Raw genomic sequence first — 126,615 nt, 5'->3', positions numbered from 1 at the left:
ATCATCTTTTGTGTCATTATGAGACACTGAGGCAAACAGGATTAAGTGACTCACCCAGGATCACACATAAGTGTCTGAGGCTAAAGTTATTTGTACTAAGGTCTTTCAGATTCCAGAGCAAGTGTTCCATATAAATAATAGCATTTACCTTAAAAGGTTGTGTGGAGATCAAATGAGACAACATTTAAAAAGTACTTTCTAAAGTTTAAAGCTTTATATAAATGTTAATTATTATTAATGTTGTTAATAATTAATTTTAATTGTTAATAATTAAAACAACTAAATTAATAAATAATTAACATTTAAAATGATTAATAAGTGAGAATAATGTCTTCATTTTTTTATAGCAAAGTTTAAAAATTTTAAAGAACTGCTTTTAGGGAAAGCACAGTTTTAAAGTTCTTCCATCAGATGACTAAATTTAATTCTTTAACTTTAACTAAATTGTTGGATAGTGTACTATATGGCTATCTTAACCTGTTTTTGTTTCTGTTGTAACTTGGCCTCGGATCAGAAACACGAGATTTCATTTCCCACCTGATGGTGCACCCGGGTCAACTGGCCACATACATTTTTGCCGTTTCCACTCATATTTCACCTCCTTATTCATATCTGAGCACCCATTCTGTTTTTTTCCTTTCTGGTACCACAAAAAGTACCATTATCAATATTTTATAAATATTTAAGCATTTGTGAGAACTTTCTTTAACCTACCTTGGGAAATGCTTAATGGTGGTATCATTGGGCCAAAAAGATATAATCAGTTCAAGACACTTTCCTAGCACAAAAACAAATTGTTTTCTAGAACAGTTGAAATAATTCACATTTCCACCAAAGAATATGAGTGTTCTTGTCTTCTATGGCCCTTCCAATTAACTAGATCTATCTTTTATTATCTACCTCAATCATCTATGCTACAATCTCAGAATTGTTTTCATTTATATTTCTTTTTTAATGGAAAGACTTCCTCATCAGATCTTAGTACTTCAAGCATATGTATATTCACCCTTAGTCATAGGTTATTCAGAGAATGTACAATATTCTGTGCTTTAGTGAGCTTTCTTTGGGCTACAAATGACTGATGGACTGAAACTGTAACGAAGGGATGTTTTATTGTCTTCAGAACCAAAAGGACCAATGAGAAGAGCTGAGTTCAAACACAAAAAGATCCACAAGCCCCTCCCTTGATCCTTTTTGTGCTTTTCTCTTCCTCAGCAACTTTCAAATGAATATAATTGGTGGGGAGGGAAGACCCTACTTAGCTGGGGAGAGGAACAGCAACCATAACTGCCTTATTTCCCCATCAGGACTCCATGTGTTCCTAAGGCATGATGCTTATTTCTTTATGTTTATTCTTTCTTTATCTTGGATGATTGAGGACTTAAAGATAGAATGAATCAAATTATGAGCTTTGAAAGGCTGGAAAAGCCATCAAAAATACCATCAGCTACTAAAGTCTGTAGCAAAGAAGACTGGAGCTAGTAGCAACTAAAGATGTGTCCAATGAGTCCTGTGGAATTAGCTGCTTGACTCAGCCCAGCAATGATTGAGCTATAAGCTGAAAATTCCAAGTCCTATAAGAAGCTGGCCCAGCTGAGGAAGAAAATGCCATAATCAATGCCACTTCCTGAAAAGAATTTGGAAAAGTCCTTTAAGAAAGAGCAGGATTAGCCAGGCAGAGCCAAGATGGCAGAGAGTAGACAGGACTTTACCTAAGGTCTTCCTGGCTTCTCTCAGAATCAACACTAGATCAAGGCTTTGAATGTATTTTGGAATGACAGAATCCACAAATATTTGAAGTATAACAAATTTCTTATATAAATCCATATAATATCTTGGAAGTAGAAAATATCTTGGAAGGGCTAGAGGAAAACTCTGTCTCAGTTGGGGTAAATGGCCCAGCACAGGTGCAGCACAGGGAGGCTGGGGCAGAGAGGTCCATTGGGAGGAATGGGAGGCTCTTAGCCAAAATATAACAGCACTGGCTACTCTGTCTTTGTTCAGAAGGTCAGTGGATCAGCAGATTAGGTGTGAGACTTTCAATGCAACTATAGGAGGCAAATAGAGAGTTCCCGAATCCCAGCACAACAGGTAGAATGTGGTCAGACCCATCCAGTGCAGTGAAAAAGTCTGCAGCACCTGCTCCAGTGCAGTGTGAAGTTCCTGTTGCCTTGTAAAGGAAGCTTGGGACAATCTCCTCTCTGTCCTAGAAGCATACTTCAATCCTTAAAAATGAGCAATAAGCCAAAAAGAGCTCTGACCATAAAGAGCTATTATGGAGACAGGGGAGAACAGAATTCAAACTCTGAGGACACTAAAGGCAAAATACCTCCAGATGAAGTTTCAAAGGGAAACATGAACTAGTCTCCAACTCAACTTTAAAGCAAAAAGGATCTTAAAAGATAGAAGAAAAATCAGGAGAGGAAATGGGAGCTTTGCAGAAAAGTTTGGAAAAAGAAACAGAAGTTAACTGAAGAAAACAACTTCTTGAAAAATAGAACTGGTGAAATGGAAAACAAACAAACAAACAATGAACAAAACAACTCCCTTAAAAGCACAATTGGCCAAATGCAAAAGGAGGTAAAAAAGCTAACTGAAGAAAATAATACATTAAAAAGGAGAATTGGACAAATGGAAATGAATGATTCAATGAAATATCAAGAATCAGTCAAACAAAACCAATAAAAACCCTAAATCTCAAAGAAAGGACAGGACTTCCAAAGCAATGAATCCCAAAGTATCTCTTGTCCATACATTATCCTTACGTGGTTTGCCTCAATGTACCTTTGTGCTTCATGCTTATCTTCTCAGTAAATATCCCTTTGTAAAAGCTAATTAATGTCAAGTAATTGATCATCTCAGGAAACATACCAGATTAAGGGTCATGAATATGGTATTATAGATTTACCAAATATTAGTAGCAGTAGTAGACTATTGTCTACTGGCAGCAGTAGACTGTTGTTCCCTGGGACCCAACTGGTCATTTTCAGCAGAATATATCATCCCAGTTGATAATCTTCCCAAGTAGATTTTTCAGGATTGAAGGCAATTCACAGCTTTGACCACAGCCCACTAGGAAAGTGTCCATCTGCCCTCTGAGGTATTCTGACCCTCGTTAGAGGAAGAAATTAAAGAAAACTTTATTAGTTAAGCTTCTATTGTATCCTTCCTCATGTACTATCTTCCACAAATAGTACTCACGGTGTAAAAATTGATACTTTGACAATTTACATTTGACACAGAGAGATACTGTTTCATTCTACACCTGCCGACTTTGTGTGTGAATTACACAGCTTTAGTTTCTCCCTGAGCCTGCATCTTTCTTAGGGAACAATTGTATCCACGTTCAGCCCAGAACCTTATGAGTCGTAGATGCTAGATAATTATCCACTGAATGAACGAATCCATGTAATTTGGTGGTAAGTTTAAAAGCTCCTTGTCACCCAAATTGGTGTAATGTAATCCCAAAGGCAGTGGTTGGCCACTTTCATTCCAGCTAATGAACCACTTGCTTTGTCCTGGTTTTCACAGCTACAATTATCCAAGAAACACACAATGTACTTGGCCTGAATTAGCCCTTGACTGGTTCAGCAAAAGCTGGGCTAATTATGGGTGAAGTAATTCGACCTTTTGGATATATAAAGAATGGGAAATACTGTCCTAAAGACCCCAAAAGGAACCGCATCTCTTCGAATATAGATCTGTATTTCATTTGGCTTTCTTTTCATCATTTTCACAAAAATAAGACGCAATGACTTGCATAAATTCACAAGAAACCTCATTTCTGTAACCCAATCCATCTATGTAGATTCAAAAATAAAATGTTTTCTTCTTATCTCATCATTTGTCAACTTATAACATTTATAATGCAAATGATATAAATATGGAATATTAGATGTCTGATAAATTAAAATCCAACAATAAAAAAAACTCTAGCACTGATGTTTGCAGCATTTCCACCTGAACAAATTGGGTCAGAAACCAAGAATGGGAAATAAATTGAGGACTTTAGTGTGTCCAAAACTCAATACTTACACCAATGGGTGCACAATGAATATAGCCTTGACAATGAGGAGTAATGCAACAATGTGATTGTTGCTAGATTCATAGCAGACTTTATGACCAGAACCTGGATACCAGAATACCTGGAGCTGGTCAAAGCAATACAAAAATTATGTAATTTTGCCAGAGGGTGAGAGCATCCCAAGGGTGAACACAAAGGATTGTTGTTACACAAAGTTCAGGGCACAGCTTGCTCACTGGGCCTTAGCTCAGAAAAACAGGATGTTTCCTGATGTCTTGACAAGTTTCAGACACTTACTAACTGTGTGACCTTGGGCAAGTCACTTACCCTCAGACTTCCTCTCTTCCCCAAAAAGAGGCCTTTTGAGATACAGCAAAGAGAGTTCATGGTCAGCATCCCTACCTTTGCCCCAGCTTCCCCTGCTCCCATCTGAGATGCCCAGAATATACTTTTTCTTCATTTCCTCCTGCTTATCTCTCTTCAGACCCCCAGATCAGAGGGTCACTTCTACATAATACCTGCCCCATGTTCCCCTTTTCTCCCCTTCCCAAACTACTAATGCCTTCTGTACCAAACCACCAAAAAAAATTTAATGTGTGTCTCTTTTGTGTATATTTTGTCTATTCATGTATAAGTTCTTTCTTTTCCTCTCATCCCAAGAAATGTAATTTCCTTCAGGGAAGGGATTAGTTTCATCTCTGTTTTCATAGACCCAGATCCTGGCAGAGGGCCTGGCACATAGTAGACTATTAATAAATGATTGTTGATTAATTAAAGAATACATAGTTCAGTGACTAAAGGGCTATAAAACTGTTATTATGTTTTGGTCCAGCTGTATCTCCACTGAGTCTATACCCCAAAGAGATCATAAAAGAAGGAAAAGTATACCACATGTACAAAAAATGTTGGTGAAATGGGAAAAAAAATGTACCGAAGAAAACCACTTCTTAAAAAATAAATTTGATGAAATGGAAAAGAAAACAACTTCTTGAAAAACAAAATTGGTGAAAAGGAAAAAGAACACTTTAAAAAATAGAATTGGTGAAATGGGGAAAAAAACAGTGAAGAAAACAACTCCTTTAAAAGTACAATTGGCCAAATGCAAAGGGAGGTTAAAAAGTTAATTAATATTTTTATGGTGGCAAGGAACTGGATACCCATCAACTGGGAAATGGCTGAATAAATTGTGGTATATGAATGTAAAGAGATATTATAAGAAATGATGAGCAGGCTGATTTCAGAAAGTCCTGGAAAGACTTACATGCATTGATGCTGAGTGAAATGAGCAGAACCAAGAGAATATCATATACAGAAACAACAAGATTATACGATGATTAACTGTATTGGACACAGCTGTTCTCAATAATGAGGCGACTCAAGACAATTCCAATGCATTTGTAATGGAAAAAGTCATCTGCATCCAGGGAACTGGAGACTGAATATGGATTCATGCATAGTATTTTCACCTTTTTTGTTTATTTGCTTCTCACAGTTTTTTCCATTTTTGTCTGAGATATATATGTTGTACAATATGACAAACATGGAAATATGTTTAAAAGAATTGTATATATTTAACCTATATCAGATTGCTTGCTCTCTAGGGGAAGGGAGAAGGAAGGGAAGGAGGGAAAACATTTGGAATATAAAGTCATAAAAACCTGAATGTTGAAAACTATATTTATATGTATTTGGAAAATAAAAGACTATTGAAAATAAAAATAATACATAGTTGAGGCATTTACACATCCCTCGTATTAGAACTGTGACTCAGCCATGTCTTCTTATCTCTACCTGTAATCTCTCTAGTATCATAACAGGTTGCTCTGCACATAATCGACATTTAAAATAAATATTTGTTGGTCTGAAGTATAATCTTCCTAGAGTGTTGATTATTTTAAAGAAGTGAACAGTATTTTTGAAATATACTAAAAGAATTAACTGTGGGTTAAATGTTGGTTCTTGAAAAGTTATAGTGACAAAACCTTCTTTGGTGAGAATGAATGAAGGTAGAGTTTGCCTTTGAAAAGATCACGTTGAAAATCAGCTTTTGATTTGGCAGTTGAGAAAACCAAATAAGATTTATTGGAATCAGTTTGTATTGTGTTTATTTTTGAGATATGTTGCCAGTTTAGCTACTACAGTTTACATGAGTGTTATTCCTCTTCTGGTAATAGTAGTTTATTATGCATTTTGCACTTTTAGGTACTACCTAATTTTAATTAGATGATTACTTATCTGTTATTATTGATTTGTTTTAGTCATATCCAACTCTTTGTGACGCCATTTAGAGTTTTCTTGACAAAAATACTAGAGTGGTTTGCTATTTCATTTTCCAGCTCATTTTACCAATGAGGAAAGAGGCAAACAGGATTAAGCCCAGAGTCATACAACTAAGAATTGTCTGATTTAAATTCAAGTATTCCTGATTCCAGGCCCTATGCTCTATACACTGTACCATCGAACTGTGGTAGAGTAAATAATAAAATATATTATTTTATATTCAGAGCAATTAATTGGCTAATTAATCAGATGCCTTTTGGGGCACATACTCTGTACTTAGGCTTGTGGTGGGCCATGCTACTGGGGAGGGAAAATGGAGTAAAATCCATTTGTCCCTGTTCTCAGTCCAATAAAACATAATTGGTATTTTCTCCAGGAGAAAGAATGAAAGTTGAACCACGGCATTCATTTTTAAAACCGACGCAGAGGGTACATTAGTTCTCTCTCCTCTGCACACCAGCTGACCCTTTGTATACTGTCCAGGTCCAGGATGGGGTGCATGGGTGTTCAGGGAAGCTGGTGGAAGGGCTCCCCTCTTAGGGCTGCTGTCCACTTTGGTATCCACCTGTCACCCACCTCTCACCTCGTGGTTCCAAGAAGCTGCAGTGTGAGCAGTGGCCACACTTTTGGCAAAGGGGCTAAATCAGGTTGAAGGTGAGCAACAGGTCTCAAACCCGCTGGTGAGTTAGAGGGGTGTCTACCCCAAACATGTGATGACTTCCTGTGGCAGAATGGGTAGATATGAACAATTTGTTCCAAAGGGCCATGAAGGCAATGGAAGCAGGTATTAGGGGATGAGCGTGGTTAGACATAAAAGGTACCAAAGTCATCCCCTTCATCTCAAGTCATTGCCAGTTGTCAACTTTTGTCTTGCCAGTGGACTCCCAAGAGAGAGTAAGGTCGATACCTTCATGCAACTCCAACTTCCTTAAATATAATATATGCATGAGTCAAAAGACATCACCAGTACCATTTTGCCATTTTGAAGGTTTCAAGGTCAGCTGTTGTGCTGACTTCATTGTTGTGTCTCTGATACCTAGACAATATACCAGCACCATGCTAGGAAACTGGAAAAGGGGGTTGACTTTCTAGGGACCCAGCCTGAGTGTTTTCCCCTTCCAGATGTAGCTTCAGTCTCTCACTAGTAATAGCATAAGTCTGGAGAATTTTATAAGTCCCTAGCAGAAATGTGGTTTATTATAGATATGAACCCAGTAATGCTCTAGGGATTTTCCACTTCTGAGAAGGGAATCTCAATCCTATGGCAAAACTGTAAGCATGAAGGAATGAAAAGTCCCAGGAGCAGGGAACAAAGAGAAGAGTATCTTGATTGTTTATAAGGCTAAAGGTAGGTCCTGTTTTTCTGTTGGGTTAAATAAAACATGTCCTATATTTAGTAGTTTGCTAACTTACATAGAAACTGACAGACCTTTGTTTTGTTCGTGAAGATGAAGAAGAATCAACATTGGATATTCTCATAGGTTATGAGTGAACAAAAGAAGCCACATGCTGGGAACATGAGCCAAAAAGCTGGATTTTGGGAGAAGTTCCCTAAATGAAATCCAGTCCCAGTACACACACAGAAAAGCACAAGTGCCTTGCTCCAGCATTAATACCACAGAAATCTCCATTTTAGGAATGTTTTAGTTGCTACTCTTGGAGTTGGTCTAGCCCCAGACAGAAACTCCAAACTGTTGCCTCACTAATGATGAAAACTCTCTAAATATGGCCAACTCCATTTCCCGGCCCCATTTGGAAGTTTTAACAACTTGACAGGAGCTGTCGGAATTTGGGTCTCACAAATGCAGCCTTCAAAAGCCCATGGTCATGTTAATGAAGCATCAGAAGGGGAGTGTTGGTGAAGCTTCTATAAGAGGATCTACCAAGTAAGAATGTAATGAAATACCAAGCCACAGTCTCAAAGTCCTGGGAAAAATACCACCTTTTGTTACCCACCCAATAAAAAATTAAATCTCAGGTATATACCTTCTGCTCACAATTGCAGCCCTGGTGCCAATTTCATTGTTTCAGAGAAAGTTGATATTTAGGAGTTTAGGCCTACATCACTAACCAGGAAATGCTGTCTCTCACCTCTCCACCCCCCACTCTTCTCAGTGTTGATTGATTTCTCAGCAGCTTTAGTCTTCACCCAGGAGACTATTCATTTATGTAAGCCTTTGTTGTTAGATCTTGGCTGCTGTTGAATTTCATCTAGGGCAAAGGATCCAAGGATTAGAGAAGGGCTTTTTTACTGTGTTTCACCATTTAAAAAACAAAAAACCAAAACAACTTATTATTAATTTTTAATATTCGTTTAAAAATTTTTTGAATTCTGAATTTTCTCTTTCTTCCCTCACCCATGGAGAAGGCAATTATCAATTATATATGTGAAATCAGGTGAAAATATTTCCATATTAACCATGTTATTTAAAAAAAAAAAAGTTTCACCATATTTCGAAGGAATAAGACTCACCCTGATGTTTGCCTTTCTGCAGATCAGAAAGGCTATGTCCCATTCCGGGAATGTTAAATGTTTCCTTCCTCCACTTCCTTGTTAAGAGGGAAAGAAAACACAATGTTGATTATCATGGCTTAGTTCTTTAAAAAACAACAAACAGAAGAAAAAACTACTGCTTGGCCTTTTGGGATTCTTCCCCTTTGCTGGATACCCTGAGTCTGATTTTGACAGTTTTGGGTTAATGTGAGTCAGTCGCTAAAATCTTATTCTTCTGGAGACAAGAGGATCTGCAGATTGGCCCCTCTGATGTCTGTTTTATGAGAGAAGATCTACATGAAACAAGGTCATAGCTAGAGTGTTATCTTCTGTCCTGGACGCGGCTTTTGTGAAAGATGATGACAAACATAAGGGCAAACAGGAAGGATAAAGAGTGGACTGGCTATCATGTCGTATCAGCCTGGTAATGAGCAGGGGAGGGCTAAGACCCCATCTTTGCACTTGGAAAGGTCATTTCTTCTCCCTTGTGGTTTCCAGAACTACCCCATTTCTTCATGCCTTGAACAACCAGATGCAAGGAAATGGGAAGGACAGGGTCAACCATCAGATTAGCCAGCTTTAGTTTTTAACAGCATTAAAGGACAGGCAGAGAAAAGAATGTCAAGCAAGATAGGGGTTAGGGATAAGGATGACTAGTTTTCCCTTATCTGTTTTTTTCTCAGGGCTACAACAATCTGAGTAAGTAGATATAATAAAAACCAGAGTTTTCTGAATTGTTTCTTGCCCTTTTATCCTTCATCTCTTCTGTCTCCCTAGAGGCAAAAGTCTGAGGAGAAAAGCTGCTAATGTTACATGTCATCACTATTGTCACTAAGGCTGAACTGTTACTCTCTGTGATGGAAGTCTTCCCCACTTCCCTTTTACACGTGTTTTCTCCTTTTTTCCCTCTCTCTTCAGATTAAAATAAAAAACTATAAAAGGCAACTTTGCCCTTCCATTCTGATGACAAATCAGTTTCTTTTGTCCTCAAGCAGGGAAGAAATACAGCTCCCAAGGTTTTTAGGCACTGAGGACCTCTCCCAAAGCAGCCAGTCGGAGCCTTCCCAAGATTGTTAAATCAGGATTGGTTGAAAGAACTATGGATATTTGTCCTAGAGGAGAAAATTAGTAGAGTAGTTATAGCTGGCTTCAAATACATCCCATGAAAGCTGGATTAGACATGTTCTCCTGGATTCCAGAGGGCACAGCTCAGTCACTTTTCAGTCACATCTGACTCTTCATGATCCCATTAGGAATTTTCTTGGCAGAGATATTGGAGTGGTCTGCCATTTCTTTTTCTTTTTCTTTTTTTTTTTTTATTTTTTATTTATTTAATAGCCTTTAATTTACATGATATATACATGGGTAACTTTACAGCATTAACAATTGCCAAACCTCTTGTTCCAATTTTTCACCTCTTACCCCCCCCCACCCCCTCCCCTAAATGCCATTTCTTTTTCATTATTATTATTAAAGCTTTTTATTTTCAAAACATATGCATGGATAATTTTTCAACACTGACTCTTGCAAAACCTTGTGTTCCAATTTCCCTCCCTTCCCTCTTACCCCCTACCTTAGATGTGGTTTGCCATTTCTTTTTCCAACTCATTTTACAGAGGAGGAAACTGAGCTAAACAGGGTAAGGTGACTTGCTTGGGGTCACACAGCTAGGAACTATCTGAGGTTAGATTTGGATTTGGGAAGATGAGATTTCTGACTCCAGGTCCTATATTCTATCCACTGCACCACTTAGCTGCCGGCAGAAGATAAAGGAAATCCAATTTATGATTCAATATAAAGCAAAACTTCCTAATAATTAGAGCAATTCAAATTCAACAAATATTTATTCAATATCTACTATGCACAAATTTGGAATAAAAAAGATAGAAGAAAGAAAAAATTGTCTTCAAATAGTTTTTTTTTCCTTTTAGGTAAACACAAACTAATTTGAGCAGGAAGAGAATGCTATTGTACATTTCTTCCAAGTTTAATATATATTAGATTACTTGCCATCTGAGGGAGGAAGTGGGGGAAGGGGAAGGGGAGGGAAAACTGGAACACAAGGTTTTATAATGTTGAAAAATTATCCATGCATATGTTTTGAAAACATATGGCTTTAATTGAAAACAAAAGGCTTTAATTTAAAAAGAAAGAGAGAGAGAATGCTAATGCAGTTGGAGGTAGATCAGAAAAAAGGCCTCCTATAGCAAGTAGCCCCTAAAAGGTAACAGGATTTAGGAATTCAAAGGGGGCTAGGGGTATGAGGAGAGAATACATTCCTGGAAGTCGGCCTCTTCAGAGACACAAAGAGATGGGACTTCAGAAAATATTTGGAAGGACGGGTTTGTGCTGGTGCTGTAGAGAATTTGTGTTAGTATAAGTTGGACTAAATTCCCTTTGAGGTTTCTTATAGTTCTTTGAGGTTCTGAGTGGTACCAGACTAGATACTACAGAAGGGCAAAAAAAGAAAAGAACAATGTGAACTGAATTAGTCAGGGTGGTCTTCTTTGGGAGGAAATGGGACTTTTAGGCCTTGAAAATAGAATTTGTATGGACAGAGAACACAATTAAAAACTTTAGAGAAAGGGCTGAACCTGTTATGGGTAAGGAAGAGTAGCTATGTATTCTCAGAATTCATCAAAAGTCTTAGTGTCCAGAATGAGGAAGATTTTGAGGAGAGTTTTAACTATTCTGAGAAGAGAAATTAAGTTTGTTCTATTTGGTTCCAGAGTATAGAACTTGAGGTAATGGAGGGAAACTGCATAAAGGCTGATGGGGGGCGGGGGAATATACATGCAAATATATATATATATATATATATATATATATATATATATATGTAAAAGAGGTATAAAAGAGTATCCAGATACTATTAAGAAATACCCTGTTTTCCAGAGCTAAGGTCCAACAAGCAAACTGTGCCTTGAACTTGCTGTAACAACAATCCTTTGCTTTCACTTTCTGGAACTGATGGTCCCTGAGCTTGGGCATCCTGGAATTGTGCTCTGAGTAGTCTTTTTTTCACGGAGCAACTTTGCACTCATGCCTTACTACTATTGTTACTCTATAGTTTGACTATTTGTCTAGTCACAAGTATATAAATCAAGGTTTGACCACACTCTATCGGGCCCCCCAACTAGAGGTGAGGCCCTGGGACATGTGTCCTTCCTTGCAAGCTCTTTCCTTTACTTTGAAACGAAACTTCTGTTTGATTCCTGACTTTCCTGTCTCTAGCCTACTCTGTTCAGCTCTAGCCATCCACGAGTTAGAAGCTAGTTTCATCCAATTAACTTCAGAACAAGGTGTTAAAAATTCTTTATGAAGTTGAGAGAATTATAGGAACGTGATCCTTGGATGAAGGCAACTGACACAAATCCATTCCTGAGAATATAAGGCAAGGTTGAAGATGCAGACACATACGCTCAAGACCGAAAGAGATACAGAGGGGCTTTTTACCTTCCCCTCAAGGTTGGAAGTGTGTCAGGGAGGGTGACCATGGCCACAGAAAAGAGAGCTGACAATGGACTCGAGAGAAAGCTGGCTCTGTCTTTGAGAGCTGAGTTTTGAGGAACTCCACTAGTAGAAAAATAACTTCAAGGTCCTATCCTGGGACTATATATACTCCCTCTATGTGTCCTAGGTTACCATTTACTCTAAGTCTGAGGATATTCTTTCTACAGTCAAGTCAACAAGCACTGAGTAAGTACCCATAGTGTATTATGTACTTCCAATACAGTTGCTATATAAACATATAGGTGCAGTCACACATACACACAGATAGATGTCAAGTCAACAAGTCATTATTAAGTCATTACTAGATTCTAAATACTGGCTAAGTGCTGGGGATACAAAGAAAGGCAAAAACAATCCCTGCTTGCAAGTAGCTTCCATTCTCATGGGAAGACAACATTATCTATATCTATGACTGTGTCTGGGTCTGTGACTTTCTTCCTCTCTTTTCTCCTTCTTTCTCTATCTCTGTCTGTCTGTGTCTGTCTCTATCTCTCCCTCTTTCTCTCCCTGTATCTCTCTGTTTCTGTTTTTCTCTGTGTGTCTATTTCCCTCTATCTCTTATCTGTCTCTCTCTGTGTCTCTTTGTCTCTCTGTGTCTCTGTCTCTGTTTCTGTGAGTGTGTGTGTGTGTTTCTCTCTCTCTCTCTCTCTCTCTCACACACACACACACACACACACACACACACACAGAGCTAGGTATCACAGTAGACAGAATGCTGGGTTTGGAATCAAGAGGACTCATCTTCCCGAGTTCAAATCTGGCCTCAGACACTTCCAAGCTATGTGATCCTAGACAAGTCACTTAATCTTGTTTGCCTCAGTTTCCTCATCTGTAAAATGAGCTGGAGAAAGAAAATGGCAAGTCACTGAAGTATCTTTGCCAAGAAAATCCCAAATAGGTTCTTGAAGAGTAGACATAACTGCGAAAACAAAATGTCACATTTCTATAAACATGATTTTAACTTGATTCAACAAGAATTCCCTGTACAGAGGCAGGGCACGTATTTGAGTTGGAGCTTGGATGCCACGTAAAGAAGTGGCAGGACCTTGGCATCTCCCTGACTTCTCTCTTTCTGCGTCAGAGACACTGGGCCAATTCAGTCAAGGACATAAATGTCAGTACCTTTTGTCAAGGGCATTGACTAATGGGATCTCTGGATAAAGCCATGAGTTAGAAGAGATACAAATTCTGCCTGCAAGAGGCTCTGATGCTGAGGTCGCAATGAACGCAAACTAATTTCAGAAATCATAACTCAGGATCCCAGAATTCCCCCTTGACTCAAATCAGACATATTCCCTCAGGAAGGGAGGGTAAGCTTCTAAACAGAAGCTGCCAGTGATTCTTTTTTTTTTGCCAAATTAGAAATTTCCTGAGTTTCTTATTATGTGGCTCCTGCTCTTGGCTGAAGTTAACAGATGCAGTTTAAATCATAATTACCTTCTTGCCTGTATGGGTTTTTGCTTTTCCATATTCTTGATGTTCTGTTGATATGTGAAACATGGGGAAAGAAAGAATGTAATATAGCTAATTCCTGTGTATTTTTTCTTTTTCTTTCTTTTTATTTATTTATTTATTTTTTGCTGAGGCAATTGGGGTTAAGTGACTTGCCCAAGTTCACACAGCTAGGAAGTATTTAAGTGTCGGAGGCCAGATTTGCATTAAGATCCTCCTGACTTCAAGGATGGTGCTCTATCCACTGCACTACCTAGCTGCCCCATATTTTTTCTTTTTAAAATTAAACAATTTTTTTTCAGTGAACAAAAATCTATTTTCCATCCCTTTCAACACCCCTGGAAAATAAAATAAAAAACAAAATTCTTGTAAAAAAAAATAGACAGAGTCAAGGAAAAGAAATCCTCATACTGGCCATCTCTAAAAATATATTCTATGTATTTAGCCCATTCCTCTCCATCAGGATATAGGTAGTATTCTCTGTCTTCAGGTCCCAGAACTCATTGATTGATCAGAAGGGAGAAGAGAGGAGGAGGGGATAAAAAGGGAGACAAAGGAGATTTTGTAATGTATAGGAATTTGTAATAAACAAATGATCTTTCAGGAGGGCAAATTGGTGAAAAATCTAGTACATGGGAATGACAAATTAAATGTTTCTTTTAAAAGATACAATACTAGACTTGAAAGAAAGACCTGAGTACAAATTCTACTTTGGGCATTTATTAGCTTCTGTACTCTAATACTTAATCTCTTTTATTTCTGGTTTCTTCCTTTATAAAACAAATATCTACTGATTTCAGAGAGGCCTGGAGAGACTTACATGAACTGATGCTAAGTGAAATGAGCTTCAGAACCAGGAGATCATTATAAACGGCAACAACAAGATAATACAAGAATCAATTCTGATGGACGTGGCTCTTTTCAACAATGAGATGATTCAGGCCAGTTCCAATGGAGCTGTGATGGAAAGAGCCATATACACCCACAGATAGGACTGAGGGAACTGAGTTAGGATCACAACATAACATTTTCACTCTTTTTGTTGTGGTTTGCTTGAATTTTATTTTCTTTCTCATTTAAAAAAATTTTTTTTGATCTGATTTTTCTTGTGTAACAAGATAATTATAAACATGTATACATATATTAGATTTAACATATATTTTTAACATGTTTAACATATATTGGATTATTTGCCGTCTAGAGGAGAGGGAGTAAGGATGAAGGGGATGAAAATGGGAACACAAGGTTTTTCCAGGGTCAATGTTGAAAATTTTTCCTTGCATATGTTTTGAAAATAAAAAAACTTCAATAAAAGTGGATATCTATAATAATAATAAATAAATCAGGGAAGAAGGAGGAGAAAGAGGCAAAGATATAAAATTCAAAACTTTTAAAACTTTTAAAATTGTTTTAACATGAATTAGTGAAAATTAAAATAACAATAATAAATAATAATAACATTTATATAGCATCTACTATATGTCAGGAACCATACTAAGCACTTTACAGCTATTGTTTCATTTGATTCTTACAACAACCCTAGGAGGGAGGTATTATTATTATTATTATTATTCCTATTTTTAAATTGAGGAAATTGAGGCAAACATAAGGTAAGTGATTTATCCAGGTTGACGTTCCTAGTCAATGCTGAATTTGAATTTGGGCTATGATCCAGGTGTTGCTGACTTTACAGGGTTGTTGAAATGATCAACTGAGCTGAAATGATCAACTTTCAATGAGATATTTGAATATGCTATATAAATATTAGTGCTTATTCTTCTTCATCTCTGCCCTTGAGATTGGTGCTCTTCCTCTGTTGCAGGGATGGGAACCATTTGAATATTTATAAAATCATTAATTAATTGCAAAATTATCAACTTACATAATTCAAGCAGTGGGATACATTGTTGGTGGAATTGTGAATATATCCAGCCATCCTGGAGAGCGATTTGGAACTGTGCTCAAAAAGTTATCAAACTGGGCATACTCTTTGACCCAACAGTGTTACCACTGGGCTTATATCCCAAAGAGATCTTAAAGAAGGTTAAGGGACCTGTATGTGCAAGAATGTTTGTGGCAGCCCTCTTTGTAGTGGCCAGAAACTGGAAACTGAGTGGATGCCCATCAGTTGGAGAACAGCTGAATAAACTGTGGTATATGAATGTGATGGAATATTATTGTTCTGTAAGAAATGACTAGCAGGAGGATTTCAGAAAGGCCTGGAGAGACTTTCACGAACTGATGCTGAGCGAAATGAGCAGGATCAGGAGATCATTATATACTTTAACAACAATACTATATGATGACCAATTCTGATGGACCTGATTATCCCCAGCAATGAGATGAGCCAAATCAGTTCCAATGGAGCAGTAATGAACTGAGCCGCACCCAGAGAAAGAACTCTGGGAGATGACTAAGAACCATTACATTGAATTCCCAATCCCTCTAGTTTTGCCCACCTGCGTTTTTGATTTCCTTCACAGGCTAATTTACACTATTTCAGAGTCCGATTCTTTTTGTACAGCAAAATAACTGCATGGACATGTATACATATATTGTATTTAACTTATACTTTAACATATTTAACATGTATTGGTCTACCTGCCATCTGGGGGAGGGGGTGGGGGGGAAGAAGGGGAAAATTTGGAACAGAAGGTTTTGCAAGGGTCATTGTTGTAAAATTACCCATGCATATATCTTGTAAATAAAAAGCAAAAATTAAAAAATTTAAAAAAAAAGAATTCAAGTTTCTGTACTTAGTTTTCAGTTTATCATCCCCTGTAGTTGCCTTGGCAAATGATTTCACAGGCCTTATAGGACCCTTGAGCCAGACACATGCCATCTCTGCTCTATTGGATGGGTCATTGAGATCAGGGAGAGCCTGAGAAAGCCAGGAAACAGCTCTTCTGGCTGAATGCTACATGCTTATTCCATATTTTATCTCCTTTGATGAGCACTAGGGACTGGGGGAGTTGAAACCAGGAATCTAAGTGATGCTATGGAGGTCACTTAGTCATAAGCATTTACTAATTACCTTCTCTACACCACGCACTGTCCTAAACACTGGTAGACAAAGAAAGACAAAATTGCCCTGGAGAAGCTTGTAATCTAAAGAGATAAAGACAGGGCTGAATGCCCCTGTGAAAGCTCAGCATTGATAAGAAGGCCTTTCTGAGACCTTTCTGCTCTTCTCCCCTCCCCACTTTCTTATTTACAAAGACATCCCTAGATGGGATAACACATACAAGTTCTTCCCTTGATCTTCTCCATGACTTTGGAGAGGATGGGAAAAATAATTCAAATATGTTTTTCTGATACTGCAAAAAAAAAGGGAAGCTGGGAGGAAGTTTGGGAGATAGTGGTCCTGATTATTCCATCAGTTAATTTCATTAACAATTGCCTCATAATTTTGCTATGCTTATAATCTGTTTGGTTTCAAAAAAGTGGATTAACTAAAACACAATAGTCAATGACTATAGTAATCTAGTGTTTAATAAACTCAAAGACTTCAGCTTCAGGGATAATAACTATTTGACAAAAATTGCTGGGGAAATTGGAAAATAGTATGGCAGAAACTAGGCATTAAACAGCATTAACACCCTATACCAAGATAAGGTCGAAATAGGTTCATGATTTAAACATAAAGGGTAATAATATAAGCAAATTAGAAGAACAAGGGATAGTCTACCTGTCAGATCTATAGAGAAAGAAGGAATTTATGATCAAAGAAGAACTAGAGAACATTATGAAATGCAAAATGGATAATTTTGATTATATTCAATTAATTTTTTTTGTACAAACAAAACCAACGCAACCAAGATTAGAAGGAAAGTAGAAAATTGGGAAAATATTTTACAAAGGTTCTGATAAAGGCCTCATTTCTAAAATATATAGAGAATTGACTTAAGTTTTTAAGAATACAAACCTTTCTTCATTTGTTAAATGGTCAAAGGATATGAACAGGCAATTTTTAGATGAAGAAATTAAAACTATTTCTAATCATATGAAAAAATGCTCTAAATCACTACTGATTAGAGAAATGCAAATTAAAACAGTTCTGAGGTACATTTCACACCTCTCAGATTGGCTAAGATGACAGGAAAAGATAATGATAAATGTTGGAGGGGATGTAGGAAAACAGGGATATTAATGCAATGTTTGTGGAATTGTGAACTAATCCAACCTTTCTGGAAAATAGTTTGGAACTTTTCCTAAAGAGCTATCAAACTGTGCATACCCTCTGATCCAGCAGTGTTATTACTGGGCTTATATCCCAAAGAGATCTTAAAGGAGAGAAAGGGACCCATCTGTGCAAAAATGTTTGCAGCAGCCCTTTTTGTAGTGGCCAGAAACTGGAAACTGAGTAGATGCCCATCAATTGGAGAATGGCTGAATAAGTTATAGTATATGAATGTTATGGAATATTATTGTTCTGTAAGAAATGACCAGCAGGATGATTTCAAAGATTCCTGGAGAGACTTACATGAACTGATGCTAAGTGAAATGAATAGAACCGGAGGTCATACATGGCAACAAGATTATACAATGATCAATTCTGATAGACATGACTTTCTCTCTTCAACAATGAGATGATTCAAACCAGTTCCAATTGTTCAGTAATGAAGAGAATCAGTTACACCCAGAGAGGGAACTATGGGAAATGACTGTGGACCACAACATAGCATTTTCACTCTTTGTGTTGCTGTTTGCTTGCATTTTGTTTTCCTTCTCAGTTTTTTTTCTTTCTAGATCTGATTTTTCTTGTGCAGCAAGATAACAGTATAAATATGTATGCATATATTGAATTTAACATATTTAACATGTATTGGACTACCTGCCATATAGGGGAGGAGGTGGAAGGGGGGGAGGAGGAAGGAGGGGAAAAGTTGGAACAGAAAGTTTTACAAGGGTCAGTGTTGAAAAATTACCCACGCATATGTTTTGTAAATAAAAAGCTATAATAATAATAAAGAATTGCACATGTTTAACTTATATTGGATTACTTGCTGTCTAGGAGAGGGGGGTAGGGGAGAAGGGAAGGAGAAAAATTTGGAACATAAGGTTTTGCAATGTTGAATGTTGAAAACTATCTTTGAATGTATTTAAAAAATAAAAAGTTATTATTCATTTTTTTAAGTGGATTGACTGTAACAATTCTAAAGGGTTGTGATTGAGGAATCCGGGGGAACAGCTAGTAGGAGGCATAGAAATTGTTTCTCATATTACACACCTAGAATTTAGAATTTAGGATCTTCTTTCTAGTCTAGTCTCATTTTGGGGTGAAGCTTAGTTGATTTGGATGGTTTATATACTGACATAGAGAATATCTCCCTCAATAAGTGGCAACCAATTTCCTACAAAACTTTCCTAGAAACACCATTTTCCCTGAGCAGCTCTGTTTGGTTTTGACTCCATGGTCATACGCTGCCCCCAAGATAAGTTATATCTAAAAATCTCATCCTGCTGCATATTATTCAAGGTTTTCATACTCAACACTTTCTCATTTCCCTCAGCTGTCTCTTCCCTCTGATTGCAAAGCTAAAAGGTAAAGCAATAAATTCTCGAAGGTTTTCTTTGTGAAGGGCTCAGAATACTCATAACTTTTCAAGTAACTTCATTTTCAAGCAGTTCTACTTGGTTTCAATTCCACAGAACATCATACCCCTGCCCAGAGAATCCTTTTCAACTTTCTTTTATTTGTTGTCTTCTCCCATTAAATTATCTGCTCCCAAGGAGATCAAAGAAAAAGGAAAAGGATATATATGTAGAAAAATGTTTATAGCATCCTTTTTGTGGCAGCAAAGAATAGGAAATTAAAGGGATTCCCATCAATTGGGGAATGGCTAAAAAAGTTGTGGCACATGATTACAATGGAACACTATTGTGCTGTGAGAAATGATGAACAGGATGGTTCCAGAAAAACCTGGAAAGAAAACTTAAATAAGCTGATACAGAATAAAATGAAGCAGGAGATAGGTTGTATATATTAATAATTCATGATGAATATCTGTGAATGGCTTAACTATTCTGATCAATACAATGATCTGAGACAATTCCAAAGGACTCATGATGAAAAATTTATTCACCTCCAGAGAGAACTGATGAACTCTGAGTAAAATAGAAACATATTATTTTTCACTTTTTAAAAAATGTAACCTGGTTAATATAGAAATAAGTTTTGTGACAAGAGTTGAACAGAAAATTTGATCTTCAAATATAAAACATAAAAAAGTAAACAGAAAAAAAAAAGATGCTATTTAAAGGTTAAACTGTTTACATCCCCACATGGGAAGATGCTACTTGTAACTCTTGGGACTTGTAAGCCTAATTCATTGATTTTCCTTCTTATTTTATGCAAGTAAGCATCTAGAGATATAAAATTTCCCCTAATAACTGCTTTGGCTATAGCCCACAAATTTTGGTATGTTGTCTTATTGTTGTCATTCTCTTGGGTGAAGTTATTGATTGTGTCTATGATTTGTTGTTTCATCCATTTATTCTTTAGGATTAAATTATATAATTTCCAATTAATTTTTGGTCTATTTTCCCCTAGCCTTTTATTGCATGTGACTTTTATTACATTGTGATGTGAAAAAATGCATTTACTATTTCTGTCTTTTTGCATTTGATTTTGAGGTTTTTATGCCCTAATATAAGGTCAGTTTTTGTATAGGTTCCATGAACTGCTGAGAAAAAAGTAAACTCCTTTCTGTCTCTATTCAATTTTCTCCAAATATCTATCATATCTAACTTTTCTAAAATTCTATTTACCTCCTTAACTTCTTTCTTACTTATTATTATTTCTTATTTATTTATTTATTTTGTGATTTAATTTACCTGGTTCTAAGAGCGCAAGATTGAGATCTCTCAGTATTACAGTTTTGCTGTCTATTTTTTCTTGCAGCTCTCTTAATTTCTCCTTTAGGAATTTAGATGCTACACCACTTGGTGCATATATGTTTAATCTTGATATTGCTTCATTGTCTATGCTACCCTTTAGCAAAATATAGTTTCCTTCCTTATCTTTTTTAATTAGATCAATTTTTGCTTTTGCTTGATCTGAGATCAGCATGGTTACCTTGCTTTTTTTACTTCACCTGAAGCATAATAGATTCTGTTCAAAGGAGCAGAATACCTTCACTCCGTATGTATCTCTCTGCTTTAAATGCATTTCTTGTAAACAACATATTGTAGGATTCTGGCTTTTAATCCAGTCTACGATCCGCTTCCATTTTATGGGAAAGTTCATCCCATTCACATTTGCAGTTAAAATAACTAATTCTGTATTTCCTGCCATCTCATTTACTCCAAGTTATGCTTTTCTTTTTCCTTTTCCCCTTCCCTCCTCCCTGGTATTTTGCTTCTGTCCACCACCTCTCTCAAACCATCCTCCTGAAAGAAAGTGATTTCATAAACAGTGTCTTCTGAATTTGGGGGGACATATGCAAACAATTCTTGATAAGTATTCAAATATTAGGGTAGAAGAGTATAAAGGACTTTCTCTTCCTACATCTTATCAGAAATCACTCCAGGTTAAAAAGTAGAAATCAGAAACTCAGTTTTGGAATATTGATCTTTATTGTCACGGGCCAGACCCCTGTTGTGGTAGGAGAAGACTCATATATCATGGAGAAGTCTATCTGCCCATGGTTAGCTCTAAAAACCTGACAACTCCAGTTGATGTTGACATGTCCAAAACAAAACAGAGGATTGTCTGAGCATCAGATGCCTTGCATGAGGCACAAAGACTCACTAATCCAGACCAGTACTTTACCCATCTTTGTTCTTTAAAATGGAAGAGAAAAAACACAAGAGACCCTGTTTTTTCAGTGCTAAGATCCAGCAAACAAGTTGTACCTGAGCTTGACACTACAATTCTTTGCATTCCCCCTCTGGATGATCTCAGCTACAGCAAAATCATTAGTTTTTCATATATTATTGTATCGCTTTGACCAGCACCAGTTTTATGAACTTTTATGAACTTGGATAAGCTCTTACTGTATCCACGGTCTGATCATGAAGCCCTGCTATGAATCAAATGTCATACTGCATCCCACATAGCCCAGGCTACAGCTCACTGTGCAGCAAATATAAGTATTGAAATTTGGCCACACTCATAGGTCCACCGGTAGGAGTGGGGTCCAGCACCATTTCCTTATTTGCAAGCCATTTCCCTCACTTTGAAATTAAACTCTGATTCCTGACTCTCCTATCTCTAGCTTGCTCTGTTCTGCCCAGCCATTCCCAGATCAAAGACCAGTTTGGTGCATTGAACCAAAGACAGTTGCAACATTATCATTCACATATAAGAGAAAAGAGCAATTGTTCTTGAGAATCATTAGACCAGAAAAAGTGAAAAACTTTCCTGTTTTGCTAAAACTTGCTCAGACTTACTCTTGACCTTTTCTTCACATCTTCCCTTTTAACAATCTTGATACTTTTTGGATCAGGAATTCTTAACCTTCTTTGTGCCCTGTGATCTGCTTTGGAAATTGAGTGAAACTAATGAACTCCTTGTCAGAATTTTAATTAATTGATTTACCAACAAATTAACTAACTTGCAAGTGTTTAAGTGAGAGAAAATGCTTTTGGTTAAGAGTTAATGAAAATAAAAGCATAATTTTTTCCATCAAAGTCTACAGGTCCCTTGAAAATCTGTTCAAAGACTCCCGATTAAGAACCCTTGCATTGGAGCAATTGAGAAACACGTTTCTTGGTTAGATTAAGCTGCCAAGCACAAGGATTCTGAAAATTTTTTCCCCTTTTCTTTTTATACACTCGGGTATAGGGACAAACCTTCCTAGGGGACCTGAGTTTCTAGGCAACGCTAATTTGCTAACTCCTTGTAACTTCCTTATTGTGGACCCTGAGCTGGGCTGGACCGAATGAGTGTGAGTGAGGGAGGAAACTTGGGAAATGCTTAGAAACAATCTTACAGGAACTTGCCCCAGGAATTAGTCTGGATATTTACTAGATCTTATTACTGAATTGCTATAATCCAGATTTGCTTTAAATCACCCATATAATAACTAAGTGGAGATAATGGGAGAGAGGCAGGATCTATACAAAGCTTAGAGGGGATTTGAAGTCTTTAGTCCTTATCTACAGTGAGCGGTCAAATTCCCAGAGGTTACTAAGACATCATTGACATTCCTATCTTGAGGGAAAATTTCAGTTGGGACCCTGTTCCCTGCTTGAGTTCAGTGGGTTTTTGTTTTTGCTTTATCAGTGATTTAGCTGAAAGCAGGGATGACATGGTTATAAATTTGTTGGTGACTCAAAGCTAGAAGGAAGGCACAGTTAATATTTTGGACACTGGGATTAGAATGAGACTAAAACCAATAAGATGGTTGTACTTTAATGGTTCAATCAGGATATATAAGGATCAGTCAAAGGAATGGCGAGTGTTTAACATGGAGGAGACAACAAGGCTGTCTTCAGAGATTTAAAAGTTTGTTGTGTGAAAGAGGGAATGAATTTACTGTATGGTCTCTGGGGGCACAATTAAGATCAGCAAAAGAAAGCTGCAATTAGGACTAATAGGATGCAAGGGAAAAATCCCCTAATACTTGGAACAACCTTAAAGTTTAAAAAGCAGCCTTTTTAACCTCATGGTTACAACCCTCATGTCTACTTGGAGTGTTCAGACACAGTGATGAGAAGTGTTTTATTGAAATCTAGACTCAGTTGTCCACTTGGGGTAGTGAATCCATTGCAAATAGGAATTTTCAAGTGAAGGCTAAAAAGGTGATGTTTTTAGAGTTGATCCCTAGACAAGATGACCTCTGAGATTCTGTAATTCTATAGAAAGCAAGGTTACTTTTTTAGTCACTATCCTTATTTAAGTAGCTAGGTGGTATAGTGAATGGATAGAACATTTGGTCTGAAGTTTAGAATACTCATCTTTGTGAGTTGAAATTCAAGCACAGAAACCTCTGGGACTCTGGGCAAGTCATTTACATACTTATTCTCAGTTTCTTCATCTGTAAAATGAGAAGGAAATGGCAAACCAAATGGTGTGTCTTTGCCAAGAAAACCCCAACTGGGACAAAACTGGAAAAAAATCCTTCTTTGGATATTTTTTAGCACATTACTATTCATGAAGCTTCTCAAAGACATTTTCAAAGGTTTTTAGGTAGTATTAAAAGCATTTGATGCAAGATGTCTTGAGGATGTGCTAGATCCTTTTCTTTGTACCTTTATCCAGAATGCTACAAAGGAATTTCTTCCCTTGTTTTCCTACCAAAGATGGGCTACTTATTGCAGAAGCACATGATAGGTGGAGCCATGTGCTTACACACATTCATAGAAAAGATTCAAGGACACCTCTTGAATGCTCAAATCTCCTTCGAGAGTAGTATAGGGGAGTTTTAATTCCCAAAGCAGCAAGATGCCAGAATCTGACTTCCCACCAGCTTTGAAAGTCATCTTTCAGTTATTTACAAAATCAACCCCATCCCTATGGATGATGGAGCTGAGAAGTTAATTCATATCTAGCCATGTTAACTCATCTGGTGTTCCTAGTCAGCTCTCTCTGTTCTTCTCAGTTGCCTTGCAGAAGCCTTGTTTAACTTAACCACCACCCTTTGTAGTAGACTTATGTCTTCTGCCTTGGATACTTTGTGCCCATCAAAAGAAGATGAACTTCTGGAGGGCAGAAATGGGTTCATTTTTGCATTATACCCCTAGGGCCTAACATACCACATAGTACATAGTAAGGCAATCATAAATGCCTGTTGATGAATTAAATTGAATAAAAAAGTTTGATTATTGTTTATTTTCTTTAAAAAACCTTTTTTTTTTAAATTAAAAAAAAAAAAAAAAAAAAAAAGGGCCAGTTGATGTTAAATTCACCAGAGATTTTTTTTGGCAAAGGCTGCAAAGTGAATGGGCTTTTTGAGGTCTGTTTCCCCTTCTCCCTTTCCCCCTTCCTTACTGGACTTTGATCTAAATTAAATAAACATACTTGATTGTGTCAGCTCTCACGAGTCTCTTTGAAAGAACTTTTGTTGAATTGTTGTTTGTTACTGATTGGTTATAATCAAGGCAGATTGACCTACCTGGTGTGATGTGATGTGGTTTGAGGCTTCCTCCCAGAACACTCTTGTTTCATATGTCTCTATTCATATCAACCCCCGTGCTGGAAATTCCCATTATTAGAGATTCTCTTTAGAGTATTGCCTATGTATTCCCTGTGGTTCTCTTTTAAAAGCATTTGATGCAAGATGTCTTGAGGATGTGCTAGATCCTTTTCTTTGTACCTTTATCCAGAATGCTACAAAGGAATTTCTTCCCTTGTTTTCCTACCAAAGATGGGCTACTTATTGCAGAAGCACACGATAGGTGGAGCCATGTGCTTACACACATTCATAGAAAAGATTCAAGGACTCCGGAGAGATGTCACAAATTAAGATATTAACAAGGTCTCCAATGGGGAGCTTTAGTCACCTTCTGAGAAAAAATGGCCCAGGAGCAGTATGGGGGTGGGGGAATGGAAAGAGACATGGATGAAAGAATGGGAAAAGGGAGAAGAAAAAAGGGGAGAAGAGAACGTGAGGGAAAAAAAGTGTAAAAAGACATAGTTGTCTTCAATTATCTGAAGAGCTCTAATCTCAAAAAGGAAAGTTTGTTCTTGAAGGCAAGTTACTAGGAGCAGCAGGTAGAAAATGTCAGAAAGGCAGGTATCCTGTTTTGGAGGAATGAACTCTCTCCATCACAATTGGAGGCCAACAGGTAGAGGCTAGGTACATCCTTGTCAGGGATGTTGAGGGGATTTTTGCCATCTCTGGATTGGACTGGATGCCCCTGGATGATCCTTTCTAGTTGGAAACTGGCCATCTGAGTCCAGAGGAGGAGAGAGAGAGGAAGATGTGTGAGAAGGGGAGAGAAGGGAGGGCCCAAGGGTCAAGGAGAAGAGTGAGAAGAATTATTGGTGGTCTAACTTACGAGGTCCTTCTAAGGCAATAACTCAGGTAGAGAAAAGGGCTCAGAAATTCAAAACAGGACTACTAAAGAAGACCCAGAGGGCTCATAGTTCAGCCAAGTATCTGTCCCAGGATCTGCTTTGCTCCATTATTAACAGCACCAGGGAATTAAAATCCCACCAGGACTGTTTAGCAGGCTCTTTCAGTACCACAGGACTCCCTGACCCTAACAATACCTGTGGCCAGGGGGCACATTTGGGAGCTTGCTAGCATGTGTCATCTATTTGTGTCCAGAGTACACCTTGTGTGTTTACCCTAAAAGGATAGACATAGGTGCCCAGCACCCCTGAACAGTAGCTGTTGACATTTAAAGTTCAACAATCTTCCACCTCTTCCAAAAGTGAGGCTCTGAAGTGACCACCTCTCACATCTGGTCTTTCAGACATCTGGAAGGAGGGGACCTTTCTGTATGATTGCCTGTTGTTTTTTAGTATGAGTAGTACCTACCTAGGTTACTATTTAAGGCCTTTTTTTTGGTTATTGTAATGACCTTTTAAATGAAAACTTTTTATTTTCAAAATATATACATGGATAATTTTCAACTTTCACTCTTAAAATTTCCCTCCCTTCCTATCCCCTCCCCTAGACAGCAAGTAAACCAATATATGTTAAACATGTGCAATTCTTCTATACATATTTCCACAAATATCATGCTGTACAAGAAAAATCAGATCAAAAAGGGAAAAATGAGAAAGAAAAAAAAAAATGAGCAAGAAAACAACAAGTGAAAACACTTTGTTGTGATCCACACTCAGTTCCCACAGTCCTCTCTCTGGGTGCAGATGGCTCTCTTCATCACAAGACCATTGGAACTGGGTTAAGGCCATTTTTAACCTGATAGCCACTCACTTTCAACTACACCATTACTGCGTTATTATATGGCCTTGAGTAAGATACTTTTCTTCCCTGTGATTTGGTTTCCTTTTCTGCAAAATAAGCTTTCAAGTGTCTTTCAATCCCCAAACTGAACCTTTCGATGTTTATTAGCATTAAAGAAGCAGATTGTCCCAAATGAATAATGGACAGTCTTAGTATGCTCTACCCTTGGCAGGACCCATCTGGAGGAATATTCGAGGAAGGACACTGACCAGGATGTTCAGAGGGCCCCAGGATGAGGGCATTTGGAGACGACTTATGGAGGGATATAAATCTTCAAGTATTTGAAAGACTGATAGGAGAAAACAAGTGGAGGCTGCCTTCCATAGAATTATTATAAGGAGGCAAGATTATGAAAAATGTGGAAGAGACTGAGGCAAGTCCAACTCCCTTATTATTTCCCATGGTGACTGAACCAGGAAAAGCTACCCACTCTTTGGGTTATTGAGAGTGGGGGGAGTGGTTTCTAATGCTTTGGTGGAGCACAATCAAAGTCAACTCTTCTCTGGGAGCAGCTAGATTGACTCCAGGCACATGGAAGCAAGCAACATGCAATCGTTTAGATAACCTGGAGGGAGGACTTTAAGCTCCTGACTGTTTTTTGCTTTTGTTTCTTTTCCTGAAGACAGGTGACCAAAGGTAATTCCCAAATGGGTATTTTTAGCCTTGTTGGCTTCCTTCTGAGTTTGAGGGCACCATACTGCTTCTCCATACCAAGAAAAGTCATCAAAGTTGAACTCCAGAGGTGTTTCTAAGTTGAAATAAGGTCTAATAATAAAGCATCTTTGAAAAAGGACCCATATGTTGCAAGTTTGTAGCAGTCCTTTTTGTAACGGCAAGAAACTGAGTGGATGTCCATCAGTTGGGGAATGGCTGAATAAAGTTATGGTACGTGAATGTGATGGAATATTACTGTTCCATAAAAAATAATGAGGGTTGATTTCATAAAAGTCTAGAAAGGCTTACATGAATTGATGCTGAATGAAGCGAGCAGAACCAAGAGAACATTGTACGCAGCAACAAAAAGATTATGTGATGATCAGCTGTGATGGACGTGGCTTTCTACAATGAGGTGATTCAAAGCAATTCCAATAGATGTGGGATCTCCCTGCATCCAGGGAGGGAACTATGGAGACTGAATGTGGATCAAAGCATAGTACTTTCACATCTTTTCTTATAGTTAGTTTTTTCCTCTTGATCTGATTTTTCTTGAACAACATAATGAATATGGAAATATTTAAAAGAATCACATAATAATCCAAACTGCTTGCTGTCTTGGGGAGAAGTAAGGTGGAGAGGGAGAAAAATTTGCAAAGGTGATGTGCTTTGAATTTACATGTATTTGGAAAAATTAAAAAAAAAAAAAAAAAAAAAAAGGTTCCCTAGTTTTTGAGACTAGGATACCTAAAATTTTTTTAACATTAATTTTTATACTTACCAATTACTCATGTATTGTTGCATTGGATGATGGATAGGATTCCTCTCTTAGATTGACAGTCTAAGAAGAAGACAAATATATTGTCAGGAACCTCTATATACTTAGCTGCTTCAGCAGAATTTTGGGAAGCTCCTGTTCTTGTCCAAAAACATCTCAGCATTTCAGCAAGGTTCCTTAGAAGACCTGGGAACCTCTAATAACTTCGGTTCTTATGGGGTGTTCTTAAGTAGTTCTCCAGGGGAAAATTAAACAATAAGTTTTTATTAAGTACCTCCTCTTCTGTTCTGGGTATTGTCTTAAGCCCTGAGCAATAGAAGTATTCAAACTGTACTGGCCCCAGGGAGTCAAGTCATCCCTAACTGGGGGCCCTACACACAGGATGGATGTGTCTATTCAAGCTCACAGGTTCTGACATCAGCATCCATTAAGTTAACCTGTCTGCTGGACCTGTGCCCATGTTTACATATCTCCATTATCTCTCTTGCAGAAACCTTTTCCCCAAATCACACACCAAGTTGGTTAATTCGCCAGCAAAGCTCTTAATAGAAATGACTCTTTTCCCTCATTCTTTTGTCCTTAAGTCCTTATCAAAAACCTGGGCAGCTTTCTCTGGAAGAAGTCATGCCTCCTGGCCATCCCCCAATCCTCCAGTCACTCATATCACACTAATATAACACCCAGAGCTCTGAGGAAGAACCCTCTTTACTTTTCACTTCCACTGCTAGTTCTGACTCAGAAACCCCTCCATCTCTGCAACAGTTCACTTCATGATCTCAGAAGGGTCAATCCAGTGGTTTGTCTCAAAGATCTGGTCCCTGGCCATCCTCCCTTCTTTCTCAGAGTTCAGTACCTTGACCCACAGCCTCTGGGGTTATGGTAAAGCTCAGGTTACCCATTTGAACCTTAGGCAACAGCTTTCTTGCTAAATTCTGACCTTTGTCCCTATACCCCTACAGGAAAGGTAAAATAAAAAAAAAATTAAAAAAAAAAATCCAGCAGACAGGTGGGGGGTTAAAGGCAGAGGAAAATGGGGGAAAAGGAGGAAGAGAAAAATAGAAGGGATGGAAAGAGTAATTAATGGGTAGGATAGGATACAAGACAAGAGACACAGAGAGACAGGTATATCTCAGGGAAACCAAGAGGAAAAAAAGTACAGAAGTGGGGAGAGAGTGGACAACAGTGCAGGATGGAGAATATGGGAAAAGCAATATAGGAGTGAATGGTGGCCCTTGAGACATCAGTAGTAGGACCAATCAATGTTCAGAAGACTTTGAAAGATATTCACGGGGCAGCTAGATGGGGCAGTGAAAGATATTCAGGATTGGGTAAATAAGCAGTAAGCAAGTGGAGGCAGCTGGTGTAGTACTTTTAGGAGTTTAGCAAAGGAGAGAAGAGCTACAGGATAATAGTTTGAGGATATAAAGGTTAATCAATCTTTTGTTAACAATTAAAAATGGGAAGCCTGAGCATGGTTATAAGCAACTGGGAAAGCATCCTTTGGGAAAGATTGAAGATGAGACCCAGGAGACAAACTCCTGGAAGAGACAGGCATTGGAGTAAGTAGAGAAATTGAAATGACCTTGACAATGACTCTCTAAACAAAGAAGGAAGATGAAGATGTGACAAGGTGTTAGGTCATACACAAGAGGAAATAAAGGTCCATCATGAGTTTTCATCTTGATCCACTTTCCTTGTCCTTCATAAGTCCTTCAAGATCCAACTGTACTAGAAATTTCCAAATAAGTGGGGAAGCTAGGTGGTGGAGTGGTTAGAGCACCAGCCCTGAAGTCAGGAGAACCCGAGATCAAATCTGGCCTCTTAACACTTCCTAGCTGTGTGACCCTGCGACAGTCACTTAACCCCAATTGCCAAATAAGTACCTTAAATATATCTAAAAATTGACTCGTCTAAAATCAAACTCATAATCTTTCCCTAAAATCTTCACCCCTTCATAACATTCTTTGGATTTTCAAATTCATGAATATCCTTCCACTCACATAATTTAGCTATCTTGAACTTATCTTTGACACCAATTTAGAATGTCATAATGTATCATCTGGAATATTGCAATGATCTCCTAATCAGTCTCCATGACTCAAATCTTTTTCCTTTTTAAACTGTCATTCACAATCTGCTAAAGCAAAGTTTCTTAAACTGTGGGTCATGATCCAATATGGAGTTGTGTGACTGAATTTGAAGTTCGCAAAAATCTTGAGTACAGTAAAAGATTTCTAATGCAATTACCAAAAATCAACTCCAAATCAAACATAATGATTCTGAAGTATTTCTGGTATCACGATTTGCATTTCATTGCATGTCTTTACTACAGTTTTGACTTTGAACATACAACATGTGAACTTTGTGCTTAACATTCATGAATACTGTCATGGAAACATCAGATCACAGAAATTCATTGTTGGGATCCTGGAGATTCAGCACCTTTACCTGAAGTCTTGCCTACTTAGCAATTGTCCAATCACTGCTTAAGACTCTTAAGGGGTCTCCCTATCTTTCCCCCATTTCTCTAACCCCAGCTAACCCATTCCCATTGTTATTAGGAAATTCATTGGATAGAGATGAAATTTTCCTTATAGCCTTCAGCTATGAATCCAAGCCTTTTCTATGTATTTGAGCAGTTACAAAATGAATGAATGAAATCCAAAGACACTTGGTCCTGGGCAAATGTATACATACAATATGTGGAGACATTCATATCACATGGCAATCTCAGCCCATCCTTGTACAGGCTGCCAAGCAATCTGTTTTAGACTGGGGATGCCAATTTGGATATGGACTGCCAGCTGCTTATGCCTCATACACGGGTTTTCTCTTCCACTAAGATAAGGAAGATTCTAGGCTTTGATTGGTCTGGAGGGAAGAGAGGAATGAATTGGTCCATTAACTATGCAGACTGCAGTATCTTAGGTGAAGATGTGCCTAACAGATTCAGACTCGTAATGAAAGCTGTGAATTTGCTGGACAGAGTTTAGGAGAAACAAACAGCGCTGGTGGATGGCAGATTATCTTCCCAGCCTCCTCACATCATGACAGTGATAAGGAGCTGAGAAAATGGGCAGGAATGAATTTCTCTGCAAAGTTAATTTGCCAAAGTATTTGCTGCTCTCAGTTCTGCCCCATTTCCTGCTGCCTGAGGGAGCAGTTAGCTTTCATGGATTTTTGGATGGAAAAATGCATTTCTATAACTTCACAGAAACTTGATAGATGGGATTGGGGCAGATTTTTAAAAGGAAATGCAAGACACCAGCTACCTATAAAATACCACTAAGGACTGTGGATGCTGCTAAGAGTGCGAGCAACCAGGTCAGTCATTCATACAAATAAAAAAACCTTTGAAATTAAATGTAATGCTTGCTAGCCTCTGCTCTGGCACCTAACATCCCTCACATTTAATGTCTGAAGACAGGATTGCTAACTTTCGGATCAGGAAAGCCCGAGTTCAAATCCTGCTTTAGACCCAGGTTGCTTAAGTTCTCTCAGCCTCTTCTCAGCTGTAAAAGTCCCCAACTTGGTGTGGTTGGGAAGACTGAGGTGACATGTAAAGAGCTACCACAAATCCTAAACCTATATATGCGGCATGCTAATAGCATTAGCTATTAAATTTATTTTCTTTTCCACTGCAATAACTTTTAGCTTTTTAAAATATATAATAGCATTTACATAGTACTTTAAATGTGCCATTTTATTTGATCCTTGAAAAGAACTTAAGAGGTGGCTGCTATTATCGGCCCCATTTTATATAAGGAAACAGGCAAACAAAAGTGACTTGCCCAACATCACGCAGCTTAGTTGTCAGAAATTTGATTTTGGGTCTTCCTGTCCTTCATCAGCATTGACCCAACTGGGCAATGCCATGATAAAATATGTCCACCTGCTCTCCTTCCCAGAGGACAAGAACCACCGAACAAAGACCAGTTGTGATTCAGCACTGCAATGGTGGGAGACATGATAAAAGAATGTTGGTCTAGAACTGGTTCTCAGCTATGGTAATGGGAAACGGGAAGTGGATTCATTGGGATCTAGATCTAGCTCCTTTGACTGGGGTGAGGGGATCAGATTCAGAAAAAGCAAACACATGTGAGATCTTAGAGAGAAGAGCCCTAACAACTTCTGGTGCTTGAGAACTGAGGATACTTTAATACAAGTTAGGCCTCCCCATGTGTCCAAATCCAAACTTCTCCAGCCTGACACACACAGCCTGTCTAACCATAATGTCTAGGACCTAGCACTGTTCTCATTCTCAGCCTAGCAACTCTTCAGACCCCATGAGATGGGAATTACAAAAGTGAGTGATGAAAGGAACCAGTCAAATACAGCCCCATTTTTGTGCTCTGAGTCAATCTATTTGGGTGCGGGCTGCAAATCTTAAAGGATATCAAATATATAGCAAAGAAAATGCATGCTGAGGTGACTTCAGAGGTCCAAATCTTTGATCTTAAGACTCTCCTAAGACCTAAAAAGTTGGTAAGTAAATATCTGGAAGGTGGGGAGACACCCTAAGAATGTGTATCTACCTTGGGAAAAGTCTAAGTGACCAATGCTGAAAGGCTCCGTCTTTGGAAACAGAACAATTAACTGTGAGATCAAATGTAGACTGCCTGCTTATATGTAGTAGAGAGGATTCTCATTCAGCCAGAGGTGAGACTGCCCTCTTACACCAAGCATCACCAGGTTTTAGAACATGAACCTCAAAATTGAGGGAATGGCTGAATAATTTATGGTATGTATTCATATAAAGAAATAATATCTTATTAAGAATTGATGAGCAGGCCGATTTCATAAAAGCTTGGACTTCCATGAAGTGATACTGAGTGAAGTGAGCAAAACATTAAATATACAGTAACAGCAAAATTATGTGATGATCGGTTCTGATAGGCTTAGCTATTTTAAGTAATACAGCAAAGAAAACTAAGTATTACAGCAAGAAAAATAGGCTTGGGATGGAAAATGCCATCCACATCCAGAGAGCTATATAGAGACTGACTGCAGATTGAAGCATATTACTTTTTTTAATTGCATTTTATTTTTCCAAATATATGCAAAGCTAGTTTTCAACATTCACCTTTGCAAATTTTCCTCCCCCTTCTCCCACCTCCCCAAGATAGCAAGCAATCTGATATAGGTTAAACATACAATTCTTCTAAACATATTTCTATATTCATCATGCTGCGCGAGAAAAATTGGATCAAGAGGGAAAAACCATAAAAACCCAACCAAGAAAACAGCAACAAAAAAGTTGGAAATAACTATGCTTTGATCCCTATTCAATCTCCATAGTTCTGGATGCAGATGGCACTTCATCACAAGTCTATTAGAGATGCCTTGAATCACCTCATTGTTGAAAAGAACCAAGTCCATCACAGTTGATTATCACATAATCTTGTCCTTGCCGTGTACAATGATCTCCTGGTTCTGCTCACTTCACTTAGCATCAGTTCATGCAAGTCTCTCCAGGCCTCTCTGAAATCATCCGGCTGAGCGTTACTTACAAAAAGTAATATTCCATAACATTCATATACCACAATTTATTCAGTCTTTCTCCAGCTGATGGGCATCACTAAGTTCAGTTTCTTAGGACTACAAAAAGAGCTGCCATAAACATGCACATTTGGGTCTTCCTGCTTTGATGATGACTTTGGGATACAAATCCAGTAGAAACAGTATTGGATCAAAGAGCATACTATTTTCACTTTTTTTGTGCTTTCTCATGATTTTCCCTTTTGTTGTGATTTTTCTTTTATCACATGACTAATATGGAAATATGTTTAAAATGACATATACTCTATATCAGATTGCTTGCTCTCTTGGGGAGGGAGGAAAGAAGAGAGGAAGAAAAAAACCTGAAACTCAAAATCTTACAAAAATGAATGTTGAAAACTATCTTTACATATAATTAGAAAAACAAAATACTATTGAGGGGAAAGAAAAGAACATGAGCCTCAGAAAATCATTGCTCTTGAAGGCAGAACCAGGAGTCTTATCCTCCTACTCAGGCAGTGAATCTCCCTTCAAAATCAGGGTGTCTTCAGCTTGTGTGTCCTCAACTTAATTTTGGGGTTAAGTGACTTGCCCTGGATCACGTAGCTGGGAAGTGTCAAGTATCCAAGGCCGAATTTGAACCCAGATCCTCCTGACTCCAGAGTTGGTGCTCTATGCACTGTGCCATTTAGTTGCCCCTTTGTTTTCTGCTTTCTGTGTTGGCAGCATGGTAGGAATTGGGGAGGAGGGCGGAAGAGTTATAGAAATGACTGTAACACATGAATATTGTAAAGATAATAAGTCCACCAGAGAGTCTTTCTGTTTAATTTATTACTGTCTGAAATCCAGTGACGCTGACACACACACACTCACCAGGGTCAGTGTCCCCTGTGGACAGGTGGACCTGGTGACTTTGACCTGTTGAATAAAATACAGTACTAGTAGTGGACGGCTACACACATGCATCCACAGTTTAAACTACAGTGATTCAATACTGCAACTGAAACAGTACTGCCAGAAAAAGAAAAAATAGATATCAAGTGTTCCCCAATTCATAATTCTTTTTTTTTTCCTTTTTAAACAGTTAATGCTGTTATAAACGCTACTGATGTCAGGACAAGGCAAGACACAAACAGTCCTACATCTTCTCTGCAGTATAAATATGGAAGATTTTTATACAATTTACTGAAGTCTGATACTACATTTGTTGCTACCCGTTACAGCTAAAGGAAGAGGGACTCTCTCGGGGGTCTACAGCGTGGAATGTCCGATTTAGTCTTCTTCACTGCCACTTCCTGAGCGATCCTAAAAAGTAGGGCACAAAGAAAGGCTGTTGAGCACACAGGCAGGCAGGCAGGGCCCTCAGGGGAACTGCCCAGAATCCGGGAAGCTCAGAGTACCACATCACTCTTGGGGTTGGAAGGGACTTGAAGATAATCTAATCCCACATCCTCATTTTACTGATACAAAGATGATGTTCAAAGGTCACTTAGCTGGAAAGCAGCTAGGATTGAGACCAAGGTTCTGGGACTGCACAGCAGTACTCTTGCACAAGATGCCACCATTCTAACCTATCCTTCCAGAGAAATGCACCAATCAGTGTCAGGAAACATTTAGTTAATTCTGATGAAGGGTAGGCTTCTATCTTTACTGGGAAATAGAATACTTATTTGATGTGTCCTAAGATGACTGCCTCGGATATTAGGCAGGATCTCACAAATGAGGGTATCTTGCAAACCTGTGGCATTGCTGGACTATCATATGCAGCATTTATATTCAGGACAGGCAGAAATACTGGTTAAACTGAAAATGTCTGTGTTACTATTAACAAATAGTAATAAATTAAACAGATTAGAATTTGTTTTGCTAATCCTAATTCCCTTAAGATTAGTTGAAATGCAACTGTGACATACATATGCTAAGATATTGAGATTTTCTTAATCTAAAACTTTCCTCACTGTTAAAAGTGGTTACTTTTTTTCATTAGAGGTTGTTAGCTCTTCCTAGTGGGCCCAAGTCTCAGTTTAATATAGCAATGAGCCCCAAAGGTTAATATTTTATTTATATTTTAAAGACCCTTTTTATCTAATGACACCTTCAGAATAGACAATGAAAGCCTAGGGGACATTACAAGAAATCCTAGCTTGAAAGTTACAGTGGAAAGTTATAGAAGCTTAGCCTGCAGGAACTGAAAAGAGGGACAAAAAAGGCTTAAATAAAAATAAATCAAGAAAAACTGTTGGTCAATATCAACCAGGTTGATCAAAGCTGCCTCTGCCTTTTTTTGCCAGAAACAGTACTGGGATGGGTTAGGATCAGCTATCCCAACATGGCAACTTTAGACAATTCACTACCTTGGAAGTGGGGGCTACTGAATTCTTTTTATTTGTATGTACACTGTCTAACAAGGAAGGAGGAGGTAGGGGAAGATGATAATGCTATGTTGGAAGACCATCATCCCCTCTCCTGAAACCCTCTGGGGTCAGTCATGGTGGCCCTGGTTTCTTTCCCCAGGTCTAGAAGTTGCTGCAGCTGTGCTGCTGCCCCACATCTGAGGATGAGTTGGGCAGTGAGGGCTGGGGTCCCATGAGGTCATCCAAGGTTGTTTCCAGTTATAAGACCCTACTCTATGGAATGTTAAAGTGATTACTGTTCTTGGTAACCAAAGTCTATACTAGAAAGGACCCAGGCTCTCAAACATAAATGTTTGCTGAAGTGGGGAGGGAATCTCTTTATAGGATAACTTCAGATTTAAGTACTTGACTTTTGCCCATGTTAAGTGTTACCTAGACAGGCATTTACTGTAACTCTCTGCCCCTTACTGCCTGTGAGTAACTTTAGGAAAAGCCATTTTAGCTTGCCATTCCTCAGTTTCCTTGGTTGTCAAGTGAGGGGAAGGACTAGGTAACCTGATGAGCTTCCTCTGGCTTTGGCCCCGAGCTAATGATGAGTTTGAAAAGCACGTGGCAGAGCATAGGGAAAGTGCACTATGGCTGATGCTCCTGCCAGACTGAACATGCACCCTAGGTTTCCCTATTACAAACAAGCTCCTCTGGTCTTTACCTCCTCCTGTTCTTCTTCGCTGTCATCGTCACTTACTACTGGTTTGGCTCGGGACCCCCGGCTGGTGCGTCTCCGACCCTTTAATCTGTCCTGTGCTTTCTCTTTTCGGCCAAGTTTGATCTTCACTTTGACAGAGCGAGCTGAAAAGGAATAACATGGAATAAGACTGGGGGGGGGGGATGGGGGGTGGGGTACTTGTTGGGCTCTGAGGACCAAGAGAAGAAAACTGGTTATAGGCTTAGAGCTTCCCCAAAAGCCTTTCACCTTACTCTCTTTTCCCAGCTTTCCGGCCTCCCTGAATCCCAGAAGTCAGGGTAAAAATCCACAAACCCACTCTTCTTCCAGGATAATAAAATAGGTGGTACTAAAAGGGCCTATGAGAATCATGAGACTTTCCAGGACCCCAAACTTGGGGGTTATCTACATTATGAAACCCATCTTCCCCCAGGTAGTGACACAAGAACTGGGATCTCCCCAATCCTCCCTACACAAGCCCTTCCAGTCTCCAGGCTTGTCACTCTCATGCTCCCATTTCCCCAGAGAGACTAAAGATATCTGGTCAGGATGCTCGTTACTACCAAGTCTGAAGCATCAAGGCAAACTCACATTCAGATTCAGATCCTTCCTCTTCCCCTTCTTCCTCCTCTTCACTTTCTTCTCCTTCGCTATCATCTTCTTTCTCAATTTTCTGTCTCACACTAGTGAAAACAGATTGTAGGACGATCGAGTCTTCATAAATCTAAGGGAAAGGGGAGTTGGGAGAGTGGGAAGGATGGAGAGTTGGAACCAAGCCAATCTGGCAGAATTTACAACACCTTTAACATGGGAATGTAGGGGAAAAAGAAATTGCATTATAACATTCACGAGAAAAGGGACAGAACTGGGAACATGAATCTGCAGAGTTCTACTGTATGTGGACATTTATGATCAACAGCTTTGAAAGAGCACATGCACCATTTTGGTAGGGTGAAATTTATTTTCTCAGGTCAGGGGGCAAATGGCCTAGATTTCACAAGTGTGGCCCTCTATCTTGGTGTAGATCACACCAGGAGACCAACAAGAAAAGTTAAAAATGCAGCCATGGTTGGTCTCAATTGTTGGACAAACGAAGGGTGGCTGGCTGCATCTAAAATTGGGGGATGGGCTCTTCCAACTGTCCCCTCCCAGATAGTAGTGCTGGATCTTTACCAGTGAGCCTTCCAGATTGAAGGTCTGGGCATTCTGACACAACAGCATCACATCCTTCTCTAGGTCATTGAGACTTCGGTACTTGTGGTTGCGGATCCGTTCCTGGGAAACGAGGGAGAGAGAAAAATGAGGGTCAAGACTTGGTATATAATGAAGCGCTCAAATGACAGAAAACCACCTCTTCCCCCAAAATCACCCTATATACCTCTAATCATTTAAAAGAGAACTGTCCAGGGAAAGTGGATAGAATAGTGGTCCTAGAGTTAGAAGGACCCAAGTTCAAATCTAGCCTCAGTCACTTGACACTTACTAGCTGTGTGATCTTGGACAATTCACTTAACCCTGACTGCCTCCTCCATGGGGGGGAAAAAAGGTAAACTGTCTTGTTGGAAAACTCAAATCAGTCTATTTCATAGGCCTTAAATCAGATCTTAACCCAGCACTTTCCATATTAGTATCCATATAAGTGCTAGCCACAGAAAAAACCCTATCTTCAGTCTCACCAGACCCATCTGAAGTCTTTGCCCATCAAGTTGGGGCTCCTCTGAAATGACCTTGCATGACCCAAGAAATAACAGGTCATGGCTAAGTCAAACAAGTAACAGGAGCAAAATTAAGGGACAGGAATAGGGGTGTTATTCAGGTTTTTTTTAGAATGTTTTATTAACAAGGCAGGACTGTGACTTCTAGCTTATAGATAAGAAATGTCTTTTCCTTAGCTGAATCTGGAAGGCAATGGTACCTTTATTTTCTTGAAGTCCACAGGTTTTCGGATGAGTTCGTAGTACTCTGGCAGTTCTTTTCGGGAAGGAAGCTGAATAAACACCTCGCTCAGCTGGCGTCCACTACTACTACAAAACAAGGGGACACACACCCACCAGGCATGAACTACCAGCTCAGGCAGGTACCCACCCCAAAGCAGGCCATTCCCCTCTCTTTCCCTGCCCAGGGCCCTCCTGGGGAGCACAAGCTGAACAAAACAAGCATAAGATGACCACAACGCCAGGGTTTCATACTTTCATTTCCAGGGTATGACCAATAGAAATTGGGAAGGGAGGGAGACGCCGAGACCTGGGCTAACTAAATAGCACAAAAGGAGGGAAGAGAATATGACAGAAACTGATACTGCTGGAGGAGAAATACAGTAGGTTTATGGTGGGAAAGGTGAGAGAATATGCACACTCAGATATATCATCCAACTCAAGAGATTTATGATTTTAATACAGGCACAGGTCATTTTGCTTGAAATATTAAGTAAAAAGTACAGTTTATTCAGACAAAAACCACAAACATAATAATCCACTGAACTTTTGAATGTTTTTATTTTTTGTTACAAATGGAGACACCAGTGGCTAGACTTCCACAGAACTGAGTATCTTATAGCTTCTTCCAGTTTAAGACAAGTAGGCAAACAACAAAGAACACAAGAAACCATCAGAATAAAGCAAGGAAGTTTTGTGTTCTAAGGGTGTTACAGGGTTCTGTCCACCATTGGGAAGGTAACAGCAAGTGCTTAGTTCCACAAAAGACACGGGGTGTCAATCATACTAATTCTTTAAGCTCACTGATCACACCCAGGCTTCTCAGAATCACTTTGAGTTGTCGGTATCAGCTACTTCTGAAGCTTCATGTGTATGACTGCCCTAGACTTCTGGTAAACTGAAAGTCTGCTCAAATTGAAATAAATTCCTCTACTCTTTGGTGTTTTTATTTCTCTTGACCTAAAGAGGAACTTACTTCTCCCAAACAAACTGTTTCATATGCTTCAGCAGCAGGTGAGAAATGAATCAGAAGTTACAAGTAGGACAAAGGCCCTGCCCACACTGTCAGGCAGTAAGTAATCCTTGGCCAACTATCTGAAAGAGGTATGGCTTTTTGCCAAATCTGTTAGCTTATTTGTAAAACAGTCCTTTTCAAATAATAGCAGCCATGCTTTAAGGTTTCTAAGGTGGCTTATAATTATCTCATTTCATCATCACAACCACCACATTGGACAAATACCATTTCATTTTGCAGATGGGAAAATTGAGGTTGGGAGCAGGTAAGTGACTTGTCCAGTGTCACACAACTGAACATAGAGTTCCCTGACTCAATCTAGCTCTCAGGTCATGATGCTAAGGATTCCTTTCTAAGACCACATGACCCAAGTGAGATTCCCACAACAGAATATAAAGAACACAGGAGAGCAACTGATTTTACTGCTACTTTGACCCCAATTTTTATCACTTCTCTGAGCCTCAGTTTCTTCCTCTGTGAAATGAGGAAGGGGAAATAAATAGTTGCTAAAGTCTTTTTTGCAGAGATGATTTAGTTTAAATCTGTTGCCCTTCTTTACTGCTTCAAATTTTGGAAATGAGATATACAGCAGCTTTTGACAACAAAAAAATCTTTCTTCAAAAAATCTTAAAAAAAGTTTTGGGATGTAATGTTCTTATACAACAATCATTCCCCAACAATAATCCTACCCCTATGTAGAACCATCTCTTACAAAGAGATCAAAAAAACCAGTCAAATCAAACTGTCCAATCTAGTGCCTATGAGGGGCCAAATGTGCTCGTCTGTGCAGAGGTGTGCCATTTCTTAGCAGAGAGCAAGGGAGCGTTTTGAGTTTCAGTCAGAGGGAATTGATGGGAGTCCCTGCAAGTATTCTGGATCTGGACACCTCTCAGAGTAGTCTTTCTGTTCACATGACTGTGGTCACCATGTCCACTGCTCTCCTGGGTTCACTCTCTTTACTTTGATTCAGTTCAAACAAATATTTCTGGGTTTCTCTGAATTATTCACATCCTTCGTTACTTAAAATGCAACAATATTGTCCATTAAATTTATTTACCATTTACAGCAGCATGTTAACAAAATTCTTTCCATTTCATAATAAATTCTTTCATGTGATTGTCTTTTGTACATAAATTGAAATAACTTACATTTATCTAATGTTTTAAGGTTCACATAACTACATTTTCTTGCATTTGGTCTTCAGTCCAAGGAAGTTAAGGACTATTATTGTGAGTGAGTCCCAGCCCATGCAGTTTGGGACTGAAGGTCCTCATTTGTACTAAGCAGGCTAACAAAGAGATCTCTTCATGTTCCCTTCTAGTTCTCAAGGTCTAGGAGCCTCTTCTTTTGATTACGTAAACCATAAAACCAGAGATTCTGAATAAGCTCAATGGTAATCCCAGTTATATCACCATTAAGTTAAAAAACAGGATGTTAACCCAAGTCTTCTGAGCCCAAAGCCTCTCTTTTCCACTCTGCTCACCCTGGAGCTTTTGGGTAGTTTCTCTGGCAAGACGGCGTCATCCAATTCAAGGCAGTCCCTGCTTGGGGTACCACAGGGAGCTCTGTGGCTGACCATCCTAAGGCATACCATTCCTTATGCTTTAAGATAGTTTACTATCCCAAACTATTAACTGTTTGTTAAAGATATTGGTAACCTTCCTCAACACCTCTCAGCCCTACTGGACTGTCCTGCCATTTGGGGGTAAGCTTGTTGCCTTTCTTGCTTGCTTCTGAGGTAGCAGCCACAGAAGGAACGAGGGTTCCATGCTTCCCTACTCCTTTGTTCATAGGGCCACATGCACTGTGGCCACAACAGGCTTCGCTCTCTCTTCGGGACCCTGACCTGCCCCTTCAGTTATCAAGGCTTCATCAGGCCTTGAGTCTAGTAGAAGACACCATGTTTTTCAGCCAGGATGTTCAGTACTCAAAGCCTCTATGAGGAAAAAGACTAGGGTGTTCCTATATGTGCTGGCTTCCTTCTGCCAGGGTTTGCGGGTACTTCCTATTGTTTTAGTGTTCATGCTTCTAGTCTAAAAGATATTTGGTTAGAGAGCGCCACCTTCTGGTCTCAGTCATTAAAAAAATTTATCTGCTTAAGCTGGATTCCCAGCTGCTACCATTGATTTGCTAGCAGACAATATGCCTCTTGCAAAAGCTCAGACCAAGGGCTGCTGGATTCCTGGGGAAGGGGGAGATTCTGCCTTCAAAGGGGGCAGCTGCTACGACTCCTCATGACTTGTTTGTAGCTGTTTGGCTGCAGATGATGCTGATGTCACAGAAGATGGAAGAATCAGACCAGACTGGACTTCATTAAGGTCGTTTTCACTTTTGACCAAGGAGATTTTAAAAAAATATTTGCAGAACATTTCTTAAAGATGAGAACAAGTCTGGCCATTTTAACAATATGGTGCAATTGGAAATGGCTCTTCCATAGTTCAACAGTTATAAGTCATGTTGTTTTGGGCTAGTGTGGAGAAGCTTCTACACATTACACACTGCTCGTCACTCTGCTGCAGAGAGAAATAAGAAACAAAAACAAAGAGCAGTTTAGTGGGCTGCTACCAACACTACACTACCTCAGAGACAATTGCTCAGAGTGACCGCTGGACTGCCCAGCAGCTCCAGGTCCTAGCCTAGCCACAAAGGAGGCTGGCAGGTGGGCTGCAGAGAGAGGCAGCTTTGCTACCAGATCAGTAAGAACAGGTTGTGGAAATGGGTTAAGGTAGAATTTGATGATTCTGAATTCAGATAAATATAAAGTCTTACCTTCCAAGAGCGAGGGCACTTTCAGGATCTATGTGGATTTCCAGGTCACAGGCTCAGGAAGTAGTTGTTTTCAACTTCTTTTCAACTCTACCCCCTTAAGACTTGCTCTGATGTTTCTCTGTCCTGCATACTTTGGGCAGGGCAGTAAGCTCCTGGCTTCTATCTCTACAGGAAATGCATGGAGGAATGGATGCTGATGCCAGCGTTCCCCACATTCCAAGCTGTTGCTCCAACCCTTTCTAAAGGCAAGTCACTTCCTCTTCCTGAGCCACAAGAACCCACCTCATGGTCAGTCCCTAACTCAAGGGCAGGCTGAGGAGGTTCATGGGCCAACAAGGTGAATGCTGGTGTCCCTGGAGGTCTGTGGGGCTTGTGCATGTCTATGAGACGGGACTATGTACTGTTAGAGAATGTTGCACTGAAATCTGCCTGCTGCACACGTTTAGGCCTGGCTTTTCCACATTCAAAAGCGATACCCCACAGTATTTATTCATCACAAACATTATATTTACTTCTTCCCCTTCTTCCTCTCTACTACCAAAGCGTGACTAGAAGCTTAGATCCTCCAAGGCCAGTGATAGGCCATATGCTGTCTGAGAACCAGACTAGCTAAGTGGACAGAGGTTAGAAATCAGAGTTGACCATCACATTGGACTTTTTTGGCCATGGTTAAGTTATTTATCTTTTACCAAAGTGTAGAAAAGGATATGACATGACCTAGGAGCATGACTATGCACAAAGAAGGAATCAGAGATCCTTCAAGTTGTTTCTTTCCCCCTGTAATCCTTGGTACTCCACATCTATATTATGCATGTAGAGAAACAGCAGGACAAAGAATCAAAATATAAACCTGCCCAGAAACTAATCAAGACTAGAACAAAAATAACAAGGAGACTGCTAGAATTGTTAACTCAGGTTTCTTGCTCAGATGCTTCCTTGTGGTTACCCTCCACTCACCCAGCTGAAAAAGTCTTCAAGTAGAGGCCTAGGGACACACTACTACTTGAGGACTACATTTACTAACTGCAGAGCAGCTCGTTGCTAGGAGTTAGGCCTTAGTGATCCTTCCAACAAAAATACAAACCCTTTGGGATTAGTTCCCTTCTGATTCTGCTATGTCAGCAATAGGAAAGGGGGCAGATCATAAGGATGATCAAAGGAGGTCCTCAGGAGAGTTGATAAACTAACAGAGAAACTGAGCTGGACCCACACTGACATTTTTCTAGACTTGTATTGGAAGATGTGCAATGATTATTTAGCAAGGATGAACACATGGACGGCCCAAGTGTCACACAGGTATCTAGGAAACACGAGAAGAACCAGAGGAACTAGATCTTCAGTGGAGTAATTACAAAAAAGCCTGGATAAATATCACACATGATGAAGAGACATGGGAGGGTGGAAACTTATGCCCTGGGAGTAAGTGTTCACAATGATAGGCTCATGGAGTCATCAACATGAAGTAATCTCATAGAAAATGCCATCCACATCCAAAGTTCTATAAAGACTGAATATAGATTGAAATATACTATTTTTCTTTTTTTGTTTGTTTTCTTTCTCATGGTTTTTCCCTTTTGGTCTGATTTTTCTTGCATGACACGACGAATATGGAAATTGTACATATTTAACCTATCTCAGATTGTTTGCTGTCTTGGGCATACAAAGTCTTACAAAAATGAATGTTGAAAGATATCTTTGCATATATTTGGAAAAATAAAATACTAGTGAAAGTTAAAAAAAAAAAAATTTCAAAACAATAATACAAACAATAATAAAAATAATAAAACAATAAATACATATGACCAAAAATAGTGATTTCCATATATTAGGAACTATATATATTACTAATCTTCCTAAGAGCCCCCATCTGGGTTCCTCCTCTATCAAACACCTTTGATAGCTTCCCTGTCCCTATAATATAAAATACAAATTCCTTAACTTGGCTTCAAAGGACTCCCAAAATCTGATCCCAAGTAAATCATGGGCAGAATCAGAGCCAAAGGAATGAGGTGTGATTCATCCTCACTGTCTTTTCTGCTACTGGTGCTATACTAAGAATGCTTTTATTAAGTCCACAGAGAATGAGTTTATTATATACTACAAAAAGTATATTGGGAACAAAAATTTAAAAGGATAACTGTGGGATCATTTTTATTTAAATGCCATCAAAAAAAGGTGAGACAATAATAACTGAATGATTTAGTGCTGTGTTTTACACAAATTATTCAATTGCACAACTCTAGGTTACTTTCCAAAAACATGAAGCCAAGTTCAGAGTTCAAATAACTGGCCTCTTGTCATAGGGGCAGAGCATTGGTTTGAACTTTGTCTCCCTGACTCCCTAAATCCAGTTCTCTAATAATCATACCACGCAGGGAGCGGACACTTCCCCAGCATCCAGTGCATGACCTGCACACAGTAGGCCTTTAGAGATTTGCTGAACTGAATTTTTGATACCAAATTCTAACCATATTTTTGGAGACAACTGCAATCCCTTTTCCTTTGTGAAAGCATTTTAGCCCCAAACATTATCTGCCACTCACTCCCTGGTGATGATATGACACTGTTTACCATCCCCAGCACCAAGTGCTCCCTGCCTTTGTATCTCCTGCTCCATACATCAAGTCCTACCAGTGCATGGCTACCTAGCACTGCAAAGCAACGTACTCAGGCAATGAAACAAAACTGTGGTTAGCATTACAGCCTGTCTGCACACCTTCCAAACTCCTCTCAAAACTGAACAATGTTCTAAATACAGTATTCCTGTGAGGGCTTAAATAATAGTAAAGGATCAAAAGAAAGTTGTCAGCTTCTCTAAGAACAGATGTACAGCTGCGAGGCCCTAAAAAGCTGATAAGGGGGTTAATTCCCTCATTTTACAGATAAAAAAAAAGTCTAGAAAGGGCAAGGGTCTAAGGTTCCACAGAAAGTAAATGGAAGATCTGGGACTGAAACCAAGCCCAGATTCCCAGTCCAGGGCACTTTACTGTTTGCACTTTCAAGTCCAAGAATTACCACAATTGGAGATCAAGAGTGCAAGGCCATGGGTAAGTAACCTACTCTCTCCATGCAGATGCTTCCCATATCTATAGATTAGTCATCCCATACCACTTACTGCATTGGCCCAAGGGCCATTTCTCAAATTCAATGTGTCCAAAATGAAGCATATTCTCTTTCCGTCCATATCCATTCTCAACTTCCTAAAAAGGAAGTTCCTTCAAGTCACCCTGATTTACCACCATAAAAATGACTCCTCCCCCCCCCCCAATACAATCAGGTGACAACCCCGGTCCATCCCACCACTACAATATTTCTTGTATCAATCTCCATTTCTATCCTCATGTTGATCATGACCAGAATTTAGGCACTTACATTTCTTGGCTTGACTAATACAAATGGCCAGAATTCTAACTAGTTTTCCTGCATGCTTTCTCCCTAACTTATCCTTAATAGCTGCCAAACTCAGTTTTAGATGAAGATATAATCATGTCATTGTATCGTGCACTCGACTTCAGAGGGCCCTTTCTGCTTGGAAGATCTGACTCCAGTCTGTATTCCCTTTATGTTCTAACCAGGCTACTTCATTTGTGTTGTAATTCCCAATTCTAGATATTTACATATGCTCCCTTCTTCCATCAGTCATCCCATACCACTTACTGCATGGCCCTCCCTTCCATCCCTCTAACATACTCCCTTATCTCTCATTCACATATCATATCATCAGTTCAAAGGCCACTTCTCACAAGAAACAGAATCCCCACTAATTTAATGACGGTCCTACTATACTTGTATGTATAAAGTCACACCCATACAATATGTGGCTTTATCCATCCACATTTTTCACTCTACCCAATGTGCTCCTTGAAGGAAAAAGCTTGCTTTTCTTTTCCTATTTCCTAGTCAGCCCTAACATATACTTAATAAATGATGTTGAACGAACAAATAAATATATATTTGAAAGAGAAAAAGTTGATCCTTCCTTTGGCCAAGTACAGATTATACTCCTGTGCCTTTTCCTCCCTTGGGTTATATTTCCCTAGAAGAGGTACTGAATAGTTCGGATAATATCCTTATGGCCTCACTGAATGTTGTACTCACCAGCACAGCACCAAAACTGTGTTTGTTTGTTTTTTGCTATGAGGAACCCTCACTTTCCTTCTCTCCTAATTATTATTTTCAATTTCTAACAGCGGATTTTAAATTTTATGCCATTCTTGATCCTTGGTTATGATCCTACTTACGCTTAGCCTATCTCTGCACTCACAAGGAAATAGATTCACAAAATCCTCCAACTCCTCCAAATACACTTGCTCCTACCACTCCAAGGACAACCTCCTTTAGAACACACTGCCTGGAATTATTGCTGATTATTTCTAATGTGAACCTCTCACACAAGGACAGGCACTATGCGGCACACCCATCAGCATCCCAGGTTCTCAGAGCACATCTGGGTACACAGCAAGAGTACTATCAATGTTTCTCAATTTGGATGAGGGAAAATGACAAGAACCCTCCAATACACCCAAGAATAATCTTGAAACATAAAGATGAAAGAGATTTACAATTCCTGCAAGGTCAATGAACCCAAGGAGGCATCATGGAGGAAAACTACTACAAGGGGCTGCATTCAATCAGGAAATATTGTTTCTGTTCCAAAAGTGCAGCTGCTTTGAGACTGTTGAGAGTTCTTGAGAGCTGAACTCTCAAGGTCCAGCCCAACCTATCCTGGAGCAGAAGTCTTCTCTATTACTTTGCCAAGCATGAAAATGTGATTCCACTTGTGGCCAGCATTTATCATTGGGAATTTTTCCAAACACTTGAGCCAAAATTTCCTTCACTGTAATATCTCCTTAGATGTTCTTAGATCTGTTCAGCTTGTCATTCTCATTTTGAGAAACACCTGAGATAATCAGTGAAGATTAGTATGAGTATGGGAAAAGGTCATTCAAGATCTCCCAGTCTAACTATCCACTCCCCTCTTCTAAAGAAAGATATTGCTTGGTCACTAGTTCTGAAGAAACCTGCTGTATATTCTGGGATTGGCAATTGTGTTTTAAAGAGTTTTGAGTTTGAATAAAAAACATGTTCTAATACCATCTCTCTTTAGTGTCCTCTGGTGGAGAAGGCAAGGTTCTGTTCCCAACTACTAACTGTAACCCTTAATACCTGGGTTATTTTTTGGATTTGCTGAAAAAAGACATAAAAGGAGGCCACAATTCTTCCATCTAGTTACATGGATATTTGAAAAAAGCTTACAAAGGCACAGTATCAAGCCTGAGACTTTGCACATTCCCAGGAAGAATTGAAACAATGGACATGACTTGGGAATATGAGAAGCAGTGAGGTTCCCCATTTTTAAGGGTGGTATGACCCTAAATAAGTCACTTCATCTCTATAAACCATAATTTAGCCCTAAAGTGGTGAAGTACTTCAAGACCTCAGAAAAAGGCACTTCTTTCTAAAGCTGTTATGCCTGGTGAAGCAAACAAACAGGGCACTAAAGCAAGTTTAGAATTTTTCCCTACTGTGCTTTCTAGTCTTACACAAAATCCTAAATCCCACCAAACACAGGTAGCTGTAATACCTCCTCTAATGCAAAGATATGCTTCAATTGTATTATATATTGCATATATGCCATACCACCCTGAAAACAACTCAATGCAGTGGACCTTAAATGATGAGAGCTTATAACCACCTAGGGAGAACATGAAATTGAAAGGCAGAGGATAGGTGGGGAATCAAAGCCTCCACAAAGTCTGCAAGGAGATACAAAAAGCTATAGACAAAAACTTGCCTCCACTATTGGTAAAATGGGTCTGTTGGAAGTTACACCATTGAGAATCTGTGAACCTGGCTCCAGATGGGTTGAAATGTAGACTCTGAAGAGCCCTCTGAACACAGACACTTCCCATTCTACTCTAATTTTTGGTATTACCAAGGAGGCACAAGAAAATGTCATTTAGCCAAAATCTCCTTCAGCACAACTAAAGACAACCAATCTGGTAGTGACACCCATTGGACTCTGGCTGCACCCCATCTTCTGCTCACAGCCAAGGAAGGAACCAGCCACGAAGTGAAGGGGCTACTCTGTCCCTTTCTTCACTTACCTGTCTTTGTATTTGATCACAGCATCCACAATCTTTTTCATTTTCTTGGTGAGGTTTGGTGGGTTCGGGGAGAGCTTTTCAGCAGGAGGTCTGCCACGTTTCTTTTGCTTTTTGCTCTCATCATCCTTGTCACGACTGCGAGTGCTGGTTGTCGGTGTTGAAGAGCCGGCATCGCTGTCTCGTTTGCGTTTCCGAGATGACTTCTTCTGTCGAACTTCTTCCTCGATTTCCTCCAGTGTACCTTCTTCTATGGCCTTCAAGGTCAGTGGTAGTAAAACAGAACAACCACCATCCAGATTATTTAGGGAGAGGAATACAACAGAAACAACTCATTCATACACAAAACTAAGGGAAGGGCTGCTAACAGTAAGGGAAAGAAGGGCAAGCTCCATGCCATACACCCCAAATCTGGTTCAATTCACTTGTTGTGCTATCTAAACTTTGTAATGAGTGCTACAAATGAAAACACCCCATGGGCAATTTCATCCTTGAAGGAAGAGGGCAATGGACTAAAGCTATCTGGGTCCGAGTTTTCTTATAGGTAAAATGAAGAGTTGGAACATGTTAATTTTAAGGTTCCCTTCCAGCTCTAAGCCTCTATATTTTGTCTTAGTTTTTTTTTTCATGCCCAAGAAGATAAGAGACCTCTTGGCCCTCCAGCAGAGGCCTCTCTGAAGGTGGTGTTCCATTTCCTAAGATTTCCTTGTAAGACAGTATTCCTTTTAGGAGCTGAACTTATGTCTTAAGACTTTGCCATTCCATCCCATAAACCATGCAGAACTCTACCTCCAGCACTGTCCGCAGGAAATTGGGGTTTTTTTGGCAGTGATTTTCATCACAGCTCTAGGCCTTCTGAACTCAGAAGCCACAGAAGCATAAACTGCTTCACCCTCACACCTAGCACACACAGCCCTGACGTAACAGACTTGTTTATTCCTTTTCTGCATTTAAAATCTTTTACAAATGTGGCACTTTTGGACAGCGTGTGAGATTTAAAGTAAGCAGACCGGCTATATAGGATGATAGAGAAAAGCAAATCAGCATGGAGTTTTATCTGAAAATGACACTGAGCAAGAGTGTGTCCTGGTGGGACACGTAAAGATGGTTCTGTCACTACATGAGCACCATCATTTGCCATTTCCTGTTCCCTAGAAACCAAATCAAATCTACTTCAAAACTATATATTTATTTCCTCTGGTTTTTTGGGGGGAATAATATCAACATCTATAATTTAGTACTCTGTCAGCCCTTGGTTTTTAACAACATTGAAATGGAACTTATTAGCTGAAAGAAATGAGAGTGGATCATGCTCTGAACAAGGAGTTCCTGATAGCTGACTTTATTACCAAATAAGAGGCCAGGCTCTGATGGTGGGTTTCTTAAAAAAAAATTTTAATTTATATTTTTACTTTTGCATCATCTCCAATGTCTAATATTCCTTGCTAGTAAGCTATCCCATTTAACAAAATAAAAGGAAAAGCAGGTCAGGAAAACTGAATCTAAGGGTATATTAATTGTGTGTCCACAGTATTGCACCTCTGTAAAGAAAGGAAGAGAAACATTTTTTAAAAATCTTTGGATCATAGAGCTGGAAGGCACCATGGAGACTCCCCAAATCCAATTTTCTCTCTACCAGATAAGGAAACCTCGGGGTAAGAGAGGTTGAATTGTCTTGCCCAGGACTACACAGCTAGAATGCATCTCAGGCAGAATTTGAAATCAAGGCTTTCTGACTTGAGCCTACTGCAAAGGGCTGACATTAGAACCCAGTCTTCTGCTCTTAGTCTTTAGTCCGTTAGTTTTTTTTTTTAAGCAGATAAACTCTAAGCTATGGTCTCATGTAAGGCACTTTAATAATAGAAAGGTGGTATTTTGAATGAAATATGCTAGGAAAAAAACAACATAGCAAGAAAATAAATCTGTCAGTTGTTTATTAATGTCCAGCTGAAAGGACACTTATTTCTAATAATTGTCACCAGTTTCCTGGACAGACATAAACTTAGAAAGACTCATTAGTTTTCACATCCTCAGAGGATATCTGTTAGGCAACACAAATCAAGAGAACTTAATTTTCTTGCAGAGGAATTACAACTTTATTAACATCTATGTTGCTTAAGCTTCACTGACGCTGAAATAAAAATAAATTTGAGTAAGGACTGTTGAAAGTCAGTGAGATTTCAAATAAAATCCTCAATAAAGATTGTAACCCAGTAAGCAGGAGACTGGTTTCTCAGCATAAACTAAGGTCCCCAGGACTCTAACAAGGGTAGTCTGAAAAAAAATCATTGCAGAATGAAGCCATCACCTACAGTATATACCTTGAGCCACTGCTTCTCGGTCAGCGAGTCACTGTAGTCGACTTCTTTACGGTGGCGAGAGCCGCGCCCAAACATCTTTTCTTCTTCTTCCTCACAAGTCAGTCTCTCAACTTCAGCATCATCTTTAATGATCCAAGATGGAAGCTCATCTTCTTCCATGAGGCGTGGCTTTCTTTTCGGGTTTCGAGCTTCCTCTCGCCTACGATCCAAATCCATGCGCTAAAACACAGTGAAAGGAACTTAGAGGGCTGTGGGAAAATCATGAGCAATTAAAGTCCTGGGGTAACAGTGAGAGAAAGTTCTAGTAGGCATTATAATTAGATACCCAAGTTGTATTTAGATAGAGAGGCTCTCCATAAACACAAAAAGAGAAACTACAGCTCATAAAGTGACTTTATTTCTATTCCAGCATGGAACACAGTCAAATTGAGACATAAAGCATAGTTCTGATTTTTCAGGTGCAGATGCTCTTGGAGAACTTTCCCTCAATGAACCATTGTATTCTGTTTTAGAATAGACCTCTACCTTATTCCATGGATGCAAGGATACCAAGGCTTAAACCTTCTTGGAAGGAACACATCACTTTACCGTCCCATGGGCCAGGTTGACAAGGTAGCACAGGTATACTTTAAGGGATACAATGGGCTCCTAACTTAAGATTAGTCACTACTTTCATTCTGAGAGAAATGGTATTTAGAAATGCATAACTAGTGAAAAAGCAAACAAGAGAAATTTTACAATTCCCTTTACAAAGACATTATTAATCCTTGATGGACCAAACTATCCTTGTAAGAAAATCATTCAAGCTCAGCAAATTAATACATCATAGTGAAGACCACAATTACTGCTCTGCCTAACAAAAGATATGCCAATGGGAGAGATGAGAGTTTAATTCTGGTCCTACCCCTCAGACTGAGAGTTTTTTAGGAATGACGGAGGTCGCTCACTCTCCCAACAAATCCTGGGTTAGTATTATTAATATTTTATCAGTAAAATCCTGCTTAGTATTATTAGTATTTTACTAAAAATAATCTGTTCTGAAACGATTTTGTAGCTGCACACAAACTGTTAAAAGGATCCCTTCAATGTTCATATTCTGTTTTCTCCTAATGAAGTTCCTTTCAGTGGGAAATACCATATTTCTTGTGGCTCTCTCTATAGACTATAACTACCCCAGTCTTTGAAGCTCACCATGAAAAGATCAAACTCCTCTTCGTGTCGGGCAATCATCTGATTAACAGTCTCGTCATCCGGAACTTCATCTTCTTCCTACAAGATTTTAAATATTTAATTCCACTGTGGGGACTCTAAAAGGAGCTGAAGTGAGTGGATTTTAACACCGACAGTCTTTACCACCTGACAGCTATTCGGTGGTCCATGGGAAATGAGGTGGAAGTCTCAGTCCAGTTTCCAGTGGACAAGTATCCACATGGCAACAGAAAGCACACACATACATACACACACACACACATCGTCAGATCTGGCCCTTTGCTGGCCACCTCAGCACAGAAGCCAAGGATTGAATGGGCATGGAGACTGAACTACCCCTCTCACCTTTAGAGGTGGTTCCTCCAAGTCAGGGTTGAGGCACATTGGCGGAGGGGCAGTGTGGGCGAAGCTTGCACTGCCGCTGCCCGTGCTGTGTCTGCTCTGTGGATAAATAGAGGACTTCAGTCTCCAGGGCTGTCAATCCGGCATCTTTCACCAGCACTAAAAGTCACTTTAAAGAAAAGCAAGTACTCATCCTCTTTCCTTTCAGCCCACACTCCCTTTATTCCAGGGATGTAAAAAAATAAGAGCAAAAAAAAAAAAAAAAAAAAGAAAAAAAAGAAAAGAAGAAAAAAAGAAAAAAATAAAAAAAAGAAAAAAAAAAAAATGAAAAAAAGGAAAGGCACTCATGCATTCACCATTCACACTGGAAAGAGAGAAAACAGGGTCCGTCAGGCCTCCTACCTCATCCTGTTCCTCATGCTCTAGGATTGCCTGGAGGAAAGCTCTTCTCTCATGGCTGGAGGATTTCTGGTCAAACATACCAGCTTGGATAACCTTCTGGTCAACATTTAGTTTGTATTTGGCTGCAGCCAAGATTTTCTCTTCCACACTATTAACTGTGCAGAGACGGAGGACCCGGACCTCATTTTGCTGCCCAATACGATGGGCACGGTCCTGTGCTTGTAAGTCCTGAAGGAGAAAATGTTATTTCAATTATTTGCTTGTTATTTCAATTCAAATTTCTCTAGAAATAATAATAAAAAAAAGCTTCTTCAAATGTCACTCAGAATGCTGGGTCTTTGTGAAAAGACATGCCTGGTATATCTGAAACACCCCAGTACAACATGGAGTTGTCTAAAAAGCTTCTACTATTAGAGGGAGTTGCGCCTCTAGAGGGAGAAGTGAAATCAAAAGGCTGGTTTTGCTGGTTAGGAGAGCATCTGAGAAAAGCAGCTTATCTTTCCACAAATCATGAAAGGAGCTGCTGACGCCAGAGCCATTACTACCTCTGGAGGGGGCCTAAAAGGAAGATATACTACCTTAGTTTTCCTTCAGAAGCTTGCTTTCACCTTCTTTGGAAACCAAGGCTATGGGAAGAAAGCTCAGCTTTTACTACTTCATTCTTGAAAAAACCTGTTTTTTCACCCCACACACTCTTTCATGAATAAAACAAAAGCAACAAATATTTCCTGAGCGCTTCCCCTGATCACGATAGAATGCTAGCACCCCTTAGCATAAATGAGAGCATAGCAAATGACCCAGGCAAATTTAATTCTTGCTTAGAGTAAAATAGATTTTCTCTGGGTCATATCTTGACACACAAATAAGGAACAAAGTGAGCCGAAATAGGTGAGGCAACCAGCGACTAGAATAGACAAGGAAAGCAGTACTTAAGTCTCCACAAGGAGGTTTTGCATTCATGTGCCTTTAAGCAAAAAATACAAAGGGCAAATCCCTCCATGTGAGTTTTTTCTCTTTAGCTGCAGGAATTCTCTTACTTTGCACAGAATGAGAGTCTGAGAAAAGCCACCTGTTTTCAGGTATAAAAAGGGAGGCATCATGACTTCTATTTCAGACTCTGCATATCACTGCACTTTAAATGAGCTATTCTTTTGATTTACTTGTAAATATTGATGTCTGTGCTTTTATAGACAGTATAACAATGGCTCTCAAGAGGTCATCTAAGGTCAGTTACTTGTCTCCTAGTGAATTCACACTAATACCATCCAAGGTAAATGGAATTTAGTCATTTTTAAAGAAAGAAATTCTATAGGTTCTCTTTGCACTTCATGTTGTAAACTACTCAGAATAACTGAAACTGGAAAAGTTGGTATTTAAACTTAAGATGGAACGTTACTGTATCCCCCCTTAAAGGGGTGGAAAACTTTTCTTTGCTTTTGGAATCTCCATCAAGAGTCCCTTCCCTTAGATCATTTTTCTTTTACCTGGTGAGGATTCCAGTCACTGTCAAAAATTATCACAGTATCTGCAGACTGGAGGTTCAGCCCAAGACCCCCGGCCCGAGTACTGAGGAGAAAAATGAAATACTCAGAGCCCGGTTCATTGAAGGTTTTCAGCAACATACCACGGTCTTCAGCTTTCGTGGTTCCTGATGGGCATCAAAGAAGCAAAGTGTTAGAATTTTTGACATCATCTAAGAGTGAGAAGTCTAAATAAAATGACCAACCCAAGAAGGAATAAGCACCTTACCCATCTTCACACTTAAATTTTGTAATATTCTTTATATATTTATATATTCAAGCCCCCCAACATGGCCATGGGGTCATTTGAATGTATGTAAATAGTTACTTAAGGAGATGTGCACAATATGTGAAGAATAAACACTTTTAAATTTACTTTATACCATGAATTAACTTTATTTTTCAATATATTTCCCACAAAAACCCCAAAATAAATGCCTTGAGTGATTGGCAAGAGCATGACTACAAACACTTCCCACAATATGTTGTGGTGGTGGAGGCTATGGAAAATGGTCCTTTGTATGAGGCATATTAACTATGGGCAAGACTGACTCCCACCCTCATCCCCCTACCCCCCCAAAAAAAAGGAGTCAGAAAGGCACCCTATGAAAGAAGATATCAGTGACCAACCAGGCCACTTCAGTGTCAGGTGTGAATGGAGTACTAAATTACTGTTTTCACTAACCTGAGAAATAAAGGCAGGTAGCTTGGGCTGTGGAGTCCTATATTATTACTGAGGCAACTTCTTGCTTTGCAAAGAGAAACATTTCTAAGGGTAAGAATACAAAAATCATGTTTCTCTAGCTCCAATGAATAGTAAACCATCTGCTTTCTAGAAATCCTTTTGGGCAGAAAGGAAAGGCTCTCCAGACTGGGAAATGCAGGCACTCTCACCAAGTAATGAACATAGTCATTTCATTTCTTATACTTATAGGGAACTAATTTGACTGCATTGTGGGAATAGCAGAGAGCTTTCCAGGCCTCTTTGGTCATTATCAACTGTGATCAAAGGAGCTCTAAGCAAAATTGAGAGGTTATTTCAAGTTGTCAAATGCAAATTAAACACTTCCTGCCAACTTTCTAGATATAACAAAATAGTCAGAATCCTTAACTAAAAACTAAGATTGGGCTTAGTCACTAAACAATAGCAAAACTGAACTGGACCCAGCAGGAATTTCATCTTCATCCTGACAGGAAGAATACTGGGACCAGAGCTGGGTCTAAAATATGTTTCTAATAACAGACTGGGTTTACAATCAAACTCTTATGGACCAGTTTCATCATCTGTAAGAAATCACCTTGAAGTCTTTACCTCCTAACACAGGATTTCTGTGAGGAAATTAGGAAGCTGAGATGCTTTTAATAATGCAGGGAAAGGAATCTATAACACAGTTTTCAAATAAAATAAAAGGTTCTCTGTGAAACTCACCATCAAGCCTGAGGTATTTAAAGCCACGATAAGCAAAATAATCTTCCATAATTGTCATGAGAGAGGTCATCTGGCAGAAAAGGAGCACCTTATGGTTGGTTGCTCGAAGTTTGGGAAGAATTCGATCCAGGAGTTCAAACTTTCCAGAGGCTCGATATAAATCCAGGCTGGTGTGCAAAAGACCAAAAAACATATGAGATATGGGGAAAAAAAGGATGCCGAGATAGAAAAAGGAGGGAGATTTTTATGATTCTATGCTTACTTTTTAACACTGAAGAAAATAATGACTAAAGGGCAAGTTAAGAATGAAGAAAAATGATTTGTATGTACATTTAAAGGAGCACTTTATATGGTACCAAAGAAGTGGAAATAAATGTGTAGCCATCATTTGGGGAATATCTACACACGTTATGTAATGGAATGAAATACGACTGCCTCAAAAGGAAGGAAGAATATTGTGAATTCAAACATGTGTGTGCTCTTTTATACTTATGTGAAATGATGAAAAGTCAAATAAACAAAATCAAACAAACACTTTACGGGATGATTATCAGAAAGAGGGTGAAACAACTGTGACCTCAAGCAATCGATGATGAAAAATTCTTCCCTCTCCTTGGTATAAAGTTGATGGACTAAAGGTACAGAATCAGATAGGCCTTCTCAGATATGGCCAATATATTAATTTGTTTTGCTTGAGTACATATCTGTTACAGAAAAACTTCAACTTAGGGAACGCTGGTAGACACAAGAAAGGAATTAAAAAAAAAAATTTAAAACAATGAATAAAAAGAAAATGTAAGAGGGTGAATACAAACAAAGCAATTTTGTTACTATCTTCTTAAAGTCAATACATACATATATTTAAAATCTCTAACAGAGGTAGCTAGGTGATACAGTGGAGAGAGTACCAGCCCTGAAGTTAGGAAGACCCGAGTTCAAATATGCTCTCAGAATCTTAACACTTCCTGGCTGTGTGACCCTGTGCAAGTCACTTAATCCCAAATGTCTCAGCCAAAAAACAAACAAAAAAAAGAGAAATCTCTGTAACAGTTCAGTTTATTCTTCCTTGTATCACAAAATGTTTGTTTGAAGATTGTTAAGTTCATCATGCAATGTATTAAGAAAACTCAAATCCCAAACCCAATCAAGAGAGGAAAGCAATGGGTTTCCAAAGATTCCTAAGAGCATTTTTTGTGATAGCAAAGTACTGGAAACAAAGTAAAGGCCTATTGATTAGGAAACAATTTGTTTAAATGTGATTCCTTAATGTAACTGGACTATTACTCAGCTTCAAGAAATAGGAACTGATTTAACCCAAAGTAAGAAAGAACCAGAAAAATAATATATCAATGACAATGTAAATGGGAGGGTTTAAAAAAAGAAATGCAGTGATTTATGAGCCAGCTTGGGCTCCAGAGATAAGAAAATGCATCTCTATCCCTTCTTTGCAAAGTAGGCAACTATGGATGTGGAGTACTCTATATTCCATCAGACCTAGCTGATGTAGTGGTTGGTTTTGTTGAGCAATTTTTTTCTTTCTTTTTAAATCTGTTACAAAGGTGGCTTACTTAAATAGAGAAAGAGGGGGAAGAGTCTATTCATAAATAAAAGTGAGGTAAAAACAAAATACATTAATTAAATTAAAATGTAGACATAGTGGTAGATTATAATGAAACTGTTAAAACCCAAATTAAGTAAAATCCTGTGTGTTTTGTTCTAATACTTAGTTAAGGCTGGAGCTTTATAATCAAAGGCACGTTATAAAAAGTCCAACTGATTCACTCGAAATGGGAAAAGTACATGTTGCTCTTACCCTTGGACAATGCCTCCAGTAAATCCCAAGTGCTCAGAAAAAGATTCCTGCAAACAAAATGGAACAATTATTTATGCCCAATAGAAATTTAGAAGCTCTAAATTAGTTGTGTCAGAGTAAGAAATGCATCCTTATGGGCTGAGAATTGACTTAGAAAACCACAACTTAACATTATATTTTATTGTATTTTTATTTGTTTTGTTAAACATTTCCCAATTCCCAATTCCATTTTAATATGGTTGGTGTCTTGCTCTGAATTCTGGAGTATTCAACTCGAAGACTATAATTTCTGCTTCACTTTATGATCCATAACTGCTATTGGGATGTGTGAAAGCCGAGAGATTGGTTATTTAATGAACTTCAAAAAGCAACCTCACATGACAACTATGTTAAACAGCATAAAAACTTAACAAGACTTGGTCCTTTTGTCTTTTTAACAGCATTTGTGCATCTCCATGAAAAAAATAACAAGGGCAACAAAGAATAGTTTTTTGTTTGTTTACACTAAAGAACATCCAGGGGTGCAATATTTTGACCAGTTAAGATCATGAAGATCCACTTTTCTAAACTGGAAATAGCAATTCTGTTGTAACCCAATATGTATTATTATATGTATTGTGAGAGGGACTTCTTTGGTCCTGCCTTACCTCTATATGCTGGAACATGTAAGGATGGTTGCAGATCTTCCTTAGCTGCATGATGGTGTTCATCAGTGTTTTGGTGCCACCTTTACCCTAGTAAAACAGATTTCCTAGTCAGAACATCCTTCCTATTAGAGGACCAGCTCAGAGAGAATCCTGGTAAGAGTGACCTACAGACTTTCCTCATTAGCCCACAGATGACTGACTCTGAATACTTACGCATTACAAAGGGTTATTTTTTACTTTGCCCCATGGGAAAAAATTTTCTATTTCTAAGAATTTAAGAATTTGTTAAAATATCTTGCCATCATTTTCTGATAAAATAAGTGAGAAGACTTGATATTCCAAGTCTCAAAAACAGACTGGCAAGGCAAGGTCCACACAGCTTATTAAAAGGCAGACACATACGAGTGAAGAAATATCCAAAAATCTTGAAGACAAATGCTTCCAAGGAGACTAGAAGGAGAACTATGTTCAAACAGGATAGGCACTAGGGAGGAATGAATAAGTACAAAACGCCACAAGTAGTTTAATGCTCTGAGCCACCCCAACCCAAACAATAGTTAAAATGGCCAGGAAATCTTTCAGTTATTATATTCCAATTAAAATAAAAAGCAATCAAAAGGAAGAAATACTCATGAACTTTTAGGTTCTCTGAAGCCCTGGGAGTGAAGGAGAGAGGAAAGATGAATGAGGATCTGTACTAGACCTTTTTGTCCTTCTCTGAGCCATCTGTCAGGAGTACTCCCTTGGCCTGCATGTGCCGGTAGAGGACGCGCTGCAGTGCAGACATATCACATTTGATCACATATTCCACCTGGAAAGTCACAAAAGACACCTTTTATATAGAGCAGTTCTTTCAAAAAGCCAGTAAGACTTAAATATTCTATATGAGATGTCTGCCCTTCTCATAGCAGGGCAGTGAGATTAAAAAGGTACAGTGAAATTAAGGATCTGGCTGGGAAGAGAAGCTGATGGGTTTGAAACCTCTAGCATACTTGACTTATCACCAATAAACCCTGTTTTCTAGAAGGGTTAGCATGAAAGAAAAAGAAAATCAGGTATTAATAAATACCTAGTGTGTAGTAGATACTGTATTAGATGCTTGAGAGATAATGCTGAAAAATGATAGTTTGTGACATTAAGTTATATTTTAGTGGGGTTGTGGAAGGTAAGGTGAGGAACAGATACTATGAAAAACACTATTCACAAATAAACATAAAATAAAATATGACCAGGATGAACATCCAGGCCAACTGCTTTAGAAAATGTGGAGGGGATAATCGCTTTTAGGTAGTGAGGGATTGAAGGGAAGGGAAGGAAGGGAGAAGAACATTAGAAAACAGAGCAAGAGAAAAGTAGCACATGAACTAGGCCTTGAAAGGATTAATCAAAAATCCCAGGTCGTTATTAAATGATGTGCCAGACCATTGTGACATGTGTGGGGTATATTAAAGACAAGGCTCTTATTTATGGTTCTATTGGTGCAAACAATGTATACATTGTTACATACATTATATATAACATTTTTATATACATATATAAGTAAATACAATATAATGAAGATAGGGAGGTGATTTTTCATCAGAAGCTGAGGGCTATCAGGAAAACTCTTGTGTAGGAGGCAGCCTTTGAGCTGAGCTTTGGGGGAGGCTAAGGATTCTAAAAGTGGAGGTGAGGATGCAGGCAGGAGAGCCCTGGAGGAGACTGGAGAACAGTAGTCAATTGGCAAGGATTACAAGTATGTGAAATTAAATCTACAAAGCTGTGTCTAAAATCACTCCTAGAGACCAAGGATCAGTGTTTCATTACAGTAGCTGTAAGGAAGCCCAGACAGTTTGCAACCAAGGAGTAACATAGTCAGCCCTGCATCATGTATTTTCACAGCGATGGTAGGATGAATTAACAAAGAGAGAACCAAGAAACGGAGTGACCAGTGAGAAGGCTTTTTCAATTGTCCAGGAAAGAAGTGATAAGCAAGGGAGGTTGCTGTGTGTGGAAATGGGAGCGATGTAAGAGATGCAAAGTTATAACTTGGACTTGGTGACTTATGACCTGGTGTTGAAAATGATTTTGAAAGGTTGAGTGGGAGGTAAGCTCAAGAAGAGAACATTCAAAATTCCATTCTGGACACAGTGAAGCGGAGATGCGAGTAGGAACACGTAGCGTGGAGTCAAGGGAAACAGTGATAGGGCTGGTTCAAAAAACCTAAAGATACCTATACACACCTTTTCAGGTAATTGGGCTTCAACTTCTTTCTTTAACCGTCTGAGCAGGAACGGTCGTAGCACTTTGTGCAAACGTCGGATAATCAGAATAGTTTCTTCTTCATTCAGGTCTACCTATTTTTTGCCAATTAACACAAGAAAAACAAAACCATTATCTGAGAAAACAGGGAATGTTTGCAAAAGTGCAAATATAGAAATCAATCAATCAATCACCATGTCAGGCAGTATATTAGATGTTGGACAAATTAAAAATTAAAGATACAAGTTTTGCTTTTGATCTCAACTTTACATTCTACAGGAACAGATGACACCCAGACAAATGGGTATATATATAAAATGCCATCTAGCTTGGCAAAGAAGCACCAGAAGCTCATGAGGGTAGGAGATTTGGGGAACTAACTGAAGGAAATGATTCTAAGCAATGGAGGCGAGTATAATCCATTCCAAGTACGGGCAGATGCAACTCAAACAAGGGCATGTAGATGGCCAGTGGACTGTTGTGTGGTGGAACAACAAGAAAGCTGGTTTGGCTGTCTGGATTATCGTATATAACATATGCAGAAAGGAGGGTTGGTTGTGAAAAGGCTTAAAAGCCCAACAGAAGATTAATTTGTTAATCAAAAAGCCCTAGAGATCCTAAAGATCACCAGGCCCTTGGAATTTACTGACATTGTGACAACTGAGTGCAGATGGACTGGAAGAGGGAAAACCTAGAAGCAGGAAGACCAATGAGCAGGCTACTGCAATAATTGTCCAGTCAAGAAGTAATGTCAATATGCCGAACAGACAGGGGTTTTATAAGTATAAAAGGGAATGGAGTTGAGGAATGTGCTAAAAGTGTATTCAATAGAACTTGGCAAGTGATTGGAGATGTGGAATTAGTAGGGAACTGATGACTCCAAGATTCCTGTGGTGCTCTTGAAAAAAGTTAGTTTATGTTGGAAAGAGGGCCAAGTTTTATAAGTGTCTGCTTTAGACACATTGAGTTTAAGACAGCGTGAGACTAAAACTCAGAAGAGAGACTAACATGGGAAGGAGAAACCTGGGAGTCAGCTGCATGATACTTGAAACCATAGGAACTGATAAAGTCACTAAGAGTGTAGGGTGAGTAGAGTAAGAATAGAAGGTACAGAGGAAATAGTCCTAAGAAAAAGGTTAATATTTGATGGTTGTATAAGATCATAACTGTTGATTCTTTAAAAACAAACAAACAACTTATCACTGGAAATAAGATTAACAAACAAATCAAGGGAGATCTGGGTTTGAACTCTGTCGACATTACTAATTAGTTGTATGACAAGTCATTTAAGCTCTCTATACCTAATTCACAGGAATGTGAGGATCAAATGAAATATTTATGATTCATTTGGCAAAATGCAAAGTAATATACAAATGTCAGCCATTGTTACTATTATTATTATTATTATTGTATAATTCATCTTTTATTGGCACTTGTAATACAGCATCTCATCTCTCCTCACATTTTGAGAAGGAGCTGGCCCAAAAAGCCATTCCCCAAGTCACGAAATAGTGGTTGTATGACCTTTGGCAAGCTCTTTACCATCTTGGCAGTAACTGAATTCTTCCCTTCCCAAAGAGTTTTTGTTTAGACATTAATTGATACTTGCTATATAAAGAGTCAAATCTCAGCAATATTATAAAAAGGTTTTCCCCTGTTGAGCCCGCTGACCAAATCTGATCCCTAGCTCACCTCTTGAGAACTTTACTCTACACTTGGCTCACTATGCTGTCAAGCTCTACTCTGCACATTCAGGGATTTTATCTACTTATTAACCCAATAAATAACCCTTCACTTCTCTAGATAAATTGATAAGATTATGCTTTGAAATGGCAATTTTTGTCCTCTTCCCTCACTTCACAGTGACGGATCTCCATATATAATCAATCCTGGCTTGGGCACACTTACTTTTTCTCCTGTCATGGCAAAGGGAGCATTGAACCACTGCTCAAAGGTGCTGCAGCTCTTGAAGATGGTTGGGAGGAGGAAATTGAGCAGTGCCCACAGCTCAGGTAGCTTGTTCTGCAGAGGCGTCCCTGTCAGCAGCAGGCGCCGTGGAGCTACGTAGTGTGTGTTCAGGACCTGTGTGAGTTTACAGTGATGATTCTTCATCCTGTGACCTTCATCTACAATCATGTACTTCCAGCGAATCTGTAGATTAAACAGCACACCAGTTTAAGAAAAAGAAATTGCCTGTGAGAATTTGAGAAACGTCCTTTGGAGAAACAGTTTTATCCTGCAGATACAAATGAACTTTTTTTATGCTACATCTCATTCAACTGTAACCAGTTAGTTCCCACAGAGGAATGCATTTTCCCTTACTTTTGACTATGGCAAGACAACAAATCTAAGACATCAGAACACCCACCCTGTCCAAGTCTGTCCTGGACGCCCTAACCCTGCATCCTCTAGACAATCTGATTTACAAGCATGGCATCAATGTTCCCTTCTGAGTAGGTGGCTTCCAATCTCCATCTCTAAGCTTGACCTTTGTATCTGGCTGGTAGCTAGATCTCAACATTCCCTTTCTTCCCTCAAACCTGTCTCTCCTGTTAACTTCAGAGATGTGTCTATCTGTGGCACTCTGTCTCATAATCTTGGAGTGTTTTGTCTTGTGTCTGTATCCTCATGCAGCTAGAAGAGCACTATACCCAAAATAGGTGCTTAATGAATGCTTACTATATTGGACTGCAAATCCCTCCCCTTTACTCTTTGCCATGTATCATCTCTAGCTATAGGGCTTTATAAGTCTTTTCACCTCTACTCTCTCAACTGATAACTGCCACCACAATTTCTGATTCATCATTTTACAAGGGATCCTAGACAACCTTTCTTCACTTCCACCTATTCTCCTCCTAGCCTCCTCTAACGGCTTTGTTTATTATGGACTGTTTTCCCCAAATAGTAAGAGAGCTCCTTGAAATTCAAGACAATCAGAAACTGGAAACTGAGAGGATGCCCATCAATTGGAGAATGGCTGAATAAATTGTGGTATATAAAAATTATGGAATATTATTGTTCTGTAAGAAATGACCAACAGGATGATTTCAGAAAGGCCCGGAGAGACTTACACGAACTGATGCTGAGTGAAAGAGCAGGACCAGGAGATCATTATGTACTTATACTTATTATATACTACACTGTATGAAGATGTAATCTGATGGAAGTGGATTTCTTTGACAAAGAGACCTAATTCAGTTTCAATTGATCAATGATGGACAGAAGCAGCTACACCCAGGAAAAAAAACACTGGGAAATGAATGTAAACTGTTTGCATTTTTGTTTTTCTTCCCGGGTTATCTTTACCTTCTGAATCCAATTCTCCCTGTGCAACAAGAAAACTGTTTGGATCTGTACACATACATTGTATCTAGGACATACTACGACATATTCAACATATATAGGACTGCTTGCCATCTAGGGGAGGAGGTAGAGGGTGGGAGGGAAAAAACAGAACAGAAGTGAGTGCAAGGGATAATGTTGTAAAAAAATTACCCTGGCATGGGTTCTGTCAATAAAAAGTTACTATTAAAAAAAAAAAAGAAAGAAAGAAATGAGCAGGTCCAAGAGATCATTATATACTTCAACAACAATTCTGATGGACCTGGCCATCCTCAGCAACCCAATCAGTTCCAATGGAGCAGTAACCAGCTACACCCAGCGAAAGAACTCTGGGAGATGACTAAAAACCATTACATTGAATTCCCAATCCCTATATTTTTGCCCACCTGCATTTTTTATTTCCTTCACAGGCTAAAATTTAAAGAGATTATATATATATGGACAATCTTATTAGTACTTGTATCCCCAGTGTTTAGAAGAGGGCCTAGAACATAAGCATTTAATGTGCCTGCACTCAGGTCCCTGCTTTCTTTCTCTTTCTGAACTAGTGCAAACTTCTTTTTGGGCCTTGATGCCCCCCATCTTTACCTTTTTTTTTTTTTTTTTTTGTTTAGTTTTACCTTATATAACTCCCTGTCATATAAAATATACTTATATATACTCATATGAATGAGTGTGCGTGTGTATAAAAAATTTACATTATCTATACTTAAGATTCAATTCCGTGGCATGAAGGAGTCCTTGTTTACAAACCAGGCTGCATTCTGCCCCCTGAAGAGGAGTCCTCTCATATTTGTTTACCTTTACCTGTATTAGACCAAGAACACCCTAGTTCATGCTCTTTACTAACTAAAGTTCTAATTACCCCCTGAAAACCCAACTCAAATACTATTCTTCCTGTTCATTGTGGGCTCTATCTACATCTTAACTAAATCTGATCTCTCTCCCAGAATGCTGTATGGTGCACTGTACACAGCTTGTGTTTAATAAACAATTGATATGTTGTCTCAGGCCTAATCATCTATGCAGTGATTTGAAGGAACCAACAGTACACTGTGGCCTCTCAAGACATCATCTCTTCTAGAGCAACAGGAGATAAATAATCTCATTATCATAGTTTCATTCTTTGGTTGAAGTCACTGATATTCAAAGCATGATGTCAGTGTGACATTTACAACTATCATCAGTCAGAAGGGACACATATATGACTTTTCTATGGCCCACAATGTTCAATATGCTGACATGCACACCTTTCAACAACGTAATAGGTCTGACAATTTTTTGTGGGAGAGACAGACTATGTAAAATTGGAGAGAAGAAGTTTGTGCACAGCCAACATCCTGACTTGATTTTTGTCACTCAAATATTTAGCTTCCTTGCACACTCAGGATCACAAGAATTAGATACAGTGGCAGAAGGAATCTTAGATATCATCTATTCCAATTCCCTACTCAATAGTAGCATTCATGAGAATAAATTGCAATACTTTAAAATAATAAATAATAAAACAAACAATAAATTGTAATATTTTAAAGTACTGTAATAGTTAAAATACTGAAAAAGCAAGCGACTCCTTCCCTGTCAAAGTTATATCAATCTATCTCACATGAAGGATAAATGCCCTCTTCCATCACACTAATAGCCTGGAGAGAAGTAATCATTAATATCTCCTTGTGTATTAATCAGATTTTTTCTTTCTTTCTTGGTGAGAGATAGGAGGGATTGGGAGAGAAAACTAAAAAGCTCAAATTATAAACATGTCTCACATTTCTCTAATGATTTAAAGTTAATAGGACCCTTTTGCTTTAGCATTCTGTTGAGGACAAGCATCCTCCTTTTACATATGAGCAGTCTAGGACTCTTAGAACAATGTCATGCTGCCTTTTTTGATATAGTCACAATCTTCTGAGGATCTGTTTAAGATTCCATAAGAGCTTCAAAGTAAAAGTCTACAACTAGACTAAACTCAGAAATCATCTTGTCTAACCCCTTTTAATTAAAAAGGCAGTGGGCTTTCCAATGCACCATCCTGGGAACTTTAGGAAAAAACACAGAGAGTGAAGAGTTTCTTTAAGCTAAAAGACTGGGCTGAGTCAGTCCAACTCCTTTGGTTTCTCTGTTTTTGCCTCAATATATCATCACAAATAGACTAAAAATTGAAGAAATACAGTGACAAAGCTCTCTCCTAGTTTTTCTCATTTGACTAGGGATTAAAATCTTACCTTGGCAAGAATGTGCTTATCTTTTATAATATATTCATATGTAGTTAGCAAGACATTGAATTTTCCACTCCGAAGTTGAGGTACAAAAGCTCGTCTTGCTGCTGGAGAGCCCTGGGGAAAGAAAAGCAGCAGCTGCTTATTGGGGACATAAAAGTACTTCTGCCAACAAGTGGAGTAAGAACTTGGATGCAACAGATGTCAGTTATACTGTCTTGATAAAGATTAAAACACATGCTTGCTAGAGCACCTGACTTTGAAAGGAGAAACTCTTTAAAAAGCACCATAATTCACTGAATAACTTTTCTCTAGCTGGTCCAGGGCCAAAGCTCTGTGCCTTGACCATTACAGGAGGCCTTCAAGCATATGAAGAATTAGTCTGAAAGGGTGGTGAATTTCAGGCCAGTGATCTTGGGTGTATGAATAATCAACCTGAAATGCTGAAGAACTCAAAAGGGAATGCAATGACTTTGAAACTTTCTCTTTTGATCCTTCCTATTCAGCATCATAACATTTAGGCTCAGCAGAAAGAAACCAATCGCCTTATTTTGGAGAGGAGGAAAGTATGATGCACAGGGTGAGAAGTTTCTTTAAGGTCACAACAGGTTGTGGAACCAAGATCTAAACCCAAGCTACCAGATGCCAAATCTAGGGTTCCTGTTACCAGCCCCTGCTGACAATTCTTGATTCTAGCACATAACATTGGCTTCTCTTTCCTTTATCTTAAGATATTTTATCAGCAAGGAGAACTTTTGAAGGGGAAAGCTATAACTTACCTTATAGGAGACCTTCACCACAGAAGGAGCCCACTTATCAAATTCATATGCCCAATTTGACAGAGTTCTAGGAGAAAAAAAGACAAAACTGTGAAATGATATTTTTAAATATAAATTATAAATATATATAAATAAATAAATAAATATAATATATAATATAATAATAAATAAATAAATATAAATATAAATTATAAAAATCTACAAAATATTCCCAGGCAGGGTGCCCAGACTTGTGCTAGGTGCTATAGAGGCAAAGTGCTATAAAGACAAACTATTATAATTTCCAGGACTTCAGAATCCAGTTGAAGAGGCACAACTAGGAGATTCATCAAACAAGAAAAACAAACAAATCAATAAAAATTCTTGCCAGTTAAGTACTAGACTATAATAGAGACAGTGAAAAAAGAATTCCTAAGAAGAGATAGGACTTGAACAGCATTTTACTAGAGATAAGGCATTTGGACAGGCAAGAACAAAGTTAGTCATGAACATACGTGGTACACATTTACTGTCTATGAGAAGACTGGCCTGGATTTCCTGACAGAAGAGGTCATCTGAGGGAGTAGTGAGAAACAAGGCTAGATAGGGCAAAGGGACAGAAAAAGTGACAATTCAACTCTACCTGGCAGCAGTTCTCAGGACAACTTGGAATGATTAAAGTCTCAAGTAAGGGAAGACAAGAGGTTTGAATAGTAACCCAAGTATGAAATAATATATACTTTTAAACTGTATGCCTGGATTACGATGGTGAGGGCAGGAAAAACCATAGATAAGACAATTCTTTTGAAAAAATTGACAGGCTTAGTGACTGATGAATACTGATAAAGAGAGAAAGGAACAAAGCAAAACCAACAAGTTAGGTGACTGTTGGGAGAGAAAGCAAGTTTTGGAAAAGACAAGTTTATTACTAAGACTTCTCTTGATTTTTCCTTCTAGCTTACCTTCCAAGTATACTGGACACATTACCTGTCCTATTTCCCTGAGTAATCTCAACAATATTTGTTCATAATATTTATTGATAACTTAATTTCCTTCACAGGCTAATTGTACAATATTTCAGAGTCTGATTCTTTAGTACAGCAAAATAACGATTTGGTCATGTATCCTTATTGTGTATCTAATTTATATTTTAATATATTTAACATCTACTGGTCATCCTACCATCTGGGTGAGGGTGTGGGGAGGAGAGGAAAAATTGGAACAAGAGGTTTGGCAATTAATTGTCAATGCTGTAAAGTTACCCATACATATAACCTGTAAATAAAAGGCTATTAAAAAAAAAAATTTATTAAGAACAATGGTATTTGCTTGGCTGCTGCACCTTAAAGACCAGTGACTTTCCATCTGATTTGCAACTGAATCCTCCTACATGTTTCCTTCTCTTTGAGAATAGGGACTATCTTGGTGTTCCTATTTGTAACATAGGACTTTGTGCACAGTAAACACTTAACAAATACTTTTTATTTTTCATTCATTCATTCACCCCTAATCAGCTACTAGTCCCTAGTGTCCTATTTATTTAATTCTTGCTTCCTTCTACCGTGTCCAATTCTCTTAAAACTAGAGGTCATATTTGTATAATACTGTTTAAGGTTTCCAGAGTAGGCAGTAATGAGAATTACTTCCATGTTGCTATTAGAAAAAGGAGGACTAAAAATTTAAGCTACTTGCATAAGGTCACATAGCTGGTAAATATCAAGAATCTGAATTTGAACTCTGGTTTCCAGGTCTTAAATTCAGTCGTCTTTCCATTTTACTTTTTGTCTCATTCTGATCCCCTACTTCTTGCTCCCTTCTCCCCATTTGGGAATCCAGCTTCTGAGCCTACCATTCCATTGTGACTAATGAACTCTTAGCTACTAACTACAATGGTTCTCTCAGTTCTATATCTTGAGTTCTTTGTAGTATTCTAAACACCTCTCCTCCTGGATATTCTTTGTTCTTTATGTTCACACCGTTTCTCACATATGTCTGTTTCTAATTTAAATCTTCACCAGATGCCTGTATTATCAGCTAACAAAAAGCTTTAACATTTGCAAAGTTCTCCACTACACACCTGTCAGATTGGCTAAGATGACAGGAAAAAATAATGACGAGTGTTGGAGGGGATGTGGGAAAACTGGGACACTGATACATTGTTGGTGGAGCTGTGAACGAATCCAACCATTCTGGAGAGCAATATGGAATTATGCCCAAAAAGTTATCAAACTGTGCATACCCTTTGACCCAGCAGTGTTTCTACTGGGCTTATACCGCAAGGAGATACTAAAGAAGGGAAAGGGACCTGTATGTGCCAAAATGTTTGTGGCAGCCATGTTTGTAGTGGCTAGAAGCTGGAAACTGAGTGGATGCCCATCAATTGGAGAATGGTTAGGTAAATTGTGGTATATGAATGTTATGGAATATTATTGTTCTGTAAGAAATGACCAGCAAGATGAATACAGAGAAGCTTGGAGAGAAGTACATGAACTGATGCTAAGTGAAATGAGCAGAACCAAGAGATCATATATACGTCAACAACGATACTGTACGAAGATGCAATTTGATGGAAGCGGATTTCTTTGACAAAGAGACCTAATTCAATGATGGACAGAAGCAGCTACACCCAAAAAAAAAAAAAAAAACTGGGAAATGAATGTAAACTGTTTGCATTTTTGTTTTTCTTCCCAGGTTACATCTACCTGAATCCAATTCTCCCTGTGCAACAAGAAAACTGTTTGGATCTGCACACATACATTGTATTTAGGATATACTAGGACATATTCAACATATATAGGACTGCTTGCCATCTAGGGGAGGGAGTGGAGGGTGGGAGGGAAAAATCGGAACAGAAGTGAGTGCAAGGGATAATGTTGTAAAAAAAAAAATTACCCAGGCATGGATTCTGTCAATAAAAAGTTACTATAAAAAAAAAAAAAAAAAACACATTTGCAAAGTTCTTTACACATCTCATCCATCTTCACAATAACTCTGTGAAGTAGAGTACTGTGAAGTAGGTACTATTACTACCACATTTTATATATAAGGAACTGAGACAGAAATGGATGAAGTTACACAAATTACACATCATTCTTTGTCACACATTCTTTAATTTTGTGACAGTGGCTTTACTGATGTTCCATGAACAAGAAACTGTAGCTATCTGACATGCTGGAATGCTGTCCCTCCTCATCCTTCACATCCTGTTCCTCCCTGGCTTCCTCTAAGGGCCAATAAAAATCCCATTTTCTACAGGAAGCCTTTTTCCCAATCACACTTACTACTAATTTGTCTTTTAGGATCCTCCACATAGACAATGAGATTGATGCCTGCACTGCTAGAGTCAGTTCAGCTTTTGTGAAGCTCAAAAAGAAGAATGGGAGAGAGTAGAGACATTGGGCTGCCTACCAAACTGAAGACCTACAATACAGCCATACCGATGATACTGTTATATGCCAGTGAAATCTGGTCATACCAGAAAACTGAACTGTTTCCACTTGGATTGTCTTGGGAAGATCTCAAGTATAATGTGGCATGGTAAGTTACTGGACACTACACACTGGCTACATGGGCAAACTTTCAAACTCTAGTAAAGAGAGTACAACTTTGGATGGGTTGACCACATAGTTTTAAAGCTAAATGCACACTTACCCAAAAAACTATCTCACAAAAAACTAATACAATTAGGTGTTCACAAGATGATCAGAAGTAGTAATATATGGATACTTTCAATGTTATCACAGAAAAACTTTAGTACTGACTGTGAGACATAGGAAATGTTGGCACAAGACTGCCCAGCATAGCATGTCTGTATCAAAAAAGATGCTGACTCGATGAACAAAGCACAATTGTAGAAACACAAAGGAAACATTAGCTGAGCAAATCCACAGCCATTTCCACTTTAAAAGTTCTAACAGACCACTTGTGGCTGATCTGTGATAGTACCTTCGAAACACATATTCATCTAATCAGCAACAACACCATACAACACCATACCCCGAATTCAACATTGTAATGTCATTGGTCTTTTTTGAAAACAAAGGACAAGTAACAGCTTGACTAAAGTCTCCCATGTTAGATTAAGAGTTTCTTAGGGAAAGGAGTGTCTTTTGTCACTTTTCCTATCCCTGGTGTTTGGCACCTAGTAGACACTTATAAATGGTCAAATACAAATGCTTTGCTTTTGCACTCTGCCTCCAACCTTGTGAACCTGGGCAAGTCTGTCAATCATTAAATGTTTATTATATGCCTACTAAGTGGCAAACACCAGAAATACAAAAAGAGGCAAAAGACAGCCCCTGACCTAAGCTCAATCCAAGAGGGGAAACCAGAAATGAGCTGTTGTTGTTCTTCCCTTATACATGTACATTCACTTTTAAAATACATATTTCTTTATGAATCATATTGGAAAAGAAAAATCAGAACACAAGGGAAAAGCCATGGGAAAAGGAAAAAAAAAGCGAACACATAGCCATGTGTTGATTTACATTCAATCTCCATAATTCTCTCTCTGGATGCATATGGCATTTTCTATCCAAAGTTTATTGGGATTCCTTTGAATCACTGAGTGCTGAGAAGAACCATGTCTTCCAGAGGTGACCACTGTACAATCTTGCTCTTACGGTATACAATATATTCCTGGTTCTGTTTCACTCAGGATCAGTTCGTGTAAATCTTTCCAAGCTTATTCTGAAATCGGCTTATCCATCATTTTTTACAGAATATTCTATTAATTTCATATACCATAACTTATTGAGCTATTCCCCAATCATTGGGCATCTTCTCATTTTCCAATTTTTTTCCACCACAAAATGAGCTGCTACAAACATTTTTGCAAAAGGATCCTTTCCCCTACTGTACGATTTCCTTGGGATACAGACCCCAATAATGGCATTGCTAGATCAAAGGTATGCAGTTTGATAGCCCTTTGTGCATGTTCCAAATTGCTCTCCATTATAGTTGGATCCTCACTAATCACTCCCTTCCTTCTGCCTAAGGTTGAATCCCCCATCCTTCAAAAAATCTTCACCATCCCTACTAGCTATCATTTGGTGTTTCTTTCTGAAACTTCTTGACTAAATTCTTTGGAAAGCCAGCTACATTGGGTGCCTCCATTTTCTTTTCTCTCATTCTTCCAATAATGCAGATTCTGCTCTCATGATTCAACAACTTACCAGTATCTCTAAATTGCCAAATCTAATGCCATTTCTCAAATATCATGCTTCTTGATTACTTTGAAACTTTTGACACTACTGATCACCCCTTTCCAGGGAACTTTCTTCTTTTAGGTTTTCATTACACTGTTCTCTCCTGGTCCTTCTACTTGTTTTAAAGTGTCTCTCAGGGACTCTCCCCTGATCTACATCGAGATTATACTAACACTTGGTAATCAAGACTATCCCTGATAATCAAGACTATCCCTGAAGGTTCTATTTTGGGATCTTGTTTCTTTCTTCTATACTAACTGGTTTACTGATCTTAAAATTCCCAAGGGCTCAATTATCATTTTATGCAGATACTTTCAAGACGCACATATCCAAATCTATTCCCTTTTTAGTCCTGTATCACCAACTGGCTTTTGAACTTTTTGAATAATTTTTACAAAAATGTCAAACTCAACAGGCCCAAAACAAATCTTATCTTTTCCTCTAAACTCTCTCCTTTTTCTAATTTTTCTGTCATTAACTGAAGGGAACATCATTTTCCCAACGACCCATAAGCAAAATCCTGTACTATCAACTTTGACTCCTTACTTGTCCTCACTCTACATATTTAATCTTGTTTCTAACTCCACAATACTTTTCTTTCCACTCTTGCAGCCAACAGTCTACTCTAGAAAAGGCCTATCACCTCAATCCTGGAAGATTGTAAACAGCCCTATCTCAAATCTTTTCCTGTCCAAACAGCTCTCAATGGGAGTGTTTTAAAGTACAAATATTACCATGCTAGCCCGACTACACCAATAAACAACAGTGGCAACTTATTGCCTCTTGGATAAAATATCACCTTCAATTCCACCCTCTCCCCCCAGTCTTTTCCTACCTTTCTAAGTTTTTTTTTTTTAACTTTATTTCAGCACATGAATTCTATGATTCAGCTATAATGAATGGTCTATTTGCCAGTTTTGAACATAATATTCCATCTCTCAATTGTGTGCTTTGACATTGATTAACTTTTCTGGTCTGTCTCTCCCAACTACCACCTATTACTACAGTACATTCATTTAAAATCACCTCTCATACATTACTCTAGAATTTGCCTATATGTATGACTAGAATTTGTATATACATAAATTCTATATGAGCTCCCTGAGAACAAAGTCAATGGTGTTTTTTCCCCCTCGTATCTGTAACACTCACAACACCAAAAAGAGCTGCCTTAGATTACATTCAGGGTACTGTATTCAGTTTGGGATGTCACAGTTAAGGAAGGACAATAATTGGCTGAAACAAGTCTATAGAAGGTAAGCAAGATTGTGAATAAGGTTTTGGTGTGAGGGCCCTTACACATAAAAGGTAGTTGAAAGACCTAGTTGGCGAAAAGACAAGACAGGGAAGGAGCAGAGATGGGAGGTAAAGGGGAAAACATGATAGTTGTCTTCACATATTTGAAAAACTTAATAAGGAAAGGTGATTTATTCTTGGGCACCAGAAGGAAGAACAAATTTTAATAGGTGGAAATTAGGAAGAAAAAAATTCTGGCTCAATTTAAAGAAATGCTTTGTATATTCACAGTTGTTTAAAAGAATTACCAGGGGCAGCTAAATGGCACAGTGGATAAAGCACCAGCCCTGAAATCAGGAGGACCCGAGTTCAAATTTGGCCCAGACACGCAACACTTCTTAGCTGTGTGACCCTAGGCAAATCACTTAACCCCAATTGCCTCAGCAAAAGAAAAGAATATTTTTGATTATGACAATCTCCTTTCTATGCCCAAAAGAAATTTAGGAAAAAGGTAAATTTAGCCGATTCTGGTGGCCCCACTGGTTTGTTTTATTGGGTGAAAAGTTGTGAACGACCATTAACTTATTAAAACAAGAAAGAGATTCTTTTGCTACAAAAGAGTAGCCTTCTCTTTTCTTCTTAGGGCCACTTTGAAAGGCAGTCACAAGGATTTTTTGAGGTGCATTTTAATAACAACTCCATACTATTTCTATACTATGAAAAGATATTAATGAAAAACTACCAAAAATTATTTTAGACAGGTAGAAAAAATAACAATTCATCTAAAAGAACAAAAAGTCAAGAATATCAGAGGAATTGCTGGGAAAATTTTTTTAAAGGATTGTAGTCTTGCAGTACCAGATCAACAATTCCATTATAAAATTGCAGTCGTCAAAAACCATTTGCTACTGACAAAGAAATACTGGTGGATCAGTGGAATTAGATACCCATGGCATAATCAACAATTATAGAAATCAAGTACTTGGTAACACCCAAACTCCACAGCTTCTCAGATAAGAACTTGCTATTTCACAACAATTCTTGGGAAAACGGGAAAATAATGTCAAAAATTTGGCACAGAACTACATTTCACAACCCATTATCAAAATGATTTGGGCATAAAAGGTGAGACCATAAACTAATTAGGAAAACAAGGGATGGGTTACCTATCAGATCTTTGGAAAAGAGAAATTTATGACCAAAGAAGAACTAAAGAACATTATGAAATGCAAAATGGACAACTTTAATTACATTAAATTAAAAAGTTTTTGAACACAAAAAGCCAACACCAATAAGATTAAAAGGGAAGCACAAAACTGGGAAAAAAATTTACAGCCAGGGTTTCTCTTAAAGTTCTCTTTTCTAATATATAAAGAATTGTGAAAAACTAATAATACAGCTCATCCCACAATTGATAAATTATGAAAGGATATGAACAATTTTCAGATGATTAAAATTAAAACTATAGACAGTCATGTGAAAAAATGCTCTAAATTACTATTGATTAGAGAAATGCAAATTAAAATAACTCTGAGGTACCACCTCACATCCCTCAAACTGGCTAAGTTGACAGGAAAAGATAATGATAAATGTTGGGAGGGGAAGTGGGGAAACTGGGACACTAATATATTGTTGGTAGAATTGTGAAATAAACCAACCATTCTGGAAAGCAATTTTGAACTATGCCCAAAAGGCTAACAAAAATGTGCATGCATACAGATAAAGCAGTGTTTCTACTGGGCTTGTAGAAAAGGACCCACAAGTACAAAAATGTAGCATTTTTTTTGTAGTAGTGGCAAAGATTAGAAAAATGAGTAGATGCCCATCAATTGGGGAATAACTGAATAAATTATGATACTTTCAAGTAACGGAATATTATTGTTCTATAAAAAATGTTGAACAAGTGATTTTCAGAAAGGCCTAGAAAGATTTACAGAAACTGCTGCTGAGCTGAACAAGTACAAGCAACAATACATTGGACACAGTAACAAGTATAATTATGAAAGACTTGGTTGTTCTCTACATTCTGTAATTCAAGGCAATCACAATAATCTTTGAATAGAAAATACCGCTTGCACCCGAAGAGAGAGTTATGTCAACAAAGGCTATATTCATTTTGTTTTCCTTTTCCCATGGTTTTTCCTTTTTGTTCTGACTTTGTTTGTTTCCTTTTGTTCCTTTTTGTTCTGACTTTTCTCTTCCAATATGATTGATTTATAAAGAAATGTGTTTTGAAAAATGAATGCAAGATTTCCCCCAACCCCGAAGGCAATAGGAGTTAAGTAACTTGCCCAGGCTCACATAGCTAGGAAGTATTAAGTGTCTGAGGTCACAAAAAAATTTTTTTTAAAAAGATTAACAATATATCCAGAATTGTCTTTCATATAACAGCAATGGATCTATATCAGCCTATCTATACTCTCTTACTAGGACCCTGGTAAAAAATGGAATGCATGCCTGTGGATGCCAGTCATGGTTAGGGGCTTAGATTACAGTTCAAACGATAATAGGTTTTCCCATATTGAAATTAACATGCCTATACCTTATTATCACTGTATTAAGACTACTAAGATAAGTACAAACCCAGGTAACTTTTACTTTTATCAACTTACGAAAGAGGTACTATGATGAGGAAAGGTCCATTGATACGCTTGTGTTCCATGAGGTATGTAATTAAAGCAATTGTCTGGATAGTTTTGCCAAGACCCATTTCATCTGCCAGGATTCCATTCAGGTTATTATTATATAAGGACACCAGCCACTCCAATCCCTTAATCTAAAAAAAAAATAAAAATGCAAAAAAAGGTAGTTGACATTAACAAAAAGATATACTTTGAAAATGACCTCAAGAGACAAGAATTCTTTTACAAAGGCATGAAGTGAAGTAGTAATTGGTGACAAATTGACCAAATAATGAAGTGTCCTTTCCAACCTATTTAATACAAACATTTAAAACAAACTCTTTAGAGATTTTGGGAACTTAAGAGAAAAAGACACAAGAAAAGAATCATTTTTAAATGAAATATAATTTTCTCAAGGAAATTTGGGATCCTAGAAGAGAAGCAATAAAGTTCACTGATTTAGCCAAGTTCTAATTTTTACAATTCCATTCTGCTTCTGGAAATCCCCACTGGATGAGGAAGGGCTTCTTTTCTGTGAAATCTCATTTCTGCACTGAGCCAAGACTTTATGGAATAGGTCTCAATAAGTGGTTAGCAATAAAAAGGAGTCATGTCCAAACAGAAAAAACATTGAAATAATTTTAAATTTTAATTGATAGATAGAATGATCTTTTTTACAGATTTTTTTTGATAGTATAAAAAGTATCTAGTCATTCTGTCCATTCAACCAACAGGCATTATTAAACACCTATTATATGCAAAGCCTTGGGGATAAAAAATACAAAATTCCTAGAACTTACATTCTATAGGAAGAAATACATTTTGATCATTCACATAAAATAAATAAAATATAATAAATTTGTAAAATAAAATATAATATAAAATATAAATAAAATATTCAATAAAACATAACTCAAACAAAGAAGAATACTAACAATTATGAGGTTCAATATAAACTTTGTGGAGAAAGCAAGACCTGAAGGAATATAATGGCTTTAAGTAGGGGAGAATATGAGAAAGTGCAAGGCAGACATGGGGGATATGATTCCTCTAAAATGGAACAGATCAACTCTCCCTTTCCCTCAGCAAATTATGCCTTATAAATGAATAAAGCAAATTTAGCCTAGAACCAATCTAACAAGAGGCATGTGAAACATAAGGTGCTCACTGTTCTCTACCTTTCTATTGATAGGGAAAAAAACATTCTTCCATGTGTATATCAGATCAATACATTTCATTTGTAACTACTATATTTGAGCAACTTAAAAAGAAAATATGGAATTCCTGGCAACAGAGAAAAATGATTTGTATCTATCTGAAAGATGATGGCATTCTTCAATGTTATAACGAACTCCCCTTAATGATGTATGATGTATGTATCTTAGAAAAGTAAAAGCCCCACCTGCCTGATGCTTGGGAAGTCATATTGCAATTTTCTCTCTCTCTTACCTGGTACTGTTTGAGTACACCATTAACCATAAGTGTAGACTGTTTGTCCACTCTTTCAGTAACTGCATGGGCCACAGCATAATATGACTGCAGACCACGAGCAAGGGCCTGAGAGACGCCATACTCATCATCAACATCTTGCTTGGCATTCCTATAGAAAAGAAAAAAGAGTCAGGGAACAGATACTTAGTGTTCATTATTGTAATAGACGTTGTACCAATACAAGTTTCTTTAGCCATGGTTATACTAGACTACTCCATTGCTTTGTAACAGAAAATAGGTGTCACATTGTGGCACTGTGGTAAGAGACAGAGGCCAGAAGCCAGAGGACCTGGCTGGAGTTCCTTGTTTACTATTTACTGTGTCTCCTGAGGCAAGGCAAAGTACTTTATTTCAAGTTTGCTCAACTGTCATATGAGGGACGTTTGGGAAAAGACATGTTTCATTCTAGCTCTAAAGCCTCCAACTAAGTTTTGGAAATGTTTTGACTCTCTGAGTTTTGAAATATGATCAGCAGGAAAAGGAAAAGGAAAACCCTGAAATAAGCAGGATAACTAGTTATGCTTGACTTAGCCATGACTATTCCAGTTTCTCATCTATAAAATAGTGACTCATTACCAGTTTTGAGTCCACAAACTAAATATGGAAAATATCCAAATGTCTCTACTTCAAAAATAAAATAAATTCACTTCTAGGGAGAAGTCAAAGAAAGTGGGCATTTTCATGTAAATAGAAATGAGCCTAGAGTGAAAAGCTTTCCACCAGAAAAACAAATGGATCTGACTTTGATTTGCATACAAAGTTTTCCAGAATGAAACTTCTTGTAATCAAAGTCACAAGTAGCTTCGTTTACCTATCTTTTTTGTGGGATCTGGTACAAGTAAGTTATGAATCCAACAAGTTAACTTATTAGGTGAGACTTTCAAATCATTTCTCAGAAGGTGGTAAAGAATTCCTCTTACTCAATAATATGTCTTGCATCCACTTCAGAGACATCATCACTGTCTGGATCTGGGATCTTTTTCTTTTCATCCACAGGGAGAGTAGGTTGCGCTGGTTGTGGCTGCTCGTCCTCTTCTTCCTATCATTTCAACGAAAGCTCTTGTTAATAGGAACCCATTCACAGGATGTACTTTTGAAGTATTAAGATATATAATGATTTTGAATACATTTCTTTCTATATTTTTCTGCTAGCTTTAGGTAATTTTAGAAAAACTGATGCTCCATGTGAATTTTATAACTTGCTACTAGATTAATGCTTTGTTTTGTTCTTTAAACTGCTCACAATTACTTTATTTGCACAGAAATAATTTCGGTTCAATCTTTCTCTGAAATTTATTATTAATAATAAAAAACTAAAGATCAGTTATTGTGTTAGAAAAGACCATTAAAAATTGAGAAAGCAAATATACACAATTGACTCTCACAAATATTTGACCTGGATTCTATACTTGGCCTATAATATTTTATATATCCTTATGTAAACAGGAGATACTGTCAGAATCAAAATACCTTTAATTTCAATAGATGCTACTTATGATTTTAAGGGAAACTCCATATATTCCTATGCTTTCCCCGGGTTTGTTTGTTTTTTTATTAGGAATGGGTGTTGTATTCTATCAAATATTTTTCTTCATCTATTGAGATAATCCTATGATTTCTGTTTTTACTATTGATAGGATCAATGATGCTTATAGGTTTCCTGTTACTGAATCAGTCCTATATAATCTTCGTATAAATCCCACTTTTGTCACAGTGTATTATCCTGATGAAAAGTTGTTGTAACCTCTTTGCTAATATTTTATTTGTTTGTTCTATCAATATCCATTAGGGAAATTGGTCTGTAATTTTCTCTTATTTCTTCCTGATTTGCTTTTTCCAGCACCTAATCAGTGTCATAAAAGGATAGGTTTATGTTTCAATTAATGTTTAAGTTGACTCTCTAGAGCTATCAAAGCAGACTCAAAAAGCAATATTTTTCTCCTCTTTGCCTATGCTTATTTTGGGGGGGGAGAGGAATAGAAGGGACAAGTATTTCAAAAGCATTATATTAAATAACAGCACTGAAATGACATCCTTATTTTACCCCTAATCTTACCCGAAAGGGCCTCTTTAAAAAAAGGCCTTTACTTATTATACAAAGATTCCTTACTATATTAAGGAAAAGTCCATTCATTCCTAGGCTTTACTGCTTTTTATAATAGATAATAGAATATTAGTCAAATATCTTTTCTGCATATACTGAAATAAAACATATGATGTTTATTTTAATTAACATAGCTCCTTATGTTTATAGTTTTGCTGATACTGAACCAAGCTTGACTTCATATAACAAATTGAACTTGGTCACATTATAATCGTTTTAATAGGTTGCTGAGGCTTTTCTGCTACCATATTGTTTAATATTTTGTGTCTGTTGCTTTTAATTAAGGATAATTTGATCTCAGAAAGATGAGTTTTCTTGATTCCAGGTCTGGAGCTTCAACCACTGTGGCACCTAAATTGCTTTGCTATTTGATAGAATATACTTATAAATCCATTTCTTGGTATTTTTTTTTTTTATCTGAGAATTAATGTGTGGCTTAGTTTCATTTTTTTAGACTCTGTGACTTTTCTGTTTATCTGAGCATATTACATGATGATGAATATTATAAAAAAGTTTTACTGGCTCCTAACAGAGCACAATAGTTTATAATTATTTAGTATTCTTCTTTATTATTGATACTGGCAACTGGATTTCCTCTCTTGAAAAGTCAACCAGCTAATGAGTTGTCTTTCCCCTTCTCTCTTTTTTTTCCATTTAGGATGAAAATGCTCCTTGAATTCATTTGTTAAGCTCTTTTTTAATTTCTGCTTCGTACTTAGTTGTGGTTTTCACAAACTTTTTTTCTTTCCTAGTTTCTTAGTTGATTGTCTGATTCGATTTGTTCTTCCTCAATTTTTCAGAATTTAAGCGTAAGTACTAATTTTTCTTTAAAAGTTGGATATAATGGTCCTTATCAAGGCCAATTCTCCAATTGATAATGGTCAAAGGATAAGAACAGACAATTCTCAGAGGAAGAAATAAAAACTATTTCTAGCCATATGAAGAGATGCTCCAAGTCATTATTAATCAGAGAAATGCAAATTAACTCTGAGATACCACTACACATCTTGATCTATAACTACATCTATAACTTTCTTGATTAAGTTATAATTCATGTTTAAAATCTCTTTTCATTTACTTATTCATATAGTTGTCATAGTGAAAGCCTTTTCTTCCTCTCAGATTCTGTTTGTTATTTGTTAAGGTGTCATTCTCTTTAGCTGAACTTTTTTTCGAGATACATAAAATTCCTTTATCACACTATTTATTATATCCTCAATTTCTGAATTAGGATTTTGGGCCATGGCCAGGAGTCTCTCCCATTCCCAACTTTCGGTGGGGTAACTGAGCTGTTGGGTACAGATCTCAAATACCCAGGCCTATTCCCATAACTCTCACTAAACCTCCTATCTACCCTTCTTGAGTATTAAAAATTTTCAAGTAGCCCAGAAAATTAGGTCATAAGCGTGCTTGTCATGGAATTCTGGAGCCCCATATACAAGATGAACACTGAAGGCTCCTAATCCATATGTACAATCTGAATTCTATAGATTTTCAACTGCCCTAGAGCTTTCTTGTCCTGCCTACCCTGTTATTCCTGTCCCTAAATACAGAATAATGCCAAATTTAGATGCTCCCACAACATCTCTAACCTACACAGGCAGATTTCCATCTTGTATACCTGTGATCACAATTGAATTTTCTGACAAGACCTCTTTTCTACAGCTTTTCATTGTCTTTTTGTTTAATCCTAGGTAACAAAGACATTTACTATAGCTTCTCTTTGGATTTGTTGATCATTATTTGGTCTCGTACTATTTTTAGGTCTTTGCTGAAGTAAAAATTATAAGAGTTAGGTTTTTCTGTGACCAACTCAATCTAAACTGGAGTTCAGTGTTCTGAATTTAAGTGTAATCTCCCTAGAAAAGAAAAGCAGACCGATTCCCAAAAAACTTTTCCCTCCAAAACCTTAAGTTTTCCTTAAAATTTATTTTAAATGTTGCTTTATATATAATTATCTAAATATAATTTCTGATCACAATTATTTTAATTTTGACTAATTGTAAACCAAAAATGGTGCTCAACTCTCTGATGATAACAAGTCTTCAAAATATCAAAAAGAGTATGGTCCTAAAATAAAAGTTACTGTCTGTTTACAGGTCATTGATTACTTTTTCTTATCGGACCTGCTATAGCTTCCATTCCCTGCTGGCAAAATATCTGAAACCTAGAGTCCCCTCATTATGAAAATGAAGTAGTAGGCAGAAGTTTTGGAAATTTCGGTCTATATTCCAACAATTATTGTAAACATATTTAAGTTTTAAGGAAGTTCTCACCTCCTCCTCCTCTTCTGAACCACTCTCTTCACTGTCAGATCTAGGGGCTACTTCATATCTAAATGGGGAAAAAAACGTTCAATTTTTACTACAAACATTAAGATAAACTTCTTCAGGTACGTATGGTATTTATAAATGTAAACAAAATATTTTATTAGAATAAGAGGGACAACAACTCAAAGACTAACCAGTGCTATATGGAACTGTCTACATACCCTGGATTCATCTCAAGCCATGCCTCCAATTGTCCTGCTTTGGGGGCATCTGTGCCAGTGAGGATTTTCCCACTTTCTACATGGATCACTTTCACAGGGAGATCACTCATCTGACTTGTTTCATCCAAAGGCTGAAAAAATAAAACATGGCATATTAAATTTTCACATCTACTTTTACATATATCTACAGTTACTTTAAATATCCCAAATTGACAAGTTGAACTTAAAAGCAATTTAGACTGATGCATTTTCCCACACTTAACAAATATTTTTCTAATTTTCTACTATGAACTATCTATTATTAAAAATATACATAAGGTGTATTTATAGAACTTTCCATTGTCTACAACCTATTTGGTTTTTGAAAAATATTTGCCAAATCTCCTCAAATTGTACTTCTTTCCACGAAATGCTTAGTAAATGCCCCCATTATTTACTCAGCCAATCTTTAGAGACAAGTTGCAAATTCTGAAAAGAGCTACTTGAACTCACTATTGGAACTGGCTCTAAGTTTTCTCTAAGATAGACAAAGTCTATAATAGCCACTAAGTGCTTAATGTTAAAATATGGGGGGGAAAATCATTGATTTATTAATTTCCCTTGATTATATTTTACCTTAGTAACTATTTTTAACACTTTCCTCCAGTTTCCCAAGGAAAAGAGGGATTTTTTTTTTAACTGCAGTGGAATGCTGACAGATATTTTCCTAATGAAAAACATAATTATGTGTTTAACAAAATATATTCATTTATTAAAGTATTAGGGTAGGTCCACCAATATTTTGTAAGAATAAAAAATAACCAATTTTCCCATGCTGGCTGAACAATTTAATTTAAAAAAAAAAATCTGTTTCCTAACCTCTCCATCTGGTCCAATTGCAGGTGTCTGTCCTTCTGCGTTCTCTACCTTCTGAAATGAAAAGAACAAAACTGATTATAAAGCATTACTGAGGGTTCAGGGCAATCAAATGCCTGAAAAAAAAAATCAACAGCCAATAGGAAATTTGATACAAATCTATTTTACCTTCTTTTTCTTTTTCTTCTTTTTTTCTTTGGCAACCTGTGCAGCCTTGTGTTGTCGTACCAGTTCTGTAAGGTTAGCCACATACTCATCTGTCTGCTGAAGTAGGTATGCCAGACGCTTATCTTTCTTTTGATCAATAAGCTTCCTATATCCTTCTTCATCTTCAGCCTATAGAAATTACAAGTTATATACACTTGAGCATCATTTGCAAAACAATAAAGATTTGATTATAACTGAAAAAGTTAAGACAAGCAAACACCCACCCTTCCACCCTCATGATAGTGTCTACAAGATTTTTACCATAAGTCTTCGCATCCTCTCCTTCTCAATTCGCTCATTCTCTTTCTTTTGTTCCCGCTCAGTATTAGCGTGGTATGTAGCCACTGCTTTTGTGAGTTTTTGGATTTTGCCAGTGACAGATCGATGGTATTCTTTGAAATCCTTGGCATGTTGAAGAATGCTATTGAGGTATTCCTGAAATGAGAGACCAGGATGTTTTAAGATTCTACAGAAAATCTTATGCTACAGCTTATTTAAGTTAAAAAAAGAATAAAGATATAATAACTAACAGGGTGAGTGGGACTTTGTCATCAGATGCCATTATCTGGGGAGTATGCTTCCTTTCTTGAGGACAATGATGCTGGGGGAGTGGGTGAGGTAGAGGTCATATTTAGGAAGAGTAGACAAGGAAGAGCCTATCACATATTTGATATTGCCTGACCTCTGGCCATAATCTTCCAAGAATCCCACTGATACTATATCCTTCTATCTCCCAAGAGATACACCTGAGTGGATTAAGTTGGCTGACTTGATCATTTAGACTCCATAGAATCCATTAATCTATAGTTATGATTAGAAACTTAACATAACAAGGGATTAAAAACATTATATAACATTATATATAAGTAATTATGATTAGAAACATGTTTCCTTTGCAGTTTTTATTTCTCTGAACAAGTTTCAATAACTATCACACAGAGCAGTGGTTAACCTAAGAAAACACATACAGGAGAGATGCTAGATTGTTTCTAAGATTCACCTGGTGCTTTTGCCTGCGTTTCCGCTCTTGTTCAATCTTTTGCTGCTTCTCCAGTTTCTCTGTTATTCTGGCCTCACGAAGGGACTGCCGCTTACTGCGTTTGTAAGCCTTGGCATTCAGTGCAGTTTCCAGGGCTGTGTCTCTTCTCATGCATACCACAACTTCCTGACGCAACTTTTAAATAAGTTCCCATTTTTTAAAAATTAGAAGCATTACATAATTACATAAATAGCCATAATTATAGATTGCATAGTAGTCATAATGACAAAAAATTAGAAAAATGTTTTTCACTAGCTAAAATATTAAATCTAGGTTCAGACAGGACTCCTGGTAAACAACAAAAAAGATTATAAATATAAATAGGGAACATGGCATGTATACTCAAATGAGAGAACAATTTTGTGCAACTAGGATAGTTTTTTTTTTAAGCACAGCACCATTTTTAATTGCTTGTGTCATATTTATGAAATACCATTTAAAAAATATTAGATACACAAGTCATTCTTAACAGAAATGGTATAATTGCTATTCATGAGCATACATTGTACCTATAATAAAAAGAAGGAAGAGTCAATACAGTTAACAATTGAGTAAATATGTTGGGGGAATGTTTTAAAAGGATAATAATTACCTAGGTTTTACTTCACTTCCAACAATTATCTATATGCCAACTATTGTCTTTACTTGCAACATGGATTGAGATTTTTCTTTTCTTTTTACTGGAAATAGAGGGGGAAGAAAGCTAGGCATAGAGTGAGCTACCCAGCCTTCTTCCTGCCCAAAAAAATAAAGAGAAGAGGATCATTTTTTTTAAATGCACAAAAGAGAATAGAAGCGTATTCACAAGAAAAGCAGGATGAAAAAAATTTTTTTTCTGAGACAGTTGGGGTTAAGTGTCTTGCCCAGGGTCATACAGCTAGGAAACGTTAAGTGATTGAGATCCCATTTGAACTCAGGTCCTCTTAACTTCAGGGTTGGTGCTTTAACCACTGTACTATCTAGCTGCCCCACAAAAAAAGTTTTATGCAATATCCTGCCCACTTAAACTTTACCCAACACTGAGTGTGATGGCAGAATCTCACCAATGTTCCAGTTCCAGGGTCTGTCCTTACCTGTCTCTGGAAGTTTAGCAGTCTGAGCGCTTTCAGTTCAATAGTTGCTTTTGTTCTCAAATCTCCAGCAAGGGACCCAGGAAGGTTTTCAAGTTCCTGAATTCGATGGGCAATCCGGGCCTGTAACCTATTGAGAAGAAACCAACCCATTTAGTCCCAAAGGGAGTGAAGACATAAAAATGATTTTTGTTTACAATGTTTAGTCTTGCTCAGAGCATCTAAAGAAAAACTTGTCCCTTCCCCAAATACAGATCTTTAAATTCTGCCCTTACCCAGGGCAAAAAAATGCTTTCAAAAAACATGTATATAGATGGATTGATACAATAACAGAGTCAAATAATGGCTTTGGAAACAAAACAAAATTTCATATAGTAAGAGCTATATATATTATGGTACAGCTGACTCATAAGATGATTATCTAAGGCCAGTAAAGGGGAATTTCTTTAATAATTTTATACTACTTATTGTGTATCTAATTTATATTTTAATATATTTAACATCGACTGGTCATCCTGCCATTTGGGGGAGGTGGTGGGGAGAATGAGGGGAAAAATTGGAACAAGAGGTTTGGCAATTGTCAATGTTGGAAAGTTACCCATACATATAACCTGTAAATAAAAGGCTATTAAAATTTTTTTTAAAATAAAATAAAATAATAATTTTATACTGAGGTTTTCAGTGCTCTAATATCAGAATTTTTCTGATGGTAAAAAAGCAGACTTCCTAAGAAAATACTATTTCAAAATGGAAGAGCATATTAAAGAATTTCAGAAATTACCATCTCCATAGCTCAGAAAAAATAAAACACAAACTAGAGGAGAAAGCAAACAACACTTACCTATATTCTCTCTCCTGCAAAATTTCTACTGGATCAAGTCCTCTCGGCTTCTGGATAGGAGTGATTCGATTCTGTTTCTGATGAAGCTGAACCATGGGGGCAGGCTGGGCCGGCTGCCCAGGGGACTGTGTCTGTGGTGGCATGACAGGAGAAGCTGCAGGAGGTACTGCAGGGGGTGCTGGTGAAGGGCGCCCAGTTGGCTGGGGAGGAATCAGTTTCTGAGGTGTGCTAGTGGGGGCTGCAGCATTTGCCATGGGTCCTAGTAAACAATCAAACAAAAAAAATCGTCACAGGCATCTGATAAGATGGTAGCACAAGTCAGAAAATTCCAAGCCCTTCAGATTTCCCCCACAAACAAAGCAAAATGGCAGCTCAGGCTGAACACGGCCCAGTGAAAAACAAGTAAGATTTAGGGGCAGAACCGATTCTCTGGGGAAGACCCAGAAAAGATCTGAAGACAGACTGGAGGGCTGAAGTCAGGCTATTTCTCCTGACCCCACAAGTACAGAGCCTGGGAGCTTAGTGCAGAGGGAGCCTCAATTTCAACCATAGAATTTTTCACCTTCTGGACCTTCCCGAGTCCAGAAAGATTGGGAGAACCTCTTCTACTAAGGATGCCAGGTCCAGCTGTGCAGCTGAGATGCGGCACTGAATGAGAAAGAACTGGCATAGCCAGTGAATACAGAAGCAGGTGGGCAGGGAAGCTACTGGCTGTGGGCACTTACATGAGGGGAGAGCTCTTGGTGTGGGGTTCCAGACCAGAGGGGTGAATTAAATGAAGACCAGAGGCAGTATTGACCCCTCTTCCCCAGGATTACTATTAGGGCTATTGATTCAGATGTATGGGTTCACCATACTCCTGATAAACAATTGTAAAAACAGATCTGTTAAACCCTGATGAAGACCGTCTGTGACTAGAACAAAAGCATTCTTTACCATACAATGAATCTAAGACATACTTGGTAAGTTGGAAAAAAATCTTTACATCCAGGATTTCTGATAAAGGTCTACCAACATTAATTCTACCATTTTAAACTATTTTTATTAATATAGTCAATATTAACCAAGATTTTTCAAACTATTGATGAGTGGGAATAATTTCAGCAATTTTTCAAGTTTATGCTTACTCCTTTAAGAGCTGTTTATAAAATAAATTCACCTAGGATAAGACTAGCTATCTACCAGAAAAAATTGAGCAAAATCTCTAAGAATCTGTTCAATATGTTTGTATATACCTATATTGAAGACATATAGGCAATAAACACAAAATATGTAAGTTTGAGAGTCATTTCCCAAAAGATAAATGGTCAAAGTATATGAATAAAAGTCAAAAAGGATGAAATAAAGACCATGTTAATAATTATATGAAAGAACGCTTTAAATCACAAAGAATAAAAAAGGAATCAAAATCAAAATAATTCCAAAATAAACTCCACCTCACAAAAAAATCGACAAAGATTGACAATTAGTATTGAGGGGATGATGGAAAGACAAACACATTAATCTCCATTGTGGGGAGCTGTGATTTAGTCCAACCATTCTAGAAAGCCATTTAGAATTATACTAAGAAAGTGATCAAAATAGCTATCTTTTGACCCCAAAATAGTAATGCTATGTATCCCAACAAGACTGAAGTGCAGAAACAAAGGTCTCATAAACAAAGTTACTGAAGTAGAAAAGAATTGGAAACAAAAGACATCTGTCAAGTGAGAAATAGTTAAACAAATTAACATGACTGTAGTGGACTAATAATTTGCCATCAGAAATTACAAAGTAGCATGAAACCAATATAGATAATTGACGAAAATATTTTCAAGGAACAGACCAAAAACAAAAATAAAATCCATGATCCTATGAATTTATTAGGCTATTATAAGGAATAAAGAACTGACTAATAAGAACTAAGAAAATGCATCTTCTTCCCACCTTTGCAGAAGTGGGGAACTATGCTATATAATATTACAAATACTGCTGCGAATTACTTGACTGTGTGTGTTTTTTTTTTTTTTACCTCTTGTTTACTATTTAGTATAAGAGATGGCTCACTTGTGCTAATAAATGCGATATAAAAAAAGATATCAATAAATAAAATTTAAATTTAAAAAGAAAATTATTCATATTCTTAGCAGACTAAATTAAGATAGACTATATCCGTTCCTTAGACATTCTGGATGTCAAATTTATATCAGATACAGTTATTGCAGAACTTTCCCCAAACTCTTTTCACTTTAGAAAGATGGCATTCTGTCATATAAAATTTATTTTCTGGTTAACAAAACTATCAACCTTGTCTTTAGCAATTTCTTGCATTTGTTTAAAAGATACATTTTTCTATTCTCCACAAAGTAAGGTAAAAAATATGTTATTGGTTGTTATAAATGAATTTTTAAAACACCAATCTCATTGGAGCTGAGAATATTAATCTGAATCAAATATGTTATTACACTGATATCCAATTTTTCTAATAATTTATGAGGAGGAGATCTTTTAGCCAATGGTTTTTAATGAAATACAAACTAGAGACAGGATACTAATTCTGGCTTCACTGTTACCTTTCAGTATAGCAGTATGTTGGAATTGGTGCCAGAGGAAGTCAAAAATACCAGATTTAAATCAACCTTTGATATATAACTGTCATGTTCTAGGGGCAAAGCAACCTTCTTCCTTAGCCTCAGTTTCTTCATCTATAAGAGTGTAATAAAAACACCTGTATTATCTACCTCTATGTGATACAATTCGACAGACGAACCAAATATTTAATATGTATTCAAATTTTTAACTGATGTATTTATTTATAAAAAAATTACTACTCTAACCAAAATTTGTGAGATGCAGCCAAAGCAGTAATATGGGGAAATGTTCTATCTCTAGTGGCTTACTTGAATAAAATAGAGAAAAGAGAAGATCAATGATTGGGCTTGCAACTTAAAAAGGCTAGAAAACAAGCAAATTAAATACCCGCCCACCCCCCCAATCAAATACTTAACTTGAAATTCTAAATTTAAAAGGAGAAATAAAATTGAAATAAAAATTCCATCTCCTAACTTTTGGGATGTTCTCTACTGAATAAAATTGAAACTAAAAAAATTATTGAATAAATAATTGAATTAAATAAAACTGAGTTGGTTTTATGAAAAAACCAACAAAATAGTCTGATTTGTCTTGTGCAGCAAAATAACTGTATGCATATGTATCATATATTGTGTTTAATACATACTTTAACATATTTAACACGTTTTGGTCTACCTGCCATGTAGGGGAGAGGATGGAGGGAAGGAGGGGAAAAGTTGGAACATAAGGTTTTGCAAAGGGTCAATGCTGAAAAATTATCCATGTATTTATCTTGTAAATAAAAAGCTATTTTTAAAAAACATAGTTATTTAGTAATCAAACCCTTAAAAAAAATACTACTATTTCTTTTTCCTGAACAGTTTTATTGAAAAATAGCAGTGGCTTCTAAATTTTTCTGTCTTACTCTGTAAGCAAGTACAGTGTCTGAACACATGTACTACTATACTAAATAACTTATATAATATGCCTTTGTATAAATTGTAAAAGGATGAGATGAAAATGAAATAGTATTTGACCAGAGAGTTGAATAGTAGACCAAGAGAATTAATAGTGTTAAGAGTTACTAAGGAGGTGCCATGGTCAGACCCACAGCTCAGGAAAATTACTTTGGCAACTCTTTAAAGGATTAGAAAGTCAAATTCAGAAGCATTCTAACTAAGGCCACACAACTAGAAAGTATTCAAGGCAAGATTTGAACTCAGGTTTTCCTATTACTGGTCCAGCACTCTAACCTTTGGGCCCCTGATGTATCTCTCTACATAAGCCTGTCTAATTGATTTTCCTAAAATTAAAGTATGTCCATAAAACTTTTCTTCTAAATATAAGCTCAAGTGGTTTGCAATTACCCAAACAATCCAATAGTTTGTTTGCGATATAAATCCCTTTACAATTTGAACCAAGGCTAGGCTTATTACCCATCACTCCTATGCATACATCTCTACAGAACAACTAAACTAGCCCCTCCAAGCTGTGCTCAATCTCCATCAGCTTCCAATCAACTCCAGAATCAAATACAAAATCCCTTTTTAGCATTGAAAGTCCTCCTTATAGTTTATTCACTATCACATACTATTCCACTGCTATCCTGCATCATCTCACAACCCTGGACACTCTCTCAAGCTGCCCCTGTAGTTGGGAGTACTTTTCCTCCTCACTCTACTTACTTCTTTGGCTTCCTTTAAGTCTCAACTAAAATCCCATTTTTTACAAGGAGCCTTCCCTTACTTCATTAACTTACTCCTTATCCTGCCTATAGCTTTTCTGTCCATATTTGTTTGCATGTTGTCTTCCCCATTAGCTTAGCACACTACCTGGCACACAGCAAGTGCTTTAAAAATGCTTATTAATTGACTGACTTCCTGATTAAACACATTTCATCAATGGATGATTAGCAAGCATTTCCTTATATCTGTCTCTCTGGAACTTGAACCCATTACTTCTGACCCCTAAAGCAAAACAGCAACTTCCATTTGACAACCCTTGAAATATACTCAAGTATGCTTTTAAGATATTTATTTTATATATTGTTGGCATAATTGTGAATACACCCAACCATTCTGAGAGAGCAATTTGGAACTATGCTCAAAAAGTTATCAAACTGCATACCCTTTGATCCAGCAGTGTTTCCTCTGGGCTTATATCCCAAAGAGATTATAAAGAAAGGAAAGGGACCTGTATGTGCACGAATGTTTGTAGCAGCCCTCTTTGTAGTGGTCAGAAACTGGAAACTGCGTAGATGCCCCATCAACTGGAGAATGTCTGAATAAATTGTGGTATATGAATATTATGGAATATTATTGTTCGTTAAAAAATGACCAGCAAGATGATTTCAGAAAGGCCTGGAGAGACTTACATGAACTGATGCCGAATTAAATGAGGGCTAGGAGATCATTATATACTTCAACAACAATACTATATGATGATCAATTCTGATGGACCTGGCCATCTTCAACAATGAGATGAACCAAATCAGTTCCAAGGGAGCAGTAATGAACTGAACCAGCTACGCCCATTGAAAGAACTCTGGGAGATGACTAAGAACCATTACATTGAATTCCCATTCCCTATATTTTTGCTTGCCTGCATTTTTGATTTCCTTCACAGGCTAATTGTACACTATTTCGGAGTCTGATTCTATTTGTACAGCAAAATAGTGATTTGGTCATGTATACTTATTTTGTATTTAATTTATACTTTAATATATTTAACATGTATTGGTCATCCTGACATCTAGAGGAGGGGGTGGGAGGGAAGGAGGGGAAAAATTGGAACAAAAAGGTTTGGCAATTGTCAGTGCTGTAAAATTGCCCATGCATATAACTTGTAAATAAAAAGCTATTAAAAATAAAAAAATAATTTTTAAATAATTTTTTTTTAATATTTAAATTCTCCCCAGTTATTTCAGATCCTTATATTGTCTGAACCTCAGTCCTTTCCCTACCTTGGTTGCCCTCTTCCTGCTTCAATGTACTTCAGCTTGTCTGTCCTTCCTAAAATCTGATGCTAAGATTCAATGACAGTGACACAATATCTCTAAAATACTCTAGTTTTCAATCAGCATCCAAGGAATTTTGAGCACTATGCTAGGCAAACCTCAGGATATAAAGCTGAAAACCAAACAATCTTGGACCCTCAACTATTCACTTGAATCTTACTAGGGATAAATTAGTGGGATCTGGACGAGGCAAAGTATAACTGAATATGTAATAAACTAAATCCAAACTAGAAAAGAGGGCTTTAATGAATGGGGCAATCGGGAAGGGCCTCAAAGAAGGCAGCCCTTGACAAGAAGGGAGCCAAGAACTACAAAAAGGCACAAGGAGGGAGCTACACTAGGAATAGGGGGTAAAGGGAAGGGATGGTTGTACAATCTTTGAAAGGACATCAAATCCATACAGAATGTTAAATATGGGGAATTCCAAACAAGTCACTTCAGCAGAAATATAAGATGCATAAGGGAGAGTGACAATAGCCTAGAAATGGGGTGGAGCCAGACTGAAGCATTTTTAAATGCCAACCATAGCACTTTGCATTCTTGCTAGAAGATAGAGGGAACCAATGATAATTCTCAAGAAGGGAAATGATATTATCAGACATACATTAAGAAAACCATTCTGGTTGTTACTTGATACTAATCAGCCACCTATACTAAATCTGAAATAAAGATGCTGAGCCCCAAGGAGCAAGGGATCTGGTGAACTGGTGAGGCCAGAAATAAAGCAAATTAAAGTTCAGGAGCAGAACTGGGTCCATGAGAAGCTCCTTTACTTCCAGCTCCATTGAAATGAAAGAGATGAAATAGAAAGAAAAAATTAAAAATTAAATCTGGCAGCTGAAAAATATGGATTAAGGTTTTGAAATGCTTTTCTCATAGCAACTCTATACGATTAGGCTGTGTAGGTGTTACTATCTCCATTTTATAAGATAAGGAAACTGAGGCCCTGAGGTTCAGTGATGTGTCCAAGGTCACCAAATTATGAAATGCCTGAGGTAGGTTCGGAATTCAGACCTACATGACTCCAAATGCAACTTTAACTACTACATTATGTTGCCGATCATCATCCCAAATGTAGATAGGCAAGCTCCTGTTCCAGGACAGCTCTTTTCATGCAGCTTAAAACACCATTAGTTCTTTTGACTACCAAGCTTTTACAAAGTAACGTTGCCGAGCCCAAAGGCAAGCTTTCACATCTAGCCCCACACATTTTCATTGCTCTCATTCTTTTAGCATGTTCAGATTTTTTTATCCTGTCATTCACCATGATTTCACCCCTCAAGCTTCCTTTTATCAGCAAATCTGAAACACAGAATTTTAATAGTTTCTTCCAAATTATTGAGAAAAATGTTGATTAGCTCAGGGCCAAAGACAGATCCCCCTCTCTCTTTTCACACTGAGTCTGATACACTATAGTTATTGAAATGTTTTCAGTTGTGTTCAACTCTCTGTGACCCCATTTGGGTTTATTTTTGTTGGCAGATACTGACATATACTTATTTTTGTTGGCAGATACTGATATAGACAAACTATTCGTTTGTCAATTTATTTTCTAGCTCATTTTTCAGAAAAAGGAAATTGAGGCAAATAAGGGCAGTGTCTTGCCAAGGTCACACAACTGGTAAATAACTGAGGCCAAATTTGAACCTATGTATTCCTAACTCCAGGTTCACTGTGCCACCTTGCTGCTGCCCTAATTCAGTAATAACTACTTTTTAAATCTAATCATCCTATCAGTTACTATTCATGTAACTCATAGCTTTCTTACTCATAATGACAAAATAAATTCTGTCAAATGCCTTTCTAAAATACAAATATACTAGGTCCACAGGGTTTTATTTTGCTATTACCACTATTTTATTTCTTTTAAGCCATATTTTCTCTACCTTCTTATCATAAACCAATAGGAACAAAATATTAGTTTCTTAGTAGTTTATTTATTATCATAAAAGTTCAGTTGTCAAGTCCTTGTGAAGGTATGACACTGAGGCAGAGAGCTGGTCCAGCACTTGTCTACAAGTGACACCCATCTAAAAGCACAACAAAAGACATCTATCCCCAATGCAGTTTATAGCATAAGCAGCAGCTATGACTATAAAACAAAGTGCTCTTTAAAGGCCTCTTGCAATTTATTGGACTGGTCAGAATCTCTAAAGTCAAATACAGCCACCATCACTTTCATATGCACCCCACAAGCTACTGACCTTTCTATCAATTACAAAACCTGCAGACCCAACCAGTCTTGAGGAAATGTTATCCTCAAGCAATTTCCTAGAAAGATTAAAGAATTTCATTCAGTTGTTTCTTGATGTTCAGAATCACACTCATCTGGAAGACAATTCTTATGAACTTACGAATTCTAGAATTCTTAATTTTTGTTGTTTGATGGACTTCTTCCTCTTCTTTCTCTGCTCCCCCCCGCCCTGAGGCAATTGGGGTTAAGTGACTTACCCAGCGTCACACAGCTAGGCAGTGTTAAGTGTCCGAGTCCAGATTTGAACTCAGGTCCTCCTGAATTCAGGGCTGGTGCTCTATACACTATGCCGCCTAGCTGCCCCTTGTATGTAAATCCTTTTCAGAATGTTCTTAAACATACAAAATAAAATGCATAGGATCACAATGGAAGTAAATTATATTGAAACAACAAAACTGATCATAGTCCCTAGTTTAAATTCTTTCAATAGCATTTCTGGAATTCTTAACAATGATTAAAAACAAAACAAAACAAAACAAAAAAAAAAAAACAAAAAACACATTAGCAACATAAAAAAAGTCAATTGATGGTAGTTTCACTCTAACATTTTTCTTTCTATACAGTCTGGATAAATATGTTACACTCATTCTCAAACTAAAAAATGATAATACAAAGGCTTTGTGAAAAGAAGGATTTACGTGTTACCTTCAGGCCAGGGCTTTGGGGGCCCACCAGGGGGCTGTCCAGGCATTCCTGGGGGAACTCCTGAGGGTCCAGGAGGGGGCATGTTTGGCCCTCCCATACCTGTGAGTTGTGGGGAAGAAAAAAATATTTTTAAAATCTGTTTATGGATAAAGTGGTGGGTGACTTTGTTTCCAAATGTGTATATATATGGTGGGCAGATAATATAATGAATGCAATGAAGTCAATTCCTTTAACTTTGTGTTCTGAGAGCACAGGAGAATAAGTACTATTTAATCAAATCAGCTGTAGGGAACTATTAAAAGTTCAAGGATTAGAGGTGAATGGATGGCTAAACAAATGGTAATTTACAGATACACTGAAGGTTTTTTGTTTATTTATACCCCCATCCCCATTCTACAGATACAAAATCAATATAGGCAATCAACACTTACCATGAGGTCTGTTATAATTTGGAGGTGCGGGTCCTGGACCAGGCCCAGGTCCAGGTCCTGGTCCTTGTCCTGGTCCTGTCCCAGATACAGAGGGTGGAGGTAGTGTTGGCATTTGCTGCTGCATTCCTGGCATTGGTCTTTTACCCTGCACTGCCATCTGCAGGTGATCTGGTAGAGGCTGCCCTCTAGCCAGCATTTTATATGCCATAATTTGAGCTCTGAGCTGATGCAGTTGGTTTTGATTAAAAGGCGTTGGGCCACGGTTTTGCTGTCCTAACGCTTGTGGGTCACTACCATCTAATGGTACCCCACCAGGACCAGATGACATCTGTGGGGCTGAAGATGGTCCATTAGCTGGAACAGGACTTGAGGCATGCTCAGAGCCACCCAGAGGAGAAGGATAACCTATGAAAAAATGAAATGCTAAGTGGTCATTCCATATTTCTTCTGATTTTTAAGAAAAAACAGCTGTTTTCTAAAATTCCAAAATATTGTTTCTTTACTAAAAGTGGGGAATGACCTTAATCACCTCTGACACTTCCTCCAAAACCTGTAAGGACCATCAGAAAGAGGATTTTATTAAATAACATGAAAAAGGTCATTCCACAGAAGTTTTAATAAGGAAACACAGCTTAACACATCTTAACGCTTAAAACAATTTTGTTTTCTATCTCTGTGATTTGCAAGGTATAGTTATCAAAATCTACATGCAGAAGGAAAATGACAAATTGAAAAAGCACTGCCAGATCAAAGCGTTCAGAGAGATCCCCACTATAGGATATATATAGGTTTACTACTGTAAATATAAAAAATGATGGGAAAAAAAGTTGAGGGAAAGCCTGGAGAAAAACATTACCTTGAGAATGCTGATCCATTGGGCTTGGAGGAGGCCCCATCCCTGTATGTCCCCCAGACCTCATTCCCATCCCTTTCATCTGGTTATATCGAGGATCATCCGTCATTCCCTTCTCATGCATGGAATCCATTGGCTACAATTTTAAAAAGCAAAAAAGCAGCATCTTTGTCAGATAAGTTGCTTGCTATGAAGTCAAATCATTTTTACTAACCCACCTTTTCACAATGTGTATAGAAAGCTACGGGTCCCATCCAAAATAGACTTAATATTTAAATAATAATAATTTGAAAAGGCATACATACACCTAATGTAGTAAACAATACAAAACAGTATGTGTTAAATACCAAATTAGTGGCACTGATAATACAAAACTAGCTTAGAAAATGACAGGATTACTGAGACCTGTGGTAATCAGGAAAAGCTTAATAGATAAAATGGGAGCTGAAATAGGCCTTGAAGGCAGAGACTAGAAAAGACATTTCCTTCCCAGTAGTGAAAATAGTATGAAGAAGTAGAAAGGGTTCAAGGGAAGCAAGGCTATATAAGAGCTATTACCAAAGACCCAAATCTCAAACATTTACTGATGTGTGATCGATCACAAGTCAAACTTTCTTGGGGCCTCATGTTTCTTAACATGTAAAATGGGAATGATATTGCATTAACTTAAAGAATTGTGAGAAATAAGTTTTATGAAAAAGTTCTCTCTAATGAGATACATCTAATTCTGGTAAGGAAGGTGAGCTACTAAAGTAACCAAATTTGATTAAACAGCAAGTTCACTAACAAAGTCCTATTAAAAAAGGAAATATAAAAAGAGAAGGAAGTGAGGGCACTTATCAGGATAAATACTAGTTTAATTTTGAAAAAGTAATGAGACATTAGATTTGTATACCATTTACATTTTCCAAATAATTATATAACCTGAATATTAACACCACAAATTTTAAAAGTTTGAAGGGACCCAGATCAATTTCACAGCTACTTGATATGTTTTTAAATTTATTTTTCTCAATCATAAAATAAAAATATTTTAAGCACATTCATTTATTAAAGTTTTGAATTACAAATTGTCTCCCTCCTCTCGTTGAGCAGGCAAGCAATTTGATATATATTGTAAATTATGCAAAAACATTTCCACATCAGCATTGTTGTGAAAGAAAACAGATCAAAACCAAAAACAAAAAGCTAACAACTAAGAAAAAAATTTTTTTTAATTTTTTAATGCTTTGAAATGCATTCAAACTCTGGAAGTGAACATCATTTTTCATTATAAGTCCTTTGCAATTGTCTTTGATTACTGTATTGCTCAGAATAACACCATCACTGCTGATCATCATAAAATTTGCTATAATTGTATACAATGATCTGCTCACCTCAGATCATGTAAGTCTTCCCAGGTTTTTTTTGAAACCTTCCCCTCTTATCATTTCTTATTGCACAACAGCATTCCATCACAATCACATATCATAACTTGTTTAATCATTCTCCAATTGATGAGCATCCCCTCCATTTCCAATTCTTTGTCACTACAAAAAAGAGCTGCTATATTTTTGTACGTATAGGTCCTTTTCCTTTTTCTTTGATCTCTTTGGGAGATCTTAGTAATGGTGTTGCTGGATCAAAGGCTATATAAAATTCTATAGCTCTCTGAGCACAGTTCTAAATAGCTTTCCAGAATGGTTGGATCAGTTCAAAACTCCCTCAATGGTGCATTCGTGTCCTAATTTTCCTAAATCCCCTCCAACATTTGTCCTTTTTTTTTTTTGGCTGAGGTAATTGGGATTAAGTGACTTGCCCAGGGTCACACAGCTAGTAAGTGTTAGGTATCTGAGGCCAGAATTAAACTCAGGTCCTCCTGAATTCAGGGCTGGTGTGCCCCTGTTCTTTTTTTTCCTTTTTGGTCATATTAGTCACTGTGGTAAGTATGAGGTGTTACCTTATAAATGTGTATTTTTCTACTCAGTAGTGACAGTATGACTAAAATTTTGTTTTTTCTTCTGATAACAGTTTATTTTTGTCTTTAGACCATTTATCAACTGGGAAAAGAAGAGGGTTCTTAATCAAAGAAACACTATAAGCAATCACAAAGAATAAAAGATACCTTTGGTTATATGAAATTGAAAAGTTATAGTATATACAACAGCACTATAGTAGCAGTGATCAACATGAATGACAGCTACTCTAAAATATAATTCTTTCACTTTATTTTTCCTGCTTTTTGTGGGGGCAATGTGGCTAATGTGGAAATGTTTTACATAATTTTACATTTATAACTAACATTGTTTGCCTTCTCGATTGAAGAAGGAAGAGTTGGGGTCAGGAGAGATTTCGGAACTTAAAATGTCCATCATTTGTTGACTGGCTAAACAAACTATGACACTTGACTAAAATGGAGTTAATACTGTGCTATTAAAAAAAAAAAAAAAAAGACAAATGTGATAAATGCATAAAAGCACAAGAAGACTCATGAACAACGTGAAGTAAGCCAATAACACAATATCAACAATGTAAATGGTCAACAATAAAATCAAAACTGAATAGTACAAAATTACAAGGACCTAGTTTGCCCCCAAGTACAGTTATAAAGCACCCATCCCCTATATTTTTGCAGAGATGGGGGGATCCTGAGAAGAGAATGTCAGACTTTACATTTATTATAAGAAATGACTTTTTGAGGATGAGTAAAAAGATGCAATGAACAAAATACAGATAATATAAAAATATCTCAATAAAAAATTTTGAAAGCATGAATAACTCCAAAATTACCAATGTGAAAAATTTTAAAAATCAAAACACCTTACAACCAAGCAAATCGGCAAAGTGGACGAAAAAAACTAGAAAAGTAGGAGACATGGATATGTAGTATTACTGACAGAATAGTGAATTGTGATTCAACCACAGTAGAAAATCTCACATCCAATTTAGAAATGTAGTATTCCACGTAGCAATGTTGCTCTGGAAAGTTATTTTAGAATCATACAACTTCCTCTCAGAGGTCAAAGAAAGGTTCCATTTACATCAAAATAATTATAGCAGCACTTTTTTGTGGTAGCGAAGAACTTGAAACAAAGTCAATGCCCATAGATTGGAAATGGTTAAACAAAATGCAGTATGTAGATGTAACTAACTGAATGTAACAATAATTCAGAAAAACACACAACATACAAACTGAAATAAGTTGAACCAGTTACTACAATAACTGAAATAAGAAAAAAGAGATAAAATCAATGTAGTATAACTGACTACATTTAGATTGACGAAGAGATGAAAAAAATTTACCTCACTCCTATAAAATTTGTTTTCTGTTATCAAAACTGTTATCAAACTTTACATACACTATCAGACTCAATTGATAAGTTGGTTACTTTTGTTGAACAATTTAAAAAAAAACTTTTCTTTTTTTTTTAATTCTTTGATACAAGAGAAGGCTTGTTAGGTAGTGGAGGGGAGAAACATTCAGAAATGAATGTGATTAAAAAAAAAAATGCTAAAACAAGTTATTCCAGAAGGACTAAAAGCCTTTTGGCTAAGGCTCATTAATTACCTGTTTTGCCTGTTTAACAATGTTGAGTTGAGAAGATTAAGGATAAGTATCATATCGCCCTACTTGATGAGAATAGAAAGAAGATGGGCAATGCAGAGAAGGTGGAACTACATAACCTTCATTTTGTTTCTTTAATTTGTTTGGAAAACTATTTTCTATAGCATGAGAATATGCACATGATTGTTAAATCCACTAATAATTACTTTTGAAGAACTGGAATATGGGCAAGGAATTGGAGATGAGTGAATGTGGTTTTTGATTTTCAAAAAGGTAAAGTCTAGTGATTTTAAGAAGTGGACCAAGCAAGAGAATGCTATGTTACTGAGGTTCAGTAAATCTAATCTAAGTAAATCTAAGCCAGAGAGGTAATTCAATGGATAGAGTAACAGACCTGGAGTCAGAAGTTCAAATTTGACCTCAAGACATTTACCAACTATGTAACCCTGGGCTACTCAGTTAACTCATCTAAGTTTGCTCATCTGTAAAATGAGCCAGAGAAGGAAATTTTTGCCAGGAAAACCCAAACAGGGTCACAAAGGTTTAGATACGACTAACTAGTAATATACTTTCCTGATACAATGCTAGATTATATCACTAAAAGGATGGTTTATGGAAATTTGAAAGGGACTGAGCTGCTATTACAAGTTAGCATTGTTTCATTAAGAATAAGTTATACTGGGGAGGGAGAATGAGAGGGGCACAGACCCAAGATGGGACTTTGTAGACAGGACTTTGCCTAAGCTGGTTTCAGAATCAATACTAGATCAAGTCTTCTAAATGGATTTTGGAGTAACAGAACCCCAAAATATTTGGAGTATAACAAATTTCACCAGAAGAGATTTAGGAAAAGTCTATCTACATTGGGCTGGGGCAGGGGGAGGGGAGGGATGCAGCCCAGCACAGGGAGGCCCAGGGAATCGAGTGGGAGGCTCTTAACCAAAATTGAGAGCCACCACAGCATTGGTTCAGAAAGCTAGTGAGACCTTTAATACCACTACAAAAAGCAAATAACAGGCAGGACTTGCCCAGGCCCACCCAGTGCAGGGGAGAAGCCTGCAGTACAACCAACCCCAGGGCAGTTTGAAGCCCTTGTTGCCCTAAAGAGGAAGCTTGGCACAATCCCCTTTGTTCCTATGGCACAGACCTCAATCTTTAAAAAGCAACCAAAAAACACAAAGAGCTCGGACCATAGATAGCTATTATGGAGACAAGAATGAACAGAATCCAAAACCCTGAGGACACTTAAAGGCAAAATGCTCTAGATGAAGCCTCAAAAGTGGTCTCCAGCTCAAAGAGCTCTCTTGGAAGAATTCAAAAAGAATCTTACAAGTGGATTAGAAGAAAATTAGAAACATTGCAGTAAGAGTTTGGAAAAGTAAACACAGGAAATGACTGAAGAAAACTTCTTGAAAAATACATGTGGTAAAATGGAAAAAGAAAACAATCCCTAAGAATAAGTTATATCAGATTAACCTTATTTTCTTTCATGACAAGTTAGACTAGTTAAGGTTGCCAGAATTTCAGAGAAAGATTTAAAAGTCTCTCACAACATCCTTGGATGTCAATTATTAGATAAGCAAACAATGGCTTAATTGATTGGACTCAAAGATGCTAATGTTCTGATATCAATCAACTCAAAGAGAAAGAGACAGAGAAGAGGGATGTGGGGTGTGTGTGTATGTGTGCGTGCGCTTGTGCACCCATGTGCATCCTTTCCTTGGCCCAGGTCATTTTACATTTTTATCAGTGATCTGGATGAAGAAATAGATGACATATTATCCCATCAGCAAATAACACATAACTCAGAGGGATGGGTAAATAGATGACAAAACAGACATGCATAAAAGCTGGAATGGGCCAGTTCTACCAGAATGAAATTTAGTCGGAATATAGTATAAAGTTCTGTAATTATGAGCTCGATTTCTCTTTTCATTTAAATTAATAAAATCAAAACTCATAATTCTTTTAATCAATTTAAAATCTAAGACGGGATACAAAAGCAGAAGACATTAAGTAATTCATGTGAAAACTACCTAGGAATGCTGATGAATATTAAATCTAATATGTTGGCTGTGCAATGCTGCAATCAAAAGACAAGAGAATGACCTAATGTTACATTTAGAAAGGAATGATGGCTGAATCAAGGAGGGAATAGCTCATCATTATGCCCTGGTCAGAACACATCTGAAGTATTATGTCTACTGCCAGGTAAGAAATTTTAGAGAAGATAAACAAAAATGATGAGAAACTGAAAACCATGACCTATGAATATAAGTTGAAAGATCTAGAAATGTTTAAAAAAAATTTAGTTTGGATAAAAACCATTAAGGAGGGGGAAAGAGATCATTCTAATAGGCATCTTGAAATATCAGAAAGACTATAATGTGAAAAAAGAATTTAGTTATCTTTTGTTTGGAAGTGGACAGAATTAGGAACAATGAATAGGGGCCATATAAAGAGAAAAATGTCTATTTCAGCTATTCAAATAAAAAGGGGACAGGTAGGTAAGGAGGGGGGATCAACCATCTTAAGAGCACAGGGAGCCTTCCAACTGAGGCATGGTAATAAATAACAGGATAACAGGTGAAATATAATAAATCCATACAATCACAGGACATGGATTTTGAGTTTGCAGGGATCTTAGAGGATCCCTGTTCTAATTCTCTCATTTCATAAATGAAGAAAGGTCAAGTACCTTCACAAAAAATACAGAGGCACTATGAGAGGTGGAATTTGAACCCAGGTTCTTTAACTCCAGAGACAATGTTCTTTCACTTTCCAAACCCAAGTTTCTTACAACTCTAGAGGACTATATAATTCTCTATGTTATTAGGCTTCTATAATCATGTAAAAACTTTCTTTTTTGGAGATAAGATAAACCAGAATCAAAAGATATATTGTCCTTTGAAAAGTAATGATTCTGAGAGAAATGGAAACCCATTCCAGATAATGATCAATTAAAAGAAATATTTTAGCAAGAAGAGATTTGTAAATACCAGGACTATCCTAAATGGAAAGAAGATTAAACTTACTCCATTTGGCCCCAAGGAGTAAAATTAGGTGTAATAGGCAAATCCTTGAAGATTTGAGAGGCTCCTGTGAGGGCTCTTTATTAAAAAGTGGGAAGGCTGTCCTAGAAGGTGGTGGGGCTAGTAACCCCAATTTCAATTTTTAGAAAATCTAAAAAGATGTCTAACTGCCAAAATGATGAGACTGAAAAAAATTTGGATCTCAGGCAAAGACTTTAATGCTACTGTCAGCAATAGACTCCCTCAAATATCAAGCCTAACTGAAGAGCCAAGAACATGTTCCATGTGCGAGATATCTTTTGAATTTATTTCTCCTGCTCCCTTCATCTCTTTGATTCAAAGTTGCTTTCTGTTGAAATTTACTTTTCCCAATATACCAAATATATCAAACAACAATCACAACATTCCTGGATGTGACTGGGAAACAAGATGAAAATATAGCTCCTATCTGATTTTAATCAGATTTTAATGTGTTGATAATTTTTTTTAAAAAAAGATATGCAAACAGGTGGTTTTCTAAATATGTGATCCAGGGATCTTTATAGTTTAGTGGATCACTTTCTATCTGTTTGCTAACATCACACATAAACCCCCTCAAGGACTTATTCTGCCTAACTTTAATTAGCACAATGAAGCACTTGATAATTTGGAGGATGAAATGGACCACCAAGAGCCACACATCACTATTTAAAAGCACTGTGTCCTAATAAAAAACCTAGAGCTCAAGGTTTCATTTTTGATAGCTTTCTAGAAGCCCAAGGGTCTGAGAGAACTGGTTTATTTCAAAAAAATAACCATAGAGGAGTTCTGACAATACAACTGACAGAGAGGTCATATAAGCCTACTTCCTCTATCTCAAAACACCAAAATATGGGCCAAGTAAAACAAAACAAAAAGGTTAAAGTTAATTCTTTTCCCCTGCTCCTTTTCCTCATTATCAGACTCACTTGGTCTCAAACTTCCATCTCCCTAGTCGCTTTTCTCCTCTAGCCCTTCTTTCCTTTCCATTGTATTCTCTATAATCCAAGTTCTAATATTCAGAAATGCCCCCTCATTTCTTATTATTTGTCCTCTTTTCATATTCTCTGCTCTTTAACAGAAGGCACTCTATTCCTTCCAATGCTAGTTTTAATTCTGTCATGTCCTTGAATAGATAGGACTAGAAGGAAGAACACATATAAGCACTCTGAGACCCTCTTTCTGCCATCAGTGCTCAGCAATGCCTCTTCCTCCAAGTTTCACTCTTGTCAGTCTGTATCATCCATTCTGTAGATCAGTGTTGTTGTAACCTTCTTGCCACAACATCCTTCTCTTCTTTAGCACTGAGTTCAGTATTTGGTTCTGTTTTCCTCTCCATTTTATCCTGACCTCATATTTGAAAATGTCCACCAACCTATTGACCAATTACTCACAAAAGCAGAGAGTTGGAATAATTCAGACTAGTCTGCAACCTGAATAAAAAAACTCACCTAGGTTCTGTCTGAAGACTCTCTTAAAGAGAAACTTCCTTTTTCCAATCCCATTCCAATTTGTGAAATCACTAAATCTTAAAAGTTTTTTCTTACATATTAAGCCTAAATCTGCCTTTCTCAAACTTTCTACCCAATAGTCTAGAATCATTGTTAGGAAAGAATGTCAGAAGAGAATACAGCCATGTTGAACATATATTGGTTAACTTGCAGAACAGGGGTGGGGGTGAGGAAAAATTTTTTTATATTTTTTAATTAAGAATGTATAACTTTTATTCTCCTTTTCTAAAAATAACACCTAAAAAACTCTAAACACTAAAAAGTAACACCCGTCTTTCTCCCCTCCAACATTCAACTTTCCTATTCCCCACTAGTGACCTAATATCACATACACTTGTTCTTTGAGGATATTGGATTAGTTATTGAATCAATTAACCTAAAAAAGAGTGGATAAGTATTTTCTTATTATCTGATCCCAGATGAGACTTTTGATTAACCAATTTCATTCTATCCTTTCCATTCTAAATTTTCCTCTGTTGAGAATACAGATGCTCTACCTTCTCTCAGTACTAACACTGAACCATCTACCCTGGACAGTGGTTCTATCCTATCTTTGAGTCACCACTTTTTCCCTATGTTTAAAACTCTGTCATTTGTGGCTTCCCCTACTAGCATGAGCTTGTTCTTACATAATCAGGCCTATATTATGCTTTAGTATTCATCCTCTAACCATCTCTTACCTAACTATGTCTCTATATTCAAATACATATATGACTTGTCTATTCCCTCAAATGAAGCAGACTAATTCATTGATGCACATCTATCTTGATTTAATGTCTATGTTCTTCCATAAATTTGTCAGAGGGAGTCCATTCAATATGCCAGAAGCCCTTCTCAAGTTCTCCAACATTTTGAGGATACTAATGGAACTCTCAGGCTGCAATTTCTTATCATGTAATCAACCTCACATTTCTTCCTACCATTGATATCTCTGAACACAGTCTTTGAAATTCCTCACTGGTTATGTTCTACAGCTTCTCTACTGTCCTCATTAGAAAAGAGAATAAAATGACTACTAAAAGATGGATGTGGGGGTCACCAGAGGAACTTTACAATTTATTAGAAGCAATCCAGACTGCTCCCTTTTTCCTGTTTTAATTCTAGGTCCAATTCATCACCTACCTGTTGTTTCTGGCTCTGGTGTACAGATTGTTGGACAAGCTGTATAGACCACCTAACTACATATTATAATTTGCTCAATAGAAGTTCTTCATAAACTATCTGTCTATATAGAGGCCAAAAATCTTCCAGGAATTCATGCAATTTAGCATGATATCATTTGCAAACAAGAGTATCTGAAAGACTCAAACATAGGAAATCCTTCTTTAACTTCTAACTGGTTTACAACACTAGATTTCCTCCAACAGTGATGAACTTGGCTAGCTTACATCTCAATTTATGGGTCATATATATTTTTTCTAATACTATTTTATTTCCCCCAATTACACATAAAAACAATTTTTAATGTTAATTTCTTAAAATTCCGAGTTCCAAATTCTCTATATTTCCTCCCTCGCCAAGAAGGCGATTTCATATAGGTGATACATGTGTAATGTGCAACATATTTCCATATCATGTTGTGAAAGAAAACAGAACTTCCTTCTCACAAAAACAAGAAAAAAAAAAAAGTATTCTCGAACCTGCAGTTAGATCCATTAGTTCTTTCTTTGTAGGGAAATAGCATTTTTCATCGTCTAAGTCATTGGGAATTAGATCATTAAATAGATGAAAATAACTAAGTCAAACATAGCCAATCAGCGTATATTCTATGTACCATGTTCTCTTGGTTTTATTCAACTCACTCTGCATCAGTTCTTGTTAAGTTCTGGGTTTTTCTGAAATCATCTTGCTCATTTCTTATAGTATTCCATTCCAATCACATACTACAAGTTGTTCAGCCATTCCCAAATGATAGACATCTCCTTTATTTCCAATACTTTGCCACCACAAAAAAGTACTATAAATATTCTTCTACATAAAGTCTTCCCCTTTTGAACAATCTTTTTGGAATATAGGTCTAACATTATTACCAACAATGCATTAGTGTCCCAATCTTCTCACATGTTCGTTAATATTTGTCATTTTCAATTTGTTATACTGACCAAATTCCATTCTCTTCTGTGCCATTTTGGTTCTACCCCCTTACCTGATATTTTTGATCAGAAAATCTCTGAACAGAGCTATTTTTCTACTTGCTTATCTTTTAAAACATCACAAATTATTCTGATCTTCAAATGAGGGACACCTTGTTGGAAAGAGCCTTTAAGATTTTATTCTGCTCTAAGAAATCAGAAAATTTTTCATTATCTCCAGACACTAATCATAATAGTATGCTGTATACTCTTCATTTTTCAGTTAAAATATTTTAATTGTAAAATATTAAAAGAATGGGTCAATTGTAGAACACTACTTGCAAAACTCTGGTAGCTTTCTATTAATACCCTGTAACTTAGACTCATGTAGAAATGAGTCTCAAAGATTTAATATTCGATTTAATAATAATGTAGACAAAAGTATAGGTAGTTGAATATCACACGAGATTAGAATTTTAAGGTGTGCAAAGCACTCAAAATGTATCTATCAACAATTGATGATGGTAAACTGTGTGACCCCAATTGCCTCAGCAGGAAAAAAAAAAAAAAAAAATCAATGATAGAGGTAGTGGTACAACTAGTACTATTAGCTATCATTTGACCTTTTCTGTCTCTATTGGTCTTCACCCAAGTGCTCTCCGTACCATGATGGTAGAGGTGTGATAGAACCAGTACTATTAACTGTCATTTTATCTTTTCAAGTCTTCCCCAAGTGCTGTTCAGGTTTCACTTTGGTTTATGGTTTTTTTCACATGAATATATTTTAACAATGCTACTTTACCTCCCTTTCAATTTATCCTATTTCCATTTCTTTCTAATAAGGTATAACTTTTCAGAAATATATTTGACTCGAGTCTCAGGTGGGTACTGAACATCAGTGACACCTAAGAGATCATATTTATTCCTCTCCATTAGGAATGTCTAGTTCATTGTCTCTCAGTTCCAATTTCTATATCTGTAAAATGGGAATAATAATAGCAAGTATCTTCCAGGGTGTCATGAGAATCAAATGAGATAAAATATGTGAAATGTTTTGCAAATCTGTATACTACCTTATAAATCTTAACTATTATTACTATCATCATCATCCAGCAAATACATAGACAGTTCTCTCTATCCCTAACCTTTTTCACTTAAAAACCCTTATATTTCCAAGAAAATAGGCAAATATATTGATAGAATTTTAGATGTGCAAGAGACTCAGAAGCCATGTAGTCCAGCCAATAAACTAAAAAAGGATCTCTACTATACCATAATTGATAAGTGTCCATCTAGCCCTTGAGGAAGTGAGGAAAAGTGACTTTTTCCTGGGCAGTCCTTTCTAGAAAAATCTTTCTTCATAACATTTACCTAAATTTGCCTCTCTGAAACTTCTATTCACTGTTCCTACCATTACCCTGTTCACTGATGTATATTGTTTTATAGGCTAGAAAGAAAAGACTCTTCTTGCCAGAGCCAACCTCTTTACTTGGTCCCCTTAAACTCAATTCCTCCAGACTCTCCCTAGAAGCTTCTCAATCTTTCATTTTCCCCTTCCTACTATGCAATATGTTCCTACATCTGTGACCACTATTCCTCATGCCTAGAAATGGACTTAAACTCACTTAACCCTTCAAGCTATTTACCTAAATTTTTTCCTCCCCTTCACTGTGCCTAAGTCCTAGAAAGAGAATTCTGTATTTACTGCATCCACTTTCCTTCCTATTTTTTCCTCTTTCCTTTGCTACCCAGCTTCCAACTTGAGAACTCTTCTACAAGTCTTTTCCAGTTACCAATGATCTTTTATTGCTAGATCTGATGGCCGCCTCTTAATTTTCACCATCTTTTACCTGATTCTCTATCCTCTTGGACATTTCCTTTGTTTTTATGTCATTGTTCTGGCTTCCTTACATTTTAGTAGTCCTTGCCAGTCACCCCTGTTAAATCATCATTCACCCTTACCATTCATGAACCCTCTGTACTGGACCCTCTTCTCTCGGTGAGCTCATCTTTATCCAGGGATTCAAATATCATATCTATGCAAATTAACTCCCAACCTTATTCCCACTCATGAATTCCATTCCTTAAATGTAACTGCTTGCTGGACATTTCCACCTGAACAGCCCATAGACATTTTAAATTCATCGTGTCCAAAAAAGAACTAATTATCTTTCCCCCCCATCCCTATCCCACCCCCAAACCTGCCCGTTATCCAAACTTCCCTATGGCTGTTGAGATACCACCATTCTCCCAGTCACCCAGGTTTGTAACCTTGGAGTCATCCTTGAGAGGCAGCATGGCGTAGTGGAGAGAGCGCTGGACTTGGAGTCAGGAAGACCTGGGTTCGAATCCCGCCTCAGACACTTACTAGCTGTGTGACCCTGGACAAGTCACTTAACCTCTCTCAGCCTCAGTTTCCTCATCTGTAAAATGGAGATAATAATACCTGTAGCACTTACCTCACAGAGCTCATGTGAGGATCAAATGAGATAATGTATATAAAATCTTTTGCATACCTTAAAAGGCTATTATAAATTTCAGTAATTATTTCTTCTCCCTCACCCCCATATTCAATCAATTGTCAAGTCTTATCTTCACAACACTTCTTTGATCTATCCTCTGCTCCACTAAAAGTCTTTAGATTAGTTCAGACTTTATTGCTTTCTAATCTGGACTACTCTAATAACTTTAATGTTTTCTCTGCTTCTAGTCTCTCTCCTCTTTCATCTAGTCTGAAAATTGTCCAAAACAATGTTTCTAAGGCATATATCTAATCCCTCATACAAAAGCCTTCTGTGGCTCCCTAGTGCCTTTCCATAGTGCAAATGCCCCAGCCTAGCATTTAAGGCTCTTCAGTCAAGTTTTGCAATCCAACTTAATATTATTCTCCCTACTTAACTTTCTAGCACAATTGGACATCTGGTCTTTTTCTGAGCTCAACATTCTTTTTCTCACCTCCATTCATTCAGACAGGCCGGGAATACACTCCATTTTTATCTCTTAGAATCTTTTAACTTCCTTTAAAACTAATCTTTGTTACTAGCCCCTCTATGAAATCTTCCTTAACTATATAATTATTCATGTTCCCTCAATTTACCTTGTTTTACAATTATTTTTAAATACGGTAGCTCTCCCCAGTAACAAAAGCTCTTTGAGGGCAAGGCTTATTTCAATGTGAAACAAAATTAAAAACAAAAAACAAAAACTGGACTAAAATGATTTTGCTGCTAGTTACTACACCATCTGGCATTATTTATTTACATAAGCGGTCTATGAAAGGCATGGGTGTGATGACAGCAATACATAAAAATAGCTGTTTGTACAGTAATTGTCTTATCCCTTTCATGTCTAAGTCAATACTTGAGTTTTTAATGCTTTCCAAATTAAGAATGTGAAATATAAAGACTACTGGTAAGATGTGTACTCATTTTGGCTTCTTACAAAAAGGCAAGGAGATAGTTTTCTGAATTCTGTGCTTCTTTAGAAGCAACTTAAAACTTACCTCTTAAGAATGCAGAATGTATAACATTGAAAATCATCTCTTTATGAGCACCCACAGTATAGTAGCCTCTCCTTGAGGAATGACTCATGGAGATATTCCTTAACACTGAACATACATATATGGACTATCTGCAACATACAAGGGGCTTTGCAGGATATAAAAGCACACAAACACAGTCCCTTTGACCCTAAAAGAATTTAATCTAAGGAGACAAATGAAAATTGAAACGGAACAATTACATAACAATAAAAGATGCCACAAAGCACTATGTAATTAATTGCCAAATTAACTGTTGTACACATAGTAAAACTACAAGTGCAGAAGAAGGTAGGATCACTGTGGGGTAGAGTAAGACCTCACAAAAGTAAGACTCAAGCTGCACCTTGAGGGATGGAAAGATCTAGGCAAATAAGAAAAAAGAGAAAAGAAACAATATGAATAAAGACTCAGAGGAAGGAAAGTTCAAGCAAATTGAAAGGAAAAAAAGTGAGCCAGTTTGGCTTGTAAAAAGAATTCAGATCTTAGAAAACTGATTCCAGGAAGGGAAGCCAGGGCCAGACTGTGGAAGACTTGGAACAAGAGCTGAATACTTTCAGCCTAGAGGCAGCAAGAAGCTATTTAGGGAGTATGAACTCGAGGATGATATGTTGATCCAAAAAGTGATTTGGGAAATACTTTTAAAGGTGATATGTAGATGGACTGTGGTAAAGAGGCTAGTGGTAGGAATGACAATTAGAAATGGCCTCTAGTAGTCAAAGTAGGAAGACTGGCAGTAGTAGTAACAGAATACTAGGAAGGGATAAAAGAAACAAGAGGGAAAAAAGAAATAATAAGCCTTGGTGATTAAAGAGGTAGACTTAGGAGTCTAGTTTTTCTCCTTAGTGATTAAGAAAATGGACATCAGGAAAAGAAACTGATTTGCAGAGAAAATTATGAGCTCAATTTTAGATAGCTGAATTTAATGTAATAAAATATCAAATAGAAATGTCCAACCCTCAGTTTGGATATAAGGCTAGAATTTGAGAGAAAAGAAAATGAAGTTATGCCAAAGTACTATCGCTTAAAACCCAGGTTTAAGTACAAGCTATCTATTGAGGTCAATAATTCTGAATGGTTATCATTAACAGTTACAGAGAAAAGGCAGTGATTAAGTAAGAGAAACAGAATAAATGGGGAAAAGATTATTTCTGAGGAAGCTAACTGGATAAGAAATTAGAAGAGGGAAAAAAGGTGTAACTAAAGAAGATGTAATTATCTGTGCAAAATTTGACTGAAGTATGTAATTAATTGAACTGTAAGTAATAAAAAGAAGAGAAAGGTGAAAATATTTAAAAGAGAAAGCAAAGGAAGTAAAAGAAAACAAGTCAGATGATTAGTTTTCTATCATCAAGTGACCATGTAACTTCAGGAGAGGCTAATTTTTATCTGGAGAGCTTTGAGAATTCGTGTATAGGGAGATAAGGAGGGAATGGCAATGTGTAAGCAATCATTTGTATTTACAGCTAAATGCCTATTAAGGATCTGTAACTTCAAGAATTGCTTTAGTTTTTCAGAGAATCAGTTGGCACACTAGCAAAATGTCCCTCCCAAAGCTAGTCAATAGGACCCTTCTAACTCAGAATAGTTTTCTTTATGTAGAAAACAGGATAAATATGACTCATCTCTATAAAAACAAAACAAAACAAAACAAAATAAAACAAAACTTAAGAAAGAGAAAGCTATTTTAACAAGGAATGGTTGCACAGAAAGGAAGACATGCTAGAAATGAGCAAATGTCATTTCTATTTAGGAATCATAACTAATGAGTAAAGCAATGGTGTCCATATCTGGTCTTTAAAAGAACTTCTATATTACCTCCATATTTCTTCACTACTTGCCCTTTCCCCTAAGGCACCCAACTGCTTCCCTACCAAAAACACTAAATTACAAGTTTTTATTTGATTACCTCATTAGTCCTTGGAGAGATTCACCTATCAATTTTTATGCTTTTAACTTGTACATCATTTCTCCTCCAGATAAGAAAAGCAACCACAATAGACACTGACCCAGATTATCACCAAAAATATTATTTTACAGTTGTTTAAACACCTTACGTGCTTCATCTCATCTCATTTGATCTTCACAACCAGTAGAAAGTAAGCCAAATTGTTTTTTCCCCACTTGACAGATGAGGAAACTGAGGAACAAAGAAGTTAAGAAAATTTGCCAAAGTTACAGAGCAGGCCAGTGGCAGAGTCAAGACCAACAATAGTAGCAAGGCTTCTTGGCTTCTCATCCAGGGCACTTTTCCTCATGTTGTATGACATACATAGATCAGTTAAACTATAGATTCAATTCTAGTGTGAGGTACTATCACTGTGCAAAGCCTCTCTAGAAAATAAAATTATTTTTTCCATATTCAATACTACTATAGAGAGGAAAAGTTTTCCCACATCACAACAATCTTAGTGGCATTTATTAGGGAATCAATGAATTAAAAGAATGCCTATTTTCCTAAGTTCTTATACCCAGTATTGCCAGTTTCAAATTAAGAGACTATTGATAAGGTTGTAAAGCAATTCAAAACAACTTTAAGATGAGGCCCATCTTTTCTTTGGATATAGGAGAAAATGGGATTACCCTGTTAAGATAAGGGAAATCATCTAAAGTATATAAATGAATCTTGGAACAACAACAAAAAATCCATTACACACAACTAGTTACCTTATGCATTTGATGCATATTATCTTGAGGATAACCTCCAGGGCCCTGAGGAGGTATGGGATGTCCTGCTGAAGGTGGCCCAGGGCTAGGGCCCATCATGCTGTGTGCAGAACCAGGTGAAGGTCCAGGACTAGGGCCCAGCATAGCACCAGGGGATGGGCCAGGCCCAGGAGAAGGTCCTGGACGAGGTGTTCCTCCCAGGGGTGGGTCTGGAGTAGACATCCTCAAAGAAGTTGCTCAAAATGGTCTCCTATTACCTACTAAAAAGAAAAGTCTGAGATTAGTTGGCAAACAGTCATTCAAGCTTTAATTAAAAAAAAAAAAAAAAATGTAGGCCTTACCATAAGGTACCAGTACCTAGCATTAACTAATTAGGGGTTGTAATTTTGATAATTTTAAGTGAAAACTAAATAAAGGTGATAAGGACTATTAAATATCAAAAAGCATGACTCTTTACCTGATGACACTTTATCAATATGATATAAAGTAAAAAATTGTAATCCATTTAATAAATAATAATAAACTTTTTAAAATGTTTAGTGTTTAATATATATTGGATTACTTACCATCCAGGATAAGGGGTGGGAGGAAGGAAGGGAAAAATTTGGAACACAAGTTATTGCAAAGATCATTGTTGAAAAATTATCCATGTATATGTCTTGAAAATAAGTTTTAATAAAAAAATGTTTATAACAAAGATTCTTCAAACCTCTTTCTCTCTACTAATTGATGTTAAGAATTGTTTCTAGTGATTGGGAACTTTTTTCCAACCAGGAGTTTGTAATCATTTATCTGTTTGACACAGGGTCAGAATGACCAATGAATTGCGCCCATGATTTCACTGGTAGAAGGAAGAACTTATTCTAACCATGTAGATTTGGGGACATTTATGGAAGATTACTTATGTCAAAGTTGAGGGGGGAATTATTAAAAATTCATTCAAATATATTCAATTCTTCAAGTGTTTTAGTCATTTAAAATTTAGCATATATTTCCCTATCATGTTCCTATCAATTTCCCTATCATACCTGGGTCTTATTAAGAAAGCCTTCTCCAATGTCTGGCATCCATTGACCCGTTTTCCACAAACCCATCTTTAAAGTATAAAATGTCCCTGCTCAGACTTCACTCTGACCATATATTTCCACCAAGAATTTGACCTGTCTTCCTCAAATGAGTGAATCTTTCCTTAAATGGCTGAATTTCTGCATATTGCCATATAGTTTCTTTAGTTTTTACCTTGCTGAACTGTATAGTAATACACCTCATGCTTACCCTAGCTTCAAGAATACTATTTTTATGTAAATTATCAAATCCAAGTCCTTGCTCTGACCTGAGCCATGAAATCAAATTGGGCACACGATATCTGGGAATGAAAAGTGATGTAATCAATAATTTGAATATTTTTTTCAGTATAAGTTGAAAAGTTGGTTAATATTTAGAAATAGAGAACATATGGCCCGTGTGAAATGGTGCCAACCACAGCCAAAAGAGTACATGTCAAGAAATGCCATGGCACTTTTGGTACTTGCCATACAAAGTGTAAATCTTTATTCAATGAAGCCACACAGCAGCATTCCTGGGGAATAGTATTCACATTTACAGATGAGAGAACCAAGTAGTTATATCAAACTGAAAATCATTTACAGATGTTAGAACACAAGGGCACTAAGAATACTAAGAAGTATCACCTCTGACACTTACAAACTATTAAGATCATGAGCCTCAGTCTCATCATGTATTAAACAAGTATAATAATTCTTGCCCTCTTTACTGCACAGGGTTCTGAGGAAAGCACTTAAGAAACACAGAACTAAAAACAATCTATGATCAAATCTCTCAATACCCTTTCACCTTCAATGGGAGTATATTTTTTTGCAAAGCACTTTGCTGAAAATGCTATGTAGTCATTGTTATGATCAATACTATGTTCTCACTCTGCTACAGAGAAAACTGCAGCTGAGAAATAAAGAGAAAAAAATTAATAGTTTAAAGGAGAATAATGAAAAGTGAGTGAACACAAGCAATATCATCTATGGTTTCTATACTTTCAGAAAGCCGATGGTGCAAGTTAAGGTCTTAACTCAATAGCGAATTGACAAGTCAGATCTTTAATAATGAAGTATATCATAAAAAAAAATTCTATTGAAATATGAGATGGAGAATCTGTCATTCCCAGCATGCAGTTGGGCCAATGATTTCAATTTCAAAAATACAATTTGGTTTGTTTTCCTAGTACCACTCCTCCCCTAGCCCTTTCCATCAAAGGGAGGGAATACTGTCACTGATGAAACGTGCAGTTTTGCAGAAAATCACACACACTACAAAATTTCTAGGCATGAGAGACTCTGTAACTTAATTCCAGCTTGCTATGTGTCAATATAGATTTCTTTTCTCAGAGACAAAAACAGTGATAGCAGTTTAAGAAACAAAGATTTCCCCAAGAAAGATTTTTAAAGTGCCATTTTTCAAAAGCTGCCATTTCTGAACTGTCAAGTAATAATGAAGCAGGGAAATAATTGTTCACCACATGTAAAAGCATATTTCTTTTTGGTTATAATGCTCTGACATGCTATATTTCTGAAAACTCACACACACATACCATTAAAAAGAAATGAAGAAACAATTTAAAACTCTTCCAAAATGGAAACACTAACACACAAAGCGTTGGGCTTAGTTTTAGATTTTAAATTTAGGACTTCATGTTAAAACATTATCATTACAAATTATTTAGGGCTTAGGGAGGGAAAAAATAAAGATGGGGAGGAAGACAATGTTTCATGGTTCCTTGGAGATGAAGGGGAGAAGTAAATTCTTAAAATGGAACACTGAAGTAACTATGAACAATTTTCTAGCTTCCCATTACTCAATCAAGAGAAAGATGTGGCTAGAATTTGGAGGCTGGATGGGACTTCTCAAAGGTTACCTCAACCTTTCCTTTTCCAATGGATTATACAGCTTCCTACCCATAAAGATCTCCAGAGAAGATAATTTCAGTTTCCTTTAGTGATAAATTTCTGTGTCCAACAAATAATAAATCACTAGTCTTCATTCTAGAGCTAACCTCCTTCCTTCAGAAGCTGGAGCCCACTGCCCACTATTTAACCTTTTACTAAAAGGAGTGAAGTTTATCATTAACTTATAATAATCTTTTAATATAAATAGGGCTGCCTCCTCCTCTTCCTCTCAATCCCCATTTACTAACCCATATGTACTTCATACTATGGATTTCACTGCATCTGTTCCTAGACAAACAGAGGTCTACTGACTGGTTGTTATTGTATCCTTTAACCAGAAAAAAATTTCTAAATAAAGGGAAGTCTCTTACAAGTAGTTCATAGGCTCATAAGCAAAATTTTCTCTTAAAAATCTAATACAGGCCAGCAAACACTTACTGAATGCCTACTTAGAATATGCTAAAGGGGATTTGAAAACAAATAATTTCATAGATTTAGAGATGGAAAGGAGCTCAATCTAACTTATCCATTTTATATTGAAGAAACTGAAGAAAGGGGGGGTGAAATTCTTTGCCTAATGTCACAACAGATAAGTGGCAGTATAAAATATGCACAAAATGAAAAATGTATCTTCCACAACTTGCCAAAATAATGTTTCTTTCTAAAGCCCAACTCTGACCTTATTATTTTGCTGATCACAAACTTTCTGAGGCTGGCTATTATTCCTGGAATAAAATACAGAATCCCCAGTCTAACTTATTTATGACCCTCCTCCAGAGTTTCCTCCAACTTAGCTTTCCAATTTTATTTCATAATATTCCCTCAATGCATTCTATGGCTGAACAAACTGGGTAAGACTGAGCTCAAGTCTTCTAGCTTCTCTGAAACTCCAATTAAAAAAATCTCAACTTCTTAAGCAAAACTTAAGATCTCAAAAAAATGTGGTCACAAAATTATTGTCAGTAAATGTTTTATTTGCATATCTGTTTTATATATATACAGTGAATTTCTCAGATGAAAAAGGGTTCCAAGTGGAAGAAATTCAAGAACTCCTGTTCTAGAGGAAGCTTCTCCCAATCCTTATTTCCTACTTATTCTTCATAGTTTATTCACATTGATTTGCTTGTGGTCTTTCCATTTAGACTGTTAATTCCATAAAGACACTACCTTTTATATCACACCAGCACTTAGCACAGTACAAAAGTAGGTGCTTACTAAATGCTTCTTGATGAGGCTTGACACTGGAGTCTTTAAGGTCAGGAATCATCTTCTAGTATTTTTGTAGCTCTAGAATTTAACACAGTGCTTAGCAGTCTGTATTTACTAAGTAAGTGCTTACTGACTTGAAAAGTACCTGACTAAAATACAAGGGTATTCCATGTTAATTCCACCTTTCCTATTTTTTTTTCAATTGAACAAGTCTTTATTAGAAAACATGATTATGCAGGGATCAATGTTGGAAAAATTATCCATGAATATGCTTTGTGAATAAAAAGCTTTAATTAAAAAAAAGAAAAAAAGAACATGACTATTTAAGCACCTAGGCACTATATTTTTCTTCTCAGGCTCAGCTCAAGGGTTATCATCTTTTTCTTCCTCAAATTATTTTGTACTAAATTGTTAAGTATTGTATTCTATTAGACCATAAACTAAATAGAAAAGAGTCTATATGTGTGTACTCAGTAGTCTCATTTTTTCTTTGTCTATCCTGTACATCTCTGATATTTTGTGGTAACAGATAATTAAAAGTTTCTTGAATTCATTCTCACCTTATTCTATTATCATTTGCATGTCTGTCTTTCCTCCTTAGTAGATGAGAAAGTCCCTGATGAAAAAAATGTGAGCTACAAGTATTTTTTATACTACCACTACTTATCCTAGTTATCTTGCACATAAGAAGGGTATGGTCTGCATCTGTAGAGTACTATAAAGGTTTTCCTGCTATAAGAGGATAAACCAAGCATATGTATGCTAATCCACTTCCCTTTATAAAATGTGGTTAAACTGTATTTTATGAGCAGTTGCTGAATTTTCTCAAAGTTCAAAGGAACTATATTTTAACAACTAGAAATGCTTATTTATGATAAATTACAATGTTTTCTTATTCCAACCTTGAAGGAAGAAATACCAGATTAACAGATACAATAGATGTTAATGTATTTAGCACTGAGAACGATTTATTACTTTATTTCAATGACACTTAGCAAATAATTTGTTTTGTATAGATATACAAATTTGTATATTTATACAAAAATGTATAAATAATGTATATTATATAGTCTAATATTTAAAGGAGATCTGAGAACTGGAGCCTTAAGTTCTAATTAACAACTTTTGGGAGAATTTGAGCAATCCAAGTACTATCACATTCTCTCTCTCATACAATCTAAGTACTATCCCTAAGTACTTTATTTAGTCTTTATTTGGAAAGGGGAAATATTTACTATCATAATTTTACTGAAATATCATAAGTAAATTCACTTACAGAGGATCTATAACTTGCTGAGAACTATGGATAGATGCTAGGGATAGACAAAAATATTTAAATCTCTGTCCTCAAAGAGCTTATATTCTACTACTGGGGAAAGAAACATGTATACAGATGTATACAATATAGAAAGACAAGCATAATGTAATGGGGGATGTAAAGTCAAGCATATCCAACTAGTTTAACTAGGGAGAAAGCAAGAGTTTTGCTTAATAGTGAATGGTCAAACGTACAAATAACATTGAGACAAAATTGTATTTTCCTCAAAAATAAGTGTCCATGGCAAAATTATACTTATAACCCAAATCAAAGGTAGTTTTCTTGATGCAGTACAGGAAGAGAGACTTTGAGAAAATGATATTAGATTATGAAATGTTATATATTTTTAATTAATCTTATACTCTCAATGTTGTGGTTCATAAGAAACCCCCCCCCAAAGGTTGGAATATTACAAGCGTGGAACACCATGTCAGTTTGTGTTGATGCATTGGGTTAATTTTTGGGAACTATTTCTATCCTTCCCCTTTTAAAAAGTTTCATTCCCCCCCCCCCCCAAGTACATACATCAAAACACTAACATTTTCCCCCTTCTCTTAAAATTCTGAATTTTAAATTCTATCCCTCTATAATCTGAGAAGCTATACATATGAAATCATGTAAAACATTTCCAATTAGATATTCTGTGCAAGAAAATCAAATTTTTTTAAAAAAGAAAAGGATAGAAAGGAAAAATAATATGCTTTGGTTTGTATTCAGATGACATCAGTTCCTTCTCTGAAGGTGGAAATTATTTTTCATCATGAGTCCTTTGGGATTGTCTTAGATCATTATATTGCTGAGAAAAGCTAAGGTATTCACAGTTCACAATATTACTATTATTGTGTACACAAGTTCTCCTGATTCTACGCACCTCACTTTTTATCACTTCATGCAAGTCTCCAAATTTTTATGAAATCATCCTGCTGGTCATTTCTTACACCAGAACAGTATTTCAATACAATTAGATGCTACAATTCATTCAGCCATTCCCCAATTAATAGGCATTCCCTCAATTTCTAGTTCTTAGCTACCAGAAAAAGGACTGGTATAAATATTTTTGTACAAAGAAGTTCTCCCTCTCCCAGCCCTAGATCAAAGGATATGAAAAATTTTATAAGCCTTTGGGCTTAATTCGCTCTCCAAAATGGTTGTATCAATTCACAATTCCACTAACTGCGTCAGTGTCCCAGTTTTCCCATATCCCTTCCAATATATGATAATTTTTTTCCCTTTTTTTATCAATTTTGGTCATGGAACTTATTATTTTGCTTATAAAATGAAAACAAAAATGATTATTATCACTTAATAAAACTGTACAGTTTTAAGTTTTATGTATTTCATGGAAGAACTCTACAAAATCCCTTTCTTTTCTGTAGGGTTTTTTTTTTAATTGAAGCTTTATTTATAAAACATATGCATGGATAATTTTTCAACATTGATCCCTGCAAAGATATATTTTTGATATTTTTATCCCCTCCTTTCCCCCACCCCCTCTCCTAGGTGGCAAGTAGTCCAATATATGTTAAATCCATTATATATATATTATATATATATATACAGTTATCTTGCTGCACAAGAAAAATCGGATCTAGAAGGGGGGAAAAAAAACTTGGAAAGAAACCAAAATGCAAGCCAACGACAACAGAAAGAGTGAGAATGCTATGTTGTTGTCCACACTCAGTTCCCACCATTCTCTCTCTGGGTGTAAATGGCTCTCTTCATCACTGAACAATTGTAATTGGTTTGAATCATCTCATCATCCTGAATCATCTTGAAGAGAGCCACATCCATCAGAATTGATTATTTCAAAAGTATACTTTGAAAGGTCAGAAATCCATTAGTGTCTCTTCTCTTAACCCATCCATGCCTTCTCTGAAGAAAGTCACTGGAGATCAAACTAGGAGGGCCCCGAGTTTAATCCAACTTCTGTCACTTGTTACCAATGTGAACCTGGCCAAAGTACTTCACTCCTCTCAGTCTCAACCTCCCATAAAACGGGGATACTCAATGCCGATTTATGTCCAAAGTAACTGCGGAAAATATTTTATAAACTCTGGAAATGTAACCAGCCTGAGATTTATTTATAAGAATGCTAAGATTTATATGATTCAAATCTCCTATTAGTAAATTAATCGGAAAGACTGTTACATTTAGATTACCAAGATGTCAATGGTTATACATGGTTTAATAATCTTATCATTAAACAGTATGCCATGTAAGGTTAAAATTATCTTTTTTATTTTTTTATGACTTAATGGTTTACTGGTCAAATAATCCATTGTCTAATTGGTACCAACCTGTTAGGGAAGAACCTCTTCTTAACCTGAACCCTTTCTCAGACAGCAGATAATCCCTGGCACCTTACTAAAAAACTTTCTGCTTAGTCACCAAGAGTCACCCTATGTGAGGCATGTAAACTAGATTTTTAGGAAGGTTAAAAAATGTAATATTTGCCTTTAATCACATTAAAGGAATAAACTAGTGACTTAGCATTTAAAGACTAGAAATATAATTTGAAAATGCTAAGGATGAGGGGAAGAGATTGAAACCAGGCCTGAACTTAGAGGTCATTGTCTTGGAAGATTTCAGGTGCATATGCAGCAAAATTGAATAAAGTACTTTAAAATGTTCTGAGTCAAGATTATTAACAACACCAGGGAATATTATACATAACTTTTTCAAAATGAGTAAGTAAACACGACTGAATCAACAGTAGAGTACTCAGTGTGTAAGTCAATGGTCTCCTACTTGGGAGCCCCAGTCTGATCCCAAAAATTGGAAAGTGAGAAGTTGGATTGCAACCTATCTCTTCTTCCCAACCATGGGGAAAAAAATACTCTTATTCAAGATTCCCTCATTATACTTCTCTTTCCATGTAAACTTAAAAGCATTTAGCACAGTGCCTAGCACATAGGAGATGCTACAGACATGCTTATCCCTTTTTCTTTACCACAGGTCTGACAATGTCACCCCCTTAAATTGCAATGGCTCCCTAATGACTCTAGAATTAAATATCTCATTATTATTATTTCACTTTTAAAGTTTTATAATTTATACATTATGATTAGGGTAGTGCTACAAAAATATAGACTGTTTCATTAAAATGCACACATACTGAAAGGTAAGAGTTACCTTTTTTTTTAAAATACTAGTGGGGTGAACATTGATACTGACTGCATAAGATACTTGCATATATATCTATAAATCATTATCATTATTGAAACCATTATCAACACTGGAACCAGTAACAAAAAACATAGCAAACATGCCTAGAGTTTCATTTTTAAAATGTAGGTCTTGCATATCTATCCATCTATATAAATGGTAAGCAGCTTGAGGGAAAGGACTTTTTTTCCCTTTATCTCTCCAGTGTCTAGCACAGGGCCTGACACTTAGTAGATGCTAAATAAATGCATGATTGACTTACTTTCATAAAACAGTAAATGCCTTGGGACTTTTCTCATTTTCTTAAATGTTATAGTGAGTATTTTTGTTGAACATCTAGTATATACAAATAGATAGATACATTACTTTATACCAGAGGTATAACAAAAAAAAAAAAATAATAACAAATATCTCCCCTAAATAAGGGCCTTAAATCATTTGATCTAAGATCACCGATAGAGACCTTAGAGATCAAGTTCAAAACCGTCATTATGTAGATAAGGAAACTGGGGCAGAGAGAGGTGAAGTAACCTTGCAATAGTAGGAATGAATTCAAATGATTACAAAGTAATTTATGAACAAAGTACTATACAACTATAATACAATGAGTTTCCGATGCTCGCTCAGTAAAAATTACCTGGTACAGGGCCAGTACTTATACTATACCCCACCTCATTTCAACCAGGAGGAGATTATAAAATAAATCAACAGATCCAAAAAAAAAGACTACTTAGGTGACAATAATTTAGAGGTAGCTAAGGTGGAGTGTAGAGAATACTAGGAATAAACTCCAGGTACCCAGACTCTCCCATTTTAACAGGGAAATCACTGAATCTCTCAGAGCCTTGGTCTCCTTTTCTCTGAAAAAAGGGAAGGATAATAACAATAATGGAGCAACTATCATCACAGTTGATAAGAGTGCAAGCCTAGAGTAAGGAAGACTCATGTTCCCAAGTTCAAATCTGACCTCAGACACTTTACTTGACGTGTGACCTCAGTTTCTACCTATCTGGCCCCAGTTTCCTTATCTGCAAAATAAACTGGAAAAGAAATTGATCAATTACTCCAGGATCTTTGCCAAGACAACCCAAACTGGGACCATGAAGAATTGAATATGACAAACTGAATGACAACAATACTCCTTTATTTCTCATACGTGTGTATGCATAGACACGTGCATATACAAGTCTGGGAAAAAAATTAGTATTATTTTATGGCTAGTTAAGTAGATAATTTATAACTCCCTGATTTATCCAAAATCACTAAGAATTTGAAATTATTATGCTACTTATTTGTGTAGCATCAGATTCATTTTAACCTTTGGATATGGTAAGACTTAACAGTTTTTATTTCCTTGTAATTGAAAACAGTTTGGCAGATATAAATGTTATCTATGATATCTTTTATTGAGACATTTGTAGAATACAGGCATTTACAGAAAGGATGAAAACATAATAAATGATGCAAAGTACTATCTGTTTTCAGGATTCTAAAGGTAATACATCGTAATGCAAGTTATCTTAATGTAATTTGATCTTATAATGCTGCAATGATGATAAGAATCATAATATAAGAAAAATCATGATATTCTCTAGTTGATCAATTTAAAAATGTGTCAGAAGACAATGTATATTACAGACTGAAGGATCTCTAAGAAACTTCAAATCTGTCACCTTCACTATAAACAAGAAAAGCTTGTTTGAAAAGAAGTTCCTTAATGCAAGGACGGATTTGGTTTTGCTCCATATTACTTTGACAAGTAAATTATTGCAATGATAACTTTGGAATTTTTTTAAAAAGCTTAACTTTGTAAAGAAAAACAAATTCTTAAATCAATGGAACTTGTAGAAGTGAAGCAAGAGGAAAAATATTGCCCTTTGAACTAAGCATTATTCATCTGTACAACTAAACCAAAGAGTGCTTGCTGTTTTAGAAAGAGTACAGGTTAAGGAGCTGGGAAGACCTGGGGTTTCTCTCAGTCTGGACCACTGTCTCCTATTATAGGACTGTAGGCATGTCATTCCTATTTGGGCCCACTCACCCTTCTAGAAACCTAAACCCTTCTTTAACAGCTCTCTCTTATTCCCCTTATAAAATTAGTTATCAAGTTATGCAGATTCTGTCTGGGTGATATCACTCCTAACCTTCCCTCATCTTCATTTCCACAAGTACCAGCTTAGTACAGGCACCTCTTGCCCAGATTATCAAATAGCCTGATCAATCCACTATCAACACTACTTTAGGTTGGATTCTTCAAAATACCTTTATGCCTCCAGCTCCCACTATACCTATAATGGACTAACTCCTCAGCATGAAAAATGGATTATGAATCATTTCCCAAATGAATCCTGAGTTTTTCTGCCTCCAAACCTTTGCTCAAGCATGTCACCCTCCTTAGAATGTCTTCTTTCCAAATAGTTTATATATTCTTCAAGGCTCCGCTCACCAAGACATTTTCCTTTCTTTTGTTGAAGGCTAACTCTCCTTTCTCTGAACTTCTATAGAATTCCTAAGAAAAATCACCTTATATCATAGTTCCTTAAAAATTTGTCCAATGAAGGAAGGCATTGGAATAAATTACCTATACAGCAGGTGGCCTAAGTCCAGAACTTTTTTTTTCCAATAACTGTATTTCAATGCAACTGTTCCTTTATAATCTCACATATTTTATGTACATACAAAAAATTCTGAAAGGACAGACTGTCAGAAAACTCCTGCACTTGCCTCTTTCAGTCTTAAAATTCTCTAAGGTAGTCTATTTCTTCGAGAGGAAAAAAAAAGGACAAACTTACATTTTCAGTTTCCTCATTGGTGAAATAAGAGGGTTCGTTTACTCTAAATGATCTCTTAAGGTCTTTTCCAGCTCCAAGTCCTATTTTTTTTCCTAAAAGAAAATCCAAACTTATATAATGCCTACTATGTGCAGGCACTGTATTAAATACTTTTTAAAAAATGTCATCCCAAATGAAAGGTTATTTTCTATACTCTTTCTGGGGAAAAAAGATCAACCGTGCCTAAAGTCCAAAACTTCTCATGAACAAAGAAAGCAAAACAATACTTCAAAAACCTTCGAATCAAAGCGCTCTCAGAATATCTGCATTTCTTTAAAAAAAATTTAAACAGAAACTAATCTTGGTGAAGAGAGAGGAACAAAGATTCAAAATTGACACCAAAATTCTTCCTTCCCTCCTTTCAGTAACCATTCTCCCTCTCCGTACTTCACAACCGAGATTCTGAAATAACTATCAACATGGTCTTGAGAAAATTTAAGACAAAATTTCTTTCCATTAAAAAAAAAGGGGGGGGGGGGGGGATCGACGCGAGTTCATCTTTTTCGCTTGGCTGACAGGATAAGGCTTAAAAAGCTCTTGGTCCGTAATTGATAAACATGTCCTGCGACTTTATTTTTTAAAAACCATTTTTACACTTGGAGCAGAGGTGCTTGTAACCCAAAGAGCGAGCTCCCAGAGCTTTTTCTAACAACAGCCTATTGTTAAGGGAGGAGGGAGATGAAATAACAAAAAGGGGTGGGGGGAACCGACCAGGCCCCCTCTCCAAGCCGCATATCTAATAGACAATCAGTGTGTGTTTGGAAAGCCTTAGAGAAAGCCCCCGCGTGACGCCGGCTTCCCACGCACGTCACCCCCCACTCCCCTCAGATCTTGGCCCCTTGCGAGCCATCAACTGCGAGAGAAAGCGCTTTGGGGCGCCGATCTCGGTGGGGCCCAGGGGGATCCCCACCCGGCGTGAGTGTGTGTATGTGTGTCTCACATAGACACACAGTCAGTCTCCCTTATTCTTTCCTTTGCCCCCTCCCCAGCCCCTCGGAGCAAGCTTGGACTACCAGCGCTTAGAGATCGCGGACTGGGATGTGGGGGTGGGAAGAAGACCCACCCCCCACCCCGGTTCCGCGAAGCCCCAGAAAAGCGTCCAAAGCGGCGGCGCCAGAGGGACGGAGAGGTATAAAAGAGGAAGCAGTAGGAGGGGGGAGTCGCAGGGTAAACTGAGGAGACGGGAGGGAGGGGAGTGCCCGTGAAGAGGGGAGTTAGAAACGGCCTCTCCTTCAATCCCTTCCTCGAGACCAGCTTCCCGCTCGTCGTACCACCCTCCCCCACCCCCAGGCCCTGTCCAGGCCGGGCCCGGCCAGCCCGGCCAGCCCTCCCAGCCGGGTCGCCGAGGGGGAGCCGGCGGCGGAGGTTTCTTGACCCCGTGGCGCCGCCGTAGTCCCCGCGCGACCCGAGGCGACGGTGTGGTCCTCCCCCTCCCCCGCTCCCCTACTCCATTCAAACCAACCGCCCCCTCCCTTCCCCAACGCCCATACTCAGGGCCTTGTTCCTTACCCGGACCTGGGAGGAGCCGCCACCGCCGGCAGCACCGCGTCCCCAGCGCTCCCCCCTCTTCTGCCGGGGCCAGGGCCCGTCGCTGGCTCTCGAGTCCTCTCTTCTCCACACGGAACAAAGACGCCGCCACCGAGTGAGGGGAAGCTGGTGCGCGCGCCCGCCTCTATCCCGCGCTCGCTCGCCAGCCAGCCGCGCCTCCGCTGCTGCACCCTCCCACCCCCACCCCTTCGCGCGCGCTTGCCTGCCCTTCCCCCACCCGACCCAGCGGCTCCTCGTGCGCGCTTCAGCTAGTCAGTCGATCTTCCTCCTTTTTGGCCTTCATTCCCCGCCTCTTCCGTGTCAAAGAGGCGTGATGCGCACGCGCACCCCGCCTCCCCAAAGACGCTGGGAGGAAAAGGAACTCTAATCAGGGAAAGACAGACTGATGCAGACGGGCACGCTCCCGAACACGCGTGCGCAGATGTCATCGCTTTAGATTTTTTTTTTTTTCCCTCCCCTTCTCTCACCTCTCCCGAACAGTACGCGCACGCGCACGCTCTGGGAACCTTGCTTCCAATACCCCCTTACCTTGCCTCTTTCCCCTTGGTGCCTGGGCCCCTCCCGCACAAACGCCACCCCTGGCCACGCCGGGGAGCATGCGCTCTGGGGGCGCCACTGCGGCGAAGGGAGTGGGGCGGGGCGACCGGAGAATAAGAAAGGCGGGGTTCGAGGTGGAGGGGGAAAAAGAAGGGAGGAGGAGGGGCGAGGAGTGGTTGAAAAAGGTGGGAAAGAAAGACTGTGGACGGGATGGAGGGAGGGAGATTGAGTAGGAGTAGAAGAGAAAAAGGGAAGAGAGGAACGGGGGAAGTAGTAGAAAACTAGGGCCAGAAGGGTGGAAGACAAGGAGATAGTGCCAGGGGAGGGTGGGAAATAAGGGAGAGGGGGGTGGCTGAGGGGAACTACGGGGCTCAGGAGGATAAGGAAAGGAATTGTGAGGAGGGGGCGGTGGAGCGGTCTGAAGACCCAGGTGGGCATCTCGGTTGGCGTCACTTCTGTATGACCTTGTACAAGGTACACCCTCTCTGAGGCTCAGTTTCCTCGTCTGTAAAATGAGGGAGTTAGACGGGTCTTCTAAGAGATGTCAGAGCCATTCTATGATCCCTTGGAGGAAGGAGGGAGGAGGAGGGAAAGGGAGGGGAGAATGAGGACGTTCAGTGTCCAGAGAAGTGTTTGGAAGGAGTTTGTGAGTAGGAAGAGGCCCAAACCGCCCAGTGGGAGCAGTAGTCCGGAAGGACCGCGGAAGGGAGTGGGGGTGGGATCGGGGTCCGAAGCTGTGAGAAGCTGAAAATGGGGCACCGGAGGGGGATGAGGATCGGCCGGGGCTGAGGGAAAGGCTGGGGGCAGGCTGCGCGGGGTGGTAGCGAGAGGGAGGCGGAGCTAGAGGAAGGACCGACCCCTCTTCTCTCTCTCCCCCGCTTCGGGAGTTTGGGATGTCAAGGGGCGGAATGAGGGAAGGCGAGGCGAAGTAGGAGCTGCTTCTTGCGGAGGTGGAGAGGGTCCCTGCCTAAGAGTCCTTTCTCCGGAGCGTTTGGAAGTGTTGGGACAAAAGAGAAACTCAAACGGAGAAAAAAAAAGGGGGGGGGGGACAGGATGAGCG

The 126,615-nt window shown here is 37.5% G+C and overlaps 1 protein-coding gene across 12 annotated transcripts; it reads right to left on the bottom strand.

The window, feature by feature from the left end:
• Nucleotides 1–34,370: 34,370 nt before the first annotated feature.
• On the bottom strand, nucleotides 34,371–125,609 carry SMARCA4 (SWI/SNF related, matrix associated, actin dependent regulator of chromatin, subfamily a, member 4). 12 transcript variants are annotated; one of them, XM_031947554.1, is made up of 35 exons: nucleotides 125,547–125,609; nucleotides 111,991–112,250; nucleotides 95,612–95,744; nucleotides 94,756–95,160; nucleotides 94,325–94,423; nucleotides 85,860–86,118; nucleotides 85,022–85,148; nucleotides 83,910–84,083; nucleotides 83,171–83,344; nucleotides 82,871–83,038; nucleotides 82,706–82,756; nucleotides 81,848–81,978; nucleotides 81,633–81,690; nucleotides 78,173–78,291; nucleotides 77,211–77,361; nucleotides 75,753–75,916; nucleotides 66,719–66,785; nucleotides 65,946–66,056; nucleotides 62,290–62,532; nucleotides 60,363–60,476; nucleotides 58,844–58,951; nucleotides 58,141–58,227; nucleotides 57,494–57,540; nucleotides 55,681–55,847; nucleotides 54,216–54,379; nucleotides 52,732–52,959; nucleotides 52,333–52,428; nucleotides 51,970–52,047; nucleotides 50,770–50,997; nucleotides 48,461–48,714; nucleotides 38,551–38,659; nucleotides 37,809–37,910; nucleotides 37,227–37,359; nucleotides 36,621–36,760; nucleotides 34,371–34,862 (listed from the first exon to the last, which is right to left on the bottom strand). In XM_031947554.1, the coding sequence occupies exons 2-35, from the start codon at nucleotides 112,210–112,212 to the stop codon at nucleotides 34,830–34,832; spliced, it is 4,944 nt and encodes a 1,647-aa protein (XP_031803414.1). In that variant the 5' UTR covers nucleotides 112,213–112,250; nucleotides 125,547–125,609; the 3' UTR covers nucleotides 34,371–34,829. The 12 variants fall into 12 exon arrangements, with proteins under 12 accessions (XP_031803414.1, XP_031803412.1, XP_023352317.1 ...); XM_031947552.1 differs by lacking the exon at nucleotides 125,547–125,609 and adding an exon at nucleotides 124,980–125,181; XM_023496549.2 differs by lacking the exon at nucleotides 125,547–125,609 and adding an exon at nucleotides 123,432–123,523.
• Between the last annotated feature and the right edge of the window lie 1,006 nt (nucleotides 125,610–126,615).

The sequence above is a fragment of the Sarcophilus harrisii genome, chromosome 1, assembly GCF_902635505.1.
Source record: "Sarcophilus harrisii chromosome 1, mSarHar1.11, whole genome shotgun sequence".
Taxonomy (NCBI): domain Eukaryota; kingdom Metazoa; phylum Chordata; class Mammalia; order Dasyuromorphia; family Dasyuridae; genus Sarcophilus; species Sarcophilus harrisii.
This window is presented reverse-complemented; position numbering and strand designations above follow the sequence as displayed.

What these genes read in the sequence shown, in the direction of transcription:
- SMARCA4 (XM_031947554.1), bottom strand. Translation starts at nt 112,212, where the DNA reads ATGTCTACTCCAGACCCACCCCTGGGAGGAACACCTCGTCCAGGACCT. An exon ending in AACGCAGGCAAAAGCACCAG is followed by an intron (nt 83,345 to 83,909) that starts GTGAATCTTAGA and finishes CTCTCATTTCAG; the next exon opens with GAATACCTCAATAGCATTCT. An exon ending in AGGAGTTTGATCTTTTCATG is followed by an intron (nt 50,998 to 51,969) that starts GTGAGCTTCAAA and finishes ACTGTGTTTTAG; the next exon opens with CGCATGGATTTGGATCGTAG.